General features: G+C 44.3%; 2 protein-coding genes across 3 annotated transcripts; both read right to left on the bottom strand.

Annotated features, from left to right (window-relative positions):
- Positions 1-33,033: 33,033 nt before the first annotated feature.
- Positions 33,034-98,897, bottom strand: LOC121560176 (TNF receptor-associated factor 4). The gene is made up of 7 exons (XM_041873206.2): positions 98,327-98,897; positions 46,362-46,413; positions 41,703-41,807; positions 41,251-41,412; positions 38,871-39,032; positions 36,395-36,550; positions 33,034-35,567 (listed from the first exon to the last, which is right to left on the bottom strand). The coding sequence occupies exons 1-7, from the start codon at positions 98,467-98,469 to the stop codon at positions 34,935-34,937; spliced, it is 1,413 nt and encodes a 470-aa protein (XP_041729140.1). The 5' UTR covers positions 98,470-98,897; the 3' UTR covers positions 33,034-34,934.
- A 1,550-nt stretch (positions 98,898-100,447) lies between these two features.
- LOC121560183 (serine/threonine-protein kinase Nek8) lies at positions 100,448-112,786 on the bottom strand. Of its 2 annotated transcripts, XR_005998902.1 has the most exons (15): positions 112,738-112,786; positions 111,963-112,168; positions 111,190-111,422; positions 110,925-111,056; positions 110,427-110,635; positions 110,152-110,234; positions 109,894-110,072; positions 109,509-109,656; positions 108,733-108,809; positions 108,515-108,632; positions 108,216-108,366; positions 106,759-106,922; positions 106,350-106,502; positions 104,035-105,787; positions 100,448-100,487 (listed from the first exon to the last, which is right to left on the bottom strand). XR_005998902.1 is itself a non-coding variant. In XM_041873220.2 (14 exons), exons 1-14 carry the CDS (start codon positions 112,782-112,784, stop codon positions 105,585-105,587), a joined length of 2,103 nt encoding a protein of 700 aa, XP_041729154.1. In that variant the 5' UTR covers positions 112,785-112,786; the 3' UTR covers positions 103,265-105,584. The 2 variants fall into 2 exon arrangements, 1 of the variants encoding a protein (XP_041729154.1); XM_041873220.2 differs by lacking the exon at positions 100,448-100,487 and having other exon boundaries at positions 103,265-105,787.
- Positions 112,787-144,179: the final 31,393 nt, after the last annotated feature.

Genomic DNA, 144,179 nt, shown 5'->3' with positions numbered 1-144,179 from the left:
GGTGGTGAGAGAGAGGCCCTGTTTATACAAAGCTTTCTGCTCTGTCCCAGTTTACTGTGCAAGCTTTGTGGGTGGTGAGAGAGAGGCCCTGTTTATACAAAGCTTTCCGCTCTGTCCCAGTTTACTGTTTGTTGTTTTTGTCCAGTGGGGCTAAGACACAGAGAGATGTTGTAAAACTAGTGAAGGCCCTGTTGATACCTCTGCGATTGTATCTGTATGGGGGAGTAGTACCTGTCCTATTGTATCTGTGTGGGGGGAGTAGTACCTATCCTACTGTATCTGTGTGGGGGAGTAGTACCTGTCCTATTGTATCTGTGTGGGGGAGTAGTACCTGTCCTATTGTATCTGTGTGGGGGAGTAGTACCTGTCCTATTGTATCTGTGTGGGGGGAGTAGTACCTGTCCTATTGTATCTGTGTGGGGGAGTAGTACCTGTCCTATTGTATCTGTGTGGGGGAGTAGTACCTGTCCTATTGTATCTGTGTGGGGGGAGTAGTACCTGTCCTATTGTATCTGTGTGGGGGGAGTAGTACCTGTCCTATTGTATCTGTATGGGGGGAGTAGTACCTGTCCTATTGTATCTGTGTGGGGGAGTAGTACCTGTCCTATTGTATCTGTGTGGGGGAGTAGTACCTGTCCTATTGTATCTGTGTGGGGGAGTAGTACCTGTCCTATTGTATCTGTGTGGGGGGAGTAGTACATGTCCTATTGTATCTGTGTGGGGGGAGTAGTACCTGTCCTATTGTATCTGTATGGGGGAGTAGTACCTGTCCTATTGTATCTGTATGGGGGAGTAGTACCTGTCCTATTGTATCTGTGTGGGGGAGTAGTACCTGTCCTATTGTATCTGTGTGGGGGGAGTAGTACCTGTCCTATTGTATCTGTGTGGGGGGAGTAGTACCTGTCCTATTGTATCTGTGTGGGGGGAGTAGTGCCTGTCCTATTGTATCTGTGTGGGGGAGTAGTACCTGTCCTATTGTATCTGTGTGGGGGAGTAGTGCCTGTCCTATTGTATCTGTGTGGGGGAGTAGTACCTGTCCTATTGTATCTGAGTGGGGGGAGTTGTACCTGTCCTATTGTATCTGTGTGGGGGGAGTAGTACCTGTCATATTGTAGCTGTGTGGGGGGAGTAGTACCTGTCCTATTGTATCTGTGTGGGGGGAGTAGTACCTGTCCTATTGTATCTGTGTGGGGGAGTAGTACCTGTCCTATTGTAGCTGTGTGGGGGGAGTAGTAGGGCCGCTGACAGAGCAGAGGATGGATAGGGGGAGGGGCAGAGGACGGAGCCACCTCCTTTAGCCTTCATCCATCTTTATTCCAGTTGTCACCAGCAGGTTCATAAAGACAGGTCACAACCTTCCCACCCCAGCTCCTTCATCCTCAGCTGTCTACAGAAGGCCTCGCTGCCTCAGATTTATGCCCACTCAAGGTCATTACACCTTTATTGCCCAATCTCTCACTGCCTCTTGACATATTACTTATTGAGTCGATCACCCAGCAGTAACTGAGCACATGGGGGCACTTCTTTCGAGGTTCCCTCTCTCTAACCTTGTTTGGAGATTCTCATTCTCCTTGTTTGACCACACAAGTCTATTTCCTCAACCAGCCACTTTCTCTCTCTCTTCTCTCTCTCTGTCTGTCTCTTTCTCTCTCGCTCTCACAAACTTCAGAACTTTGTCTCATCATCATGGAACTGCTTTAATCTGCAACGCCCCTGTCTGAGAGATTGGTGTATTTACATTCAACATTTTAGTCATTTAGCAGACGTTCTTATCTAGAGCGACTTACAGGAGCACATCGACAGATTTTTCACCTAGTTGGCTCAGTAACTGGCCCAACGCTCTTAACCACTAGGCTAACTGTATCATGATTACAGTGAGAACCGAGATTATCTCTGTGTGAAAAGAGACCGAGCAGGAAGTTGACATGAGAGAGAGAAAACACACTGAGAAATGAAAGGTCAAGGTATTGCATTTCCTCCCAGAGTAATAGGACAGGTACTACTCACCCACAAACATACAATAGGACAGGTACTACTCCCCCCTCACAGTTCTGGGTGACTTTAACCTCCCTACGTCTACCTTTGACTAATTTCTCTCTGCCTCCTTCTTTCCACTCCTCTTCTCTTTTGACCTCACCCTCTCACCGTCCCCCCCTACTCACAAGGCAGGCAATACGCTTGACCTCATCTTTACTAGATGCTGTTCTTCTACTAATCTCACTGCAACTCCCCTCCAAGTCTCCGACCACTACTTTGTATCCTTTTCTCTCTCGCTCTCCTCCAAAACTACTCACTCTGCCCCTACTCAGATGGTAATGCGCCGTCGCAACCTTGGCTCTCTCTCTCCCGCTACTCTCTCCACTTCCATCCTATCATCTCTTCCCTCTGCTCAATCCTTCTCCCTCCAATCTCCTGATTCTGCCTCCTCAACCCACCTCTCCTCCCTTTCTGCATCCTTTGACTCTCTATGTCCCCTATCCTCCCAGCCGGCTCGGTCCTCCCCTCCTGCTCCGTGGCTTGACGACTCATTGCGAGCTCACAGAACAGGGCTCCGGGCAGCCAAGCGGAAATGGAGGAAAACTAGACTCCCTGCGGACCTGGCATCTTTTCACTCCCTCCTCTCTACATTTTCTTCCTCTGTTTCTGCTGCTAAAGCCACTTTCTACCACTCTAAATACCAAGCATCTGCCTCTAACCCTAGGAATCTCTTTGCCACCTTCTCCTCCCTGCTGAACCCCCCCCCTCCCTCTCTGTAGATGACTTCGTCAACCATTTTGAAAGAAGGTTGACGACATCCGATCCTCGTTTGTTAAGTCAAATGACACTGCTGGTCCTGCTCACACTGCCCTACCCTATGCTTTGACTTATTTCTCCCCTCTCTCTCCAGATGAAATCTTGCGACTTGTGACGGCCGGCTGCCCAACAACCTGCCCGCTTGACCCTATTCCCTCCTCTCTTCTCCAGACCATTTCCGGAGACCTTCTACCTTACCTCACCTCGCTCATCAACTCATCATTGACCGCTGGCTTCCGTCTTCAAGAGAGCGAGAGTTGCACCCCTTCTCAAAAAACCAACACTCGATCCCTCTGATGTCAACAACTACAGACCAGTATCCCTTCTTTCTTTTCTCTCCAAAACTATTGAGCGTGCAGTCTTTAGCCAACTCTCTTGCTATCTCTCTCAGAATGACCTTCTTGATCCAAACCAGTCAGGTTTCAAGACTGGTCATTCAACTGAGACTGCTCTTCTCTGTGTCACGGAGGCTCTCCGCACTGCTAAAGCTAACTCTCTCTCCTCTGCTCTTATCCTTTTAGACCTGTCTGCTGCCTTTGATACTGTGAACCATCAGATCCTCCTCTCCACCCTCTCCGAGTTGGGCATCTCCGGTGCGGCTCACTCTTGGATTGCGTCCTACCTGACAGGTCGCTCCTCACAAGTGGCGTGGCGAGAATCTGTCTCCGCACCACGTGCTCTCTCACCACTGGTGTCCCCCAGGGCTCAGTTCTAGGCCCTCTCCTATTCTCGCTATACACCAAGTCACTTGGCTCTGTCATATCCTCACATGGCCTCTCCTATCATTGCTACGCAGACAACACACAACTAATCTTCTCCTTTCCCCCTTCTGATAACCAGGTGGCGAATTGCATCTCTGCATGTCTGGCAGACATATCAGTGTGGATGACGGATCACCACCTCAAGCTGAACCTCGGCAAGACGGAGCTGCTCTTCCTCCCGGGGAAGGACTGCCTGTTCCATGATCTCGCCATCACGGTTGGCAACTCCGTTGTGTCCTCCTCCCAGAGTGCAAAGAGCCTTGGCGTGACCCTGGACAACACCCTGTCGTTCTCCGCTAACATCAAGGCGGTGACCCGATCCTGTAGGTTCATGCTCTACAACATTCGGAGAGTACGACCCTGCCTTACACAGGAAGCGGCACAGGTCCTAATCCAGGCACTTGTCATCTCCCGTCTGGATTACTGCAACTCGCTGTTGGCTGGGCTCCCTGCCTGTGCCATTAAACCCCTACAACTCATCCAGAATTCCGCGGCCCGTCTGGTGTTCAACCTTCCCAAGTTCTCTCACGTCACCCCGCTCCTCCGCACACTCCACTGGCTTCCAGTTGAAGCTCGCATCTGCTACAAGACCATGGTGCTTGCCTATGGAGCTGTGAGGGAAACGGCACCTCCGTACCTTCAGGCTCTGATCAGTCCCTACACCCAAACGAGGGCATTGCGTTCATCCACCTCTGGCCTGCTGACCCCCATACCTCTGCGGAAGCACAGTTCCCGCTCAGCCCAGTCAAAACTGTTCGCTGCTCTGGCACCCCAATGGTGGAACAAGCTCCCTCACGACGGCAGGACAGCAGAGTCACTCAGCACCTTCCGGAGACACTTGAAACCCCACCTCTTTAAGGAATACCTGGGATAGGATAACGTAATCCTTCTACCCCCCCTTACCCCCCCCCCAAAAAAAAAAAAATATAAAAAAACATATTGTAAAGTGGTTATCCCACTGGCTATAAGGTGAATGCACCAATTTGTAAGTCTCTCTGGATAAGAGCGTCTGCTAAATGACGTAAATGTAAATGTAAATGTAATTGAAGCTTCCACAATAATAACGATCCTCCCTGACAGTTTATCCAGCCTTTTTATGAATTAATAAAAATGCAAATTAATTCAGCTGTGGGTTTGGTAGTAGGCAAAGCTGTAGCTATATTGAAAAGGGCTCAGAGACTGCAGCTGTTAATATAGCAGTACTTAACATGTTCCCTTCCTCTTTCTCTCATTCCCTCTCTACTTACACCAACCTTTTCTATTGAAATGCATATAAATGCATTGTCTGTTGTATGTTGATTGCTGAAATAGCACAGTTTCCAGACAATACTGCTTGTCAAATTGGCTTTGTGAATATGAATGTCTGAGTGAGGAATACAATTTAACTGTGGGACCTTTAAAATATACAGTGGCTTGCGAAAGTATTCAACCCCCTTGGCATTTTTCCTATTTTGTTGCCTTACAACCTGGAATTAAAATGGATTTTTGGGGGGTTTGTATCATTTCATTTACACAACATGCCTACCACTTTGAAGATGCAAAATATATTTTATTGTGAAACAAACAAGAAATAAGACCAATAAACAGAAAACTTGAGCGTGAATAACTATTCACCCCCAACCCCCCCAAAGTCAATACTTTGTAGAGCCACCTTTTGCCGCAATTACAGCTGCAAGTCTCTTGGGGTATGTCTCTATAAGCTTGGCACATCTAGCCACTGGGATTGTTGCCCATTCTTCAAGGCAAAACTGCTCCAGCTCCTTCAAGTTGGATTGCTTCCGCTGGTGTACAGCAATCTTTAACATCCCCACAGCATGATGCTGCCACCACCATGCTTCACTGTGGGGATGGTGTTCTCGGGGTGATGAGAGGTGTTGGGTTTGCGCCAAACTCTTCTGTAAAGTGTACGGCTTAAAGTGGTCCTATGGACAGATACTCCAATCTCCGCTGTGGAGCTTTGCAGCTCCTTCAGGGTTATCTTTGGTCTCTTTGTTGCCTCTCTGATTAATGCCCTCCTTGCCTGGTCCGTGAGATTTGGTGGGCGGCCCTCTCTTGACAGGTTTGTTGTGGTGCCATATTCTTTCAATTTTTTAATAATGGATTTAATGGTGCTCCGTGGGATGTTCAAAGTTTCTGTTATTTTTAAATAACCCAACCCTGATCTGTACTTCTCCACAACTTTGTCCCTGACCTGTTTGGAGAGCTCCTTGGTCTTCATGGTGCCGCTTGCTTGGTGGTGTCCTTTGCTTAGTGGTGTTGCACTCGGGGGCCTTTCAGAACAGGTGTATATATACTGAGATCATGTGACACTTAGATTGCACACAGGTGGACATTATTTAACTAATTATGTGACTTCTGAAGGTAATTGGTTGCACCAGATCTTTTTTAGGGGCTTCATAGCAAAGGGGGTGAATACATATGCACGCACCACTTTTCCGTTATTAGTTTTTTAGAATTTTTTGAAACAAGTATTGGATTTTATGTCCATTACATAAAATCCAAATAAAAATCAATTTAAATTACAGGTTGTAATGCAACAAAATAGGAAAAATGCCAAGGGGGATGAATGCTTTTGCAAGGCACTGTATACTGTGGTGTATCCGAAAAAGCATAGTGCAGTAAGCATAATAGCTAGATTAATCCCCTTTGATTTGTCTGTTATAACTTGTGTTCAACCAACCCAAGAAAAGCTTTCAAATTTAACAACAACTGCCTCCCAAAAATATGCAGGGTGATTTAATTGGATGGTTGCTGCCCTGCATTGAACCTCATGTCTCTTCACTCTATAGTTATGGGTGGTAGGCATTAATTGTCACTTTGAGGTCGTAAAAATCTGCTATGTTTTACTAGCTGTAAGATGATACCAACATTATAGCACACCCTGGTATTACTAACTTTGGATTAAGTTCCAAGCAACTATTATTGGCCCATGAACAACACAGTTACAACTGGTATGGTGGTATCATGCAAGCAACATGGGAGTTTGTTTCTGTCCAGGAAAAATACAGGAACTTTTTCAGCACTTGACAAAACAAACCTCATGATGTATGCATGCAGCACTTCTTAATCATCAACCCAAGAAATGAAAAACAAATGCAAGTCCCCATATCTCACATGGCAAACAAAAGTCCCACACAGACTTATTGTTGCAGAATAAAGTGTTAGAGAATGAGGAGAGATAGAAAATATGATGACCTCACCCACAGCTCTGCGTGTCAGACTAAAGAAAACATTGTCTGCGTCATTCAAGTCCTGATGTCCCACGCCAATCTTATTAGCTCTGTCCTCCTCCACACATACACTCCTTCACTATGACATAGGAGGAGACATTGTTAGGAGAAGGAAAGACCTAAAAAGGCAGCCTTACGAAACAGAACATGCGCACGATGATAGCCAGTCAGCCAGCCAGCGATGGGCGAAACCAACTGCAGCCTTCCTCTCCTCTCCTCACCCACGTTCCCCATAGGCACTGGCATCATTATGTATATTGTTGCTGAGGTGCCCATCACGACAGAGATTACACATCATTATCTATTTTGAGCGGGCTCTGCATAAGCAACCCTATGATTATGCATTTACAGCGGAGATGCGGAGGAGAGGAGAGAGGCAGGCAGGCAGGAGACGGAGAGAGAGACAGGGATCTGTCTAGGCGGGTGGAGGAAATGTCTCAGAGACACAGCTCTCTACTCCAGGGGGCAGAATAGCAGAAGTCTGCTCAGGTGAGATCAGATCACCACACTGTCTTCCTCTACCATGACAATGATTACAGCCAGGCAGGCAGCTAAACAGGAACAGTCTGACACTGACAGGTGCAGGATACTGATATAATTGCAGTACTTTATATCAGTCCCCCTTCTTCCTCTTATGAATTCTGCCCTCCTCTCCTTTCTGTTAATGACAGCATGGCTTCATGGTGCTTTTTACACATTACTGGAGTAAAACTCTTTACAGCATTCATAAGATCGCTTCCTCCCTCCAATTAACTCCCAAGGCAGAGACGGGTTGTGTTCAGCTGCACACTGATTACAGCATGAAATTGGACACCTAGCGTTACACTGCAGGATTTGGGTTGGAACACAATGGCCTCTCTCTCTCACAGTCACATCCCTCCACCCCTCTCCTCTCTCACTGCTGTAGACCAGGGGAACAGGTGCTACCTCCTGTCTCAACCACTTCATAATGCATTGCTAAAGTGGAAGGGCACCCTGCTGCTTTTTCAGCTACAGGTACAAGCTGATTTCCAAATGCCACCATATTCCCAATATAGTACACTACTTTTGACCAGAGCCAAGATTAGTGAGGTACCTGGGGTTCATGCCAAGCATTTGAATACAGAGGGAGAGGGCCACTGATGTAATGATGTGAGATTATAGGTGTGCATCAAGGTCAGGGTGACTGACAAGAGCAGAATAGTCCCTGATTTGCCCTGTTAAGTTGAACATGGTTTAATGTTTAACTGTTCTCCTGCTGATGAAGTGTGAGTCTATGCAGATGGAATGTGTGAATCAAGGTGAGTGTATACAACGAAGGACAGTGAAGTCATTAGCTAAAGAGGGAGAATGTTGGGAACAATCCAAGCTGATGGATGGATACACCTTCATACTTTTCCCTCCACTAATAAAAGCCTAAATCAATAAATGAGTAATGTACAGAGTAATTGAGTAGTGGACCACATGTTACAGCGCTTTACTCTCCTCCCTTGGCTTACTGATTGTGGCGACGGCAGCTTATTCAGGAAAAGGGGGAGGACATTGGAGAGTTATTCAATTACATTAGAGTCAAGGGATTCATCCCGAAAGTCACCCTATTCACTATATAGTGCACTACATGGAGCCAAGGAGAAGGAGCCTCAGTGCCTGTTGATACAATGAGATGAACATGGCTGTTATGCGACAGGAATCAGATGGGAAAACTGACAAGAGAATGCAACCAGGGGTTTTGAGCTCTTCCCTTTTGTCCACAGCTGTGGTTTTGGTTGTGTTTTAACGTTTGGTGAGCCAAATGAACTGACCTCAGAATATCCATAACAACTGTACTCAATTAGAGATGTTTACTCCAAACGAAACAGTTTACCATCATTAACAAGTGTCTCCACATTCCAGTAACATTCCTCAACCTGTTAATTGATTTTTACAACACAGGTTTGAGCGGTAGTAAACCTGCCCTGTCCTGCAACAACAAGTGTTAAATCTACTCTGTGTTTGTAGAGAAAACAGAGAGGGACATCCTCACACACAGGGGGTTGTCAGACCAGGCGCTGGGAGGCCCAGGCTCAGGGCTCAGGGAGGGCAGGGTGTGTGTGTGTGTGTAGTGGACGCCCTGTTAGCAGCACACAGATAATGCACTCCATGTGCTTGAAACCTGACACACACAGACACGGAGGGAGGGAGGGAGGGAGCGCTGAGGCACAACAGGATGGGGAGCCATGTTAGTGATGGAGGGCTCCCTGGTGTCCCATCAGCCCTGAGAACCGCTGGCCGCTGCTTAACCGTCCTGTCCATGTATCCATCCCCCACTCCCCCCTCTGTCCTCACGCAGCCTGGTCTGATCCAGCCTCCAGAACGCACTACGCTACACTGGACCCATAACCACAGGGGTTGCTTCCCAAATGACACCTATTCCCTATATAGTGCACTACTATATAGTGAATAGGGTGCCATTTGGGACTTAGAAAGGGACTAGGTAGGGGGACAGCAGAGAGCCCAGATTCAGAGCCGTCTGTCTGGGCTGCACCACAGCCAAATTAACTGTCAAATGGGCTGTAAAAGACCAGACTCTTGGCTGGGGGGATAGAGGGCTGTGCATTCTCCCTCCTTGTGGCTTTCTCTTGTGTCTCCTCAATGTTCTTCCGTTGGGACACTGACTGTCAGGGAGTGGGAGGGCTGGGAAACATGATTTGTGGTTCTGTAGAGGCTTTTGGGACACAGAGACACATCTCTCTGGCAGTTTTGTTGTTTCGTAGCACAGCATGCAATCTTCCCTCCTCTTTAGTTTCTAATGGCCTTCCAAATGAAATGCTGACAAACAAAGGCACAGACTGACATGGACACTAACATTTCAACTGACAAATATGTTTAATTTCCAAATGGCGTTGAGGATTACTGTCACGATCGTCGAAAGGAGCAGACCAAAGCGCAGCGTGTTGAGCGAACATCGTAGACTTTATTATTAAAGAAACCACGATAAAAACAATAAACCACGATCATGAAGTCCTCAGTGACACGACTGAAACGGAAACACAAGGAAACAATAACCCACAAAACACAGGAGAAAACACACAGAATATATATGGCTCCCAATCAGAGATAACGAGCCGACAGCTGACACTCGTTACCTCCGATTGGGAGTCATTAACCAATCACCAAAAACACAAACAAATGAAACTCACACCAACCCAACACCACCAATGAAATACACCCTGGCTCTAACACACAGTCCCGGAGCCAGAGTGTGACAGTACCCCCTAAAGGTGCGCACTCCGGGCGCCTGCCCAGTGGTCTAGGGGAGGGTCTGGGTGGCGTCTTCCCGGTGGCGGCTCTGGCCCCGTCGTGATCCCCACCCCCACCGCAGTCACAACCTGCTTCGGTAGCCTCCTCCCAATGACCCCTCCAACTTACCCCACCTGGTTCAGGGAACCCGGACTAAGGGGCAGCATCGGACTAAGGGGCAGTAACGGACTACGCGGGCAGACCGGACTAGGGGCAGGACCAGGATAAGGGACAGCACCAGGATAAGGAGCAACACCGAGCCAACTGGGGCAGCACCTGACTAAATGGCGGATCCTGGCTGGCTGGCTCTGGCGGATCCTGGCTGGCTGGCGGATCCTGGCTCGACGGCTCTGGCGGATCCTGGCTGGCAGAAGGCTCTGGCTGATCCTGTCTGGCAGAAGGCTCTGGCTGTCCTGTCTGGCAGAAGGCTCTGGCTGATCCTGTCTGGCAGAAGGCTCTGGCTGATCCTGTCTGGCGGAAGGCTCTGGCTGATCCTGTCTGGCGGAAGGCTCTGGCTGATCCTGTCTGGCAGAAGGCTCTGGCTGATCCTGTCTGGCGGACGGCTCTGACGGCGTTGGGCAGACGGGCAGTTCAGACGGCGTTGGGCAGACGGACAGTTCAGGCCCCGTTGGGCAGACGGCAGACTCTGGCCGTCTGAGGCGCATCGTAGGCCTGGTCCGTGGTGCCGGAACAGGAGGTACCGCTGAGCACGCATCTCAGGGCTAGTGCGGAGAGAAGCAACAGGGCTTGCTGGACCCTGGGAAAGCACATAACGCCTAGTGCGGGAGCCGGAACAGGGATGCTGGACCCTGGGAACTCCCTCATACGCCTGGTGCGGGGAGCCGGAACAGGGCATGCTGGACCCTGGGGACTCCCATAACGCCTAGTGCGGGGGAGACAGGGGCATGCTGGACCCTGGGGACTCCTAAACGCCTAGTGCGGGAGCAGGAACAGGCCGGGCTGGGCTGGCGTACGCACCGTATCCCGGTGCGAGTGGCCGGAACAGGCCGGGCCGGGCTGGGGCGCACCGTATCCCTGGTGCGTGGGTAGGAACAGGCCGGGCTGGGCTGGCGCGCGCACCGTATCCCGGTGCGGTGGGAACAGGGGCGAGGTCGCTGGCGAGCGCCGTATCCCTGGTGCGGTGGCCGGAACAGGCCGGGCTGGGCTGGCGAAGCGCACCGTATCCCTGGTGCGAGTGGCCGAACAGGCCGGGCTGGGCTGGCCAGCGCGCCGTGCCTGTGAGGCTCAGGAACAGGCCGGGCTGGGCTGGCGCGACCACACCGTGCAGGTGCGAGGACCGGAACAGGCCGTGCCGTCCGAGGAACACACACTACTGGCTGCACCTCGGGACTAGGAACGGGCCGGACCAAACTGGTTACACACCCCAGTACCTCACGCCGTGCCTCAACACTTTCCTTCCCTGCTTTACCCAGTTGCCCCCTTGACCTGGTAGCCCACTGAATCCGTCCCTTCTCTGCCTCCGTCAGCCCCCTTAACCTGGCAGCCTCCTGACTCTGCCTTGTGGCAGCCTCCTGCTGCTCCGCGCCCAAGCCATGTGCCCCCCAAAAATTTCTTGGGGTTGCTCTCGTCCTTCCGAGCGTTGGCTCTGCCGACGCCGTTGCTCCTCTCCGTCGCCTCTCCTCTGTTTTCGCTCCATGAGAGCGATCGATCCATGCCGTCAGGATTTCTTCCACGTCCAGGACCCTTTACCGTCCAACAGTTCCTCCAATGTCCAGACCCTTTGCTCCTGGACGCGCTGCTTGGTCCTTTTTTGGTGGGTTATTCTGTCACGATCGTCGAAAGGAGCAGACCAAAGCGCAGCGTGTTGAGCGAACATCGTAGACTTTATTGTTAAAGCAACCACGACAAAACAACAAATGACGATAATGAAGTCCTCAGTAACATAAACGATGCGAACACAAGGAAACAACAACCCACAACACAGGAGAAAACACACAGAATATATTGGCTCCCAATCAGAGATAACGAGCCGACAGCTGACACCTCGTTACCTCCGATTGGGAGTCATTAACCAATCACCAAAAACACAAACAAATGAACTCACCCAACCCACACACAAATGAAATACACCCTGGCTCTAACACACAGTCCCGGAGCCAGAGTGTGACAATTACGGGAGGTGTCGGATTGAAAGCCATGAGCTGCAAGTGCCATAAAAAAGCACTATCAACTTCCAATGTATTCTCTTCAAAAGTGAAAATTCAGTCCATCTTTCCACAGGGCTAATTACAGAGTGATCTTCACCATGTATTATTTCTGTACAGCGAATTAACAGTAATCACAGCTCTGTGGAAAGGATGGAGGATTCAGTCAGTCAGTCCACCAACACAATGGTGTTGGATCCCACAAGCCAAAGACTCTCCCACACCATATTCCCTACAGGCCATGGTCAAAAGTAGTGCAGTATGGGGAATAGGGTGCCATTTGGGATGCAGATCCTGTATCTACTACACCAGAGACACGTGGCTGCATCTTAATCTAAAACAGACATGTGGAACAGGAATGGTTTATAAAAGCTGTGAACAATTAACATGCATGTTGGTCTGTCTGGCCTAAAAGACATAGGAATAGTACTTCTCTTTATGTTTATATTGGCTTGTTTAGCTGAGGTTCATTTTAATCAGAGAAGCTTTTAGGGGTACTTCAGTGTATGTTTATGTGAAGCAAGTGAGTAAGTCAGTGCTTTATTGCCTTTTCAAGCCAAATGAAAATGGGTCCTCCTTGTGTGACCAAAAATAGAGTTCCAGACTGCTTTTTTCATGCATTATGAATAAAGTGGTGAATATAAAACCAAGAATCAATGGCTGTGTCCCAAATGGTACCATATACTGTATATCCCTGTATTCCCTACAAAAGTAGTGCACTACATGAGGAATAGGGTGCCATTTGGGACGCAATAATGTTTTGGATGGTAACCCAACCAGTGTCACCGCCATGTAGCATCAGTTACTTGTGGGTCGTGTGACTTGTGTATGGGCGTGCGTATGTATGTGGTGCTGGCTCCAAGCAGCGCTGAAAGGAGAAGGAGAATGGGAAAAATGAGGGAGGAGGAAGAGAGAGAGAGGTTGAACTCCTATGGGGAATTCATGGAGAGCTGTGACCTCTTGCTCCCCATGGTCCTCCACTCTCTCACTCTCTCCACCCAGTGTGACATATTACTCAGACATGTGAGCCAGTAAAACCTGGGAAGTTTGGATTAGCTCACTAAATCTTTCAAAATGGAGCCCATAATATCATCATGCTCCTTGAACATGTGGCGATGTATGTGGCAATCAGATCAAGTCCAACACAGATGATACCTGGAACTGGATAGGGCTCAGCCTGTCTCTCACACTAAACGCCAGTGAAAGGAAAGCTTCCCAGTCCTGCTTTACATGGATTAGAGTAGCCTGTCTATAGGACATTCATTTTCCCCCCTCGTTAAGGCCAAATGTTACTGATTTACATATGCAATTAGCACTTGTGAGGGGGCAGGTTTCAGCCTACCGATTGTTGTCACGGCCCAACAGAGTAATGCAACTAAAGCCCATTGTTTAAGTGTGCCCGCTCAATTCAATTACTCATGCGCAGCTGACAATTACCGTCGGACTATTTGAGATGCACAAATCAGGATGCACTGCCACCTCGTGTTAGATTAGGGTCGTTAGCTGATATATTCATTAAAATAAAACTGCTCATTATCAGGAGGTCAATTACATGTAAGATAGTGTAATGTAGTTGGGTGTTGCCGTGTGTACTGAGGATCGTTATCAGAGAGAGAGAGAGAGAGAGCTCCCTTTGTTGTTGGTTGGCTTTGATGCTCTTTCTGCTAATGTCAGCTAGCATCGTGCTGTAATGAGAATGTGACATGGTTGTGTGATATGGAGGATTTGAACAGTGCTACAGTACAGCTACGGACGTTTGCACCCAGAAGTAAGCTACGTACAATAAACTCTCTCTAGAGTTTCTCACCACAAGAAGGAGATCAAAGTATTTTTCATTCACCTTTAATCGTTTTTGGGTGAGACAGCGAGGAATTTGTAGAAGCAAAACTGAAAAATGCTGATGGATACCAAGCTCAGAGAGGAACGTGCTAACTGTATTGTTTTTCACCTGCTTTGTACAAGTCACATTGTCACAGTGTACTGCAATTGGATTCACTCACTGACTAGATTAAGGGCTCTATTCAATCTGTATCGCTCTATTCAATCTGTATCGTGTTAGAAATGTAAAGGTAATTTCCGATTGAGCTGACATATGCATTATTTACCGTGAATGAAGTGTCCGCTAACGTGGGAACATTGCCTTTACATTTCAATCAGGCTGTAACACTGAACTTCCGCGATATGGATTGAATAGAGCCCTAAGAAAAGTCCTGTGACTTCAAAAAGCAGAAAATCAAAGAGGGGGATATTGTTATCTAATTCTGTTTTAGACATGGAGAGAGAGGGGTCTGTCTGCGAAGTGGCTCTGATACAATAAAATATGTAAATAGAGCCAATCCACCTCTCCAAACCACAGCACACTTTGAGGTTGAAGGAGCTCCAGCTACATCCTTTTCACAAGCAGTGACTCAATTAGAATTTGATCCGGCTCTTGTTAAATCAGTAATAATATCCACAATCTCCTCTTTCTACTAACATTGGCTGCTGGCTGCTGGGAGGTTGTGAATGGTGCCCAGTCCAGTGTTGCGCTCTTGGGGTGCGTCCCAAATGGCACAAATTAACAATGTTAAGAGTTAAAAGATCATGTTGGTTCTAAGAAGATGACACAGGTAACTGTGCAGTTTCTGTGGAGAAAAGGTTGTCTGCTTCTCACAGAGTTAACTAATGAGCTGAATGACCAGTGTTGTTTTTGAAGTGTCACCTTTTCAAACCTGAATGCCAGCCCTGTTGCCAAGAAAAGTCAGCTTTGTGTCGGGACAGCTTGGCCCGGCAACAAAACATCAATTGTTTTCAATTGGCAGGATTTCTTTCCCTCAGTGGCATCTTTGGCCTATCAGAGGCCAACTTAGTGGAACAGAATATGCTCACCCTGGCAACCACTCACTCCACTCTACCTTTTCCCAGCTGATGTGTTTTCTTCTCACACAGTCAGTCAGTCCACTCCCTCTGTCAGATGGTCAAAATCAACACCCACCGGCCAACCGAAACTGGTCATTCCTCAGGTAAACCCACCTGACTTTCCCCCTGAAGGCAGAGCTGGCAGGGGAGGGAGCATGAGACTGATTCATATAGCATAGCGACCGGGCAGGTTATGTGGCAGAGTGTGTGGGGGGGGGGGTATTTTAACACATGGCAGTATACAGTATTTACCATTGAATTAACCCTTTTATAAAAACTGGCTTTTTTAAATTATATGACTGTATATTTAAAGTTAAGATGGATATTTTTATAAAGATGGATATTTTTATATGTCATCCACCGGAAAACTACGTTATACATAACCCAGACTATTATTTTTGCTTTACTTTGTTTTTGGCTTCAGACTGATACTCTGGGATAGCGTGAGATTTGAGGCAGATTTAAACTGGGCTGGGTGGGTTCAGTGCCTGTAGCAGATGCTCGTGGGTGAAGATGTGACATTTGAGCCTCAGCACAGATGTAGGAAAACTGTTTAAGATAAGTATGGGTGGTGCTGCATGTTTCAATACATCAAAACATAAAATCACTATTTTCTGATGTACCACCTCCCTTACCATACACAAGCGCCCGCACGTACATACACACAACGATCTAAGCACTCCCACACATACGCCCGCACGTACATCCCACACATGGTTCCAAGCACACACACAGACAAACAAACATAACATGCACTGTGCCATCTCTTCATTGTTGGCAATGGTGGACTGGGCTGTTCCTCTACTGTATATCAACATAGTATTGCCTGTTCCTCTACTGATTACTCTAAATCAGGGATGGGCAACTGCCCCCCCTTTTGAAGGCACTTGGAAAAAAACTCAGTCGGGGTCACAACGTACTGTTGCGAGTTAGAATAGTAGAATACACAAGGTGCAATTTAGAAATGTGGATATGGGTACGTAGACCCGTGAGAAACTGTGAGTTCAGATGTTTTGTGGCCCCCACCCCCATCAAAGTTGCCCATCCCTGCTCTAAATGACAGTATTCCCATTAGGGGCTCAGAGAGCCAGGCAGGCCATGTTCAGTGGATAATCTTCCTCTGACCATCTGCTCAAGATTTATTTTCTCGTATTTCTGGTTTCCTCCCTTTTTCCTAAATGAAAATAAAATGTTCCTTTTGTAATCACTGACAGCAATTTGAAACTATTTCAAGTGTCAGCGGAGATTGACCTCTTCTTTCTATCATTGCAGGAGAACAACTACAACATTTGGGACAAGTTAAATTGAAAGTGTAATTGAGGCAGGCAGGGTGGGAGAACAGGTTGGATAGCTCTCAGATCCACTGGTGGCATACTAAACATGTCACACCACTGGCTGGCTTGATTCCTGGCTTAAGGCGGAGAGTCCCAGACGTATACAGTACTATGATTTCATATCATATTAGTGTTTTAGGTTAGTTACAGATAGCTCCTCTCTAATATGTCACACAGAAAAGTGTTTGTGTGTGTGTGGTTTGGTTTTACTATCCTTGTGGGGACCAGAAGTCCATACAAGGATAGTAAAATAAGTTGGACAAGTTTGGACATTTCACCAGTCCCCACAAGGAAAAAGGCTTATTTAGGCTTAGGGTTTAGGGTTAGTGGGGAGAGTGCAGTGGGGAGAGACAGGGAAATCTACTGTAGATGTTATGGTTATGATGAAAGTGGCTGTAATAGTATTAACTTCCTCTTGACAGCAGGAGTGTAATAAATGTACTACAGCGCATCACTCAAAGAGCATGAACACTGGTAATTAGCATAGAACAGGCAAAACACTACATACCATGGATTGGCAGGGTTCTAGCCAATGTTTGTGTGCGTACGTGTGTGCGTGTGTGAGGTGTGCGTGCACATGAGTGTATGTCTGTGTGTGTCTGTGTGTATCTTGGTGATGGGTTGAACTCAATACCCCAAAAATAGCAAAATACAATTTCCCTGGAAAAGCAGTTATTATTGCTGCTGGCTATAAGTGAAACTTGGTTATATTGAGAACACAGACACCTGTGGAGCATTGACACTACTCCTATTTGTCTACTTGACCTGAATTCACTAATGAGACTAAAGCCTCTGTCTCCAGGATAAGAGGCTCAGGATTATATGAGAGAGAGAGAGAGAAAGTATGCTAGCTGTCATCGGTGGGGCAGAGTGCGCTGCACGCCCGTCCTCCCGTCAGGACGGATCTGTCTCCACCTATCAGGATCCATAACTGTCAAGAAATGTCCAATAAGAAGCACATTTTTGTTTTCCATTGCAAAAAGGTTTTGCTACATGTGATCTAATGAATACGACCCAGCTCTCATCACTCAGAACAATAGGAATTGTCTTCCATTTGCCCTTCACATGTAATATGTAACTTTTTAGGTGACCTGACCAAATTCACAAAGAAATGTGAGTTATAGATCTGTCAATTTTATTGAACGCAATTTTTATGCTTCCCGTTCTTAAGTTTAATTTTTGCATCTTTTATTTTTGGTTTTGTACACCCACTTCAAACAGCTTTTATTTTTTGGTTATTGAAAATATATTTCACAGCAGTTTAGATGGTACAATTATTTTTTTATCACATAAAGTTGAATTTTAGCAACCAGGAAATGGCGGAGCGATTTCTGTATATTGCACCTTTAACAAATAGGGCCTAAATAATGAATCCTTTAATTTTAGGCTTTTTGAAGGAGAAACAATGAGACAAAACATTATCAGGAATAGAGACAGCTACAATAGAGGCCTTAGAACATCTCATAGAATGCATCCCAAATGGCACCACATTTCCCTATATAGCGCACTACTTTTGACCAGAGCACTATGGTCAAAAGTAATGCTCTACGTAGGATATAGGGTGCCATTTGGGAAGTAGTTCTGTTTTGTCTGGAGTGAACACTATGCATCAATATTATGCTACTGCTAGCTGCTGTTTATCTTGAGTTGTAAAATATCTGCTGTGTGTCTTTGTTCTCTGTGGCCACATGCTGCTCTGTCTTCCCCATAACGCCAGATTATGAGTTGTGAGGTCAGAACAGGGTGGTTCCAGGCATAAGCGTTAACTTAGGGCCCCCGACCCCCCACCCCAAAAAAAGTTGAGACCCTGACTGAGTTTTTAAGGAACACAGTCAGGGTCTCAACTTACTATTGAGAGTATGAATAGTAGAAGACACCAGGTGCAATTTTGAAATTTGGTTGTGCATCAGCCGTTTTCCTCTTGTTATGTCAGTCACTGACAGTCACTCAATTAGCAATTTTTTTGATTGATAGTTAGTCAAGCCAGCTATCTAAACTTGTATTAATCATGGCTGAATATCGACCGGGCACGCAGGGCGTGTGTCCAGGGGCCCTGACCTCCAGAGGGCCACCATTGATCTTGTTAGTCATTCTCACTCAGATATCATATTAACATGGCATAAGTCATTACAAAATGTGTAGAATTGCAGGAAATTAACTTTAAAACTGCAAAAATGTCTCTCCACCCCATGGCAAAATGGGTAAAATTGCAGGAAATTAACTGTAAAACTGCACATTTGTTCTCGATGCCCCATTGCAAAATCAGTAGAATTGCATGAAATTTGTCATAAAATTGCAACGTTTCCTCTCCACCCCATGGCAAAATGTGTAGAATTGCAGAAAACGTGCTTTAAAACTGAAACATTTTCTCTACACCCCATGGCAATATGTGTGGAATTGCAGGAAATGAACTTTAAAACGTACATTTTCTCTCCACTGTCAAGAGGAGGGCCACTAAAAAATTTGTCGCGATGTGGGGGGCCCCCTAACCAAATCTAGCTTAGAGCCGGCCCTGGGTCAGAACTACAGAGCAGTCACTTAAAGGCTAAAGGTCAGAGTCAAGATTAACCGACTCTAGAACGACTGACTTCCACCCAAAGAGATGTATCCTACACAGCAGGAACAACACTGCTGTTGTGGATTCTAGCGTAACAATGGTTAAACCCAAACACACAGATTACAGACACAAGAGCTAATACGGGATGAGAAGCATTTCAAGGGTATCCCATGCAGTCATGCTGTAGCAGACCATATAGATAGATAGACAGTACAGTATTGAGTGTACAGTGGAGAATAATGTTACTGTCGTCAGTCATGACCTCAAAAACATAGGATTCTCACAGCCTATGCCTGTGTCCAAAAATGGTATCTTATTCCCTATACAGTGCACTACTTTTGACCAGAGCCATATGGGCCCTGGTCAAAAGTAGTGCACTCTATAGGGAATAGGGTGCCAATTGGGATGCTACCTATATCTCCATCAACCAACCCAAGTTTATTACAGAGTAACAGTTTAGTGTTAATGGTTAATGCTAGTGTTAATGGCATTACAGCCTATTTAAAGTGGTCCTCTGTAGCTCAGCTGGTAGAGCACAGCGCTTGTAACACCAATGTAGTGGGTTCGATCCCCGGGACCACCCATACACAAAAATGTATGCACGCATGACTGTAAGTCGCTTTGGATAAAAGCGTCTGCTAAATGGCATATTATATTATTATTAAACAAACAAAATATTCATTGCTGTTTCTGCCTTTCTTAGTAGAGTGAACAGAACAGGGACACAGTGGGAGGCATATCACTTTCAGACTACTTCACCTCAGGCACTGTCTCACGCTGTGAATTGATGTGTGCAGTCGAGTGGGGAATAGACATAACATTACTGAGTCATGTTATGATGCTGCTTGTACTGTACAACCATCAACTCCACCCTCCACTTCTTCTCCCATCTCCCTGTCAAACAATAATGTATGAATCCTCATGGTGCACTGCACTGAAGGTCATTTCCCCCCTTTCACCTGTGTCCCAAATGGCACTCTATTCCATACATAGTGCACTACTTTAGACCTGGCCGCATGGACCTGGTCAAAAGTAGTGTACCATAGTGCCTTCAGAAAGTATTCCTACCCCTTAACTTATTCCACATTTTATTGTGTTACAGCCCGAATTCAAAATGGATTAAATAAATAAAAAATTCTCACCCATCTACACACAATACCCCATAATGACAAAGTGATTTTATTTTTTATGTATTGAAAATGAAATATCTAATTTACATAAGTATTCACACCCCGGAGTCAATACATGTTAGAATCACCTTTTGCAGCGATTACAGCTGTGAGTCTTTCTGGGTAAGTCTCTAAGAGCTTTGGACACCTGATTGTACAATATTTGCACATTATTATTTTCAAAATTCTTCAATCCTTCAAGTTGGTTGTTGATCATTGCTAGACAGCCATAGATTTTCAAGCCGATTTAAGTCAAAACTGTAACTAGGCCAATTAGGAATGTTCAATGTGGTCTTGGTAAGCAACTCCAGTGTATATTTTGCCTTGTGTTTAAGGTTATTGTTCTGCTGAAAGGTGAATATGTCTCCCAGTGTCTGTTGGAAAGCAGACTGAACCAGGTTTTCCTTTAGGATTTTGCCTGTGCTTAGCTCTACTCCATTTATTTTTATCCCAAAAAGAACTCCCTAGTCCTTGCCGATGACAAGCATACCCATAACATGATGCAGCCACCACCATGCTTGAAAATATGAAAAGTGGTACTCAGTGATGTGTTGTGTTGGATTTGCCCCAAACATAATGTTTTATATTCAGGACATAAAGTACATTTCTTTGCCAAATTTTTTTCTGTTTTACTTAAGTGCCTTATTGCAAACAGGATGCATGTTTTGGAGTATTTTTATTCTGTACAGGCTTCCTTCTTTTCACTCTGTTGTTTAGGTTAGTATTGTGGAGTAACTACAATGTTGATCCATCCTCAGTTTTCTCCTACCACAGCCAGTAAATTGTTTTAAAGTCACCATTGGCCTCATGGTGAAATCCCTGAGCGGTTTCCTTCCTCTCCGGCAACTGAGTTAGGAAGGACGCCTATATCTTTATAGTGACCGGGTGTATTGATACACCATCCGAAGTGTAATTAATAACTTCACCATGCTCAAAGGGATATTCAATTATTATTTTTTACTCAACTACCAATAGGTGCCCTTCTTTGCGAGGCATTGGAAAACCTCCCTGGTCTTTGTGGTTGAATGTGTGTTTGAAATTCACTGCTTGACTCAGGAACCTTACAGATAATCGTATGTGTGGGGTACAGAGATGAGGTAGTCATTCAAAACTCATGTTAAACACTATCATTGCACACTGAGTCCATGCAACTTATTATGTGACTTGTTAAGCACATTTTTACACCTGAATTGATTTAGGCTTGCCATAACAAAGGGGTTGAATACTTAATGACTCAATACATTTCAGCAATTTAATTTTGTATTCATTTGTAAAAATGTCTAAAAACATAATTATGGAGTATTGTGTGTAGGCCAGTGACACAAAATCTCAATTTTATGAACGTTATATTCAGGCTGTAACACAACAAGGGGTGTGAATACTTTCTGAAGGCACTAGGGAATAGGGTGCCATTTGGGTCATACCCCTCATGTAGTCCCTGACCAAACATTTCCTGTCTCAGGAGGAATAGTTTTCTGTTTAACACGGAGAAAACATTAATCACCATGCTAGCCAGGTAGCACAGAGGCCCTGAGAGATTATTTTCACCAGCTCCATTAGTTCCATCATACAGTGCACTTGGGGTGGGGGGATGGAACACACACACACACACACACACACCACGAACCTTGCCAATCCATGGAGTAACAAGAAATTAAACTGGAACACAATCCAACAACAATCTAATAACCAACCAGGTTTTCCTATCTACTGTAAGTTCAAGATGCATACAAGTCTATGTTATATGTCCTGAAGCAATCCAACCTCCCGAGTGGCGCAGTGGTCTAAGGCACTGCATTGCAGTGCTAGCTGTGCCACTAGAGATCCTGGTTCGAATCCAGGCTCTGTCGTAGCCGGCCGTGACCGGGAGACCCATGGGGCGGCGCACAATTGGCCCAGGGTAGGGGAGGGAATGGCCGGCAGGGATGTAGCTCAGTTGGTAGAGCATGGTGTTTGCAACGCCAGGGTTGTGGGTTTGATTCCCACAGGCGGACAGTATAATTTTTTTTAAAATAATGTATGCACTCACTAACTGTAAGTCGCTCTGGATAAGAGCGTCTGCTAAAATTTAAATTATTCTGAGACGCATTTGGGAAAAACCTGTTCTGTTCTGCACTGTTAGACCACTGCGCCACTCGGGAGGTTGGATTGCTTCAGGACATATAACATAGACTTGTATGCATCTTGAACTTACAGTAGATAGGAAAACCTGGTTGGTTATTGGTTGGTTTCTCTCCTTTCAGTAGCTTCAGGGTGGAGCTTCATGGAGCTCCTGGTATGGTGGTCATGACAGGGAATGTTCTAACTGTATGCACTCATGCAGCTGCCTCTCTCTCAAGCTACTGTATATCCTCTGTGCCTGACACTAGTGCTGTTCTGTTCTGACCAGGCCCTGGTCAAAAGTAGTGCACTATACAGTATAGGGAATAGTGTGCCATTTGGGAAACAACCCCTCTCTGCTGATGAAGTGTTCTCTCTATGGAGTACAATGCAGTCAGTCCTCTCTGACTATGACAGCACAGGCCCTCTCCTCTGAAAGGGACACACACTCCCTCTGTAAGGATCTCTCAGAGCCTGCCTGTCATCTCTGCACACACACACACCAGCCCCTCCGATTCACAGCCTTATGGTCTTCCACAGAGCGGTCCTTAATCACAACATTGTCAGTTTTGTATGTCTTTATGGGTCTTAGCTTCTGTGTTAATTACTGTGAGATAGAGTTGTCTTTATATATCTGGTGTGTAAGGACTCTCTGCATGTGCAGAGAATGTACTGTATGTAACTGTTCATTGTTTATGGTGTGAATAAAACATTATTCCCCAATAAACTAAACGGTATGAAATATGTAAGTAGCATGGATCTTGATGCAGCTGTAGTAGCATGGATCTTGATGCAGCTGTAGTAGCATGGATCTTGATGCAGCTGTAGTAGCATGGATCTTGATGCAGCTGTAGTAGCATGGATCTTGATGCAGCTGTAGTAGCATGGATCTTGATGCAGCTGTAGTAGCATGGATCTTGATGCAGCTGTAGTAGCATGGATCTTGATGCAGCTGTAGTAGCATGGATCTTGATGCAGCTGTTGTAGCATGGATCTTGATGCAGCTGTTGTAGCATGGATCTTGATGCAGCTGTTGTAGCATGGATCTTGATGCAGCTGTTGTAGCATGGATCTTGATGCAGCTGTAGTAGCATGGATCTTGATGCAGCTGTAGTAGCATGGATCTTGATGCAGCTGTAGTAGCATGGATCTTGATGCAGCTGTTGTAGCATGGATCTTGATGTATACCCAGTTGTTTTTCTGTTTGTTTTTTGTTATGCAATTATTTTGTTCCCTCTCTCAAAGAGGCTCACTGTTAAATATGCATATCCAAAAACATTACGGATTAAATTGTTTAACTAACCAACAGGGCGTTATGGGGATATTACATAGTTTCCTAATGTATTCCCAGCCATATGCAGCATATATTTATCCACCCTGCTCTCTCCAGTCCTGTCTGTCTCTAAACATGATGGGCTGTATGGCTTTTCTCCAGTCAGACACCTCACTGCTTGTTTGCATCTGAGCCGTTGGGGAATCCTCATAGAGGTGTTAGATACGGGTTCTTCTGACCCCCATACAGGAGACAGAGAGCGAGCGCCTCTCACAGCCTTCAATCCACCAGACTGTCAGTGAGGCCTGGGAGGGAAGGCCTGAGCTGCGCGTCCTTTATCCTTAGTGTTTGCCATTGACCACCCAGTAGCCTGAGCAGACTAGGAGCAGGTGACCTAGGTCCTGACCTCTGTACGTATGCGTTGTCTTTGTACATTGTTTGTATAGAGGGCAAGTGAGAGGAGAGACACTTTAGTAATCTGTTTTAGTGTTTCCAACTGGGGTGAGAACAGAAGTTTCAAGTTTTAACAGTTTTGTGTGAGGTCGGGAGGACAAGTAACCCAGCTTTGCCCCTCACATCTTTTCCCTATGGGTGTTAATGCAGATATTTGCAAAATACAAGGGGAATTAGAATGAGCACAAAAAACATGTTCCACCCATGAATGAAGAATATCATTCACCGCTTTATGCACATAAAAAAACAAACAAATGACAATGCTTTTTAAAATCATAACCACACACTGCACCCACCATGCATATTTATTTTCACAAATCCCTCGCCTAACCTGTCATGCAGACCCAAACCTCAGAACACAAATTGTAGTGTATTGATTGAGATCAGGAGGGAGTTTGAGGGAGGGAGTTGGAGGCCTCAGACCTCTCCCCTCCCTCTCACAGCCTCCTCTCCCAGCCCCATCTCCCAATGGGTAAAGCAGGTCAGTCATTGATCCAGGCAGGCATTGCTGAGAGGAGAGGCCGTCAGGGAGGCCCTGGGCTACGTCTCAAATGGCACCCTATTCCCTATTTAGTGCACTACTTTTGACAAAAGGATGCCATTTGGGATGCACACGTGGCCTCTGGTTCCAGGTCACTGCCTCTGGTCCTGCTCCGCTGGCTGTTGAGAGGTAGAAAACAGCAGGTCAACTACTCATTGGCTGGATGCATCACAATCTGCCTAGGGAGATCAATACATCAGATGTTACAGGCTACCGTTCCCAACTCCCACGTTCAGACAGAGGGCTTTAAACGATTTACCATCTACAGGCAGACTCCCATCTCCAGGCAACTACCCCCAAGCCAAACCTCAATGCATAGTGTCCTCGCGCACATGCACACGCACACACATACACACACAGACATACGTCATAGAAACACAGCTAGGAAAGTCTTCTGGAGAGTGGTAAGTTTCAGGTTTTAATGTCACGTGCACAAGTACACTGAAACACCTTTCTTGCTAAACCCAACAATGCAGTGATCAATATCAAAATGTCATCCTAAAATAACATAAGGTAGAGCAAAAACATGAGAAATAAAAACAAGAAATAAGAATAACACGAGAAAGTAAATAAGCATACTATATACAGGGTCAGTAAGTTCCAGTACCATATTTACAATGTGCAGGGATACTAGAGTAGTAGAGGTAGATATGTATAGGGGTAAGGTGACTAGGCATCAGGATATTTGATAAACAGAGTAGCAGCAGCATATATGATGATTGTCCTGTGAGTGGGCATAGAGACAGTGCAAAAATATAAAAAATGAAATACAAGGGTCAACTCAGATAGTCCGTGTAGCAATCTTGTTAGCTATTTAGTTAGCTATTTAGCAGTCTTATGGCTTGGGGATCGAAGCTGTTCAGGAGCCTGTTATTGTCAGACGTGATGCAGTGGTACTGCTTGCCGTGCGGAAGCAGAGAGAACAGTCTATGGCTTGAATGGCTGGAGTCTTTAACAATTTTCCGGGCCTTCCTTTCACACTGCCTGATATAGAGACCCCAGTTATGTACTGGGCTGTCCGCACAACCCTCTGTAGCATCATGCGATCGAGGGCAGTGCTGTTGCCATACCTAGCAGTGATGCAGCCAGTCAAGATGCTCTCAATGGTGCAGCTGTATAACTTTTTGAGGATTTGAGGGCCCATGCCAAACCTTTTCAACCTACTGAGGGGGAAGAAGTGCTGTCATGCCTTCTTCACGACTGTGCGCGTGGACCATTTTAAGTCCTTACTGATTTGGACACCGAGGAATTTGAAGCTCTCTACCTGCTCCACTGCAGCCCCGTCGATGTGGATGGGGGCGTCCACGATCAGCTCCTTGGTCTTACTGACGTTGACAGAGAGGTTGTTGTCCCAGCACCACACTGCCAGGTCACTGACCTCCTCCCTATAGACTGTCTTGTCGTCGCTGGTGATCAGGCCTACCACCATCGGGTCATCAGCAAATTTGATGATGGTGTTGGAGTCATGCGTAGCCACACAGTGATGGGTGAACAGAGAGTACAGGAGGGGACTAAGCACACAACCCTGTGGGGCACCCGTGTTGAGGGCTAGCGTGGCGGAGGTGATGTTGCCTACCCTTACCACCTGAGGTTGGCTCGTCAGGAAGTCCAGGATCCAGTTGCAGAGGGAGGTGTTCAGTCCCAGGTTACTAAGCTTGGTGACAAGCTTGAAGGGGACAATGGTGTTGAACGCTGAGCTGTAGTCATCGGAAGTTTACATACACTTAGGTTGGAGTCATTAAAACTTGTTTTTCAACCACTCCACTAATTTCTTGTTAACAAACTATACTTTTGGCAAGTCGGTTAGGACATCTACTTTGTGCATGACACAAGTAATCTTTCCAACAATTGTTTACAGACAGATTATTTCACTTATAATTCACTGTATCACAATTCCAGTGGGTCAGAAGTTTACATACACTAAGTTGACGGTGCCTTTAAACAGCTTGGAAAATTCCAGAAAATGATGTCATGGCTTTAGAAGCTTCTGATAGGCTAATTGACATAATTTGACATGTATTTCAAGGCCTACCTTCAAACTCAGTGCCTCTTTGCTTGACATCATGGGAAAATCAAAAGAAATCAGCCAAGACCTCAGAAAAAGAATTGTAGACCTCAACAAGTCTGGTTCATCCTTGGGAGCAATTTCCAAATGCCTGAAGGTACCACGTTCATCTGTACAAACAATAGTACGCAAGTATAAACACCATGGGACCACGCAGTCGTAATACCGCTCAGGAAGGAGACGCGTTCTGTCTCCTACAGATGAACGTACTTTGGTGCGAAAAGTGCAAAGCAATCCCAGAACAACAGCAAAGGACCTTGTGAAGATGCTGGAGGAAACGGGTACAAAAGTATCTATATCCACAGTAAAACGAGTCCTATATCAACATAACCTGAAAGGCCGATCAGGAGGGAATAAGCCACTGCTCCAAAACCGCCATAAAAAAGCAAGAGTACGGTTTGCAACTGCACATGGGGACAAAGATCTTACTTTTTGGAGAAATGTCCTCTGGTCTGATGAAACAAAAATAGAACTGTTTGGCCATAATGACCATCGTTATGTTTGGAGGAAAAAGGGGGTGGCTTGCAAGCCGAAGAACCCCATCCCGACCGCGAAGCACGGGGGTGGCAGCATCATGTTGTGGGGGTGCTTTGCTGCAGGAGGGACTGGTGCACTTCACAAAATAGATGGCATCATGAGGAAGGACAATTATGTGGATATATTGAAGCAACATCTCAAGACATCAGTCAGGAAGTTAAAGCTTGGTCGCAAATGTGTCTTCCAAATGGACAATGACCCCAAGTATACTTCCAAAGTTGTGGCAAAATGGCTTAAGGACAACAAAGTCAAGGTATTGGAGTGGCCATCACAAAGCCCTGACCTCAATCCTATAGAAGATTTGTGGGCAGAACTGAAAAAGCGTGTGCGAGCAAGGAGGCCTACAAACCTGACTCAGTTACACCAGCTCTGTCAGGAATGGGCCAAAATTCACCCAACTTACTGTGGGAAGCTTGTGGAAGGGTACCCAAAACATTTGACCCAAGCTAAACAATTTAAAGGCAATGCTACCAAATACTAATTGAGTGTATGTAAATTTCTGACCCACTGGGAATGTGATTAAATAAATAAAAGCTGAAATAAATCATTCTCTCTACTATTTTTCTGACATTTCACATTCTTAAAAGAAAGTGGTGATCCTAACTGACCTAAAACAGGGAATTCTTACTAGGATTAAATGTTAGGAGTTGTGAAAAACTGAGTTTAAATGTATTTGGCTAAGGTGTACAGTGAGGGAAAAAAGTATTTGATCCCCTGCTGATTTTGTACGTTTGCCCACTGACAAAGAAATGATCAGTCTATAATTTTAATGGTAGGTTTATTTGAACAGTGAGAGACAGAATAACAACAAAAAAATCCAGAAAAACGCATGTCAAAAATGTTATAAATTGATTTTGCATTTTAATGAGGGAAATAAGTATTTGACCCCCTCTCAATCAGAAAGATTTCTGGCTCCCAGGTGTCTTTTATACAGGTAACGAGCTGAGATTAGGAGCACACTCTTAGAACTACACGGGAGGATCTTGTCAATGATCTCAAGGCAGCTGGGACCATAGTAACCAAGAAAACAATTGGTAACACACTACGCTGTGAAGGACTGAAATCCTGCAGTGCCCGCATGGTCCCTCTGCTCAAGAAAGCACATATACAGGCCCGTCTGAAGTTTGCCAATGAACATCTGAATGATTCAGAGGAGAACTGGGTGAAAGTGTTGTGGTCAGATGAGACCAAAATCGAGCTCTTTGGCATCAACTCAACTCGCCGTGTTTGGAGGAGGAATGCTGCCTATGACCCCAAGAACACCATCCCCACCGTCAAACATGGAGGTGGAAACATTATGCTTTGGGGGTGTTTTTCTGCTATGGGGACAGGACAACTTCACCGCATCAAAGGGACGATGGACAGGGCCATGTACCGTCAAATCTTGGGTGAGAACCTCCTTCCCTCAGCCAGGGCATTGAAAATGGGTCGTGGATGGGTATTCCAGCATGACAATGACCCAAAACACATGGCCAAGGCAACAAAGGAGTGGCTCAAGAAGAAGCACATTAAGGTCCTGGAGTGGCCTAGCCAGTCTCCAGACCTTAATCCCATAGAAAATCTGTGGAGGGAGCTGAAGGTTGGAGTTGCCAAACGTCAGCCTCGAAACCTTAATGACTTGGAGAAGATCTGCAAAGAGGAGTGGGACAAAATCCCTCCTGAGATGTGTGCAAACCTGGTGGCCAACTACAAGAAACGTCTGACCTCTGTGATTGCCAACAAGGGTTTTGCCACCAAGTACTAAGTCATGTTTTGCAGAGGGGTCAAATACTTATTTCCCTCATTAAAATGCAAATCAATTTATAACATTTTTGACATGCGTTTTTCTGGATTTTGTTGTCGTTATTCTGTCTCTCACTGTTCAAATACATTTACCATTAAAATTATAGACTGATCATGTCTTTGTCAGTGGGCAAACATACAAAATCAGCAGGGGATCAAAATCTGTTTTTCCCTCACTGTATGTGAACTTCCGACTTAAACTGTATGTATTCCTCTTATCTAGGTGGGTGAGTGAAGTGTGGCTTGCACTTCATGATTACAGATACAGGGCGGTAGTCATTGTGGGATGAAGCCTTACAGTTCTTGGGAACAGAAATGATGGTGGTCATCTTAAAACACGTGGGGATTACAGATAAGGAGAGGTGGAAAATTACTGTGAATATGCCTCCCAGCTGTTCTGTGCATGCTCTGAGGAATACCGTCAGGCCCTGCGAACTTGCGAGTGACCTAATTAAAGACCTTACTCATATCTGCCTCAGAGAGCGAGATCACCCAGTCCTCTGGGTCGGTGGGGGCCCTTATTGTTGAAGCGTGCATAAAATGAGAGGCATCGTTGGGCAGATCATGGCTGGGTCTTCCATTGTAATCCGTAATGGACTGTAGCCCCTGCCACATGTGGTTGGTGTCGGAGCCTGTGTAATATTATTCTACCTTATTACTATATTGTCCCTTTTCTCGTTTGATGACTCTGCAGAGGTCATAACGAGACTTCTTATACTTGTTCCTGTCTTCAGCCGTAGCCTCTGGGTTGTCTGCTATAGCTCTGTGTGCAGTAGCCCTCTCCTTTAGCGTAATGCCAACCTTGGTGTTAATTCAGGACTTTTGATTGGGTAAGCAGCGAACCTTCACTGTGGGGACAACGTTGCTGATGCATTTCCCAATGAAGCCGGTGACGAAGGTGGTTAGCTCGGCGATGTTATCGGCGGAGACTCGGAACCTATTCAAATCAGCACTGGCAAAGCAGTCCTGTAGCACAGGGTCTCCCAAACTCGGTCCTGGGGCCTCCCCTGGGTGCCCGTAAGGTTTCCTGCCTGTTTATAGTCTCGTACAGTTCGTTGAGTGCCAGCTTGTTATTTTTATTTTCCTGAGGTGGGAGGGTCGGCATTTGAGCATCAGGTATTCCAAGACGGGTGAACAATGGGTTGAGACTTCCACTGAGCTCAAGTCAGCACACCATTTGTTGTTAATGAAGAGGCAAACCCCTAACTCCTGTCCTGTCCGCTCGGTGAATGGGGAATCCATCTAGTTGGATAGCCATGGGGGGTATCTTATCCGATAGCCATGTTTCAGAAAATCAGAGAATATTGCAATTACAATAGTCCCGTTGGTAGCAAATCCGCAAATGGAGATCATCCATCTTATTATCAATAGAATGGAGGGCAGAGGTGGCCAGGTTTCCCTTTGCCTTAATCTCACCAGGATCCCCCATCTCCTGCCTCTGTTACACTGGCGTTTCCTCTTGAATACCCCGAACATTTGAGTCGAAGTTGAAGCCGTAATTGGGGTAACTGACTATCTGATGTTCAAAAGTTATTGTCGGTTATAAGAAATTATAATGGATACGTTTCGTGAAAATAAAGTAAAGATAAACGCCAGAAGAATCACAAAATACCAAAGTTGGGTCAGAGCTCGCAAAATGGCGGCCATCCAGTACAGAGCCATCATGATGAGGCATGACCATTGACCATGGTTGTTGTCAGTGTGGTTTGTAGCCCTTTACCGTGTCCATTATAGATAAAGATCATGTTGTCCGGGTTGTTTGGGATCAAGGGCAACATTGAGTGAAAGCACCTGGGTGGAAATCAATCTCCCCCATCTCTCCTCATAGTTTCACTATTTCACATTGAAGTTAGGATAACAGCAACAATTGCAGTTGTCTTGGAGAAACAAAACAACTATGATTGAGCAACAACAGTAGCGCTGTATGAAATAAGAAGATTATGCAGTTTCAATTGAATGACTCCCTGAATCAAAGAAGTATCTATCCCGAGGTCTCTGATCTTGGGAGCTCTGCTCAGCTACAGTATGTAGAGAGTGAGAGGGCTGCTCTCTGTGCTCCTGGGGCAGTTATCTGATCTATCTGAAAGCTGCCACTGAAAAAGAGCCAGTGTGCTAATGAGGACAGTCAGCCACAACACTGAACATCACAGCTTTTACATGTCGGACAGAGGAGGAGAGAATCAACTTAGGTCAAAGTGAATTAATTACTGTATGCATATTTTGAGTTAAGTGGCATGATATCCACAATCATATTATTTTAAATTACCAGCACCAGCACTTGACATTGTGGGTATAGTACAGTCCTGTATAGAAAAACAGTTGGAAAACCTCTGTTGGATCAGCTAGCTCTTCAACCATATTGCCTGTAGCCAAGGAGCAAAGCATCTGTCAGTTCTGAGGAGACCACTGCTGCGCTGGGCTGTTTCCTTAGCCTCTCAGCTCAGATGTTGATCACTCAGGGGATGTGTTTTTTCACCGCTGAAGGACACAGCCGGGCCGAGCCACACACCACTCCACTTAACCTCCCTCCCGCTCCACACCAGTCACTGTTTATCTTCAACATGAGGGAGACGACAGCATGACACTGCTACACAAACCCACACCACAACTCTTTGATGTGTTCTATGGCAGAGGAATGCCTTATGGGCGGTCCTCCCTCTTTACTCAGCCTCTTTCACCCAACCTGCTCTCACACATGTTCCTCACGTTGACCTAAAACCGGGTGAGCTAACCTTTAGGGAACAACACTTTAGTGTGAGAGCTTTGGTGTAGGCTACCCGAGGGCTCATTTACCAGGCGAAGCGTCACATGAGAGAGAGAGAAGCCAAAGGGCAGACCTGTATAGTACGTTGAGCATTGGCTGCATGACACGTGACTACTCTGCTCCACTACTGTCGGCATGGGAAACACGAAGCTAACATGTAATTAGCCGTTTCTATTTTAATGTTGCTGTACAGCCCCAGAGCAACACGAGCTAGGCTGTTGTTTGAACTCCCAGTGCCAGGAAAGTTTGAGACTGTCAGTATGGCTTTTGGTTATTATGCTTAACTTTATATAAGGCAGCTCAGAATGAAGTCACTCTCTCTGTGGAAAGCCATTAGTCTGGGGACAGACAGAGGGGATTGTCCTACCCAGAGAACCCCTTGTGCTGAAATTCATACCACTGAAAACATTACCCACAGCAGGGAAACAATTTTCCCATAATGATAAATGAGTAGCCATTTAAAGATAAATGTAAGTAGGACTATGCCCAAATATCCTGGAGAATTGACAGTGGAGTGTAAGTGCCATTCCACATCACCCTTTGTGTAACATCAAAAGTTTTACTTTTGGGGAAAAGAGTTCCCCAAACTATTCTAAAACAAGTGAAGAAAGACAGTCTCCTTCCTGAGGGAAATTTGAGTAACGGAGGTAAAAGCTCATTTTCCTGTTCCCTAAACTCCATATTCAACATAATTCAAGCTGAGAGCTACAGCAAACTCCTGGCACCACATCAAAGCAGGGCAAGCGTCTGCCTCGCTTCCTCTCTCTCTGCCCCCTTTCCTCTGTTCCCTCCATCTCTGGAGGTGTCGGAACAGAGAGGGAGGAAGGGAGCGAGGGAGGGAGGTGACCAGGAGGAGAGGGCTTTATGTGTTGTAATCATATGGGGCCTGCTCCTCAGACAACGCTACTGTGAAAATATCAATTCAGACTAGATGCTTGGAGTGGGTGCTGAGTATGGAACTAACTAAAACAAGGGAAACACGGTGGGGCAAGAGATTTCATTGAGAAACTTGAAGTGCTGAAAAAGGCAGGAATTTCTGAAAGAAATAGCAACCTTTTCATCAAGGAAGCAAGAGTTAAGGTAACATTTGTTGTAGTTTAAGACAAGTGAAGTTGTCTGCCTACGAGACAGCTGAGCCAGGCACTGTATCTAGTGTGGTCTACTGTATGTGCTACAAGACGAGCAGAATCATCAATGCCATCAGTAAAACCTTTTCTGGGGGGAAATGTAAATAATGAGAGGCCAAACTGCCTGAGAAAATGTGGATGAAAGCTGAGAACTCAGTAGGCAATGCAAACATTCAGTCATACTGTACAATGACAAAGAGTAAATTAGCAGCATAGTGAAGCAAGATGTAATAGATAGTATTTTATTTTAAAAGAGAAATTGAGAAGCCCTCATCAACATATTAAAACATTTTTGCCATCTAGTCAATCAAGCTTACGTGATGGCTCTTTAAAATAAATACTTTTAAAGACAAAATAATACAGACAGAATATGTGAGATCCAAACCAAACAAACCAAACAATTATTCAGAAGAGATTAACCTTTAAAAAAGTGTCCATAAAATTCCCATGCTCAACCCCAACAAAAAGTTGTATAAAACATTGAAGTACTTCGCAAAATACAGAATTTTACAAAACGTTTTCTTTTTCTTTTTTAAAATCACAGTAAAATATTAGCTGGTATTATAGCAAGAAACCAGGAATTGTCATGTAGAATAAAAACGACAGAAGGTGCTTCTGCATTTTTTACATCAGTATTATTCACATATGTCATGAATGTATGATCAAGTCCTCCAACGCGGGTGTTAATGGCCTGATGGAGCCTATGACGGGTGTATTGCACATGGCTGCTCCTCTTCAACCTCTCCTCATTGCCAGCTTACGTGCTGAGGTGAAGATGCACGCTGGTGGCCATGGTAACCAGCAGCACCACACTATTGAGATGCAGTCTGTCCCGAGGCACCCACACGTCATTCTCAGGAGGGGACCAAGGCATAAACCATCTTTCAATGCACTTCAGCTCACAGCCCTCCGTTAAGCTAATTCACTCCAATGTCTTTCTGTCTATGACACATTATCAACAAATGTTGCTCACATTTTGCAAATATAAAAATAATTTGGTTCCATTTAACAGTTCCTCCACTGCAAAAAAGCCCTCAGTATCGGGGGAGAAGATTTCAAGAATACAGGTTACAGTACAAAAATGTGGTCCACGTTGAATCGCATTGAAACATGCATGTTTTTCTGTTGATGTCTTGAGCTCATCTCTCCCCTACCTACCTACCAAGACCCAGACCTCATGGCTTTCCCTTCACACTTAAGTGCACATGTACCTTACCGTCTCTTGACAAGACCGAGTGGATTCGATTCAGTTCAAAGACCGTCATAATTAGCACCTTTGACCAGCAAAGCACAGGAACCCATCTACTGTATCCATCTTCTCAGGACCCCACAGGAGATGCCTTTTAGAGGCTTATAAATCTGCCTGTGACAAATGATTGTTGTTTTTTGTCTAAAGATCATGATCCTCTCATTCTAAGCATTATAGAATGGGTGAAATGACAAATTGTAGACAGCGAGTGATGGAACAATGACGAGAAGAAACAAACTGAATTTACAGCTGTAATATTGTTTGCTGACAATAGGCTTAAACAGCTATCTCAAATTTGCTAACCAAGAGCTTTGCATTTGTTAAGGGATCAGTGGGAGACACTGTAAGAGCAGGTAAACAAAAGGCAGTTGGGCTTGAGAGTGTGATGAGCTCCTTCCACTAGCCTGAGGTTTGCCCTATTCTTTGGACCGCTCGTGATCAGATGGGATGGTTCAAACCAGAGCCAAACATTATTTCTAAGTGCAAAGGCTTAAGGACGCCTTCCACCCCCAGAACATCTCTCTATCCTTTCTTAATATTTACCTGTGCTGCAGAAAAACAACAAAATATAACTTAAAATAAACTCTCTAGGCACTGTTGATTTCCAAGGCTTTTTGTTGCAGATAGAGAAGAAAAATGTTAGAAAACAAACACTTACAAATAAGAATCAGAAAGTGGGGTCCTCCAGTCCAGTCCTCCAACACAACCCAACAGAGTAGCAGCTCTAAGTCCTGCAGTGGAGTGGCTGTATGGATATGGACAGTCAGTCAGTGTCTAAATGATAAGTGTGGTGAAGTTCTCAAGGTAAGTGTCATATCAGTCTCAAGCCTGTCTTTCACCCTCCCTTCCCTTCTGATAAATCAAAAACCAGCTCTCCCTCAGGCCATGATTTTCTGGGGGATCTCTATGGAAGCCTTGAGGAAGATGGAGTTGTCTCTGACATAGTTCCTCTTCTTGATCTCTTCGTGGGAGATGAACTTGGGGTAGCCAAAGCCCAGGGTACTCTCGTCCAGCGAGTTGCGAGTGCTGCACGGCTTCTGGAAGTTCTTCCAGTTGGGGTCAGGGTTGAAGGTCTCTGTGATGTGTTGTGGCTTGGACAGCGACGGGTCGCTCTGGTCTATGATGGAAAAGGTCACCTTGTAGGAGAAGGGCCACTCGAGCAGGTTGTCGTACTCCCCCGGCAGCACCCGGATGTAGATGGACAGGTGCGAGCCCTCCCCACTTCCATTACCGTTGAGAAACGCAGAAACCTGCAACTTGTAGCCATAGCGATGGGTGTAGAAGGGCGGGCTGAAGAACTCGTGATTGTTCCGGAGCTTGGCCTCCTGGAGTTTCCGGGAGTAGTCGCTGAGCTTCCAGATGAGCACTCCATCGTTGCTGACCGACAGCTCCTCCATCTCTCTCCGCAGCTCAAGGATCTCCTGCCGCTGGCGCCCCACCAGGCTGCACATCATGGTCAGGTGGGACTTGGTCGTGTCCTCCAGGTGACGCCCGATCGCCAGTTTTGGGCACTGCAAGGAGAGAGGAGAGACTGGTTAGGGAGAGGTCACTGTGTGTAGCAAGGAGGGTAAAACTATGTATAGTACAAACTCTGTATAGAAATGTGTTGTGTTTAATAACGTGGTACAGTATGCACAGCACACTAGATTGTTTTGTCTGTTTGAGTTTCACATTCAAGCCTCCTACAGTAAGTGAATGTTGTGTCCGTCTGCTGATCAGCTGCTCTTTTGGGAGCCCTGCCATACACATTTGTGTTTGGTGTACTGAACATCTGCACTCTTGGTTGTACTCTCTCGCCTGATGCCTTTGTGGTTGGGGAGAGAGTCATTTATGCATTTGTCAGACCATCTGCATTGCTATGCACTGAGCTTTCCAAACTCGCTCCCATTTCAAACTGAAGGACAGAAGCTGACAACACAAAGCATGAAGCCTGTCTGCTCTGACTCCGGGAGCACTCCAAATTTTCTCAGATTGACGTCAGTTTCAAAAATAGACTAAAATACGCTGTCAGAGCGGAGGAGAAGTGTGACTCTCATTAAAATATAGCCTAGAGGCACGAACAGACAGACGGCAATGTATGCTGGAGACAATCATCGCTTTGGACATAAGTTACTGGGTTTCAATGCAACCGGAGCATGAAGCATTATAATCCAAATATAATTTTGGAAACAAGCACAAAAAACTACCCGAGAGTGATAAAATGATAAAACTTGACGTCAATAAAGCAGTGGGCAGTAATGACAAAAAACGATGCCTCTTGCAAGAAGCTAGAATCAAGGTTTTTCTCTGAGGGTCTGAAGTAATAAAAAGCAGCTATATCGCAGCAGGTCAGCCTTACCCTGTGTTTGCAGCCAGCATCTTTGAAGGGGCAGAGGATGAGGGCACTGCCACAGTTCTCCTTCACGTGATTGGCCAAGTCCTCCCGGGCGATGTTGGGGGTGCCACACTGGTTTGGACACGCAACTGGAAACCGAGGGCAGTGGTACTGATGGTTCTGTAGGGTAGAAAAAAGTATTATTCATTTATTATTTCATTTATTACTTTTGACATAGATTTAGACAGCCAGCAAGCTAAAAAATATATTGGGATCAGAATTTTTTTATCATACAAAATGCGCTCTGTGTATCACGCATGCAAGATTAAGAGAATCGACAAGACAACATGAAGCACTTTGCACAGCAGAATCACTGTATGAGTGATTAACAACCTTTTTTTTCTTTCTTTTTTTCTACATTGTAGAAGAATAATGAAGACATCAAAACTATGAAATAACACATATGGAATCATGTAGTAACCAAAAATGTGTTAAACAAATCAAAATATATTTTATATTTGAGATTCTTCAAATAGCCACCCTTTGCCTTGATGACAGCATTGCACACTCTTGGCATTCCCTCAACCAGCTTCATGAGGTAGTCACCTGGAATGCATTTCAATTAACAGTTAATTTGTGGAATTTCTTTCCTTCTTAATGCGTTTGAGCCAATCAGTTGTGTTGTGACAAGGTAGGGGGGTATACAGAAGATAGACCTATTTGGTAAAAGACCAAGTCCATATTATGGCAAGAAAAGCTCAAATAAGCAAAGAGAAACGACAGTCCATCATTACTTTAAGACATGAAGGTCAGTCAATAGTGAACATTTCTAGAACTTTGAAAGTTTCTTCAAGTACAGTCGCAAAAACCAAGTGCTATGATGAAACTGGCTCTCATGAGGACCGCCACTGGAATGGAAGACCCGGAGTTACCTCTGCTCCAGAGGATAAATTCATTAGAGTTACCAGCCTCAGAAATTGCAGCCCAAATAAATGCTTCACAGAGTTCAAGTAACAGGAGACTATGTGAATCAGGCCTTCATGGTCGAATTGCTGCAAAGACACCACTACTAAAAGGACACCAATAAGAAGAAAATACCTGCTTGGGCCAAGAAACACGAGCAATGGACATTAGACCGGTGGAAATGTGTCCTTTGGTCTGGAGTCCAAATTTGAGATTTTTGGTTCAAACCGCTGTGTCTTTGTGAGACGGATTATCTCCGCATGTGTAGTTCCCACCGTAAAGCATTGAGGAGGAGGTGTGATGGTGTGGGGGTGCTTTGCTGGTGACACTGTCTGTGATTTATTTAGAATTCAAGGCACACTTAACCAGCATGGCTACCACAGCATTCTGCAGCGATACGCCATCCCATCTGGTTTGGGCTTAGTGGAATTATCATTTGTTTTTCAACATGACAATGTAACCTCCAGGCTGTGTAAGGGCTATTTTACCAAGAAGGAGAGTGATGGAGTGCAGCATCAGATGACCTGGCCTCCACAATCCCCCGACCTCAACCCAATTGAGATGATTTGGGATGAGTCGGACGGCAGAGTGAAGGAAAAGCAGCCAATAAGTGCCCAGCATATGTGGGAACTCCTTCAAGACTGTTGGAAAAGCATTCCAGGTGAAGCTGGTTGAGAGAATACCAAGAGTGTGCAAAGCTGTCATCAAGGCAAAGGGTGGCTACTTGAAAAATCTCAAATCTCAAATATATTTTGATTTGTTTAACACTTTTTTGGTTACTACATGATTCCATGTGTTATTTCATAGTGTTGAGGTCTACATTATTATTCTACAAAATGTAAAAAATATTACAAATAGAGAAAAACCCTTGACGGAGTAGGTGTGTCCAAACTTTTGACTGGTACTGTAGAACAAATGACTGTCTATTCAAATGAATGGGATAAATTAGTTGCTTATGGAGCTGATCTTTGCATCATAAAGCATGTGCTCTGAGAGGGAGACATAATGAATAAACTGTGGCTATGAGAGGAGAGTGGGAATGGCTGGCCGGCCGCTGGGCCTGAGGACAGGATGTGTGCAGAGACAGGTGCTGCCGGGGGTGGGCGCTGCCAGTACAAACAGCAGCAGGCACACACAGCGGGCTGGCACAGAGAAGTGGGCACCATGAAAGCCAGTGTTCATGCAGCCGTGGGCCCAGTGCCATTACACTCTACAGGGACTGAGAACCCTCCTTCATCCACGACTGAGACTGCACTGTTCCTTTATCACACACAGTGAAATAAGGGAAGGGCTCATAACAACCCTCCAGAATAAACCTTCAAAACACTTCATTCTCACAGGTCTGAGTTTGGGCACTAATTTAGGTCTAGCCTTCCAAGTAGTAATACAAATACTACGTTGATGGGAAAGAAAATTTACCCATTAATAAAGTGATGACAAATGTGATTGTAAAACAATACATGCAGGAGTATGTAGGGAAGGAAGAAGTCCTAGAGCTTGTTCGGTCAGAGGAGGTGTGTTGGTGTTGTTGACTGACCTGGATGGTGTCGAAGACAAACTCCTTGCCACAGTACTTGCAGGGCTGCGTGCGTTTGGGACACTCAGCCAGACTGTGCTGGGACAGGAGCCGACGCATCATCCGCGCGCCACACTTATTCTCACAGTACACACTCTCCTGGGGACAGATACCCTGGTGGTTCTGGGAGAGAAGACAGGACACACAAACCGGTCACAACACAGCAGTGACATCATCACAACCAACTAAACTACCAGCAAAACTAGCAAGCTTTCAGCGCAGTTCATCATAATTGTTCAAGAAGCTAGGCGTATGTCGCACGTCACTACTTCACAGGAGGCATTTTAATGTTTTTATGAAAATGTGTTTTATGGGCAGAAATCCCTTCTGGAACATGTTAACTTTCATGTGCCCTAATAACAAACTTGTATGCCATCTGTAAATACGAATACAATTGTTAAATTACGAGCCGAGTTGGTTTAGCCACGGAAAAAGACAGGAACCTTCCCGCTAGCCATAATTGGCTGAGATAATGGATGGGCTGGACATGCCGAGAGATGAGTTTGGATTGGTCTGCCACGTAGCATGTTTCTGTCTATAACATGAGCTGCTCAGTATGTGGCTTTTTCAAAAGATATCATGGAGAACTGCAAAAGTGTTGTTACTGCTCACAACATTGCTGCCCTGAATTTAACAGGCGCTATCGACAAAGATCAGTGGGAAGAGGTTGTGATGGACTACTTTCTGGAGGATGATCATGCCATGCTTACCCTCTCTGACGATGAGGAAATCCCTGATTTAGGTCAAAACATTTTCATTAAATCAGACATTAGAGTCTTCTGATGACAGTGATGGAGAAGAAACGGTGATCAACAGTGTTGTCATGGAAGAAGTTGACCGAGTTTTGAAATCAGTGGAATGCCCGGTGGAAGCAGAGTACTGTTTGATTGCAAATGTGGAGGGAGTCGAAAAGAGAACACAGAAGGCTGTATAAAGGTAAGAGTCTAGCTAAATGTTCAGATATTATACATTTCTAATTTGGTCAGAAAGTCATTTTCATTGCAAGTTACAGCGTACTGTTAGCTAGCTAGCTAACGTTAGCTGGCTGGCTTGCTAGCTAACGTTACGTGTATGATCTGTGTAGTAATATTATTTGTATCTCAGAAATTTGCTTTATTTGCATTGCTCGTTTTAGCCTAATGTTAGCTAGCTAGCTAACATTGAACCTAGTTGGTTAGCTTTAGCTACTTGCAGATTCATGCATGATGGCTAGCTATGACAATCAGTTTGTATTGCTAGTAGTATGGGTTGGGATTATGGTTCATTGTTTAGCTCACTCGGTTTAGCACATGGCCTCACATGTGAATCTTTAAAGAGATGGGTGGGGCTAAGGCTTAAGAGGGTGTGAATGATGCTGAATGGGTGTAGACAAAGAAGAGCTCTCCAGTAGGTGTACCAAAACATTCAAGGACCTTTTTCTAAAAAGTGGGGTTGCAAGTTTATCAACTTTCAAAGCAGAATTACTTTCCCATTGTTCCTCAACTGCAGTGTATGATATACCATTTTCTAGTTCAGAGTCTCTACTTTTATCCAATGTAAAAAACACAATTTCAAATTTTGCTACATATGACTCCCGAGTGGCGCAGTGGTCTAAGGCACTGCATCGCAGTGCTAGCTGTGCCACTAGAGATCCTGGTTCGAATCCATGCTCTGTCGTAGCCGGCCGCGAACGGGAGACCCATGGGGCGACGCACAATTGGCCCAGCGTCGTCCAGGGTAGGGGAGGGAATGGCCGGCAGGGATGTAGCTCAGTTGGTAGAGCATGACGTTTGCAACGCCAGGGTTGTGGGTTCGATTCCCACGGGGGGCCAGTATGAAAAAATAATAATAATGTATGCACTCACTAACTGTAAGTCGCTCTGGATAAGAGTGTCTGCTAAATGACTGTAAATGTAAATGTAAAATAGAGGTGGTGGGTCACAATTGGTCAGATATGATCCCACTGCCACTGAAAATGAACAAATAATTATCCTATAAAAAGCTGGAGCCATATTAATAATTATGTTATGGTGGAAAGGCCATATTGGGCCTGTATAAACAGAGGAAGGGCAGCCTGTAAACAGTAACAGAGGTGTTAGTGACAGGGAGAGAGGCTAACGTTAACCCTGAGGCACTACATCTCCTGGACGGAGAGAAAAACAGACTATGAAATGTGCACAGATCTACCTCTCTCCCCTCACGCCAACACTGCCACCTTCGAAAGCGGAGTAGACACTACAAAGATTGCTATTCACTCAGTGAAAAATGTGGCCTTAACCAGGTTGTTTACTTGCTAGTGCTACTCTGTAAAAATATAAAAAAAATACAAAGTAGGTCTCTGCTTGTTGTTGTTGGTGTTTACCTCATAGGCCTCCCCGGTGAACTCGCTGCCGCAGAACTCGCACTTGACCTTGCGCTTGGGGCAGTCGTGCTGCAGGTGGTCGGGCAGGTCACGGCGCGTCAGCTTGATGGAGCAGCGGTTGGGGCAGGGGATCACATTGAAGGCACAGGTGGAAAAGTGGCCCTGAGGGAGACGGAGGGAGGGGGGAGAGAGGAATGTGTCAGCAGCCAGACACGTTTCCTCACCCTGCATTTAGCCAGGCTTCAGCTAGCAGATAACACAACATGACACACTGGAGGCAGGAGACACAGGGCTCTGGTCACAAAGAAGGTGGCTTAGACAGGATGAGTGAAGAAGTGAGGGAGTGAGTGAGTGAGTGAGTGAGTGAGTGAGTGAGTGAGTGAGTGAGAGTGAGTGAGTGAGTGAGTGAGAGAGAGAAAAAGGGTAATAAAGCCAGGCAGGCAGCTACTGACCTGGAGCTGCTTCATCTGTCCGGTCCAGCGACAGCCCTCCTCACTGTGGATGCAGCGGATGGGCAGAGCCAGGATCTGCTGCTCCAGCTCTGGGTCAGGGTAGATCTGTAGCCATGACACAACCATGAGGACATGATCAGCACGGGCTCACACTAGGATAGATACGCCTTGTCCAGCCTATCTCCTGTTTCTGTAGCATGAGGCAGGTTGATGTACAAGTACAGCCCCTGGACAGGAAGCTAGTCTGTCGCAGGGCCCCAATACATCTCCTTAATGCTGACTGCAAAGCAGAGGCATCGGGTCTCACTAGGATAACTGCAGTATAAACCCTGGATGGTGTGGTTATGCTATGGGGACAGAGTGGGGGAATAGTGGCCGCACCCAGGGCAACACCCAAACTAATATAGTGTGTGACTGAGTAAGACAAAGGGTGTATCCAGCAGTCTAGTAATCATTATCATGTTGATGCCTAACTAAGTGTATTACTAATAGAATGAAGCCTTGACAAAGACGGTCTGAGCGACCAGCAGCAAAACAGCAGAAGAGGAAGTTCAAAGTACTAGTCATGGACATGTGACATAAATGACGAATGAATCAGTCCCACAGGAAAATTAGGAATAACAATTAAACTTCTGTGAACACAAGAACACATACTGCAATGTTTATGGAACTATAGTTCATGAAATGTAGAAAACATCAGAGAAAGAATTAGAGTGAGGAGGGAGGGAGAGAGAGAACACCCCATAGTCACTGATCAAGAAGGATGAGGTCCTTCTCTATCCAATCAAGCCAAATCTGCTCCCTACAGGACAGTATCCTCTGGATTTACAGATTTAGGCCACACACACACACGCTCTCTGTGACAATCCATGTGAGGCAGCACTGCATGCATCTCTGTCCCTATGGTGCCCAGGCTGCCTCTGTCACACGAGCAGAAAAGGAACTTCCTCAAAATGTCAAAGCTGTCCCTAAAACAAATAACAGCTCAACTGTTAGCTCATAAGCCTTCATAGGAGAGGCGGTCTCTTTCTCTATAGACTATGAATCAAAACATTGAGATACTATGGTTTTACCATAGCCTAAATGTTATTTATACATACATAAGTACACTGTAATTGTTTATGGTCTTGGCACCCTATTTGAACTGTAAAAGTCGGAATTGTAAAAGGTAAATGTGTAGTGGAATTAAAAAGGGTCCAGTGAATAATACATTATGAACAAAAGTAGATCTGAGGTAAAACGTTTCACTCTCCTGACTTGGCAGCATTTATTGGTCCATTAACTTACATGAACTGTTATGTCATCACAAATAAAAGCTGTGTGTTACAGTAGTTTAACTAGTGAAGATGAATTATATATATATATATATATATATATATATATATATATACAGTTGACGTCGGAAATGTACATACACTTAGGTTGGAGTCATTAAAACTTGTTTTTCAACCACTCCACAAATGTCTTGTTAACAAACTATAGTTTTGGCAAGTCGGTTAGGACATCTACTTTGTGCAAGTAATTTTTCCAACACTTGTTTACAGACAGATTATTTCACTGTATGACAATTCCAGTGTGTCAGAAGTTTAAAGAAATCAGCCAAGACCTCAGAAAAAGAATTGTAGACCTCAACAAGTCTGGTTCATCCTTGGGAGCAATTTCCAAATGCCTGAAGGTACCACGTTCATCTGTACAAACAATAGTACGCAAGTATAAACACCATGGGACCACGCAGCTGTCATACCACTCAGGAAGGAGACGCGTTCTGTCTCCTACAGATGAACGTACTTTGGTGCGAAAAGTGCAAATCAATCCCAGAACAACAGCAAAGGACCTTGTGAAGATGCTGGAGGAAACAGGTACAAAATTATCTATATCCACAGTAAAACGAGTCCTATATCGATATAACCTGAAAGGCCACTCAGCAAGGAAGAAGCCACTGCTCCAAAACCGCCATAAAAAAGCCAGACTACGGTTTGCAACTGCACATGGGGACAAAGATCGTACTTTTTGGAGAAATGTCCTCTGGTCTGATGAAACAAAAATAGAACTGTTTGGCCATAATGACCATTGTTATGTTTGGAGGAAAAATGGGGTGGCAGGCAAGCCTAAGAACACCATCCCAACCGTGAAGCACGGGGGTGGCAGCATCATGCTGTGGGGGTGCTTTGCTGCAGGAGGGACTGGTGCACTTCACAAAATAGATGGCATCATGAGGAAGGACAATTATGTGGATATATTGAAGCAACATCTCAAGACATCAGACAGGAAGTTAAAGCTTGGTCGCAAATGTGTCTTCCAAATGGACATTTCTTTTTTTTTTTACATTTAACATTTTAGTCATTTAGCAGACGCTCTTATCCAGAGCAACTTACAGTTAGTGAGTGCATACATTTTCATACTGGCCCCCCGTGGGAAACGAACCCACAACCCTGGCGTTACAAGCGCCATGCTCTACCAACTGAGCTACAGGGGACCCCAAGCATACTTCCAAAGTTGTGGCAAAATGGCTTAAGGACAACAAAGTCAAGGAATGGGAGTGGCCATCACAAAGCCCTGACCTCAATCCTATGTGAAACACTAAGTTTAAATGTATTTGGCTAAGGTGTATGTAAACTTCCGACTTCAACTGTATATATATCACATTAACCAAGCTGTAATGAACACTGCCTTCAAATCACCAAAATATAAAGCCATCTGAAAAGAGCACAGTACTATGGCAGAGAATTGGTGCTGCTCGCAGCCTGTGATGTGTGTGTTGTGTCTCAGGTTGGGTACTATGACAGCAACAAATAAAGAATTGGCTATTTGTGCAAATGGACCAATAAAGCAAGTATTGTATTGTGCTACAGAACAGCACTGTCTCTTACAATGTCCTGCAGCATGTCCTGCAGCATAATAATGGTGAGTGATTGAAGCAGATAACCGCAATACTATTTCCTCCTGGAAATCACATGCGCTGAGCCAAGATGACAAAGAAACCAAATCCTTTAAAGTAAACCTTAACGCTCCCTCATTGTTCCAGCCTGGGAGTCTGCGGGGGACTGCAATAAAGACCTTTTAATAACATAGTCCCTGGCGGATCAGGGAACTAAATTTCTTTGGAACTCAAACTTCGACTCGGTCTGTCTGTGTTTTGGAAGAGTCAGTCAGCTGCAGAACACATCCCTTTACATTAGTGACATTCTGCTTCCTCTCTTTGACAACAGGGACATATTTTAATGACATGTTGCACTGCCTGGGTGAAATGAGAGCATTATTTTAATGGAGCTGTGTTCAGGGAGGGCAAGGACAGGGACATAGTGTAATGAGCTGTACCCAGGGAGCTGGACCTTATTCCCTATATACTGCACTACTTTTGACCAGGGCTCACAGGGTTCTGGTCAATAGAAGTGCACTACATAGGGAATAGGGTGTCCATTGGGATTGCACCCCTAGTCACCAGCAGGGGGTAATGTACAGGTGACTTGGAGGCTGTGAAGGCATCAGTAAATAACAGTGTCTGACAGGTGTGCAATGAGCACGTCCTCCCTGTGGGGACCAGTGCACTGCTTCTCTGTCGTGACTACAGTCTCCTTAAGTGCTTCGCTAGCAGTCACAGCTCGGCACCCACTGACCTCACACTCACCACCTCACTGGATTACTGCCTCTGAACTCCTACCACACTTTAGCATGCTAATGTTTTAGTATAGAGCATGATGGGCCTAATGTATGGGCAATTCATTAATTCATGGAAAGACTAGCCAGTGAGACTGTACAGTAACTGAGATGATGAATTAGTGGTCATTGGTGTTTTTATTCCTTTGTTAAGTGTTAAGCTTGGGGTCCTCTCATGCACAGAGAAGAATTATGTCCTTATCCTTTCGCTGCACACTGTGGCACAATGGGAAAATCAAGTTTGTAAGAGAGTGGTTCATTACGAATAGAGTCTGCGACCATCTTTTCCCCCCAGTAAAATCTGATTAAATGCTTAAAAGAAAAGACAGAGTAAGAAGCCAAAAGTTTAATTAAAAGAGATTTAGATGTGGTATTCTTTCTCTCGAGCCGAGATGAAGAGGTTTAGGAGAGCTACTGTTTTAGTGATTTGAAGGTTTTTGCTTTTCTCCAGCAATGCAATATGTGCTTTTACCACTCCCCAGCCTCTCTCCGGTTGTGTAATAATGTCTGCTCATTTGTTTTTCATGGGTACTGTATTAAACGCTAACAGTGGTGTGTGAGAGTGAACTGTTTTGTGCATTGAGAAACGGACCGCCATCAAACCTGACATTCCAAGGGGAATTGGTAGCCTGTGGTCCTTCATTAGCACAATTAGTGGGCCTATACTAGGATGGGTAGCTAGCTGCCTGAGCCCTCTCTCTGTCTGTTGGTCTATGGGTCTGGGACAAGGGACATGGTGACTCGCGTACTTTTGGTCAAAAGTAGTGCACTATTTAGGGAATAGAGTGCCATTTGAGACATTACAAGGACATTCATAATCAGTGTGTTGTATGGGGAAGTTACTGGGTAGCCCGAAGACATCAGAAAGTGAGGGTGAATTCTGTTGATTGGGGCATGGTTGTAGGCTTAGCTATGGTTGTAGGCTCAAGTATTGCTTAACTGACACATATTCAAACTTGAATACGACATGTGAGAAAGTGGGTAAGTGGGTTTTAACCGTACCTTGGCATAGTCCAGGGGCAGCTGGTCCTCTGGGCACTTGAAGACCCCCTCACTGTAAGACACAAGAAGGAAAGGACACATTAATAATCATTGTACATGATAGGGTACCACTGTCCTAAGAGGCCCACACAATGTGCCACACACTGTGCCTCACACAGTGCCCTTGCCTCTCTTCCAGTTGCCTTCAAAAGCACCACCACCCCCATCTCTGCTCTCACACACCCATCCCAACCACACTGCACTGTACAATAAAGCCAGATTACTTTCTCTGAGCCATTGGCTTTTATGTAGTTGCCCTTTCAACTTCCCCCCCTCTAGGGATTTATTTCCACAAATTTTATTACTGGAGAGGAAAAGAGAACACATTGGGGCCTGAACTGTCTATCTAGAATACATTAAGGGCTTCTCTCGCTCGCCCCCACCCATACCCCCCCCTTTCTCTTGCACTCTCATGTCAAAGGTGTTCATTTTTACCTCTCTCTTTGAAGGCAGCGGGATGACAACCTGAGTGTGTGTGAAGAGGCTGAAGAGGGCAGTAAGCCTGGTCTTTGTACCCTCCCTCTCCCTCAGGAAATATTGATTGCTGATTTGCCAGTGAGGCTGGCGGGTCTGGGCGACTAGCTGTTGCCTCTCTTGGTTCCTCCCTCCCTCCCTCCCTTCTCTATTTTCTCCAGCGGCAATAAAATCCAAATTAAGATCTGAGATCTATGACTTTATCACACAGGCAGCGCTACAAAAAACGAATCGGCTGCCCTGATTAAGAGGCCTTTTCCCAAGGTGCCAGATGAGATGGGTGGCGGTGGCCCTCTAGCACGTCCCCAGTCCTGATGTCACCATTAAATATTCACTCTGGTAAATAATGGAGATGACGTCACTGCAGTACTTTAGGCAGGCAGGCAGGCAGGCAGTGGGGGTGGGCTCACTGCGTACTGAGCCCATAGATCTACTGTACAGCAAAGCCAGTCAATCAGTGACACAAAGAGCAACTTTAAAAGGCCATCAGTGGCTGATCCCCTGAGATGCATTAGGGCTCGAACACACCAAGAGCATTTGTCTGCAGAGAGCACTTGCGAACCGAGTGCAAACAAAATTTTACATGTAGAATCGCGTGAAAATGTCAGCAGTCAGACGTCAACAGCGCGCTGAATGAACGGTAGACGAACGGGAAATCCATATTTGGTGCGATGTGTGCACCCCTTAAAGAGATGTGTCTGTAGTGTAGTGGAGGGCTGCGGGGCTGCAGGCCCCCTGCTGAGCCATATGGGTGGCTGGGTCAGGGATCAGGGGGATCAAGAGGGTCAGTCAATCAGTCAGTGATATGAGATGAGGATGTATTTCCCTTTCCTCGTGGCCCAGTGCACATACATGAGATCGCAATGTCATTATCATAGGCCGCAGCCAGACAGTCATCTTGTTGCAACAATGCCACATTGATAGAGGTACTGTAACACTAATGGTGAAATGCTCCTTTGCTTTGCATACTTTTCATTGCCCATGGGTGTGAGAGAGGGACTAAAATAACCTCAGTGTTTTGGGTTAAAGCTACAAGGCCATGAAGCTCCATCGGTCCTACTGCCATGTACGAGGTAAACAAGAGAAAGACATATTTTAATGAACAGACTTCTCCTGACCTCTCCATTCTCTAAAGTACATTAATAGATTAAATGGGAAAACAAAGAGCCCGAAGGGGGCAGGGAGGGCAATGGTCTCTGCTCCCAGGGTCCTACAATGGGTTTGTCCCAAATTGCACCCTATCCCCTATGTAGTGCACTCCTTTTGCACTATATAGGGAATAGGGTGCCATTTGGGATGCATACAATGTCCCTATTGACCAGGGCCCCCGTGGCCCTTGTTACCCTGTAATCTAGTTGGCCTCAATGTCACCTGACAGAGCCTGAGGCCCCAGGGAGTGGACCAGAGACCCAGGGCCATGTGATGTTGAGACACATGATCAGTGATCACCCTGCACTTTGCCCCGGCTGGAATGCCTGGCCTGCCTCCCCAGCTGCTGTGGAATCAGCTGCACACAGAACAACAGACCAGAGGGATAACGGGGAAGAGAGAGAGAGAGAAAAGAGAGAGAGAGAGAAAGCGAGAGAGAGAGAGAGAAAAGAGAGAGAGAGAGAGAGAGAGAGAAAAGAGAGAGAGAGAGAGAGAGAGAGAGAGAGAGATTCATGCATTACAAGACAGCAGTAAAAAATATCTATTGATCACCAGGGGAAAGAGCCCAAGTCAGCAGAACATCTTATATGTACTGTGAAATAATTTACTCATCTCCGTCATTAGAGCCTCATCTATTTGATGTTGATGATGTGTTTTCGAGCCACAGGGCCTGACTGCACGACGCAGAGCTGTGAGCTACATCCCAAATGACACCCTACTCCTTATATAGTGCAGTATTTTTTTTACCAGGGCCCACAAAAGTAGTGCACTGTATAGGGAATAGGGGGCCATTTGGGACGTGGGGCTGTGTAGTGACTCTTCCCCCATATAGAGAAAGGAAATAGGAACAGACAGAAAGGGGCTCCTTGATGGACTAGACAGGAGAGATGTAAGCAGTGCAGGAAAGCAGGGTTTACAGCTAAAGGCCCTACCCAGCCTGCTCCTCTGCTCTGCCTGACACAGAGGCAGACAGGTGAAAAGAGCGTAGTCACAGGCTGTCAGGATGATTCCCTCCCCACTTCGCAGAGAAAGTCCTGCAGCCACGCATTCATCTGCTTGGTCCGCTGTTCATAATGCTACCCGACTCTCCAGCCCGCTTGTTTGTGGAGCTTGCTTTGTGACAGCACATTAGCAGAGAGAGGTGGGGGCATTGGAATAATAATAGCTTCTATACAAGTCTTCCCTTTCTCTTGACAAACAATTTCTATGACTACTTGAAGGCCTCCTTACAGTGGAGAGTAAGATTGCAATAATTACTGTTCAATGCCCTTGACTACTTCAATGCCCACCTCCAATCACTCAGCACTGTGCGGCTGTGAGAGGATATACAATATTGTAACACTGAAAAAAGGGAAAAGTCCTTTGCATACATACAGTACAGCCTGGCCACCAGCAGGGACCTTGCACCCTGTCCACTTGACTCACAAACCAATGGCACTACTGATACCAACAGCTTCACTGCAACTAGGCTACAGTTTCAATATATGCCTACTAGGATACACAGGGCAGAGATAACAGTGCCTGACTTGAACACAGCTCTCACAAGTCAAGTTAATGATTATACAGGGTGAGAGGCTGATAAACAACAAACTAACCAATCACTCATGTTGGGAAAGCACTGCAGACAGAACAGCTCAGTAACCACATACATGGAACTCTATTCCACATCAAGTAACTCATGCAAGCAGTACATTTGATTTTAAAAAATAAATACACCTTATGGAACAGTGGGGACTGTGAAGCAACACATAGGCACAGACACATGCATACACACACATGATAACATACGCACTATACACACACGTACACATGGATTTTGTGTTGTAGATATGTGGTAGTAGAGTAGGGGCCTGAGGGCACACACTTAGTGTGTTGTGAAATCTATTGTGAATATATTGTAATGTTTTGAAAATTGTATAACTGCCTTAATTTTGCTGGACCCCAGGAAGAGTAGCTGCTGCCTTGGTAGCAGCTAATGGGGATCCATAATAAATACAAATACAAATAGCGTGTTAAATTCAATCAGCACATTAAAATGTCAATGGGTTCCCATCCTTTCCCCGTCTCTCATACTGTGAGTATAGCCTAGGCTCCACAGCTGTTGTACTACAGCACAGGGAGGCCAACATCAGATCCAGCAGGCCCCTGGACCAAAACAGCAGAAGGCCAGATGAGTATGCCCCACAGCTAATTACATGTTCAAAATCACCCCACTTATCTGGTTAGACAACAGCCTTCTCCCCAGCTCTAATTAGGGGCATTTCCCATTTCCCCTCCATGGGTGAAAGTCACCCCCCCCCCCAGCATCACCCTATTATTTCCCTGGACCATCCCCCATTCCCCAGCCCCTAATTGCACCCTCTCTCTTGCCCTCAAAACCTCTTGTAGGCCCTGAGAGAAGATTAAACAGCCATCCATTGAGCCCAGTGATAGCGATGATGACAGCAGTCACAACACTGTTCCGTCAACCTCCATAGGCCTCCTGACAAGCAGACGGCCACCGAGAAGAACAAGACAAATCCCCCAGGTTTGGTTGGCCTGCAGAAGACTGCAGACGGCCTGTCAGGGACAGTACAGTACAGCCACCACACACAGAGAAAGAGATGGCTCCTGATGGCTGCTACCTCACAGAATGAGGCCTAAGAATAACCCTGATCTCTTGACTACCAGAGAGACCCCTGACCCTAACCATGTTTACAATAAGAGGGCATGGCTGTGGAGAGCTATACAAACGCCTCTTAGAGGAGTTTGAGAGTTCTGGAGAGCAGGACGTCTGTGACAAATTAACGTCCAAAAGAGAGTTTTACTATTACCATGAGAGGTTGAATGCGTCCCAAATGGTACCCTATTCCCTAAATAGTGCACTACTTTTGACCATGGCCCATAAGTCATTTGGCACTCAAAATAAGTATTTTCAAACTCAGAGATCTCATCAAGAAACTTGACTGGGTCGTCTGGCTAGTAACTGTATCAGGCCTGGCTTGCTGACCTTCTCTGGAAGCTTACCCTGAGGTTTTATGTGTGTGTGTTATAACTCACATGAAATTATCAGCCTCTAGTTTCCAACAGTAATGAGACTGTCATTATAACTGCCCTTTACAAGCCCGTTGACAGACTACTTGTACATCAAGCTGCCTCATGCTACAGAAACACAACCCTAAAGGCCATTCTGGCTCAGACAATATAATATATACACAATAAACCTATCCTATGCAATACTGAAGGGGATAAAATGTAAACACTCAGTTGAATTAAATGACCGGTCGTCAACTACAGTAGTAACCAACAACAGATTGGGAGATTGTGTGTTGATGTTAGTAGCAGTTGGAGCTAATTAGACTCTCATTCAAAGATAAAGAGCCTCCAACACATTTGACTAAATACCCTTTTATTTAGAGAAGAGGCAAAGGAGATTAGAGAATTGATCCGAAGTACACTCCATATCCACATGAGTGAAGAGGTCTGTAGGACAGTGGAGGGAGAGATGGAGGGAGAGTCATTAGGCAGTGACCGGGTGAAGGAATGCCCCCTAGCCAAAGAAGAGCCAGAATGTGCTTCCCAAATGGCAACCTATTCCTTATAGTGCACTATTTTTGTCTAGAGACCTACAAACCCTGGTCAAAATAAGTGCACTATATAGCGCGCCATTTTTTTGACGCAATCAGAGGGATCCCCTGGATGAGGAAGGAGGTGGAAGACACGGGGTGAAGCAGGTGTTTCTACCTATGGAACCCGATACGATGGGAGGGTAGCGTTCCCTGCTCCCGCTGAATGCTGACTCAGTTTACAGCCTGGACTAAGGCAGGGGCTGTCCCAAATGGCACCCTATACCCTACATAGTGCACTACTTTTGACCAGGACCCATTTGGGAATAGGGTGCCATTTGGGACACAGCGAGACTAACCTCAACCTTCTTCTTTGTACCTGGGAGGAGAAGGAACTACCCCCACTTTCTCTATGTATGAACGACATCCCCGCTACACACAGTGGTGGCGGGTTGGGTTAACTCCTCACTACCTGACTGGTTCAGAGAATTCCTGAGTTTAGTTTACTGTACCATGACGACTCGTGTGAAATTCCACACTTCTGAAATTTAATCTGAGATTAGTTAAACGTAGTTAATGAGGATTATGTTGTGCAGAAACCCATGACCTTTGATATGCCAATCATATCCTGAGGGTTTGTGGGATAAATCAAAACAACATACAGTTGGCTACAGTATTTCACGTGCAGCAAGGAAGCATGTTTGAATCAACATGCTGTGAAGTTTATTTTGGTTTCACTCTGTAAAAGCTCATTTAGTTGAGTACATACATCTTGTTATGTTTTGACTTTTTTTAATTAGGGTTTGATTGACTGATGCATAGAGGACATGCTTGTACAGCAAATGTAATTTGTAAAATCATATCTAACTCACATCATTGGTGTTGGCAATGTCCATGTCCAGTCAGTGACAGCTTAATGTGAACTGACCATGTCTGACTATCTGAAGGTCACGGACATCAACAAGAGTTGATTCAGCCTTATCGGTATTAGGCCTAGTTCCTCAAGATCCAGTTTGGATCCAGACACTATGTATTCTGTATCTACTCTACAACAGACACTCTTAAGACATTTTCATGAGTCTTTCTACTGTTGTTCTTAGCCACAATAGCACAAATTAGGCAAGTGGAGGAAAGCTGACTAGGCCTCATACTACAACAACAAATGTGTGGGTAGTTGTCTGGCAGCGTTTCCATGGCTCACTCTCTTCTCCTGCTCTCCCTTCAACATACTGGATGCGTCCCAAATGGCACCCTATTCCCTATATAGTGCACAGAGCTCTATGGGCCCTGTGCACTATAAAGGGAATAGGGTACCACTTGGGACACATGCACTGTAAAAGGGAATAGGGTGCCATTTGGGACACAACCACTCTCCTCACTAGGATGAAAGGCATTGACTAAGGTAGAAGAAACCCATGTGGAAAACAACTGTGTGTAAATAGCCTACAGACAGACATAGCATTCAGACAGTGAGCATCCCCACCCAAGAGATGAGCTTCTTGATCAACACAAAATATAGGCCTATACAAAGGCCATCATATCAGTACCTTTTACCACACAAAAACGATTCAGAAATAGACAATACTTTGATTCATAAACAGTATTGGTAAGGATGCAATGTTGTGTTTAATGAGAGCTTCCCACAAGTCCAGTGGGGGGTCAGGTGGACCATAAAGACCCATTGGGTGCATTCAAAATAGCACCCTATTCCCTATGGTCCTCTGTAGCTCAATTGGTAGAGCATGGCGCTTGTAACGCCAGGGTAGTGGGTTCGATCCCTGGGACCACCCATACGTAAAAATGTATGCACACATGACTGTAAGTCGCTTTGGATAAAAGCGTCTGCTAAATGGCATATTATTATTATTATATACAGTGACAAAAAAAAAGTATGTGAACCCCTTGGAATTACCTGGATTTCTGCATAAATTGGTCATAAAATTTGATTTGATATTCATCTAAGTCACAACAATAGACAAACACAGTGTGCTTAAACTAATAACACACAATGTATTGTATTTTTCTTGTCTATATTGAATATATAACTTAAACATTCACAGTGTAGGTTGGAGTATGTGAACCCCGGGCTAATGACTTCTCCAAAAGCTAATTGGAGTCAGGAGTCAGCTAACCTGGAGTCCAATCAATGAGACGAGATTGGAGATGTTGGTTAGAGCTGCCCTGCCCTATAATAAAAAATTGCTATTTACAAGAAGCACTGCCTGATGTGAACCATGCCTCGAACAAAAGAGATCTCAAAAGACCTAAGATTAAGAATTGTTGACTTGCAAAAAGCTGGAAAGGGTTACAAAAGTATCTCTAAAAGCCTTGATGTTCATCAGTCCACGGTAAGACAAATTGTCTATAAATGGAGAAAGTTCAGCACTGTTGCTACTCTCCCTAGGAGTGGCCATCCTGCAAAGATGACTGCAAGAGCACAGCGCAGAATGCTCAATGAGGTTAAGAAGAATCCTAGAGTGTCAGCTAAAGACTTATAGAAATCTCTGGAACATGCTAACATCTCTGACGTAAAACACTAAACAAGAATGGTGTTCATGGGAGGACACCACGGAAGAAGCCACTGCTGTTCAAAAGAAACATTGCTGCACGTCTGAAGTTCGCAAAAGAGCAGCTGGATGTTCCACAGCACTACTGGCAAAATATTCTGTGGACAGATTAAACTAAAGTTGAGTTGTTTGGAAGGAACACAAAACATTATGTGTGGAGAAAAAAAGGCACAGCACACCAACATCAAAACCTCATCCCAACTGTAAAGTATGGTGGAGGGAGCATCATGGTTTGGGGCTTTGCTGCCTCAGGGCCTGGACAGCTTGCTATGAATTCCCAAGTTTATCAAGACATTTTGCTGGAGAATGTAAGGCTCAACAGAAGTTGGGTGATGCAACAGGACAACGACCCAAAACACATAAGTAAATCAACAACAGAATGGCTTCAACAGAAGAAAATACGCCTTTTGGAGTGGCCCAGTCAGAGTCCCGACCTCAACCCGATTGAGATGCTGTGGCATGACCTCAAGAGAGCGGTTCACACCAGACATCCAAAGGATACTGCTGAACTGAAACAGTTTTGTAAAGAGGAATGGTCCAAAATTCCTCCTGACCGTTGTGCAGGTCTGATCCGCAACTACAGAAAACGTTTGGTTGAGGTTATTGCTGCCAAAGGAGGGTCAACCAGTTATTAAATCCAAGGGTTCACATACTTTTCCCACCCTGCACTGTGAATGTTTACACGGTGTGTTCAATAAAGACATGAAAACATAATTTTTTTTGTGTTTTATTAGTTTAAGCAGACTGTGTTTGTCTATGGTTGTGACTTTTTTTTCTTTTTTTAGGGGGTAGATCAGCTTTAATATTGCAGATAGATTGTAACTTCCAATGTAATTGTCTGCATCACTTCCAATCCCCCATATGTTTTTTCTCTCTCGCATATATATATATATATGATATATATATATATCCTTTAAAAATATATATTTCCCTTTATTATCCAGGTAATTCCAAAGGGTTCACATACTTTTTCTTGCCACTAGTGCACTACCACTGTGTGTGTCGGTGATGTCATTCATGCATAGAGAAAGTAGAGGTAGTTTCTTCTCCCAGGGACAAAGAAGAGGGCTGAGGTGAACCTGGCTGTGTCCGAAATGGCACCCTATTCCCATATAGAGCCCTACAGGCCCAGGTCAAAAGTAGAGCACTATATAGGGGAAAGGGTGCCATTACAGACGCAGCTATTGATAATGGGACAGCTCTGTAGAAAAATGCACAAAGATGGAAGTTGTTTAGATGCAAGTGACGGCACTAGTTCACGCCGCTTACGTAACAACATTCGTTTTTCTTTGCAGCTCTCCAAGCACTCAGTGTGCTGACATTTATGAGCACAAGCCATCTGTGAGCTAATTCACACAGTCCTGGCACGTTCAAAAGGTTAGCGAAATATCAATTCAGTTTTCAAATGCCATCTTTGTTTAGCAGCACTAACGCAGGCAGTTGTTCATGGGTAATAATGTGTTAAGTTAGATTATGACGATATTGCAATTCTAAAATATATATTTTGATGCTGCTGTGAATTTCATGCATGGCAGCAGCTCTCTTCCCCGAGTAGATCTTAGGGGAACAAGCTAGCACGTCAAAACCTGACAAAAAAAAAAAAAGGGCAAAGCTATGTTCGCTGACATCCTTGTAGGAAAAGGAACAGACGGATAGTTATTTGACTTTTATGATATCAGACGTCTGTTCTGAGCCACAGGCAGTTCCCCGAGAATACATCATGGAATAGGTTCTGCACACTGTTCAGAGTGGGATCTGAGGTGGTTGATCGGTTTGAATCCAGGAGCGTCTGCTCTACACCGTTAGGCTACATTGTGACTCATAGTGGCACAGCTCTTATGCAAGTCGACTGTGTTCCGGCATAACTGAGAACACTGACTCCCCAAAGGGTCCAGCCACCTGCCAGAGCACAGATGAGAGGGGGAACGGAAAGAGGGAGGGCGAGAAGGTGGGATGCAGCCATCTGCAAATTGGGCTCAAGTCTCTGAGACGCCATAATCCATGGTTAAGTGTGTGAGAGGAGGGGAGGCAGAGCTTACACTCCCTCACAATCCCTGTTGCCGTCTCCTTCCATCAATGTGACTGTGCTATAAACAGAGTCTTCATCAGGCGAACCAGGGCCTCAGAATCTTTACGTAGCCTACAAACTGCCAACCCAGCACTTCTCAGCAGACCTCGTGATATGAAACCCTTTCTTGTCGACTTTGTACATTTGTAATTATTCATTTTATGGTTCCTTGAACTCGCTTGAACTGGCTAACCTTGACTGGTGATCTATAGCTCAGCTGGCAGGGTTATGTGCTTCATTGGGTTTGTAATGAAACCTCTTCCAATGGGAAGGACTGCATACAAGGCTGGATTTAATTGTACTGTTTAGCCTACATGTACTTGGATGGTACTCAAATAGGATAAATAAATGAGCAAATGTAATGTATTCAGTGCTCTAAATTAAAAACAATTCATTGCAATCAACTTTAAAATGTTAGGAGCACCACATAAAACGTAGGAGCACCAGAAAATAAGATTTTTTCACATTGATTGAGATACATTGATTGAGATGCAGGGCCTGTATGAATTCTAGCTACTTTTGAAGCACACATTGTGCCCTAGAAACGAATATGTAACACTGCAAACATTAGTTTCTTATGAAAACTAAAATGTTGATACGAATACCTGTCATTGAAATTACAAAGTCATTTGTATAGTCAATGTAAGACGGAGCTGCTCTTCCTCCCGGGGAAGGACTGCCCGTTCCATGATCTCGCCATCACGGTTGACAACTCCGTTGTGTCCTCCTCCCAGAGTGCGAAGAGCCTTGGCGTGACCCTGGACAACACCCTGTCGTTCTCCGCTAACATCAAGGCGGTGACCCGATCCTGTAGGTTCATGCTCTACAACATTCGGAGAGTACGACCCTGCCTTACACAAGAAGCGGCACAGGTCCTAATCCAGGCACTTGTCATCTCCCGTCTGGATTACTGCAACTCGCTGTTGGCTGGGCTCCCTGCCTGTGCCATTAAACCCCTACAACTCATCCAGAATGCTGCAGCCCGTCTGGTGTTCAACCTTCCCAGGTTCTCTCACGTCACCCCGCTCATCCACACACTCCACTGGCTTCCAGTTGAAGCTCGCATCTGCTACAAGACCATGGTGCTTGCCTACGGAGCTGTGAGGGGAACGGCACCTCCGTACCTTCAGGCTCTGATCAGTCCCTACACCCAAACGAGGGCATTGCGTTCATCCACCTCTGGCCTGCTGGCCCTGCGGAAGCACAGTTCCCGCTCAGCCCAGTCAAAACTGTTCGCTGCTCTGGCACCCCAATGGTGGAACAAGCTCCCTCACGACGCCAGGACAGCGGAGTCACTCACCACCTTCCGGAGACACTTGAAACCCCACCTCTTTAAGGAATACCTGGGATAGGATAAAGTAATCCTTCTACCCCCCCCTTACCCCACCCCACAAAAAAATCATAAAAAATAGTAAAGTGGTTATCCCACTGGCTATAAGGTGAATGCACCAATTTGTAAGTCGCTCTGGATAAGAGCGTCTGCTAAATGACGTAAATGCAAATGTAAATGTAATTTGTGGAATATTAGATTTCTACATTGTGTAAAAGCACTATTTTCCTATTGAGATGCATTCCATTGAAAATTGTACACTGTCTCTTTAAAAATGTCAGGTTTTTGATGATGACATGCAAGAGAACTGTCATTAATGTATTGCTATGATCAAAGATTATGGATATACTTACAAGATACATGTCTCTCCACCCTAACAATGGGAGTCGTTGTCCACAAAGCTGCACGGTGGGCTGTCTGTCTAGCTCCCGCCTATCCTTTCTTTGGATTGGTGGATACATCTCATTATTGTAATCCTTTTTTGAATATTCCATGAGGGTCATTGACGTGAACCTGTATTCAATGAAGAGAAATGCTATGCTACTAGCCTCATGCCATGAATATGCATAGCCATCTCGTAGTGCAGGGCGGTTAGTGTTTTTTGAGGTCGGTTTGATTATTTTAAAAATAAATCATGGTAACAACACAGAATAAAACAATTAATAAAAGTCCCATGATGGTAGTGACTGCCCATTACTGCTTATAACGTATTAACCATAATTTATTCACATTCCTTTAATAAAATATTTCAGTTGCTGAGTATATTCCATTTGTTTTATTTGATGACTATTATTTCATTCCAAGTCAACATCTCATCTCTATAGAGTTGCTGCCTATGCTGTCTGGCAAAATCCCTATTTTAGTAGTTCTTCAAAGTAAATAAGGCATACTTTTATGACTGCTGAATACCAACTATCAATCACTTAGATCATGTATTTTCTGGTAGAGATACCTCGCGAAGCAACAGCTGCTCTCTACATCCCCTCACGATCGTGCATTGTTCTGTGTTTTCCCTAGCAATCGTAAAAGAAACAGGCCGGACCAGTAGATGCGCAACGGATTATTGTTATTGTAGTTAATTACCATGTTCTATGCGCTAAACTATGTAGTATATTGGCCTGTTGGAAACTACAACTCCCTACTACATCGCAAAGTTCAGGCTGGATCTGATTTATCTCTAGAGAAACTGTGCAATGTGCACATTAAGCGCACAGGAAAAACCCCGAACGAAATGGAATTCAAATAATTGAACCGACGTCGGTCTACAAAAAATAACCGACATTTCGGTTAACCGCTCAGCACTACCAGAGACAACTACAATATAATGTTGTTGTTTTTCAAAGTTACCGGGATGTCACGTGTCCTACTTATATCAGTACACTCGTAACAACTTAAGCATTACGAAACTTCTATTAGAGCAAATAAAATTCACAAAAAGTGACGTTAGCTGATGAAGATTATATCATAGAACAAAACGTATAAGATCTCCCAAGCCTGTGTTTATCACAGACCTGATCTTCGGCGTCTATACAAAAACGCCTGTCATTTTTCACATAGGCTTTGTCCAACGAACCATGGCAGTGTTAGTGCATACAAAAATACGCTATTACCATTTCTCTCTTGATCTCCTATCCCTTTCTTTCTGTGCCCCCAAATGTTTTGGATATACTGGTAAAGTTACCAGGTTGTTGGCCAGCCAATGAGGTAACATGACTGAACAAAGTGTAAACAAATGGTTAACGACACGCAAGTAGTTCTAGAATGGCCCACGACATGAGCTATGTTCGAATACTCATACTAACCGCCCTAACCTTACTATTTGTAACGTAAATTCAGTATGTAGTATGCCTAGTAGTCATAGTGTGGATATAGTTAGTATGCCAAAACTTCCCGGATGTCGTACTACATTCGCCAAAATACAAAGTACACAAGCAGCCTATAATGCAATGCTTCAGAAAATGGGGGTGGCTGCACAAAACATGCAGCCGAAGTCCGACGAGAGCGGATACAAATGTATTGCTTTAACTAATTATGACAAATGTTAAGGAAATGTTGAACAATGTAATAAAGTAATGACTTTTCAAATAAGTTACGTTACACGTTAATGTTGGCTAAGAATTTGTTAGCTACGCTATCCTTACGAACCGCATAGCTGATCATTACAGCAGTATGTGTACCGGTATTTTAGCTAGCTACCTAACGTTCGTTGGCTACTAATACATCGAACTTGCCAGTATATTAACTATATGCCATCTAACAAACGTTTATTGACTTGATTATTCACGTCATTCTTAGCTAAGTGGTTTAGTCGTTATGCGTTCTCAATGGACATTGTTAACTGAGGGTGCGTTCATAACTTCGCTCTGGCTATCTACTCCGATTTCAGAACACTCGTCTGAGCGTGCCAGAGCGCAGAATAACTGATGAATTTACTAACGCTCAACACCCGTTGAATACGGACGGTGTCAGAAAACGTCGGCAAAAAAACGTAATTAAATTGTTGCCAGCAGCACAGTTACAGTCACCAACGCTCTCGATAACATGAAAACAGTTTAAGCAGCGCTGCTAGGTCGCGTAAAAATGGTCAGAGTGAGGTGTTCTCTCATTTGCACTGGAAGTAGTTAGCCAACTTTAGCCAGTTAGCTTTGGTGCTTGACTGCCATTGTGAGGTCAGAACGCTTGGGATCAACCCTACTTTTTATTTTATTTTATTTCACCTTTATTTAACCAGGTAAGGCAGTTGAGAACAAGTTCTCATTTACAACTGTGACCTGGCCAAGATAAATCAAAGTAGTGCGTTAAAAACAACAACAACAACAACAACAACAACACAGAGTTACATATGGGATAAACAAAACGTACAGTCAAAAACACAATAGAAAATCTATATACACAGTGTGTGCAAATGTAGTAAGTTATGGAGGTAAGGCAATAAATAGGCCATAGTGCAAAATAATTACAATTTAGTATTAACACTGGAGTGATAGATGTGCAGAAGATCGTGTGCAAATAGAGATACTGGGGTGCAAATGAGCAAAATAAATAACAATATGGGGATGAGGTAGTTGGGTGGGCTAATTACAGATGGGCTGTGTACAGGTGCAGTGATCAGTAAACTGCTCGGACAACTGATGCTTAAAGTTAGTGAGGGAGATAAGAGTCTCCAGCTTCAGAGATTTTTGCAGTTCGTTCCAGTCATTGGCAGCAGAGAACTGGAAGGAATGGCGGCCAAAGGAGGTGTTGGCTTTGAGGATGACCAGTGAGATATACCTGCTGGAGCGCATACTACGGATGGGTGTTGCTATGGTGACCAATGAACTAAAATAAGGCAGGGATTTGCCTAGCAGTGATTTATAGATGACCTGGAGCCAGTGGGTTTGGCGACGAAGATGTAGTGAGGGCCAGCCAACGAGAGCGTACAGGTCACAATGATGGGTAGTATATGGGGCTTTGGTGACAAAACGGATGGCACTGTGATAGACTACATCCAATTTGCTGAGTAGAGTGTTGGAGGCTATTTTGTAAATGACAACGCCGAAGCGTCCAGTGTGGCCTCTGAACTCTCCAAGAGCAAAACGATCTGAATTTACGAACGGACAATCTGACAACACTCTGAATTGACGAATGCCCAGAGCGCACTCTGGCACTCCAGATTGAATTTATGAACACACCCAAAGTCGTAAAATGTCTAGCTAGTAATTTGTTTCGCTAACAAGCTAGCAAAAGCATCAACTTCTGGAAGACTGGCGTAGCGCTAGTACGCTCAACCGAAAGAACACTGTTCGTTTACAGTATACTAAAATGAACTAATAGTATGTAGTATATTCTCATTAAGTATGTAGTATACAGTATGTTAGTATGAGTATTCGAACAAAGCTATGGTTTATTAATGTAAAATTGTGTCCTGGTGAGCCGCTATAGCAGGGTTTCCCAAACTCGGTCCTGGGGCCCTCCCCCTGGGTGCACATTTAGGTTTTTGCCCTAGCACTACACAGCTGATTCAGATCTCTGGTGTAAATGGAGAAGGCACACACAACTCATCTAAATCAGCTGTGTAGTGTAGGACTGGACGATATATAGAATAAATTCGATTAATTCGAATTAATGTTTTTGCGTGATATTCCAAAATGCCTGTATCTCAAGAATCAAGGTTTTGTTATTTTTCATTTTTATGAGCGTTTATGTCCGCTTGTTCTCATGTTGTATTTTTGGTCTCGTCTCCTTCGCTCCTCTGTTGTGTGTGCCTTCCCCATTTACACCAAAGATCTGTATATAATGACGAGATGTACGTCTCCACCCTAACAATGGGAGTCGTCCCAAAGGCAGGTGACAAGCTTAGGTCGAAAATAAGGCCATAGAAACGCATTGGCCTTATTTTGGACAGATTTTAGCGAGAGTGCGTCGCCTCTTCCTCTATGGTTTACAAACACACCAAGCCCCTCCCCCTGCCTCTCACACCAACAAAGTTGAGAGATCACATCTTCCTCTCTGGCAAGCGGTTTCAACTCGCATTTGAGGTTTGGTCCAAAATAAAATCGGTAATATGGACACCGAAACACATTGAGACATTATTTTACTGTAATAGTGGAGAAGTTAACTTTTCAAACGATACCCTTTTTATGTCTCAACTACTCAAATTGTGCGCAGAGCAGACACTACTATGACCAGAATGTCAATTAACATTAATTGGTACCACGTACCGTTAGCAGCATTTTAGCCCAAGACTGTTATACTAGCCGTCTAGTCTGTTTAATAAATGTGCAATAAGCATAAAACACAATTATATAAGGAATTGGCAACTCGTTGACATTCTGAGAAATAAGGTAGGCCCCTTGATTTATACATCTGAACAAAGTGGACAGGCTAACATGCTTTTCAAACCGTTGGAGACAGACAGAAGGAGAAGGGTGTGTTCAAAACAATTCAACTGTTCAACCTTGTTGGCTAGCAAATAGATCCAAGTTGGCTAAACTTGAAATATAAAGATTAGCTGGCTAATCACTAGCACGTGGGCTTGAGAGGTTGTTGATGAGACCTGTGTTAATTTTCTATAGCCAAATGCCTGCTACAAGAAGTTAGTCATTATTAGTGAATGTGCATTATGCATGGTTGTAGTTAAAATTTGGAGAAAAAAAAATGGCTTTTTCATAGACAGACTTGAAAGCCAGATCAGTGATTATTGCATATACAGTGGGGAGAACAAGTATTTGATACACTGCCGATTTTGCAGGTTTTCCTACTTCCAAAGCATGTAGAGGTCTGTAATTTTTATCATAGGTACACTTCAACTGTGAGAGACGGAATCTAAAACAAAAATCCAGAAAAATCACATTGTATGATTTTTAAGTAATTAATTTGCATTTTATTGCATGACATAAGTATTTGATACATCAGAAAAGCAGAACTTAATATTTGGTACAGAAACCTTTGTTTGCAATTACAGAGATCATACGTTTCCTGTAGGTCTTGACCAGGTTTGCACACACTGCAGCAGGGATTTTGGCCCACTCCTCCATACAGACCTTCTCCAGATCCTTCAGGTTTCGGGGCTGTCGCTGGGCAATACGGACTTTCAGCTCCCTCCAAAGATTTTCTATTGGGTTCAGGTCTGGAGACTGGCTAGGCCACTCCAGGACCTTGAGATGCTTCTTACGGAGCCACTCCTTAGTTGCCCTGGCTGTGTGTTTCAGGTCGTTGTCATGCTGGAAGACCCAGCCACGACCCATCTTCAATGCTCTTACTGAGGGAAGGAGGTTGTTGGCCAAGATCTCGCAATACATGGCCCCATCCATCCTCCCCTCAATACGGTGCAGTCGTCCTGTCCCCTTTGCAGAAAAGCATCCCCAAAGAATGATGTTTCCACTTCCATGCTTCACGGTTGGGATAGTGTTCTTGGGGTTGTACTCATCCTTCTTCTTCCTCCAAACACGGCGAGTGGATTTTAGACCAAAAAGCTCTATTTTTGTCTCATCAGACCACATGACCTTCTCCCATTCCTCCTCTGGATCATCCAGATGGTCATTGGCAAACTTCAGACGGGCCTGGACATGCGCTGGCTTGAGCAGGGGGACCTTGCGTGCGCTGCAGGATTTTAATCCATGACGGCGTAGTGTGTTACTAATGGTTTTCTTTGAGACTGTGGTCCCAGCTCTCTTCAGGTCATTGACCAGGTCCTGACGTGTAGTTCTGGGCTGATCCCTCACCTTCCTCATGATCATTGATGCCCCACGAGGTGAGATCTTGCATGGAGCCCCAGACTGAGGGTGATTGACCGTCATCTTGAACTTCTTCCATTTTCTAATAATTGCACCAACAGTTGTTGCCTTCTCACCAAGCTGCTTGCCTATTGTCCTGTAGCCCATCCCAGCCTTGTGCAGGTCTACAATTTTATCCCTGATGTCCTTACACAGCTCTCTGGTCTTGGCCATTGTGGAGAGGTTGGAGTCTGTTTGATTGAGTGTGTGGACAGGTGTCTTTTATACAGGTAACGAGTTCAAACAGGTGCAGTTAATACAGGTAATGAGTGGAGAACAGGAGGGCTTCTTAAAGAAAAACTAACAGGTCTGTGAGAGCCGGAATTCTTACTGGTTGGTAGGTGATCAAATACTTATGTCATGCAATAAAATGCAAATTAATTACTTAAAAATCATACAATGTGATTTTCTGGATTTTTGTTTTAGAATCCATCTCTCACAGTTGAAGTGTACCTATGATAAAAATTACAGACCTCTACATGCTTTGTAAGTAGGAAAACCTGCAAAATCGGCAGTGTTTGAACAACAACCTCCTTCCCTCACAGCATAGATATAAAATACTTGTTCTCCCCACTGTATATATAGTGAACTTCTGGTCGCACAGCAAAATATTTTGTTGGATATGCGGCCAAATTGGTCACACTTTAGAGCCCTGAATGCCTTCCCAGATCATTTCCCCACCCGAATGTACATTTACATTTTTGCAATAAAATGAAAATTAATTACTTAAAAATCATACAATGTGATTTTCTGGATTTTTGTTTTAGATTCCATCTCTCACAGTTGAAGTGTACCTATGATAAAAATTACAGACCTCTACATGCTTTGTAAGTAGGAAAACCTGCAAAATCGGCAGTGTTTGAACAACAACCTCCTTCCCTCACAGCATAGATATCAAATACTTGTTCTCCCCACTGTATATATATAGTGAACTTCTGGTCGCACAGCAAAATATTTTGTTGGATATGCGGCCAAATTGGTCACACTTTAGAGCCCTGAATGCCTTCCCAGATCATTTCCCCACCCGAATGTACATTTACATTTTAGTCATTTAGCAGACGCTCTTATCCAGAGCGACTTACAGTTAGTGAGTGCATACATTTTTCATACTGGCCCTCCGTGGGAATCGTACCCACAACCCTGCTGTTGCAAGCGCCATGCTCTACCAACTGAGCTACAGGAGGCCTTATTCTTCCCAGGATTATGTACCTCCTGCATGCAGGCAGCATAAGGAAATCAATTCAATTTCATTAACTCCTGCTGATCTGGATCCAGGGTGGGGGTTGAGATGGAGAGCGGTCCCATCAATCCTACTGGGAGCTAGCTGGGCTCTGGCTGCACACCACGCATGACTGCAGCCACCCTCATACTCAACACACTCACAGCATAGATGAAGTATACACAGCCAAGAAGCCCCTCAGAGCCACTCACACACTGTACACACACACCACCATGCAGGACCAGCAGTATCACTGCTCTGAGCACTTCAGTTGAACCCATGAGAACCCATCTAAGAATGGGGGCTTGATGAGGGCATAAAAAGGAGATGGTTGTCTTTGATATTTAGTTTGAGTTGCATCCCAAATGGCACCCTATTCCCAATATAGTGCACTACATTTGACCAGAGCCCTATGGGCCCTATATAGTGAATAGGGTTACATTTGAGATGCACCCAGGGTGTAGAGGTAGTGGAGTGGGGTGGGCTGAGCTTCTCACAGGGCTGGGCTACCACCAGGGGCCAATGAAGATCCTGGGTTTGACATGGCACACATGTGAGAAGGAGCCACTAGCCTCTGAAGAAGTGCTAAGCGCTCCTGTCAAGGTATTAGAGGTGTTAAACACCACACTCTCGTCAGTACTGTCTGTTCCTACTCTCTTTACTACACGCACGCACGCACGCACGCACCCACACAATTCTGGTATACTGGGGCACTAGAAGAAAGAGCGGAAGCTTAATCTTTAGTTTACACATATTGGACTCAAATTAGGGTACACACACAGTAAATGAATTTCCTCACACATGCAAATTTGAGCCGTTTTAATGACAGATGGCAGATCTAATTTTAGCTTTGCTTTCAGGGGGCAGATGTCTGCTGTGGGGGTGATCTGCAACGAGCGACGCCTGCCGCCTTTGAAGAGCTGTGGTGCCGCCACAGTAATCCTGAAGAATGCCAACCAAAGCTGGGCAGAGGGGCTCAGAGACTGGTTTATGACTAGCCCGGGTGCTGACTGGCTTATTAAAAGAGGCACTTCGTCTTATCATACACACATAGCATAGGACTGAGAGACTGTCCTGCCATCACTCCTCAAACACTGAGGATGTGTCCCAATTGGCATTCTATTCCTTATGTAGTGCACTACTTTTGACCAGGGCCCAACCGGAGGCAGCTACTGGAGCCAGAAAGTAAAGCATACATCAACACAGTAAATCTGAGCGGTAAAGGTGACATCCTGCCCCACTCTCAAACTCACAAGAGGTATTCAGACTCCTCTTACAAACGCCTCACTAAATCTCAGGTATTCACCGGCAGGATATCCGGCAGATGAGAAGGTTTGGTGTTAATCCTGAGGGATGAGAGACACAGAAGAGTACTATTCCATCCCTGGAGGATAAATAACTGCTTCTTAAAGCACTGCCTGTGATTAGTTAAGATGCTGCTGGAGGTACAGTGAGGGAAAAAAGTATTTGATCCACTGCTGATTTTGTACGTTTGCCCACTGACAAAGAAATGATCAGTCTATAATTTTAATGGTAGGTTTATTTGAACAGTGAGAGACAGAATAACAAAAAAAAAATCCAGAAAAACACACGTCAAAAATGTTATAAATTGATTTGCATTTTAATGAGTGAAATAAGTATTTGACCCCTCTGCAAAACATGACTTAGTACTTGGTGGCAAAACCCTTGTTGGCAATCACAGAGGTCAGACGTTTCTTGTAGTTGGCCACCAGGTTTGCACACATCTCAGGAGGGATTTTGTCCCACTCCTCTTTGCAGATCTTCTCCAAGTCATTAAGGTTTCGAGGCTGACGTTTGGCAACTCGAACCTTCAGCTCCCTCCACAGATTTTGTATGGGATTAAGGTCTGGAGACTGGCTAGGCCACTCCAGGACCTTAATGTGCTTCTTCTTGAGCCACTCCTTTGTTGCCTTGGCCGTGTGTTTTGGGTCATTGTCATGCTGGAATACCCATCCACGACCCATTTTCAATGCCCTGGCTGAGGGAAGCAGGTTCTCACCCAAGATTTGACGGTACATGGCCCTGTCCATCGTCCCTTTGATGCGGTGAAGTTGTCCTGTCCCCTTAGCAGAAAAACACCCCCAAAGCATAATGTTTCCACCTCCATGTTTGACGGTGGGGATGGTGTTCTTGGGGTCATAGGCAGCATTCCTCCTCCTCCAAACACGGCGAGTTGAGTTGATGCCAAAGACCTCGATTTTGGTCTCATCTGACCACAACACTTTCACCCAGTTCTCCTCTGAATCATTCAGATGTTCATTGGCAAACTTCAGACGGGCATGTATATGTGCTTTCTTGAGCAGGGGGACCTTGCGGGCGCTGCAGGATTTCAGTCCTTCACGTCGTAGTGTGTTACCAATTGTTTTCTTGGTGACTATGGTCCCAGCTGCCTTGAGATCATTGACAAGATCCTCCCGTGTAGTTTTGAGCTGATTCCTCACCGTTCTCATGATCATTGCAACTCCACGAGGTGAGATCTTGCATGGAGCCCCAGGCCGAGGGAGATTGACAGTTCTTTTGTGTTTCTTCCATTTGCAAATAAATCGCACCAACTATTGTCACCTTCTCACCAAGCTGCTTGGCAATGGTCTTGTAGCCCATTCCAGCCTTGTGTAGGTCTACAATCTTGTCCCTGACATCCTTGGAGAGCTCTTTGGTCTTGGCTATGGTGGAGAGTTTGGAATCTGATTGATTGATTGCTTCTGTGGACAGGTGTCTTTTATACAGGTAACAAGCTGAGAGTAGGAGCACTCCCTTTAAAAGTGTGCTCCTAATCTCAGCTCGGCACCTGTATAAAAGACACCTGGGAGCCAGAAATCTTTCTGATTGAGAAGGGGTCAAATACTTATTTCCCTCATTAAAATGCAAATCAATGTATAACATTTTTGACATGCGTTTTTCTGGATTTATTTGTTGTTATTCTGTCTCTCACTGTTCAAATAAACCTACCATTAAAATTATAGACTGATAATTTATTTGTCAGTGGGCAAACGTACAAAATCAGCAGGGGATCAAATACTTTTTTCCCTCACTGTATCAGCTCCTTAATGCGGAGGTGAGATGGTTCCTCGTTGGGAAATGAAGTCTATTTGAGACCTCATGGGACAGGCTACTTTAGGGATAAAGACTACAGTATCCCTGAGAGAGAGAGTAAGTAATTCCACTGCACATTCTAACAAAAACAAAAAGCTGTAAGACTGCCAGAAATGTCACTTTTTTACTACTTACCACAAAAGTTGCCTTGATACTTACGACCAAAACTGAAGTATGATGTAATCAGCAAACACATACAGTATCTTACCGTAGAGGTTTCTCCCAGAAGGCATCCCACCACCAAACAACACAGCCAGAGTACTGTGAGTAGAACCTCTAGAAATGAGTGTTTGGTGAAATACAATCTCGATAAACCAGGCCCAGTGATAATACACAAGGGAGTCCTGAGAGTGATGAATATGCCCATGGCTAGTTAGTTTCCTCCATCAGCATGTATCCACAAAGAGTAATCTTCCCCCTGAGTGATTGTGAAGAGTTTTAAAACCACATTGAGATCTGTTACTCCCAAGCCGAGACAAAAGGTTCTCTCCATAAAGTATTACTGGCGGCTGGCCAACTACAGGTAATACAGTTGAAGTCGGAAGTTTACATACACCTTAGCCAAATACATTTCAACTCAGTTTTTCACAATTCCTGACATTTAATCCTAGTAAAAATTCCCTGTTTAGGTCAGTTAGGATCACCACTTTATTTTAAAAATGTGAAATGTCAGAATAATAGCAGAGAGAATTATTGATTTCAGCTTTTATTTCTTTCATCACATTCCCAGTGGGTCAGAAGTTTACATACACTCAATTAGTATTTGGTAGCATTGCCTTTAAAATTGTTTAACTTGGGTCAAACGTTTCGGGTAGCCTTCCGCAAGCTTCCCACAATAAGCTGGGTGAATTTTGGCCCATTCCTCCTGACAGAGCTGGTGTAACTGCTCGCACATGCTTTTTCAGTTCTGCTCACACATTTTCTATAGGATTGAGGTCAGGGCTTTGTGATGGCCACTCCAATACCTTGACTTTGTTGTCCTTAAGCCATTTTGCCATACTTTGGAAGTATGCTTGGGGTCATTGTCTATTTGGAAGACCCATTTGCGACCAAGCTTTAACTTCCTGACTGATGTCTTGAGATGTTGCTTCAATATATCCACATCATTTTCCTTCCTCATGATGCCATCTATTTTGTGTAGTGCACCAGTCCCTCCTGCAGCAAAGCACCCCCACAGCATGATGCTGCCACCCCCGTGCTTCACGGTTGGGATGGTGTTCTTCAGCTTGCAAGCACCCCCTTTTTCCTTCAAACATAACGATGGTCATTATGGCCAAACAGTTCTATTTTTGTTTCATCAGACCAGAGGACATTTCTCCAAAAAGTACGATCTTTGTCCCCATGTGCAGTTGAAAACCGTAGTCTGGCTTTTTATGGCGGTTTTGGAGCAGTGGCTTCTTCCTTGCTGAGCAGCCTTTCAGGTTATGTCGATATAGGACTCGTTTTTACTGTGGATATACAGTGGGGAGAACACGTATTTGATACACTGCCGATTTTGCAGGTTTTCCTACTTACAAAGCATGTAGAGGTCTGTAATTTTTTATCATAGGTACACTTCAACTGTGAGAGACGGAATCTAAAATCCAGAAAATCACATTGTATGATTTTTAAGTAATTAATTTGCATTTTATTGCATGACATAAGTATTTGATACATCAGAAAAGCATAACTTAATATTTGGTACAGAAACCTTTGTTTGCAATTTCAGATATCATACGTTTCCTGTAGGTCTTGACCAGGTTTGCACACACTGCAGCAGGGATTTTGGCCCACTCCTCCATACAGACCTTCTCCAGATCCTTCAGGTTTCGGGGCTGTCGCTGGGCAATACGGACTTTCAGCTCCCTCCAAAGATTTTCTATTGGCTGGCTAGGCCACTCCAGGACCTTGAGATGCTTCTTACGGAGCCACTCCTTAGTTGCCCTGGCTGTGTGTTTCGGGTCGTTGTCATGCTGGAAGACCCAGCCACGACCCATCTTCAATGCTCTTACTGAGGGAAGGAGGTTGTTGGCAAAGATCTCGCGATACATGGCCCCATCCATCCTCCCCTCAATACGGTGCAGTCGTCCTGTCCCCTTTGCAGAAAAGCATCCCCAAAAAATGATGTTTCCACCTCCATGCTTCACGGTTGGGATGATGTTCTTTTTTTGGGGGTGGATCAGCTTAATATTGCAGATAGATTGTATCTTCTATCAATGTAATTGTCTGCATCACTTCCAATCCACCATGTTTTTTTATATATATACTCCCCTTTATTACTTTTCAACCCCGCCATCCTTTCCCTAATTGGAGTTAATTAGTGAACAACAATGCCCAGGCCTCTACTTCCGGTCTATAATTACTATCTACACCTTATGGACACAGTTAATTTTACAATAATTCTATTATATATTTTTTATCTTTTATTTTTTTTGCTCCTGAACTTCTTCTACTCTCAACCTCTCCGATCATTTTCATGATGTCCATCCGGTTTGCTTCTATATGCCATATCTTTCTAACTGTGCTCTTTCCCAAAAGCTCCCAACATACAACCTATATGCTTATTATGGACACAGTATGCTTACATTATTAGTTATCTTGTTATTATTTGTTGTTATTTGTTATTAGTCCCATCCTTCAACTCTATTCAATACCTCCCATCTATCTCTTAACACCATCCATATAGGATTTCTATTTGCCATATATATTTCAACCGTACTGTGATGTTTTACAAAAGTTCTGAACCTTTCTATTCTCATTGCTTCTACAGATTGTGAATTAAAAATAAACATTTTTGCTAAAAGTATTATTATATTATTGATCGATTGACTATGACTTTTCAGATCACCCAGTAATGCTATCTGCAAGGTTAGCTCCAGGTAAATATTGCAATCCTTTAGCCATTCCTGGACCTGTGTCCAAAAACAAGCTACAAATGGACAGAACCAAAACAAATGATCTAATGATTCTGTCTCTTCACAGCAAAATCTGCAGAGCTGGGAAGATTGTATCCCCCATATAAATAACATTCTATTGGTAGCAAGAATTTTATATAATAATTTAAATTGAAACATTGAATCCGGTGTCGTTTTGAATCCGGTGTCGTTTTGCGTGTCAGTTCATAAACACTATGCCATGGGATCGGTACGTCAAAAATCTCTTCCCAACTATTTTGCAATCTATATGGGACGGCTGTCAATCCTTTGGTCCTTAAGTGAAACTGATATACTTTTTTATTTATCACAGTTTTCCTTAACCAATTATGTTCTTTAATGCAAGGCCGACAGAAAAGTTCCTTACTTTCTCCCCCTTCCACTTTCCTCTTCCACTTTTCCGGTAAGGCTGCAATTATTTGGTTGTAATTTTGGGTAGAGCAGACATTTCCATATGTTTTTGTTAGCTGCATGTGCGACATAACTCCACCAGTCCTACCGATGATATCATTTACGAAGATTATACCTTTTTTAAACATTCTGTCAAAAAATAAAGTTTTTTTGTCAATTAGTATATTTGAATTTAACCACAATATTTGTTGCATTATTTGTTCTGTCGTTTCTGGAGGATTAAATTGAAATTGCAACCAACTTTCTATGGCTTGTTTTAGAAATAGTGATATTTGGGAGATGATTTCCTTTTCAAATAACTGCAAATGAGTTGTTGTAATCTGAATAAAGGGAAAAAGGCCTTTTTTGAACATTGGGTGAGACAATCTTACTAATTTGCTTGAGAACCAGTTCGGATTTAAGTATAACTTTTGTATGACTGAAGCTTTTAGTGATAGGTCTAATGCTTTAATATTTAATAATTTCTGTCCTCCGAATTCATATTCATTATATAAATATGCCCTTTTAATTTTGTCTGGCTTGCCGTTCCAAATAAAATTGAATATTTTTTTCTCATATAATTTACAAAACTGTTCGCTAGGCGTAGGCAAGACCATAAGCAAATAGGTAAACTGGGATAATACTAAAGAGTTAATCAGGGTGATTTTTCCACAAATTGACAGGTATTTTCCATTCCATGGTAGTAAGATCTTATCTATTTTTGCTAACTTTCTATTAAAATGTATTGAAGTGAGATCATTTATTTCCTTTGGGATATGTATTCCGAGTATATCCACATCACCATCAGACCATTTTATTGGTAAACTACATGGTAATGTAAAATTTTTATTTTTTAGTGATCCAATACGTAATATAGTACATTTGTCATAATTTGGTTGTAATCCAGAGGGGTTAGAAAATGTATCTAGATCCTCTATGAGGCTGTGGAGGGATTCTAGTTGTGGATTTAAAAGAAAACATGAATCATCAGCGTACAATGACACCTTTGTTTTTAAGTCCTGGATTTCTAATCCTCTGATATTATTATTGGATCTGATTTTAATAGCTAACATCTCGATGGCCACAATAAATAGATATGCCGATAGTGGACAACCTTGTTTCACTCCTCTTGACAGTTTAAAACTTTCTGAGAAATAGCCATTATTTACTATTTTACACCTAGGGTTACTATACATGATTTTGACCCATTTTATAAGAGATTCTCCAAAATTGAAATGCTCCAGGCATTTATATATAAACCCCAGTCGAACTTTATTAAATGCCTTTTCGAAGTCTGCTATGAATAGCAGGCCTGGTTTCCCAGATTTTCCATAGTGTTCTATTGTTTCCAATACTTGCCTTATATTATCTCCAATGTATCTTCCATGTAAAAAACCTGTATGATTAGAATGAATAATATCCGACAATACCTTTTTAATTCTATGCGCTATACATTTTGCATCACAACACTGAAGTGTAAGGGGCCTCCAATTTTGTAAATGGACTGGATCTTTATATTTTCCACTTGTATCCTGTTTCAGTAATAATGACCTTCTTCTTGAGTGTCAGATAATCTACCATTTACATAGGAGTGGTTAAAACATGCTAATAACGGTCCTCTTAGTATATCAAAAAAGGTTTGGTATACCTCGACTGGTATGCCATCCAACCCTGGAGTTTTCCCAGACTTAATGTCTTTAATTGCATCCAGAAGTTCCTCCTCTGTAATTTCACCTTCACATGAGTCTTTCTGTGTGGCTGTTAATTTGACATTATCAATAGAAAAAAAATCTCTACAATTAGCTTCAGTTAGAGGAGATGGAGGCGACTGAAAAGAAAACATATGCTTAAAGTACTTTGTTTCTTCCTTCAAAATATCATTTGGTGAATTATGGGTGACTCCGTCAATTGTAACCAGTTTCATTAAGTTCTTTTTGGTAGCATTCCTATGTTGAAGATTACAAAATAATTTTGTGAATTTTTCCCCATATTCCATCCAGTTTGCTTAATTTTTTATAATATATTACACTTGGGATGGTGTTCTTGGGGTTATACTCATCCTTCTTCTTCCTCCAAACACGGCGAGTGGAGTTTAGACCAAAAAGCTATTTTTGTCTCATCAGACCACATGACCTTCTCCCATTCCTCCTCTGGATCATCCAGATGGTCATTGGCAAATTTCAGACGGGCCTGGACATACGCTGGCTTGAGCAGGGGGACCTTGCGTGCGCTGCAGGATTTTAATCGATGACGGCATAGTGTGTTACTAATGGTTTTCTTTGAGACTGTGGTCCCAGCTCTTCAGGTCATTGACCAGGTCCTGCCGTGTAGTTCTGGGCTGATCCCTCACCTTCCTCATGATCACTGATGCCCCACGAGGTGATATCTTGCATGGAGCCCCAGACCGAGGGTGATTGACCGTCATCTTGAACTTCTTCTATTTTCTAATAATTGCGCCAACAGTTGTTGCCTTCTCACCAAGCTGCTTGCCTATTGTCCTGTAGCCCATCCCAGCCTTGTGCAGGTCTACAATTTTATCCCTGATGTCCTTACACAGCTCTCTGGTCTTGGCCATTGTGGAGAGGTTGGAGTCTGTTTGATTGAGTGTGTGGACAGGTGTCTTTTATACAGGTAACGAGTTCAAACAGGTGCAGTTAATACAGGTAATGAGTGGAGAACAGGAGGGCTTCTTAAAGAAAAACTAACTGTGAGAGCCGGAATTCTTACTGGTTGGTAGGTGATCAAATACTTATGTCATGCAATAAAATGCAAATTAATTACTTAAAAATCATGCAATGTGATTTTCTGGATTTTTGTTTTAGATTCTGTCTCTCACAGTTGAAGTGTATCTATGATAAAAATTACAGACCTCTACATGCTTTGTAAGTAGGAAAACCTGCAAAATCGGCAGTGTATCAAATACTTGTTCTCCCCACTGTAGATACTTTTGTACCTGTTTCCTCCAGCATCTTCACAAGGTCCTTTGCTGTTGTTCTGGGATTGATTTGCACTTTTTGCACCAAAGTACGTTCATCTCTAGGAGACAGAACGCGTCTCCTTCCTGAGCGGTATGACGGCTGCGTGGTCCAATGGTGTTTATACTTGCGTACTATTGTTTGTACAGATGAACATGGTACCTTCAGGCATTTGGAAATTTCTCCCAAGGATGAACCAGACTTGTGGAGGTCTACAATTTTTTTTCTGAGGTCTTGGCTGATTTCTTTTGATTATCCCATGATGTCAAGCAAAGAGGCACTGAGTTTGAAGGTAGGTATTGAAATACATCCACAGGTACACCTCCAATTGACTCAAATTTTGTCAATTAGCCTATCAGAAGCTTCTAAAGCCATGACATCATTTTCTGGAATTTTCCAAGCTGTTTAAAAGGCACAGTCAACTTAGTGTACATAACCTTCTGACCCACTGGAATTGTGATAGTGAATTATAAGTGAAATAATCTGTCTGTAAACAATTGTTGGAAAAAGTACTTGTGTCATGCACAAAGTAGATGTCCTAAACGACTTGCCAAAACTATAGTTTGTTAACAGGAAATTTGTGGAGTGGTTGAAAAACAAGTTTTAATGACTCCAACCTAAGTGTATGTAAACTTCTGACTTCAGCTGTATATCTATCACAAGCCACTTAGCGATTTAGTTTCTAAATTAGGCATCCTTAAAATGTTCTTAGTCCAAGGTTCTACACTACAGTCAGTGCCACTTGTGACCAGTGACGGTTCATCGACCTTCCAGCCCAGTTCATCGTGATTTACCTGCTCCCTGACAGCACAGAGCACATTATACAGTCATTTAGTCATTCTGTTGTTTGAGCACACTCCTTAATGACCATTATTCTGTGCTCACTGAGGCATAAGGTGAGTCGGGCAGGCAGAGCCCCTTTGAATGCCTGGACAGCCAAGCCATCTACTCCATGGTGTAGTAGAAACCAGTGCTTCGTCCATCTCTGAAATAATGCACTCATAACAGAGTGAAGAGGAAGGCCCTATAAATTGTCAAAGACTCCAGCCACCCTAGACATAGACTGTTCTCTCTGCTACCGCACGGCAAGCGGAACCGGAGCGCCAAGTCTAGGTCCAAAAGGCTTCTCAACAGCTTCTACCCCCAAGCCATAAGACTATTTGCACTGCACCCCCACCCCACTCCATCCCCCTATTTTACGCTGCTGCTACTCTGTTTATTATTCATGCATCGTCACTTTAACTCTACCCACATGTACATATTACCTCAATTACCTCTGTACCGGTACCCCCCTGTATATAGCCTCCCTACTGTTATTTCATTTTACTGCTGCTCTTTAGTTATTTGCTTTTTTATTTATTTATTTAACTTTTTTTTTTTTAACTGCATTGTTGGTTAAGGGCTTGTAAGTGAGCATTTCACTGTAATGTCTACACCTGTTGTATTCGGCACATGTGGCAAATAACATTTTATTTTATTTGTTCCTACTCCTCGTACAGAGCAAGGATGAGGCATAAACAAATGAAAAACATAAAACTGCAATTATCTTTTCTTTTCTTTTCTTACTAGCACTGACTTTGCTGATAAATACTTTGAGGAAAAATGTACTTACCACAACTGTGATATGTGGTTGTCTCACCTGGCTATCTTAAGATGAACAGACTAACTAAGTCACTCTGGATAAGAGCGTCTGCTAAATGACTAAAATGTTAATGTAACGAGGTCCTACAGAAAGCGAGACTATACAGAGGAAAGCAGAAAACATGATCTGAAGTGTCCTTCTCCTATAATCCTGCATGAACTTCTTTCGTCATACTGGTCCATGGAAAAGTTTAAGCGATGACAAAAAACTGACACAAATTAGAGAGAACAACAATGGCCTGCCTACAGGATCACACGGTGGCAGGCCCACATTAGCATTGTGCTAATCCAGGGAGCTGGTGGCTAAAGGCGGATTACCTCATCAACTCCATGCTGCTTCTCTCCAGCACACTGCCCCAGGGACAGCAGGTGGGCTGGACACATAATCCCTCCCTGCTACAAATAATGTATTATGGACTACAGATCTTTTGATTAGCCTGCATCTGCTCTCAAGCCTGCACAGAGACATGCAACATGTAGCAGTATACTAGCTAAAGATGGCACTGGTGAGACTTATTTTAGTATAACAACCTCTCATCAACACTCAGTGCTTTCAAAATATTCACCGCAATGAAAGGCTTTTGGGACAAAGCATGCAGTGAATTAATTAACATCAAGCTATTCATACCTTGCTTCAATGGCACATCAATAGATGAGGAGTTAGTTAGACAAATAAGATCAAATTGAGGACCGTTGAAAGTAATTTGTTTTCTGTGTCTAACCTATATGACCGGTGATTCACCACCATGCTCCTGTTTCATACTCAATGCCCACAACAACCATAAAGCCTTTCGCTGGCTGTAAAGACCAGAGTGGTTCATTGCAGGCTGTATTTGTGTTTGGAGGGAACAATGGAGAAAAGGAATGTCCTTTTTGTCACCTTTTAGGAGTTGCCTGAATGGGTGCACTGAATGGAGAACCTGTTCCCATTACATGTCTAGGTATGTTAAAAGGAACAGCACTAAGGTCAAGTTCCAAGTTTCTCTCCTTTCTTCACCTTGATACGGTTTATATAGAATATAGGTGATCTTCTGTGCTTAGTAACTTTATCAATAGCTTAATGCTTTACCCATAGATATTGTTATGTTATTTATGGATTTACCAACAGTGAGGTCAGAGGGTTTGTTCTCTGTCCCTAGATCTCACTTTCTGAATGTACTGTAAGCCTATGTGTGTGAGTGAGATACTAGGATGTGTGTGTACACTACTTTCATCCATGCCGTGTGGTGTGTGGGAGGCTTAAATTAGCTAAATTCCAACGGAACATCTGTGGAAAAATTCTGCCACGCCTTTAATGTTGTTGAACCCATTCATTAGCAGGTTGTGTAAGAGAAGAAGAGATGTTTCAATCAGGAAAACAACAAAGTTTCCCCATGAGAAATAAATAAACAAAATTATAAACACCAATTGCTGAACCTTATGTCCTAATGTGCTTTGAAGGTATAACTTGTAGATAAATAAACAGCATATTATCAGTTCTGTTCAACTCCTCCACAGAAGTAAAGCTGTGAGGAACTTGTGTGAGGGCGTGGTGATCTGAGGAGGACTGCAAGGTGGAGAAGTTAATGATTGTGGATTCTCCCTGTGCCTGCCTGCCTGGCAGTGTGACCTGCCTCTGCATGAGTAACAGTCTGAGTCCCAAATGGCACCTTATTCCCTACATAGTGCACTACTTTCGACCAGAGCCCATAGGCCCTATGTCAAAAGTAGTGGCCTATGAAGGGAATAAGGTGCCATTTGGGATGCACACAGTCATCATTGCGGCGGATGGCACAGAACACAACCACGCGTCTTCTCTTCCCTCGTCTGCCATGAGTCACTCATCACAGGCTTCCTCCTCGCTCACAGCCACAAAACTGTCCAAACTTTCCTCCTCGCCTTCTTCAAACTCCCTCACTAAATGCTGCTCGCTTTCAAAAGGTGATCAAAAGGACACCTTACCCTGGCACTTTTCTACAGTGGCACTTTAGAAAAAAAAAACAGTATTACATAATAATAATTGTTATTTCTGCTCTACCTGCATTTCCATTAATCTGACATTTAGGAAAAAGCCATTTTTCTTGTTTTGTCAATGTGTCAGCTGTGCACCTCACTGATGGTGACAGTTTGGGAGGGCCCTGTGCTGGCGGTGGCCATGGTAACAGTGAGGGAAGGTGAGGCTCTTTGTGTGAGAGTGAGCTCAGTAAGCAGACAGGGGGCTGCTGTCTGTGGTCTAGCCGGCGACCCACACACACACACACACACACACACACACACACACACACACACACACACACACACACAGCTGATAAGGCCAGTAGCTTGTCTCCAGACATGCTGTGGCTCCTGTTTCCCTTATCAGCCTGAATCTGAAGCCCACATACATTCAGACAGAGACAAACAACCTGCTAGAGAAATCCAATCCTCTCCTTCCCTCTGTCCCCTTCTCCTTGAGCCATACATGTTTGAAACCAGCATTCAGCTGCAGCTCAAGCTGCCGTCCACTCCTCTTTTCGAGGATGCATTTTTTTTGTTTAGCCAGGCGAGGCAGTGACGTCAAAAATACTACTTTGTGTCGAAACGCCTAGAAAGCAGTGCATGCATTCTTTAAGCTGCTCCTGTTGCCAGGAGTGACAACATTGAAGTAAATGCTTTTGGAATCAGAGAGAGAGAGAGTGTGACGAGGGAGAACAGTGGGGACGATTAGCCATGTGGATTTTATTAAACAAAAACACAATGGCCCAGTTTGGTGTGACACTATTTGTGTACATAAGTCTGTCCCTGCTTTCTATGACTGTAGAGAGAGAGAGAGAGAGAGAGAGAGAGAGAGAGAGAGAGAGAGAGAGAGAGAGAGAGAGAGAGAGAGAGAGAGAGAGAGAGAGAGAGAGAGAGAGAGAGAGAGAGAGAGAGAGCGCTAAAGGTAGCAAGAGAGAGCGGGAGAGAATTCAGCAGGGTTCTCTTGTTCAGCGGTATTGATTTACGGGTCCGGATGACGACTGAAAGGAGCGACACGGAACAAAAGCCACATTGAGAGAGGATGAAATGGTGAATTAATTAAGAAATGAATGAGACGAGAGGCTGCAACGAGACAAATGCTCTCTCATCCCAAACAGCGCGGTAGTGAATGATGCATCTGACTGCGCACGTGAGCTAGTCACTTCCTCCTCTCGGCTCTTTCATAGGATCAATAGCCCGTCTGTGCAGGGGGAGGAGAAGGGAGGAGGCTGTGCATTGTGCCGTGTTGAAATATCTGAAATGAGCTTTGAGAGAGAAGAGAGGATGCCACACAGACAGAGAGTGGTGGTGGTGGTGGATGGTCATTGAGCCTTTAGTTAGTTGACCAACACAGTAAGTACAGCTAGCTGATGTTAAGGGACAGCAGAGGTAGGGCAGGAAGGAAGGAAGGGAGCCATCATCACAACGGCCCTTTCATTGGCCAGGGGGAGGGGGCTGGACGGAAGGGCTTAGGGTTGAATGGCAATGACCTTAATATTGAAGGGGCCTCTCCCGAATAAATGACTATAATTCAGGATGTGTGTGTATGCTTTTAGTGAAAAGCTTAACTGCTCTGCCAACACCTGTTCTGCTCTACAGTGGAGCCTTTCACTGAGACAGGTGCCTCGCAAGACAGGTGCCTCGCAGGACAGGGCCACCCCCTTCCCCACGTACCAGTCCCCCTGGCCAGCTGCTCTCCTTTCAGAGCCCAGACACAGATTCCTCACATGCCTGGGCGTCCACTCGGCAACCAGAGCCAATGGTCAGTCAGTCAGCTGCCTGCTGCTAATGAGCCTCTCACAACATAAACAATCCCTCACAGACGCGCTTCTAATAGCTCTCAGGACTACTGGGTTTAATAGAAAGTAGCCAGTAGCCTCTCTTGGGGGAAGAAATTGAATACTGAATTTTATACATGAATTAATGCATTATACTAGCTTAATATATGTGGGAGTCTGAGCATGTGTGTGCACATGTTCATGTGCAGAGGGGCTGTCAGCTTTACAGCCAGTGCAGTGACTTCTGCACAACACAGACAGATTGGGGGAAGTCAATTAGCACAACAGGGAGCAGTGCGCTGATGTAGCCGAGCAGAGTATGCCGAGCAGCGGAATGGGTTTCGAACAGCTAAGCACAAGCTGTGCCATGGCCAAGCAGACCCTCCCCTGTCCGCTGTGTAACCTTGAATTGGTAATTAGAGTAATCTGCCTATCCATCCACCTCCTAACAGCCCTCATCGCTTCCCAGTTCCCACAATCCTTAATCCAGACTCTCTCCGCTGTACGTTGTCCATTAATCCTGATCTCAATTAAATGGTACAATCGTAAAAACTACTGGCCCAGAGAAGATGGCTCTCTCTGGATTTGCTGTTGTGTAGGCTAACCCATCCTGGGTTTGGTCTGCTCTGTCTGGTCTGAAGAGGCTCCAGCAGATTACACTATGCTGTGTGACAGACAGCGGCTACAGCGTAGTCTGAGGCGAGGGCCAGTATGTTTCACAAACACCTTACCTTAGCCCTTTCACATTACATGCATACCCATGCACATGTAGGCACTGGCCATGCTGGGGAGGGCTGCCAACTGCTCAGGCTCCAGCGTCAGGGCTGGGACTCTGGCAGCTTGGCCCCAGCATGCTCTCTGTGTGAGGGGCAAGGTGCTCCGCTGCATAACTGGAATGCCTACCACCTTTGTTGGGCCTGAAGAGCTGCCAGACTCCGAGCTGTTTGAATAAGACCTCCTATAGCCACGGACAAGTCTCAGCAAGTCCCAAACCTGCACTAGGGATGCTTCGTGCACACTTTGTATAAGACCAACAATGTTGATAAAGAGAACAGGGCCATAGGAGCATTGACGCAGGAATGTGGTCAGCGCATTTGGAGAGGCTAGACAAGAATGTTAAGTGCTTTCCCTCTTTGAGAGGTGTGAAATGTAGTCCCGAAATAAGTACATAGATTTGCTCACATTTGCCTAGCTTAGACCCTTACGCCAGTGACCAAGGCATAGAAAATGACTATTGCAGAACATTCAACCAAATGACCCCTAGTTCCCACTAAGGGAGTTTGACAATAGCAACTGGGCCATCCAGTCCATGTGGAGAGACTCTGTGTAAGGGAACTCTGCAACTTTGCAGCTGTGAGAAACTTTCTCTCAGCGATGTCATCATCACAGCTGGACCTCTAAATCCCCACAGCTTCCTCCCATGAGACTCCATACAATGACATCTCCTGCAATGTCCTGGCTCACATCCATATCACTCCTGTCATGGGAAAACACTTAGAGAACAGTAAGGCTTATGTTCTGCCAAGGAGCTGAATGAGAAAAGATGGTGCCCTTAAGTTAAATGGATGGGTGACTTCAGGTTTCAGCATGCACAGTATATCACACCATGTGAGTGACACACAAATGTTCAATGAGTATACAATACTCTCTCAACCACATACACTCACGCCCAGCTACACTCACACGTAAACACAAGCACACATCATTACGTTTGCAAGAGTAGACATTGTTTTACAGTTACACCCACAACAGAAACCTCTTATCAGGGCAATAGAAATATCCTGGTGGTGTAAGTTCCATTCCAGGTATTGTATTCCATAGAGGTTGACAAAATACAACCTTGTTGGTTTGTTGTTTTAGTGAGGTCATCCATTACGAACAACAAACAATAAAGGTTTAATGCATTCCCCAGGTTACCTGAGTTAGCCTAATTCTGAAAAACCTAAATGTAAAATTTTTTCTTGACCCATCAAATCAGTGTCCATGTACAGTAATGACTACTGTACCAGTTGATTTGGGTGAATGAGCACCATATAGGTCATGGAGTCATTCTGAAGGGCAGAGCTATAATTCATACTGTATGTTTGCAGAGCTCTATTTGTGATTCAGCAGGTGCTGTACACCTCTTAGCTCAGGTAGAGGGGAAGTGTAACTGACATGTTACACTTTAAAAGATCAATGGACTTTCACACAATGGATCGCTTCAAAGTCCATGCATGTGTGAGGAAGTACTAGTCTAGTTTCTCTCAATAGGGATAGCCTACATTGGGATATTTCCATGTTAGGGTCTGTCTACCCTGCCCCCCTTTTACTGTATATCGGGAACAGCCTCTATGTACTTGCTCTGGGGTGAACTTTCCCCTAGGTACAGATCTAATAAATCAGCTTCCCCTCCCTCAATCCTAACCTGAACCATTAGTGGGGGGAAATGCAAAACTGACCCAAGATCAGTGTCTAGGAACAACTTCACCCTACTCCTTTGTATGGGCTACTACTGCCTCAGTGTTTCTAGCTGTATTCTAGACTCCATCATTCCCAGTTCATCAGCTGGCCTGGCTGGAACAGCACTATTCAGCTTTGAGAGGTCTCCAACACCCACCAAGAGAACAGTGCAGAGTAGACCAGAGCATAGGCCTGGGGGCTTTCACTCAGCTAACTAAACTCCCTTTAGCGAACCACAGTGATCTACGTTGTGCTCAGCAACATATGAAGCAAAAAACCCTTTCCTTCCACATCCCCATGTGCCATACATACATAAATGCCTTTGGACACCTGTGAGGGTCTATGAAGGCCTATGTGAAGAGACTAGAGGATGTGTGTGGGGCTGGGGACTAGAGATCCTCATTCATTGAGCCATTCATTATTAGTCCGGCTGAACCCACACACAAAACAAACAAACAAAAACACACACAAGCTTTTTCAAAGGCCCAGCTGCCAGAGCAGGCCTGGCTCACACAGAGCTGGGCACCAGTGCTCCGCAACCCCATTTAGTCCTTTAAGAGACACTAGCTAACTCCCTGGTCAAAAGTGCCTCTATTCTGCGTTCCCCTATCAATCCGCACACACAATGGACAGACGTCAATTCATCTGGCTTTAATGGAGACCAATGTTGCTCACTCAGATTCCCTTGGCTGATGAGAGCCCGAGCTCTATCTCTCCACTGTCTCAGACCAATCATCCCCTTCTTCCCTCCAAACTCTTTCCTCATTCGCAATAAGCCTTTTGTTTACTTGCTGCAAACTGGCTTTCCCAGACAGCGGAAGGGATGGAAGGAAGAAGAGGGATGTGGGGAAGGAGAGAGGAAGGAGGAGGTTGCAGAGGCACTGATAATTCTGGTGATTAGGGCTGTCCCAGACTAAAATAAATCTTGGTCGATCGAGAGTCATCCTGTTCTTTCGACCAATCGATTGGTCAAAATGTTTAGAATTAATTTTCCATATATAGACAGACACACCCTATGTGTTTGAATAAAATCAACAACATATGCACTGAGCATGTCTGATGGTTTACAGTGAGGGAAAAAAGTATTTGATCCCCTGCTGATTTTGTACGTTTGCCCACTGACAAAGAAATGATCAGTCTATGATTTTAATGGTAGGTTTATTTGAACAGTGAGAGACAGAATAACAAAACAATCCAGAAAAATGCATGTAAAAAATGTGATAAATTGATTTGCATTTTAATGAGGGAAATAAGTATTTGACCCCCTCTCAATCAGAAAGATTTCTGGCTCCCAGGTGTCTTTTATACGGGTAACGAGCTGAGATTAGGAGCACACTTTTAAAGGGAGTGCTCCTAATCTCAGTTTGTTACCTGTATAAAAGACACCTGTCCACAGAAGCAATCAATCAGATTCCAAACTCTCCACCATGGCCAAGACCAAAGAGCTCTCCAAGGATGTCAGGGACAAGATTGTAGACCTACACAAGGCTGGAATGGGCTACAATACCATCGCCAAGCAGCTTGGTGAGAAGGTGACAACAGTTGGTGTGATTATTCGCAAATGGAAGAAACACAAAATAAATGTCAATCTCCCTCGGCCTGGGGCTCCATGCAAGATCTCACCTCGTGGAGTTGCAATGATCATGAGAACGGTGAGGAATCAGCCCAGAACTACACGGGAGGATCTTGTCAATGATCTCAAAGCAGCTGGGACCATAGTCACCAAGAAAACAATTTGTAACACACTACGCCGTGAAGGACTGAAATCCTGCAGCGCCCGCAAGGTCCCCCTGCTCAAGAAAGCACATATACATGCCCGTCTGAAGTTGGACAACTTCACCGCATCAAAGGGACGATGGACGGGCCATGTACCGTCAAATCTTGGGTGAGAACCTCCTTCCCTCAGCCAGGGCATTGAAAATGGGTCGTGGATGGATATTCCAGCATGACAATGACCCAAAACACACGGCCAAGGCAACAAAGGAGTGGCTCAAGAAGAAGCACATTAAGGTCCTGGAGTGGCCTAGCCAGTCCCCAGACCTTAATCCCATAGAAAATCTGTGGAGGGAGCTGAAGGTTCGAGTTGCCAAACGTCAGCCTCGAAACCTTAATGACTTGGAGAAGATCTGCAAAGAGGAGTGAGACAAAATCCCTCCTGAGATGTGTGCAAACCTGGTGGCCAACTACAAGAAACGTCTGATCTCTGTGATTGCCAACAAGGGTTTTGCCACCAAGTACTAAGTCATGTTTTGCAGAGGGGTCAAATACTTATTACCCTCATTAAAATGAAAATCAATTTACAGTGGGGAAAAAAAGTATTTAGTCAGCCACCAATTGTGCATGTTCTCCCACTTAAAAAGATGAGAGAGGCCTGTAATTTTCATCATAGGTACACGTCAACTATGACAGACAAATTGAGAAAAAAAAATCCAGAAAATCACATTGTAGGATTTTTAATGAATTTATTTGCAAATTATGGTGGAAAATAAGTATTTGGTCACCTACAAACAAGCAAGATTTCTGGCTCTCACAGACCTGTAACTTCTTCTTTAAGAGGCTCCTCTGTCCTCCACTCGTTACCTGTATTAATGGCACCTGTTTGAACTTGTTATCAGTATAAAAGACACCTGTCCACAACCTCAAACAGTCACACTCCAAACTCCACTATGGCCAAGACCAAAGAGCTGTCAAAGGACACCAGAAACAAAAGTGTAGACCTGCACCAGGCTGGGAAGACTGACTCTGCAATAGGTAAGCAGCTTGGTTTGAAGAAATCAACTGTGGGAGCAATTATTAGGAAATGGAAGACATACAAGACCACTGATAATCTCCCTCGATCTGGGGCTCCACGCAAGATCTCACCCCGTGGGGTCAAAATGATCACAAGAACGGTGAGCAAAAATCCCAGAACCACACGGGGGGACCTAGTGAATGACCTGCAGAGAGCTGGGACCAAAGTAACAAAGCCTACCATCAGTAACACACTACGCCGCCAGGGACTCAAATCCTGCAGTGCCAGATGTGTCCCCCCTGCTTAAGCCAGTACATGTCCAGGCCCGTCTGAAGTTTGCTAGAGTGCATTTGGATGATCCAGAAGAGGATTGGGAGAATGTCATATGGTCAGATGAAACCAAAATATAACTTTTTGTTAAAAACTCAACTCGTCGTGTTTGGAGGACAAAGAATGCTGAGTTGCATCCAAAGAACACCATACCTACTGTGAAGCATGGGGGTGGAAACATCATGCTTTGGGGCTGTTTTTCTGCAAAGGGACCAGGACGACTGATCCGTGTAAAGGAAAGAATGAATAGGGCCATGTATCGTGAGATTTTGAGTGAAAACCTCCTTCCATCAGCAAGGGCATTGAAGATGAAACGTGGCTGGGTCTTTCAGCATGACAATGATCCCAAACACACCGCCCGGGCAACGAAGGAGTGGCTTCGTAAGAAGCATTTCAAGGTCCTGGAGTGGCCTAGCCAGTCTCCAGATCTCAACCCCATAGAAAATCTTTGGAGGGAGTTGAAAGTCTGTGTTGTCCAGCGACAGCCCCAAAACATCACTGCTCTAGAGGAGATCTGCATGGAGGAATGGGCCAAAATACCAGCAACAGTGTGTGAAAACCTTGTGAAGACTTACAGAAAATGTTTGACCTGTGTCATTGCCAACAAAGGGTATATAACAAAGTATTGAGAAACTTTTGTTATTGACCAAATACTTATTTTCCACCATAAATTGCAAATAAATTCATTAAAAATCCTACAATGTGATTTTCTGGAAAAAAAATTCTCATTTTGTCTGTCATAGTTGACGTGTACCTATGATGAAAATTACAGGCCTCTCTCATCTTTTTAAGTGGGAGAACTTGCACAATTGGTGGCTGACTAAATACTTTTTTCCCCCACTGTATAAAATTTTTGACATGCGTTTTTCTTGATTTTTTTGTTGATATTCTGTCTCTCACTGTTCAAATAAACCTACCATTAAAATTATAGACTGATCATTTCTTTGTCAGTGGGCAAACGTACAAAATCAGCAGGGGATCAAATACCTTTTTCCCCCCTCACTGTAAGCACACTGTTTGATTAAATAATTAAGACACACAAATGACTCAAGAAAGAGCCCGATGGTCACACTGTTAAAAAAAATGACAGCTAGAGCCTGTGTGACTGCCGCATGTTGTTTCGCTCTCCTCCCTACTGCAGTGAAAAGGCACCACAGCACAGCAAGTGTTTATTGTGCTGTCTGTGCTGAAGCTGCAACATCATTTCAGCCATTTAGTTTCTTACTTGTTTCTGACTGAAAAGTTCTGTTACCGAAATCCCTAATTTGTTTACGAAAAACATTGCCTATTCCCTCAACCCTTGCTCTCTTTACAGGCAACATGTAAGTGTCGCATGCATGTGACCAATAGGGCCTGACCTATAGCCTATCATAATCACATCAATAAATTGGTTATAACAAACTCCGAACACAATAAACTGACTAATGTTTACTGGTTGCTCAGGAGGGATAGGGGAAGTCAGATCTGTGGAAGACATTTGACTACTGGAGATCAGAAAAAGGAGGGTATAGGAGCAAGTGTTGCGAGAGTATTATGTGTGCCAAACAGTAGCTGTTAGATTACAATATTTTTCATTTTTCTGACCATTTGGAACAGTGTCAACGACACTAAATAAGTGTACCAGAGAGTCTGTTCTAACAACAACAAAAAATATATAAAGCCTTTATTACAGCAGAATAAAAACAGTTGCATGCATTCGTGAATTGCAGTTTATTTATTGTTTAGGCTAATTATTCAAAGCTCCCTATGTTATTTAAATTAAAAAACTAAAAAATGCTTGATTTCATTTCAAAGCATGAATGTCTCGTATGCTGGGTGATGGCATGAACGAATGAATTATTTATTGATTGATACAGTAGCCTATATATTGAAAGTAAGTTACGGTATTAAGACTAAACAGAACGCTCTCTTAGGCCTACAGGTCGTTGGTGGTTATACAAAGCTACTATACAAAGCCTACTAATATAACAACATTACTTATTATTATAATGATGATCATAATAATAATTTTAATAATACAAATAAGGAGATCAAGAAAAAGGAGGGCATAGGAGCGAGAGCTGCATGCATGATACGAGTGACAAATGGGTGCTGTTAGATTACAATTAATTTTTTCAGCCTGTTTGAAACAGTATAAACACTAATTAAATAAGTAATACCAGTCTGTTCTAACAAAAAAAATTGTAAAGCCTTTATTACAGCATAGCAATGATTAAAAACAGACGAATCTGTGAAAATGCTTTATCCGACATTTTGCCTTTGCGTGAGGCTTGGTGCTCACGGAATCAGCAGGCTAATAAACGAACACTCAAACAGGCAACAGAAGCAAGATCTGTCTTCTTTCTGTAGATATATATGGATAATTTATAAAGCCAGGCTATTGATTATAAACCAAATTAAATTGGGGTTTCCTCTCTCCTCAATTTTCTTAGACAATTAGGCTAAAGGCAAGGGCTGTTTCCTCGTCTCTGCTGCTGCTGCCTCCGCCGCATTGTTCTCAATCCCAATATGCTGGTTGACTTTGCTATTATGCACATAGCAACATACGGAAAGGCACCAATTCTACAGCGCACTGAAGATTATGTTTCAGAACCGCGGACAGCGACCGTAGCGCATTTGTTATAAAATAATATTAGATTTATTAGTGTTGCACCATTATTTTTACATAATACAATGCCTTCGGAAAGTATTCAGACCCCTTGACATTTTCCACATTTTGTTACATTACAGCCTTATTCTAAAATTGATTAAATTGTTTTTTTCCCCTCAATCTACACACAATACCCCATAATGACAAAGCAACAACTAATTTATTTAAATTAAAAATATATCAAATTTACATAAGTATTCAGACCTTTTACTCAGTACTTTGTTGAAGCACCTTTGGCAGCGATTACAGCCTCGAGTCTTCTTGGGTATGACGCTACAAGCTTGGCACACCTGTATTTATTATTATTATTATTATTATTATTTGGGGAGGTTCTCCCATTCTTCTCTGCAGATCCTCTCAAGCCCTGTCAGGTTGGATGGGGAGCGTCGATGCACAGCTATTTTCAGGTCTCTCCAGAGACGTTCGATCGGGTTCAAGTCTGGGCTCTGGCTGGGCCACTCAAGGACATTCAGAGACTTGTCACGAAGCCACTCCTGTGTTGTCTTGGCTGTGTGCTTAGGGTCGTTATCCTGTTGGAAGGTGAACCTTCGCCCCAGTCTGAGGTCCTTAGCGCTCTGGAGCAGGTTTTCATCAAGGATCTCTCTGTACTTTGCTCCGTTCATCTTTCCCTCGATCCTGACTAGTCTCCCAGTCCCTGGCGCTGAAAAACATCCCCACAGCATGATGCTGCCACCACCATGCAAACATTTCTAAAAACCTGTTTTTGTTTTGTCATTATGGGGTATTGAATGTAGATTGCGGAGGATTTTTATTTATTTAATCTATTTCAGAATAATGCTGTAACGTAACAAAATGTGGAAAAAGTCAAAGGGTCTGAGTACTTTCCGAAGGCACTGTATAACCATATAAAATGTCAGTATCACATGTCTTAGAGTGATGGACTGTGCCACCCCCGTAGCCTCTGCAATGGATTTGTCCACAGAGACGCGAATCAGACAGGGGTCTTGTGCACCATTACATTTTTGGGGGGCCGACTGCTCGACTAAAGAAATATCGGTGGACCAACAGCTTATCGACCAAACCAGTTGACTAAATGGGGTCAGCCCTATTGGTGATGCTGCATCAAAGGGACTTCAGTGTTATTACATGTGTGGGAGACTGGGAAGTCATACAGACAAGTCAGGGAGCAGAGAGAGGAGAGGAGTAGGCCTATAGCCTGCATCTGCAAAACAGCACAACACAATCACCACATCTCATGGACATTATGCTGCCAATGTTAAATTCATCATATTCCCTCTCATAACACTCCAACTCATACTTCCTGGGCCTGTGGGGATGAATAATCACCACATGGATAAACCCCATGGCAATGTCCCAAACGGCACCCTATTCCCTACATAGGGATCTCGTCAAAAGTAGCGCACTATAGGCCCTGGTCAAAAGTAGTGCACTTTAAAGGGAAAGGGGTGTCATTTGGGAGACACACCAATTAGACTGTAAGCTCCTCAGGACAGCAGAGGAAGTCCGAAGTTACAGTAGGCTACCATAGTGTTGGGGAGGCCCATCCAGGAAGAAGTTACAGTAAGCTACCATAGTGTTGAGGAAACATATCCAAGAAGAAGTTATGGGGCAGAACAAACCAATTACTGCCCCTGTCAAGGCCAGGCCGGAGCACTGTATCATTCCCACAGAGACGGCACAGTAGCGTGAGTGTGACACTGCCTTGGTTCACACACACTAACCCAAGATAGAGGACTCCATGTACCACACCATGTATGGGATGGGTTCAGCATGATGTAAGGCCACTCTTGCCCTATATTATGGGGATAATATATATTTTTTGTATCGTTTGAGTGTTTATTCTCCTTTGCTAATGAGGTATTGAGCTAATTGCCCAGGCCTATGATAAGGGTTTTGCTGTCGCCAACCAGGGCTGCGTCCCAAATGGCACCCTATTCCCTATACAGTACACTACTTTTCACCAGAGCCTTATGGGCCCTGGTGAAAAGTAGGGAATAGGGTGCCATTTGGGACGCAAACTAAGACCAGCATACACGGCGGTACAGGCATGTGATTCACAGTTGATTGCAGAAGTGATAAGCCTCAGGTCTGTGCTTGTTCTACTACCCCATGACTCTACATCAGAGCTGGGCCAGGGAGCCTCCAGGGCTTCTGCCTGTTGGCCTGTTGTATTTAAACATTCCTCCCTTCCTCTCTCTCCCTGGGCGGAAACACAGCCCATTAGCATCACATGCTGACAGACTGACAGGCAAGCTAAACCTTTTCATCACAAAGGCATGATTCAGCAGAAAAAATATATTATTGTGTTAGTTCAAAAGTAGTGGGTCTGTCAGAGAAAAGGGAAAGGTTATTGTACAATAGCATATGAAAAGCATCAAACCTGAAGTGAGGGTGTGGAGGCCACTTGTTTCAAAGAATTCCATGAGGAAAAGTTTAAGATTAAACTTGGATAGAGGGAAAGGAGAGACATGCTGCGATGTAGCATTAGATCATTCATACTTCTAAGTGTAAGTCTCAATTTGGTGATTCACGCTCTAAAGTAATACGCTGTTTTTAAAAGCTCATGTTCTATAATAGTTATGACTGAAAACACGATGTATAATGTATAAGTACTATCTATCCAGATGTAATGTATATCAACATATCAAATTACTTTATTCTTGCTATGTAACTACTGTGAAAAAGAAAAAGTGCCATGTATGTAAAATGTGTGTAGAATGTGCATGTAACAACAAAAGAAAAAGCTGTAAAAACATTTAAAATAATAATACAAATAAAAATAAAGCTATTTTTATGGCCTGTTGCAAAAGAGTGGTGAATCCAGGTGGGTCCCAGGGATGCTGGCAGAACTGTCAGTGTCAAAGGGAAAGCAGGCTGGTAAGCCTGGACTGATCTCACGTACTGTACACTAAAGCTGGGACTCACTGGGAGGTAATGTATCAAAATTACCTCAGGGAGCTTTGGTATACTTGTGCTTGCTCCAGAATGATCCCAACTGCACTTTGTGCAATCCCTGCGTGTGCAACTGTCTGTGTCCTCGGTTTGCACAGTGTGCTAACAAAGCCAATGGAAATACAGAGTTCACATAGCAGTGAACTCTGCTACGTGTGGATTTGTACTGGGTTAATCAATTGACTAGATCAATTTGTGTGTGAGATCGATGGAGGGGTGAAGTGGCTGTCAAATAGCCTAAACCCCCTGTCAGCTGGACCAACAGGATCCTGACAGATGAAGAGAGAAGTAAAGTAGGACAGACCTTGAGGCATTAAAATGTTTAAGAAGATAAAATACCATTCAGAATAAGTGTGTTATGAAAACCGAGGCCCCAGTCTCTTGGCTGTGTTTGGCACTACAGTTTAGCAAGCTTACCAAGTCAATAATGTCACTCATATTGTAAGTCACTGACATTGTATGCATACCAAATGCCACCCTATTCCCTATACAGTGCATTCGGAAAGTATTCAGACCCCTTTAATTTATCCACTTTGTTACATTACAGCTTTATTCTAAAATGGATCAAATTGCCTTTTTCCATCATCAATCTACACACAATACCCCATAATGACAAAGCGAAAACAGGTTTTTAGGAATTTTTGCAAATGTATTAAAAATAAAAAACAGAAATACCTTATTTATATAAGTATTCAGACCCTTTGCTATGAAACTCGAAATTGAGCTCAGGTGCATCCTGTTTCTATTGATTATCCTTGAGATGTTTCTACAACTTGATTGGAGTCCACCTGTAGTAAATGCAATTGATTGGACATGATTTGGAAAGGCACACACCTGTCTATATAAAGGTCCCGAAGTTGACAGTGCATGTCAGAGCAAAAACCAAGCCATGAGGTCGAAGACAGGATTGTGTCAAGGCACAGATCTGGGGAAGGGTACCGAAAACATTTCTGCAGCATTGAAGGTCCCCAAGAACACAGTGGCCTCCATCATTCTTAAATGGAAGAAGTTTGGAACCACCAAGACTCTTCCTAGAGCTGGCCACCTGTCCAAACTGAGCAATCGGGGGAGAAGGGCCTTGGTCAGGGAGGTGACCAAGAACCCGATGGTCTCTCTGACAGAGCTCCAGAGTTCCTCTGTGGAGATGGGAGAACCTTCCAGAAGGACAACCATCTCTGCAGCACTCCACCATTCAGACCTTTATGGTAGAATGGCCAGACGGAAGCCACTCCTCAGTAAAAGGCACATGACAGCCCGCTTGGAGTTTGCCAAAAGGCACCTAAAGGACTCAGACCATGAGAAACAAGATTCTCTGGTCTGATGAAACCAAGATTGAACTCTTTGGCCTGAAAGCCAAGAGTCACGTCTGGTGGAAACCTGGCACCATCCCTACGGTGAAGCATGGTGGTGGCAGCATCATGCTGTGGGGATGTTTTTCAGCGGCAGGGACTGGGAGACTAGTCAGGATCGAGGGAAAGATGAACTGAGCAAAGTACAGAGAGATCCTTGATGAAAACCTGCTCCAGAGCGCTCAGGACCTCAGACTGGGGTGAAGGTTCACCTTCCAACATGACAACGCAGGAGAGGCTTCGTGACAAGTCTCTGAATGTCCTTGAGTGGCCCAGCCAGAGCCCAGACTTGAACCCAATCTAACATCTCTGGAGAGACCTGAAAATAGCTGTGCATCGACGCTCCCCATCCAACCTGACAGAGCTTGACAGGATCTGCAGAGAAGAATGAGAGAAACTCTCCAAATACAGGTGTGCCAAGCTTGTAGCATCATACCCAAGAAGACTCGAGGCTGTAATCGCTGCCAAAGGTGCTTCAACAAAGTACTGAGTAAAGGGTCTGAATGCCTATGTAAATTTGATATCAGTGTTTTATTTTTAATACATTTGCAGAAATGTATAACCTGTTTTTGCCTTGTTATTATTATGGGGTATTGTGTGTAGATGAGGAAAAAAACAATTTAATCAATTTTAGAATAAGGCTGTAACGTAACAAAATTTGGAAAAGGGGTCTGAATACTTTACGAATGCACTGCATATGCACAACATTCGACCAGGGCCCATACCGCTATTGTCAAAGGTAGTGCACTATGTAGGGAATAGAGTGCCATTTGGGAAGCATCCTAGGTTACCAACATTGAAATGGAAATCAATAAAAATGTGGGCTGAACAACACAAATAGTGCAATCTAATATAACTGGTAGTAACATTAGTCACTCTACGAACCCACAAAATAGGTGCAGATGATTGCTCTCCCTGACGTTGTCTGGTTGTCACCTCTTTACAGTACGATGCAGCTGAAATTGACCGTTGAATCGTGCTCTCTTTGTCTGCTACTACGATCACGAGTCGTCACGACCTTACAAAAACACTGGCTTGGTCTTTTTTTGTCTTGACAAATCAATATTCCGTGTGTCTTTGTGTTTTAAAAAAGAGTCATTGAGTGGGATGCTGGGAGTAAAGGATTTGTATTCCCTCTTCACTACTAGGATAGAGAACAAACAGGCAGGCCTCTGAGGTAGACACAAAGCCGCAGGCAAAAGGCATTGATCACCAATGATCTCTCACTCTTCCTCTTTGACTGTCTCTCTCTTTTTATATATGAGCTTGTCAACTTGATATGGTATATTTGCAGAGCTTTGCCTTCAGAAATCTTTTTAAAATAGGTTCCTATACAGTGCCTTCAGAAAGTATTCATACCCCTTGACTTATTCTACATTTTGTTGTGTTACAGCCTGAATTCAAAATTGATTAAATATATGTTTTTTCTCACCCATCTACACATAATAACAAAGTGAAAACATGTTTTTAGAAATGTTTGCACATTTATTGAAACTGAAATACAGAAAATTGAATTTACATAAGTATTCACACCCCTGAGTCAATTCTTTGTATAAGCACCTTTGGCAGTGATTACAGCTGAGAGTCTTTCTGGTAAAGTCTCTACGAGCTTTCCACACCTGATTGTGCAACATTTGCCCATTATTATTTTCAAAATTCTTCAAGCTCTGCCAAATTGGTTGTTGATCATTGCTAGACAACCATTTTCAGGTCTTGCCATAGATTTAAGTCAAAACTTTAACTAGGCCACTCAGGAACATTCACTGTCTTCTGGGTAAGAAACTCCAGTGTAGATTTGGCCTTGTGTTTTAGGTTATTGTCCTGCTGAAAGGTGAATTCATCTCCCAGTGTCTGGTGGAAAGCGGACTGAACCAGGTTTTCCCTCTAGGATTTTACCTGTACTTAGCTTCATTCCATTTCGTTTATTATCCTGAAAAACTCACCAGTCCTTAACGATTACAAGCATACCCATAACATGATGCCGCCACCACGATGCTTAAAAATATGGAGAGTGGTACTCAATAATGTGTTGTACACATTGCATTCAGGACAAAAAGTGAATTACTTTTGCAGTATTACTTTAGTGCCTTGTTGCAAACAGGATGTATGTTTTAGAGTATTTTTATTCTGTACAGGCTGCCTTCTTTCCACTCTGTCAATTAGGTTAGTATTGTGGAGTAACTACAATGTTGTTGATCCATCCTCGGTTTTCTCCTATCACAGCCATTAAACCCTGTAACTGTTTTAAAGTCACCATTGGCCTCATGGTGAAATCCCTGAGCGGTTCCTTCCTCTCCGGCAACTGAGTTAGGAAGGACGCCTGTATCTTTGTAGGGACTGGGTGTATTGATACACCACCCAAAGTGTAATTAATAACTTCACCATGCTCAAAGGTATATTCAATGTCTGCTTTTTTGTTTTTACCCATCTACCAATAGGTGCCCTTCTTTGCGAGGCATTGGAAAACCTCCCTGGTCTTTGTGGTTGAATCTGTGTTTGAAATTTACTGCTCGACTGAGGGACCTTACAGATAATTGTATGTGTGGGGTACAGAGATGAGGTAGTCATTCAAAACTCATGTTAAACACTATCATTGCACACTGAATCCATGCAACTTATTATGTGACTTATTAATCAAATTTTTACTCTTGAACTTATTCAGGCTTGCCATAACAAAGGTGTTGAATAGTTATATACTCAAGACATTTCAGCTTTTCATTTTTAATTAATTTGTTTAAAACATTCCTCAACATAATTCCACTTTGACATTATTGTGTATTGTGTGTAGGCCAGTGACACAAAATCTAAATTTAATCCATTTTAAATTCAGGCTGTAACAACAAAATGTGGAAAAAGTCAAGGGATGTGAATACTTTCTGAAGGCACTGTATATGTTTAAATACTGGTGCCAGAAATGGTCAAATAATAGTGCAATAATGCCTTGATCTTTTTGTTTTTGGTGAATTTCCTTTTTTGACAAGACATGGCTCAAGTACCCACGCACCGCTATTGGAAAATCACTGGGGAAGCGACCAGAGGACAACAACATCATGAGATGCAACAATTCAAGTTGTTTCTGTTAATGACGTATGCTCTCAAAGCGATTTGATAGGAGAGACGCCAAATCCAAGCTGGCTTCGCACAGTTGAGCTTGCTCGGTTTAGCTCAAAGCTGATTGACAAATTGTTTCACTTTTTTTGTCAAGGGAGGCCAAATGCTCACTGGCTTTCCTTGCATTTAATGCTATGGGTGGCAACAATGTCATACTCGTTTGGACCAGACAGTATCAGATAGATGGCCTACACATATAGAGACAGAGGAGCGCTGTTTCGCTCGCTCAGATGCTTTCTCCTGTGAGATACATTCAGCCTCTTGCGAAATGAAGGAATATTATGAAACATAAAGAGACTAAAGACAATCGCGCACTAGCGACTCCTGTGGTGGGCCGGGCGCAGTGCACGCTGACACGGTCGCCAGGTGTATGGTGTTTCCTCCAACAGATTGGTGCGGCTGGCTTCCGGGTTAAGCGGGCATTGTGTCAAGAAGCAGTGTGGCTCAGTTGGGTTGTGTTTCGGAGGACGCACGGCTCTCGATCTTTGCCTCTCCCGTGTCCGTACAGGAGTTGCAGCGATGGGACAATTGGCTACCACGAAATTGGGGAGAAAAAGGGGTACAAAATAAAAATATGAAAAAATATAATACAACATTTAAAAAGATAAGCAGCCAATCTATTTTTGTTTTGCCGTAGGTCAAACTAGCTGCAAACCTGTCATTAAGACTAGGAGTCTTATTTGACTGACACAGCGCGATCATCAGTGTGCAGCTGGGAGGGAGGAAGACAAGTCAGTCCTAGCATGCATCCCAAATGGCACCATATTACCTACATAGTGCACTACTTTTGACCAGGGCCTGTATACAAGCAATAAACAACTGGAAGAGGGTTTAATTTAAATCAAATTAAATATACATAAAGTAGGACCCCCAAGTATTTCAGCCATCTTTCAATGGGTGGTGGGGGGATGTGGTAGGGGTGAAGGGGTATGAGGAAATCAAGTGGCTAAAAACTAAATCTAACATAGCTGCCAAAATTAACACTGTATGTGACCGAGCCAGAGGCTGTGTCCCAAATGGCACCCTATCCCCTATATACTGTAGTGCACTACTTCTGACCAGAGCCATATGGGCCCTGGTCAAATGTAGTGCACTATATAGGGGATAGGGTGCCATTTGGGAAGTAACCTCTCTCAGGCTCAGACATGGCTCATTGTACATTTATTTATTGTGTTATTATTTCTCTATTTTTCTCTCTGCATTGTTGGAAAAGGACCCGTAAGTAAGCATTTCACTGTTAGTCTACACCGGTTGTTTACGAAGCATGTGACAATTTGGATTTCATGACCTCAGAGTGAATGGTCCGACAGTCTCTCAGCACACTGGTGCCCTTATTCCAATAAAGGAATCTGTCTAATCCCCCTTCATCCAAGGCAGCGCCACTGCTGACTGCCCCGGCCCCAGCACTCCTATCACCCTGCACCCCCCCCGACTCAAAACTCAGCCAGGCAGGCACACATCCTCAGGGCAATAAGACAGACAGACAGGATGGGAAGATAGGCCACGGTCCCCTATGCCTGCCCGGGTGAAAACACACACACATTAACACACATGGACAAATACACACAGACATATTTCCATGCAGGCTCACACACACAAACAGACAACCTCAAAAGTGCCTCTCCCCTCTCTCTGGCTGTCCCTGATCCTGAGGTCTTAACATTAGATCATTGTTTACATGTGTCATGGTAGGCGACTATAGCTAGAATGGCAGCAAAGTCTGCAAAACCAACAACCACTGAAACATTTCTTCTTCATCACAGCATTGAATCTTTGACTGTTTATTATTATCTGAAACCTATATGCACAATATTACAATTGGATTGGGTCAAATGATGATGCAAGCAAGCAATTGTTTTCTCTACTTTTTTATGGCCTTTTAGAGCTTGAGTTCACATTGGTGGCTCCCAGACTTCTGCCAGTTGGGCCAATTTGAATTCAGTTATGGAAAATAAAGAAACTGACTTCATGAGAGATTTGCATGTATAAAGAACACCCCCAATGGCTGTTGTGTAATCATACTGTATCATAATATACCACACATTTCTACCCGGAGGATATCAGATTCGGAAATATTCAATCATATTTGGATGAAAATAAATAATTTGGCTAATCTAGAGGAATAAAGTTGACATGAGTGAAACTTTCAAAGGAGTGAATGTTGAAATATGTTAAACATTTTCAATACCATAGGCTAGGTAGGTGAAATACCTTATGGTTTAAGGCAGTGGTATTCAAATATTTACAGCAGGGACCCCATTTCTTTCCCCATTTATACCCCATTTTTTTTTGCAATAATTTCTTGTGACCCCACCCCAAATATAATGACAACCTTAAAATCGGTACATTTTTATTTTTACATATTTTATTTTTTTATGAATTTAAGTTTCTCTAATCAAAATGAAAAAGGAACCAATAAATGCATTTACTCAATAGCATTTTATATTTCAAATGATCTTTCTCAAAAACGTTTGCATATTGTCCCATAGAATAATCTGTCCTCTTAATTTGTTATATATATATATATATATACACACACACACTTTTTTTGGGGGACCCCACTGCAGTTCGACCCCAACTTTTTGAATACCACTGGTTTAAGGGTTTAAGTCACCACCACTTCCACCACTTCCTTTCACCTATAATTTTGCTTCACCTGTGCAAAGGCCTTACAAAGGAAGGACACGCCTACAGGATCTGTTCACATATTAACTTTCCAACCGAAACTTGACATTTATGGTTAGTTCCTATAGTGTCACCCATAGACAAGACACATGTAGCCTAAACACACACACAAACAGAGAGAGCGAGAGATACAGAGAGAAGTCTGAAAACACGTTTTTTCCGTTTTCTTTAAGGCTTTGTGAATACAGAACAGATTACAATGTTAAATCATTATTGCAATCCAATAGGCTAATCGCGCTGTATCTGGAATGGCGCGCGCACACACACACACACACACACACACACACAGGCACCAGCAGTTTACCTTAAGAATTCTTGTAGACATGTGTCACAAAATCGGTGGCCACACGTAGAAACTTGAACAGGCTCGCGCATGGCTTTACTGCATAAGGGACATTGAAAACGTCTCTTCGGTTTCTCCAGAAACTTGTAATCAAACCCCGGCATTGCTGCAGGATTAGTAGAAATACACTACAGACGAATGTCTCTCCGTTCGCCTCTGTGTCCTGTCCTCCTGCGCGATTTGGGGTTTGATGTCACCAATGTCTCTCTTCTGATGGCCGTCAGCAGAGAAATTCTCCGATATTCATGTCGCCTTCGCCAGCCAGCGACAGATCGGTTTGCGAGACGAGAGTATTGACCGATTCAGTTCCGCCGTCTCTCCAGCAACCGGGTGACCGAGTGCATGGAAACAAAGGGAATCCTCGACAGTACAAACGTTATTGTATAAAAACCTGGCGATGTCTTCTTCTGACAATCTTCCTCTGGGTCTAGAAATGCAGGAAAATATTCGGCATATGTCTCTCGGCAGAGGTTACACTGACAGATTGAAGACAATGCTCTCATCCCATCTGTTTAGGTACATAGCCCCGCCTACTATTTTTCTTGCGGGAGGAGTCGGATGTGAAATTAACATAGCCTATCTGCTTTTCTATGCTCTGGGTCAAAGATATCTCCTCCTCTGATTTGATTTATTTGTCAGCTATTTAATTCAAGTCTCTTTTTTATGAGATGAATGATATCAATCTAAAATTAATGGAAATAAGGTAGGCTTTCACCTGTAAATTATTTGGCTTGAATGAAATAGCTTGAATGGAGTATGTTCATTTAAAAAAGGGTACAGATGTCTAATGTTCAATCAAAAAGTTAAATATTTGTTTTACATATCCTAAAGCCTGCTCAGAAAACATAAGATGTATTGATTAATTGACCCTAAGTATACACATGAATCACTAATTAGGAAGAGCTGCCCTCTGGTGGTGAAACTGAAAAAGAAGAGCCTGATATTCATAGGGTTGCAGATCAAGATGATCATCGATATGAAACATTGACTTTGTTGAAAGTGGTTTCAAATGGCAGGACAATAACTTGTCTTTAAAATCTTTACAATTGTGTCCATTTACAATTATTCAATAGCCATAGGTTGTCATCATCAACCTTGTTGCTTCAGGATTACATCATCACACAGGCACAGTCACATGCGCTTTCTTCAAATAAGTGGCGAAAACCCGCCACAGCATTGTATTACTAAATCATAGACCCTGTCATCGATAGAGTACCACAGTATGAATCATAATACCCATAAAGCCTAACGGTCAAACAGGGAAATGGTTCCAATCGTTTTTCCACCATACATTTTTCCCATAGGGGATTTTAGAAACACTTAAAATAAGGGCTGTGTTTCGTGTAGACTTACCCTGGCCTGACGTTTTGATAACGGTGTAAATCTCTCTAGGACAAGGTGACTTAAAAAAAATATATATATTTTACCCCCTTTTTCGATCTTGTCTCTTCGCCCAACGGGCTCGGGAGGCGAAAGTCGAGTCATGCGTCCTCCGAAACATGACCCGCCTGCTTAACCCGGAAGCCAGCAGCACCAATGTTTCGGAGAAAACACTGTTCAACTGGCAACCGAGGTCAGCCTGCAGGCGCCCGACCCGCCACAAGGAGTCGCTAGAGCCCGATGAGCCAAGTAAAGCCCCCCTGGCCAAACCCTCCCCTAACCCTGACTATGCTGGGCCAATTGTGCGCTGCCCTATGGGACTCCTGATCGCGGCAGGTTGTGATACAGCCCGGGATCGAACCCGGGTCTGTAGTGACGCCTCTAGCACTGTGATGTAGTGCCTTATACTGCTGCACCACTCAGAATAATTTGCCTGTACTTACCCCCCGAAAATGAAATGCTAATTAGCTGCTAATGTGGCTATCATAAAGAACTACAAATGCCATGATGATCTGGACGAGACTGCCGACTCGAGCAAAGGTAAGAATCTCTGAATTAACTACCCAATGTTAGCTAAATGAAGTAATGAATAAATTGGCTACATTTCTTTAAATGCACAATTCTGTGAACTGTCTTGTGCAAATTTTAAATTGACACAATACCTTATAGCAAAGGTGTCAGCTAGAGATGACGTGCAGGAGCTTGCAGGGATATGTAGTTTTGCATGATGTCTACTTCAAATCTGAAAGTAAATAGAGCCAAATATATTGATAAAAGTCACCTTGTCCGAGAGAGATTTACATGATTATCAAAACATCATGCCAGGGTAAGCCTACATGAAACACAGCCCTTATTTTAAGTGTTTCTAAAATAGAAAAACAATTGGAACCATTTCCCTGTTTGACCGCAAGGTTTTATGACACCTCCACTGTGGGACTCTATATAAATTATATATCTATATATACACACAGTAGATCTATAGATATCATAAACAAACCAATACATGTTTCTACTTTCTCTAACCCCTGATTTATTGCTGGCTCAATTCATCATAAACTGTTTTCACAATCATTACAGATTATTTAACTCAGTTTTGACTAAAGTAATCTGACATGACAGCGACCCAAACAAAGAACATACATTTCAAATTTCTTTCCCTTATTAATTTCTCATTTGGTTGATATTACAGAAATGTGGGCATTGTATTATATACAATAGGCGTACTATCCAGTGTTTTTCAATTATCTGGTATGTACAATGAAATACAAGAAAATACCATTCCCTCTTATTTGACAGAATTTATAAAATGGCATAGTCATATACCAACAACAAAGGCAGTAACAATGTAATAACAGCGCAAATACACATGGTTATTTGTTACATAATGATTGGGAAATAAAACAGTTTTTTTCTCACAAAAAATTTAGTGTCAGTGGTACCACACATAAGGTAAATTAATAGGATTGTTCTGACAAATTGTCAACACTGCAGGCAAAGCACTAACATGAATCATGTTCACATCTCTTCCAAAAATGGAAAACAAAAAATCTGCTTGGAAATCATCATCTTGGATACTAGACAGTGATTAACCTTTTTTTGCACTACAGTTTACCCACATTTTGGGGGAAAATGCATTGAAAGTATATGGAGCGTTACTTTTTTCACTGCGACCAGCGATCAGTTTACCCACCTATTTTATACCACTACATCACTGATACTAGAGTGGGTGACAGAGATATAGTAGGGAGCAGGCCAATAACATTGATTTCCTCTGTCTGGAGCACTTACCATCCCAGCCTGTTTGGAAGCTTTCCAGAGTAGATCAAGCCAGTACATACGTCCCAAATAGCACCCTTTTCCCTATATAGTGCACTATTTGTGACTAGGGCCCATATGGCTCTGTTCGAAAGTAGTGCACTATGTAGAGAATAGGGTGCCATTTGGGATGCGGCCAGTGTTCTAATTAAGCACATCATATCAAACTGACTCATGCCTAGGGCTGTGGCGTCACGAAATTTCATCAGCCAGTGATTGTCAAGCAAATAACTGTCAGTCTCACGGTAATTGACCGTTAATAAACATAAAACACATTTAGCATCTCCTGGCTTTACAAGCCATTTTAAAAAGTCTAATAAATCCATGTAATATAGCCTACACCTTCACAATAAATCCATTATTTATTTTAGACAGGTCTAAAGAAGTATGAAATGAAGAAAATGTAGTCTATTTCAGAAGAAAAGAATATCATACTCTGAGTTGTACTTATGTTAGGTCCTGATGTGGCTAAGCCAAATGGCTGTGGGCTACACTAATTCATTTAGCAGACAAGATTTGCTTATAATTCTGTGTCATTATTTTATATTATTTTATAGTATGAAGAATACAATTGAACAAAGCTGAATAAAATATAAATATTTTCTCCAAATGATTTGAGGGAGAGCGCACATGCGGCTATTCTGTGTTGAGCGATTAACAAAGAAATTGGTACTCCTATATGCTTAATTTAGAGTTATTAATGTAACTTTAGTTGTTCTACAAACGTTGGGCTATATGTTTGGATTTTTAATACATTGTAAGGCTGCATGATGAGACTCTAATGATGATTTGAAAAAAGTTGCTTGAAAGGCATGAGCTCTGCATTGTTTTTTGCACAGGCTGTACACACTCCAATAGTCTCTCATTCCCAATTTGACAAGCACTGCCTCGAATTTCATGGCGGCATCCCCTTTGTGGCCGTAATGCACCCAAAAAAATCCATGCCTTTTGCGGCCCGGAGTGCTGCGTTGTGCCCTTCTCCCTGAGTGTGCTGCGCAATCCAAAGGGCCTCTCACTCACATGGCTCTCCGTCACGTGATCGGGTCTTTCTCACAGGCTACAAGTGAAGACAGACACATCAGGGACGCAACTGCGCGCGTCCTTATCTAATTCCGAGGTGCATATTGAAGATATTGGAAGAACTGTCCACATTTACTTTTCGTCAGCCAACAAGATGAGTAGGCCTAATGAACAGCAAAAGCTCTAGCCTATGTCAATCTACTATCCCCCATAGTACAAAAGTTGACCTATTCTATGTGAGAAATATATATTCCAAACATAGTCAGTTGTGGGATGCGATAGATCCCAAATTAATACAACATTTTTTTTAACGCAATGAGGCTGATGCAACAGATCAGAACGCTTAGCTTAAAATGTTGATAAACTATTAGGCTATTTCTTCACATTATAAGCGCAGCAATGTGCACATGGTAGTAAGCTATAAGCGCAAATGTTCCATTAGCAGAAAACACCATTATCAAAAGTGACAGCAAATGTGATTATGCATGTGATGCTTTTATTATAAAGGTGCATTTTTTTGGTGAGAATTATCTTCCCCAAACTTGAAACTCACGCGCTGCTTATATATACACCAGTTAGGCTCTATACCCCTTGTAAAGCTGATCAATGTGCTTAATTTTAAGAAGTTATTTGGCCACTTTAGTTGTGATACAAACCTTATTAAAACATATAGGCCTATGGGCTAGGCTACATGAGGTGTGCGACTATGATTAGAAAAAGTCACAAAAAAAGGCTTTGTTTCTTATGCTGGGCATCATTGAGGGTTGAAAGGTCTGTGTCTTGAATTGGATGTACTATAGAAGTGGCCTCCTTTAGTCAACAGTCTTAAAGAACATTTCACTGTTCATGTGTTGTGTAAAGGTACCTTACTATGACACTAAACAAACCATCTGTTATTGTGAATGAAAACAAAAGTTACTAATCCAATTGATGAGGACTAATCCTAAAAGCACAATGAGAGAACTGATAATGTGCTCAAGATTTAAAGTGCTGTAGTTGCTTGCTTTATTTCACTGACGAGTCAGTTAGTAGGCTCACACTGTAGTGGCAGTACTACACAAGCAGCCTTCCTTCTTCACACACATTGTTTTGCCTAACTCAATACTGGGTAAATAAAGCTACCAAACCAGTTAGACATCCTGGGACTGTGTGTTTTATCATGCTAACCTCGCTGGTGAGAGAGGACAAAACCAAGCTCCCCAATGACTTCCTCCTGCAATCTCACTCCAATACTTTTGGTAAAGCATTCTATTAGCTACCAGCTACACAAGCTTAGGAAGCTAAATAGCTTCTAAAATGAGAAGTTTGGAATTTTCTGCATTTGTTCCATAAATTGTGCCATTAATAAGGCACCACCATTTACATAATACTGTATGAAAAACATAATATAAAAAAAAGCACAAGTTCATTTAAACTGACTTGAGACATCTGTAAGATGTGCAGGAATCCTTCACCTTGTGCCACTGTTTCTCTCCTGACAGCTACTGAGGGGGTGGACGGTGGTGGGATGGTTTTCAGAGCTGTATCATCTGGGGACAGGCTCCTCAAGCAAAGCTGAGAAAGAGCAATCAGACAAGCCATCAACGTATCACTGACATTAGCACTAAAGACAGACAAGAATATACCATCTTACACAATGCATGCATGTGTACAGTTACATACTATAAGGGGCCTGAGTCTTGTAAAAGGTTTCAGGACAGGTATTGAATTATTTCAGTCTTGTATTTTAGATATAGATACACCCACATTTTTATCTTGACTACTTCACTTAGACACAATGCAGTAGGTATGGTGGCACAATAATGTTTCTAATGCCCACACACTGCCATTGTCTACCATGGATTTAGTCATACTGTATCTGGACTAATGTACTACTCATACATTGATAAAATAACAAACCTCATGGAAGTCAAATGTAGGTGAAATGACCTGTGTGAGGGCACTCTGGCTACTGTGTTGGCGTTTCAGGTCCCTACCACATGGTACACACTAATACTCAGCCAGGTCAGAGTTACACTGGAACAGGTCTTGGGTCTCTTCCAAAGATTAGAGACGTCTCTCTTACTTACTGACTAGATTTTATGTGCAATTTAATATTTCCTAAATCTGCATCTATTTTTAATATGAGGGTTGCTTTAGTTTATTTCATGCATCATTTTAATAGATATTGATTACGTCCCAATTGGCATCCTGTTCCCTATATAGTGCAGTACCCTATGGGCTCTGGTCAATAGTAGTGCACTACAAAGGGAATAGGGTGCCATTTGGGAAACCATCGAGTTTTAAAGCAGAGGAATTGCTAGCTTGTCCGCTATTCCTGATTAGAGGGACCATTCATCACAGGCTGGATAATATACAGTATTCTCTTATTGAGGTTGGGGAACTATTCACATTACATGAACATCCATAAACTGCATGCAAGCAACCTGAAATCAATGTGAAATGTGAGTAAATGATTACTGGTGTAAATGGATACAGACATACAACCTAACCAACCCTCTGCCTGGTTTTGTGGACATGGCACAGAGGACGCCTATTATCAGAGACACTGGTTTGTTACATTCAGGTTTATAGACAGAGCTAACCCCAGCTCATCTCCCCAATGGCTAACGAGCTAAGCATGATAGGGAGGCAGGCCCCTGTTGTTCTTTTTATTGCTTGTGGAGAGCAAGGCACAACTGATTGCCTCAACCACCGTTAATGAGCCTCTGTTACTACAGACCCTGAGGCTATGGAGACACAAAAAGCCAAACATGGGGCTTGGTGGTCACTTCCGAATTGACTGACTGGGAGAAAGCTACGGGAAAATCTGCATTGTGGGGTTAGCTAATTAGCAATCTATTAACAAATAGGCTCTTTCAGACCTTCTGTTCTACAAGGAAAAAACATGGATCTCTGTCAGTGTCATCTAAAAGGAGCTTGTCTCAAGTTTCTCTTTTCTTTCATCCCGGGATTGGTGATTGCTGTTTGATTTCACCACATACAGTATGTGCTACTGGCAATTTCACATAATTTTCTTTAACAAAAAGGTAATAGGTAAAATATTTAGTTTCACTGCCAGCAGAGTGTTGCCATGACAACAGGCCACCGACGTCACCGTGAACGGGTGGCTCTCGTCGAGCTGCACTGCCTTCGGTATCCCAGAATCCTCCTCTTTCCTTCCGAGGCGGCCACGGGCCCCCTTTCCCCAGGTATACACCTCCCCTTCTACACCAAGATAGAGAGAACAGAATAGTTACGTTCTTCAGCGCACCCCCAGGATTCATGAATCTGCACAATCCTCAACAGACAGCACTCTTCTCCTCTCTTCCCCTCCCCTCTCTTCTCTTATCCTCCCCTCTCTTCTCTTCTCCTCCCCTCTCTTCTCCTTTCCTCCCCTCTCCTCTCCTGCCAGCACAATGGCTCTATCTATCCCTGGGAGAGCAGAGCTGAACAAAGACAGCCCTGAACAATGAGGTGACTGTGCCTGCCATCTCCCTATGACACATTCTGACATGTATTGTGTCATTCTCCATAACTCTCTACCCTTTGGAAAATGTCTAATACACCTCTGTTACAACATATTAAGGACCTTAAAGCATTTGCTGAAAGCACATTTACATAGACATTACAGAAACAGATTGGTACAGTGTTCAATTAGCGCTTCTAATAAAGTGCATTATCTAACTTCCAAAGTTTACTGAGGACATCACGTTTCTCCAATATTTTATATAAACTGAAAATGTCAGCTTAAAGCATCTTCCCCTGATTGCCAATGCCCCCTAATCACCTGATCCAATGGCCAGAGTGAAGGCATCCCCACAGGCTGCCATGGTGATGCCCTGTAGGCCCGGCACCGTGTAGGGCACACGACTGGTTCGGCGGGAGCTACAGCCCAGCTGACCATGCTGGTTACTGCCAAACGTGAAACACTTACCCTTCTCTGGACACACGGAACAGGGGGATTAAATGTGTGAAGAAGATTGTTATTGTGCATTGTCACAGGACACATAGAAGCACAATCATCCTATAGTAGATAATGGTATTACAATACAGCTACATGTTTTACTGTGTAAGCATGACACGGGGATGTCACATCCTTGCAGCTTATAGGAACTTTGAGTTTCTAGTTACGATGGGTTCAGGAACTGCATGGTGACATATCAGGCATATGAGGCGAAGACAAAATATAATTTCACCTGTGACGGCAACAGAGTGGGCTGTTCCAATGTCAAAGTAAACAACCTTGTCCACGTTCAGCGGTGCTGATTGGACAGGACTAAACGAGTGGACTTCTTCAATCTGGTCACAGGGGGCTGGCTCCTCTGCAGCGTTGATCTTATCCAACCCCAGCTTGTTGAACCTAACCAAGCACATTTAGAGGAGACGCAATTGTTTTCATGGCAGCACATTTATAGGCTTAAATGTAATTTATAATGGGCTGCATTTACACAGGCAGCCCAATTCTGATCTTTTGCCCAATTATTAGCATGCAAAAGATCTGATCTGATTGGTCCAAACCCAATTATTGGAAAACTATCAGAAGTGGTCTGCCTGTGTAAACACAGCCATTTAAAGAAAATGTCAACCTACTATTCTGGCCATTTAATTAAAGAAAGTTTGAATCGTTTAAAAAGGGAAACATTGATATCTTAAAAGTAAACTAGATCCAGTTGACCTTATCAGCTGAAATGTGTTTTCTACAATATCACACTACAAAATTGTAAGGAGAAAAGTTAAGAAATGCTGTGTCATGTTCTGTAAGAATTAATTGAAGGGGAGTTTCTTGTTCTAAATATTCATTATGGAGTGGAGTGAGTAAGAGAGAGAGTTAGGGAGGGCAGGAAGTAGCTAACCACAGGTATCTGGGCAGTGCAGTCTCCACTCAGCACCACACTCTGCCCTGCTATAGCACTCAGACCTGGATTCAAATACTATTTGAAATCTTTCAAATACTATGAGCGTTTGCAGATAGGCAAGGATTGCAGTTTTGAGAATATTATATTGGTCCATTAAACCAAGCAAACTCAAACAAGCTCAGATTAAGTATTTGAAATGATTTCAAATAGTATTTGAACCCAGGTCCTAACCCTCGCTGTAATAGAACCCTGCTTCCTGCCTACGAGGATTTCTGGTAGATGGGTTAACTATCAGAGAGTGTTTGTCACTGTAAGAGAATGCTGCCTCACTGGATATTGTCCCAGAAGATAATGCCACACACCACCTCTATAAATCCAAGCATGTCAATTAAGAGTTATAGTATGTCAGTGCTTAAGCAAGCAGGGTGTTGGTGCAGTGGAAATCTAGGGCATGTTTCCCCTTTAATGTGTGCGCTGCTCTTTAGTGAGTTGTTAAAGAAAAGGATCACTCACATTAATAGTAACCTCTGTGGAATGCCTGTGCAATTTCACAGCACTTTCATGCAATGACTGAATATGTTAATTATGTTGTTACTACATTCCAAGGGAAGGTTTATCCTAATGCATTTAGGCTAGAAAACAAGCATCTGTTTAGAAGAGGAAATTGATTTGAAATGTGGACTAGTTTGTTACATGTACTGATGCTCATATCTTGATCCTATTAGAGGATGTTTGCTTCCTGGTTAATTGGAACTAAAATATTCTACTAAGTAGACTATAAGAGAAGGTAACTTTACCTGTTGCTGCCACAGGCCAGAATGCTGTTGTGGGTGCTGATAACCATGGAGCAATCCACTCCACACAGCACCCTGTGGGCCTCAAACTCCCCTGGTACACACACCTGCTGGGGAGAGTTGTGGGAGTCCAGGGTGCCCATCCCCAGGCGACCTGCCACAGAGGGGAACAGATAGGGAACATGAGGGAGCAGAAAGCAGAACATTCTGTTAGAATGCCAAGCTCTTCCACAGACACTGCTAACATAAACCAAGAAGACAGAGAGTGACTGACGACCCCAAAAATAAACTTGCTAATTTACCATTGTCTCCTCTTCCCCAGGAGAATACTTCTCTGTCATTGGTCACAGCAAGCACATGGGAAGCACCACATGACACCTGGACCAGCTCATATCCAAGTAAGGCCTCCACGATCTTGGGCTGGGCATAAATACATACAGAGAAATAATATCAAGCTTTTTCACCAGAACGACTGACCACAATAATGTTTATAACATACCTCAAAATCATAGACATTTACCTGTGTTACGTCATTAAAATTCCCATGTCCGAGACAGCCATTGCTTCCGCTTCCAAACGTCATAATAATACCTCGGTCTGCAAATTGAAAATAAATAGAGGAGATTACGATGAGTTGATGGGTGTGGTTATATCACAGTGTGAGTTTTAATCCCTAACAAGGGAATACTAACTTGCTCCACCACGGTGATGAGAAATATAGAGCTGGGGCTCAGAGAGGTTCTTTAATCCTGTGTCATCTGCTTTTGGTATTGGACTAATGACAGTTCCCTCAAGACTATGACTGTGACTAACGGTGTATCCCGGTTGGAGAAAGTGTACCTCCTAAACGCCAGGACAGCAGTGTGGAGATTACATTCTGTAGGGGAGGACAAACACTGATGAATGTTCTCTTGTCAGAAGTGCAGTAAAAGAGGTGATTACATCCACACGTTTAAATGCAGCTTCCATTCCAATGCTGCTCCAGTGCTTTATGATAGTACTATATACTGCAGTGTGTGTGTGTGTGTGTGTGTGTGTGTGTGTGTGTGTGTGGCAGCAAAAACACACAGTGAATAAATATTGATTTCCTATAGTGAAGCTCCCCTACTGAGGCTGATCTGACACGGATACTGTCGTCCCCAGCAGGAAACACAATGAGAGATGGTGTGCATCCCAAATGGCACCCTATTCCCAATATAGTGCACTATTTCTGACCAGAGCCCCATGGGCCCTAGTCAAAATTAGTGCACTATATATGGAATAGGGTGCCATTTGAGACGCTATTATGGCCTGTACCTGTCATACAGGTGGTAAAGAGATCCCCACAGGACACAGACTTGATGGTGACTCCAGACTGGCCCTCCAGGAAGCGAGAGATTAACTGCGGCTGCATCTGTTCCACTGCATCAGGCAGAGTGGGCTCACCTGATCCTACTGATGGAGCCTGGCACCGCACCATTAGGACGTGGTTAGGAAATGTGTGATAACACTCTCATATTGTTAAAAACAAATCCTTTATCTTATCAGCCTTTAACCATTCTAATGCATAATCTGAGGATATTAAAGGGACAGCTAGTAGCTTGTTGGTTAACGTCAATATTTATATATGAAGCCATAACTGAGGTTGACAAGCCTAATTCAAACAGAGAAGGGAAAAGGGGATCAAGAAACCCAATCTGACCTCCCAGGTGATGAGTCGGCCTGACTTGGTAACGCCCATCTTCTGTGTGCGTCCCAGGGCCACCTGCAGCACCTCTGTGTTGAGCATGGGTAGACGCAGGGGCGCAGAGATGCCACTGCCCCATGTGTACACTGATGACAGGGGGAGGGAGTGCAACTTTCCTGTTCCCATCCGTCCATCTAGTACAGGACATTATATTAAAGGTGTTAATTATTACAGAACTGGTTCAATCATGGATGTGGGTGGAATGTCACTGACCTCTGAATGACCTTGTGCCGGTAATTCGCCCTCCTGGTCTACCATGACCTCCTGACTGCACGGTGGACATTGGTTTCTCGATTCTGGACCAGAAATCAAAATGTATTTTGGTAATGTATGTATACATCAGATAAATGTTGTTTTCTTATGATGGGTCTGGTGACTAGAAGCTACAGGCTTTGGCTGCGTCCAAAATGGCACACTATTCCCTATATAGTGAAATGTATAGGGAATAGTGTGCCATTTGGGATACACCCTTTTGTGGCATTCATTACCTACGCATTTTGACATTGCCTATATCAGTGTAGAGGTTGAGCAGGGGTCTGATGCAAACAGGGTGGGCCATGATCTCATTGAGCTGTGGGCGTTTGGACGGGTCCAGATTGAGCATGTTCATGATGAGCTGCCTGAGTTCTGGACTGTACCGGTCTGAGATCGGGGCAAAGGTACCGCTCATGATCTTCAACACTAGGGCAGGTAGGTTCTGTAAGAGAAGGAAGAGTGACTTAGCCCAAGGAGAGGAGTTAAATATTCAAACTAGGTTAATGATTTCTTTATGGGTTTACTTTTGGACCAGTAAGCTTAAGGCATCATCCCACAAATGTAAATACATTTTACATGGAGATGGAAAGATAAACTCTTCAAAGACTCATGTGAGATATGATTAACTTCAATGCTATTTCTGGATCTATTGACACATAATTCCAAAGTGCAAGGACAGTTTATGAAATTGGAATGACAATGTATGAAGTGCATTTGAAAAGATTGTGTACAGCAGCCTCGAAAGCTCTCTTGAGGCTGGCTAGCTCATATAGAACACAGCCCAGGGCCCAGATATCACTCTTCTGGTTGTAGGGCTTCCCCTCACACAGCTCTGGAGAGATGTAGCATGGGGTCCCCACCACCTGAATGGAAATAAAACAAAAACAAAAGATAAACTCTACTGCCAGTGCTGCCTATGACTATGCTTATCATCAGAGTATGCATTTGGCCATTACTATGTAGTCAGGTGACCAATGCTACGTCATGTTCACTCACAGTGTAGGCTTTGCTCTTGCTGACTAGGATTTTGGAGATTCCAAAGTCACCTATTTTGACGATCATTTGATGCTTGTCAAGCAGAATGTTCTGGGTCTTCAGGTCGCGGTGTAGGATGAGCTTGTTGTGCACGTGGTACAGGGCCAGCAGGATCTGGACAAAGAAGTGCAGGATGGTGTCCTCATCCAGCAGGGAGTTACAGCGCTTCTGAATGTAGTCGGCTAGGGTTCCACCTACAGTAAGAAAGCAGGTAAAGAATACAGTTACAGTAGAATAGATCATGCTCTCAGGCCACCCAGAGTTTTGTAACATAATGCAGTGCCCTTTATTATATATCTCCTGAAGCGCTGCATCAGGGACTGACATCTGATGAGACTGAATAAGATCTCATGGGGAATGTCTGACAAGCAAAACATATTTGCATTGACCCCCCCGTATATAGCCTCGTTACTGTCATTTTATTGTTGCTCTTTAATAAAAAAATAGTTTTTCTTTTTTTCATTTTGATTTTATTTATTTATTGTTTACTTAGTAAATACTTTAACACTTATTTTTTCTTAAAACTGCATTGTTGGTTACGGGCTTGTGAGTAAGCATTTCATTGTAAGGTCTACACCTGTTGTATTCGGCGCATGTGACAAATACAATTTGATTTGATTAGATATTTGACACCCTATGTTACAGTATAGGTGTCAGACTTTCATGAGAACAGTGAGCTACGTACCTTATGTGTTATGCAACAAACAATTGAGGGGGGCCTAATGTGATAGTACCTGGTGCATATTCCATAGCGATCATCAGAGCCTTGTCCTCCAGGAAGTTCTCATAGTACTCTATGATGTTGGGGTGGTTGAGCAGCTTCAGCACCTGGCACTCGTTCTGGGCAGCGAGGCGTTCATCACGGGACATCTGCTCTACTGGGATCTCCTTCAGGATCACAAAGGCCCCGTCACTGCGCCGGCGACACAGGTGCACTATCCTGTCACACATGACATGGGAAGGTGAAGAATGAGTAGTGTGGGGAAGAGTTGGGAAAGTGTGTTCTGGTGGCTATCCCCTTACAGTGGGCCTACTTGCTTGTACACTCTTGTACATTATTGCCACTGATATTGGTGCTATGTAATGCATGCATGTCTGTGGGCATTAGAAAAACATCCTAGAAACTAGAATTTTACAAATGTATATAATGGGCAAATAACATAACACATTACAGTTATGACTAAAAAGACAACACAGTAACTTTGTACTCATCATGTACTAGTATTGTCCTATATTGATTAGGGCGGCCATAGAAATAGAATGAGCGCTTAATTCTACTTGTATCTTAATTCTACTTGTATGCGGGCGGCCTTTTAATAAAAGATGCGCGCGCCGTTCCGTACTCGACTGAACCAATTTACATGCATTCCGTGATTTGGCTGGCAAAGGAGACAATCGGCGACGTTTTTCACTTTACCTTAAGTTTGACATGAAGAGAAATAAAACATCACAAACAAAGTATGAATAAGACTACTGTTCAAAGTTCAAAGTTAATCACTTTTGGTTTACCCAAAAGCTCCTCTTCCGACCACTTTGATTTTCTCATACTTCTCCATCTCCTCTGCTCAAGGCTATAAAAAAACGAAAGTCGTCTCCAGGCAACACTTCGCTGCTCCTACAGGGAACAACTAGGGACAAAAAGCACGCAGTCCTGAAAGCACGCTTCTTCTGTTTTCCTTGGGCTATTTGTGGTTACTTCATATAATTTTACTAAATTAGATTTTGTCATCAGGAATACTGGTGTGTGTGTGTGTGTGTGTGTGTGTGTGTGAGTGAGTGAGTGAGTGAGTGAGTGAGTGAGTGAGAGAGAGACAGAGAGAGAGACAGAGAGACAGAGAGAGAGAGAGCGTTAATTCCCACACAATATCTCTCCTGTCCTAGGTATGACTGCAGGTAACAGTGTCTAGACGGCATATAATTATGGAGCGCTTTCCCCTCGGCTGAGATAAGCAGGCAGCTGCCAAGCTTGGCTCCTGTCCTTTCTGCTTCCGTCTCTGCTTTAATGTGGGCCATAACAAACGCATTGTGTTCTCTCTGACAAGGCCTTGTCAGGTCTGTAATGCATTGGCTACACATCACAGCCCTCATCATTTGAAGCAGCAAATGTTCTGCTTATTCTCAGATACATCTTCCAACACCACATGCTGATCTAGACTATACATTACTGTACCTTGGCACTGGTGAAAATCATTGGAAACAGTGTCCGTTTACGTGCATGCGTGTATGTGTGTGTCACGGAATGGATGGGATGGTCAATGTCCAGGAATGCACTGTTTGAAGGTGTAGCGTAGGGTGCTCACCGAAACTACTGATGTTAAAGCGCTTAGTATGCACCTGAGTGGGAAGATAAGAACAGCTGAAACTGCTTGACTGGTTCTAAATCAATCTGTAGAGATCATCACATTTAAGAGATCTCATGAGATGAGACGCCTCCTAAAAGTGCCAGGAATCAATGGGTGGAAGTCAGAATCACATAAAAAATATGTTATTACCTCACCTCCACTTTTCACTGCAGATTGTTTACCAGATGTGGAAACTAGAGAGGGTGGTTACGTCCCAAATGCTACCCTATTCCCTATATAGTGTACTACTTTTGACCAGGGGCAATAGCAGGGTGCCATTTAGGACTCAGTCTGTGCCTGTCAAATCAAATGTTATTTGTCACATGCATCGAATACAATAGGTGTAGACCTTACCATGAAATGCTTACTTACAAGCCCTTACTTAAAAGCCCTCGTTAGTGGTTCAGTTCTATAATGAGGTTGACTTACTGACCAAGACAATGTTTGGTTTATCTAGTTTATCTACATGACAGAGGTGCAGGGCTCTTGTCTGCTGTGTTCATGGTGGTGTGACTGTATTCACAGCAGTGAAGTGAGGCTCTATTGAGTTGATTTAGTTCTTAGGGCCATGTTGACACCTGCTGCTCCTTGACTCTGTGTGTGTGTGTGTGTGTGTGTGTGCCATGTTGACACCGTTCTTTGTCAGTGTGTCAACAAAATAAACCGTCATTCATTAATAGGCAGAGGAATGTGTGTTACGTTTGTTTCCGTCATCTCACCTGTGACTTATGTACAACATAACAACCCTTTGTTCATTGGAACTCCATTTGGGCAATCAATTGACGTTCTCTGAATACCTTTTCTATGGCATTCATTGATTTTAATGCTATCGTTTACATTTCTTCATTGTTTTTTTATGTAGGCCTTCTGTACATCAAATAAAGCTAAATATGCACACACTATAATATGCATAGACTACACAGGTTTTCCGTGGTAAATCTGTCAGTGTGTAATCTAGTTCCCGCCAGCTGTGCATGCGAATATATCTTCCCCATCCTCCACTGAAACATGCTTATTTTTGTTTGGCTATTACAATGCACTCACGACTCTCAGAAATCAATGAACCCATAGATTTTCCCTTTATTGGCTGTTCAAAATCTCCACAGTACTTTTCCTTTGCACGCGTCCCAAATGACACGCTATTCTCTATAATAGTGCACTACTTTTGACCAGAACCCTATGGGTTAGTGCACTATATAGGGAATAGGGTGCCATTTGGGACAGACCCTAGAATCACTACAGCCCAAATGAGCACTGAACCAGGCACAAATATTCCATTCAGCCACACCACATCATATTGGGATTGGGACACCTACTTTGGACACAAAGAGGTATTTCATCCATTAGCCTCTACAAGATTGCCAAGCACAACGCACATTTCCACTGAGGATTTACCCCAATGTTTTTACCCAAAGGCTCACGCTTCGAACACACCGACTGCGTCATGGTATACCAGAAGTACATTCATTTCCAATGGAACGCTGCGTTTGCCTTGCAGCATTGCGTTGCAGAGGCAGTTGCAGTGCGTTCTGTGTGGTGCATATGTTGGATTTATCGAACGTATGCGTCAAACTGTATGTGTAAAACGGGTTGACAGAAATAATAATATAATAATAATAATATGCCATTTAGCAGACGCTTTTATCCAAAGCGACTTACAGTCATGCGTGCATACATTTTTGTGTATGGGTGGTCCCGGGGATCGAACCCACTACCTTGGCGTTACAAGCGCCGTGCTCTACCAGCTGAGCTACAGAGGAAATGGTAGCAGAAGGTGAATGTTGAACTTTTGTTGCACACATATATATAGATGATGCTGCATACTATTTTGCGCAATGACGCAGTCGGTGTGTTCAAAGCATCAGACTTTTGTGTTTCCATCTACACCGGCCAGCACCTGTGTCTCACTGGGCAATGGCTCCGGTGGGCCTGCTCTAATTTGAAGCCAAGGCAAGGCCCTGTGTACTTTTCAGCTTGCATTTACATAACAATGGCTAACTGTGACCTTTAACACCTTCTCACAAAGCAACAGTCTTGAACGATGCAGAGGTTGTTGATTCTGATTCAGGCTGTTAGCCAACCTGCCAGCTTAGTGGAGTCTGCCAATAGCACAGTCAGTGTAGTCAGCTCAGCCATACCCATTGAGACTGTGTCTGTGCCTCGACCTAGGTTGGGCAAAACTAAACATGGCGGTGTTCGCCTTAGCAATCTTATTAGGATAAAGACCTCCTCCATTCCTGCCATTATTGAAAGAGATCGTGATACCTCACATCTCAAAATAGGGTTACTTAATGTTAGATCCCTCACTTCAAAGGCAGTCATAGTCAATGAACTAATCACTGATCATAATCTTGATGTGATTGGCCTGACTGAAACATGGCTTAAGCCTGATGAATTTACTGTGTTAAATGAGGCCTCACCTCCTGGTTACACTAGTGACCATATTCCCGTGCATCCCGCAAAGGCGGAGGTGTTGCTAACATTTACGATAGCAAATTTCAATTTACAAAAAAAAATGGCGTTTTCGTCTTTTTGAGCTTCTAGTCATGAAATCTATGCAGCCTACTCAATCACTTTTTATAGCTACTGTTTACAGGCCTCCTGGGCCATATACAGCGTTCCTCTCTGAGTTTCCTGAATTCCTATCAGACCTTGTAGTCATAGCAGATCATATTCTAATTTTTGGTGATTTTAATATTCACATGGAGAAGTCCACAGACCCACTCCAAAAGTCTTTCGGAGCCATCATCGACTCAGTGGGTTTTGTCCAACATGTCTCTGGACCTACTCACTGCCACAGTCATACTCTGGACCTAGTTTTGTCCCATGGAATAAATGTTGTAGATCTTAATGTTTTTCCACAAAATCCTGGACTATCGGACCACCATTTTATTACGTTTGCAATCGCAACAAATAATCTGCTCAGACCCCAACCAAGGAGCATCAAAAGTCGTGCTATAAATTCTCAGACAACACAAAAATTCCTTGATGCCCTTCCAGACTCCTTCTGCCTACCCAAGGACGTCAGAGGACAAAAATCAGTTAACCACTTAACTGAGGAACTCAATTTAACCTTGCGCAATACCCTAGATGCAGTTGCACCCCTAAAAACGAAAAACATTTGTCATAAGAAACTAGCTCCCTGGTATACAGAAAATACCCGAGCTTTGAAGCAAGCTTCCAGGAAATTGGAACGGAAATGGCGCCACACCAAACTGGAAGTCTTCCGACTAGCTTGGAAAGACAGTACCGTGCAGTACCGAAGAGCCCTCACTGCTGCTCGATCATCCTACTTTTCCAACTTAATCGAGGAAAATAAGAACAATCCAAAATTTCTTTTTGATACTGTTGCAAAGCTAACTAAAAAGCAGCATTCCCCAAGAGAGGATGGCTTTCACTTCAGCAGTAATAAATTCATGAACTTCTTTGAGGAAAAGATCATGACCATTAGAAAGCAAATTACGGACTCCTCTTTGAATCTGCGTATTCCTCCAGGGCTTAGCTGTCCTGGATCTGCACAGCTCTGCGAGGGCCTGGGATCGGGAGAGACACTTAAGTGTTTTAGTACTATATCTCTTGACACAATGATGAAAATAATCATGGCCTCTAAACCTTCAAGCTGCATACTGGATCCTATTCCTACTAAACTGCTGAAGGAGCTGCTTCCTGTGCTTGGCCCTCCTATGTTGAACATAATAAACAGCTCTCTATCCACCGGATGTGTACCAAACTCACTAAAAGTGGCAGTGATAAAGCCTCTCTTGAAAAAGCCAAACCTTGACCCGGAAAATATAAAAACTATCGGCCTATATCGAATCTTCCATTCCTCTCAAAAATTTTAGAAAAAGCTGTTGCGCAGCAACTTCACTGCCTTTCTGAAGACAAACAATGTATACGAAATGCTTCAGTCTGGTTTTAGACCCCATCATAGCACTGAGACTGCACTTGTGAAGGTGGTAAATGACCTTTTAATGGCGTCAGACCGAGGCTCTGCATCTGTCCTCGTGCTACTAGACCTTAGTGCTGCCTTTGACACCATCGATCACCACATTCTTTTGGAGAGACTGGAAACCCAAATTGGTCTACACGGACAAGTTCTGGCCTGGTTTAGATCTTACCTGTCGGAAAGATATCAGTTTGTCTCTGTGAATGGTCTGTCCTCCGACAAATCAACTGTACATTTCGGTGTTCCTCAAGGTTCCGTTTTAGGACCACTATTGTTTTCACTATATATTTTACCTCTTGGGGATGTTATTCGAAAACATAATGTTAACTTTCACTGCTATGCGGATGACACACAGCTGTACATTTCAATGAAACATGGTGAAGCCCCAAAATTGCCCTCGCTAGAAGCCTGTGTTTCAGACATAAGGAAGTGGATGGCTGAAAACTTTCTACTTTTAAACTCGGACAAAACAGAGATGCTTGTTCTAGGTCCCAAGAAACAAAGAGATCTTCTGTTAAATCTGACAATTCATCTTGATGGTTGTAAAGTCGTCTCAAATAAAACTGTGAAGGACCTCGGCGTTACTCTTGACCCTGATCTCTCTTTTGACGAACATATCAAGACTGTTTCAAGGACAGCTTTTTTCCATCTACGTAACATTGCAAAAATCAGAAATTTTCTGTCCAAAAATGATGCAGAAAAATTAATCCATGCATTTGTTACTTCTAGGTTAGACTACTGCAATGCTCTACTTTCCGGCTACCCGGATAAAGCACTAAATAAACTTCAGTTAGTGCTAAATACGGCTGCTAGAATCCTGACTAGAACCAAGAAATTTGATCATATTACTCCAGTGCTAGCTTCCCTACACTGGCTTCCTGTTAAGGCAAGGGCTGATTTCAAGGTTTTACTGTTAACCTATAAAGCGTTACATGGGCTTGCTCCTACCTATCTTTCCGAGTTGGTCCTGCCGTACATACCAATACGTACGCTACGGTCACAAGACGCAGGCCTCCTAATTGTCCCTAGAATTTCTAAGCAAACAGCGGGAGGCAGGGCTTTCTCCTATAGATCTCCATTTTTATGGAACAGTCTGCCTACCCATGTGAGAGACGCAGACTCGGTCTCAACCTTTAAGTCTTTACTGAAGACTTATCTCTTCAGTAGGTCATATGATTGAGTGTAGTCTGGCCCAGGAGTGTGAAGGTGAACGGAAAGGCTCTGGAGCAACGAACAGCCCTTGCTGTCTCTGCCAGGCCGGTTCCCCTCTCTCCACTGGGGTTCTCTGCCTCTAACCCTGTTACAGGGGCTGAGTCACTGGCTTGCTGGTGCTCTTTCATGCCGTCCCTAGGAGGGGTGCGTCACTTGAGTGGGTTGAGTTACTGACGTGATCTTCCTGTCTGGGTTGGCGCCCCCTTGGTTTGTGCTGTGGTGGAGACCTCTGTGGGCTATACTCGGCCTTGTCTCAGGATTGTAAGTTGGTGGTTGAGGATATCCCTCTAGTGGTGCGGGGGCTGTGCTTTGGCAGAGTGGGTGGGGTTATATCCTTCCTGTTTGGCCCTGTCCGGGGTTTCTTCGGATGGGGCCACAGTGTCTCCGGACCGCTCCTGTCTCAGCCTCCAGTATTTATGCTGCAGTAGTTTATGTGTCGGGGGGCTGGGGTTAGTTGGTTATACCTGGAGTACTTCTCCTGTCTTATCCAGTGTCCTGTGTGAATTTAAGTATGCTCTCTCTAATTCTCTCGTTCTCTCTTTCTCTCTGAGAACCTGAGCCCTAGGACCATACGTCAGGACTACCGGGCATGCTGACACCTTGCTGTCTCCAGTCCGCCTGGCCTTGCTGCTATTCCAGTTTCAACTGTTCTGCCTGCGGTTACGAAACCCCTACCTGTCCCAGACCTGCTGTTTTCAACTCTTAATGATCGGCTATGAAAAGCCAACTGAGAGACCTGAGCCCTAGGACCATACGTCGGGACTACCGGCCGTGGTGACTCCTTGCTGTCCCCAGTCCGCCTGGCCTTGCTGCTATTCCAGTTTCAACTGTTCTGCCTGCGGTTATGGAACCCCTACCTGTCCCAGACCTGCTGTTTTCAACTCTTAATGATCGGCTACGAAAAGCCAACTGAGATTTATTCCTGATTATTATTTGACCATGCTTGTCACTTATGAACATTTTTGAACATCTTGGCATGGTTCTGTTATAATCTCCACCCGGCACAGCCAGAAGAGGACTGGCCACCCCTCATAGCCTGGTTCCTCTCTAGGTTTCTTCCTAGGTTTTGGCCTTTCTAGGGAGTTTTTCCTAGCCACCGTGCTTCTACACCTGCATTACTAGCTGTTTGGGGTTTTAGGCTGGGTTTCTGTACAGCACTTCGAGATATTAGCTGATGTACGAAGGGCTATATAAAATAAAATTGATTGATTGATTGATTGATTGATTCTGCTCGCCACAAGTATTTAGTGTCACACTCCTGATGGAAACACAACAACACTATAGCTTACACTACCGGTCAAAGGTTTTAGAACTACTCATTCAAAGGTTTTTCTTTAATTTTACTATCTTCTACATTGTAGAATAATAGTGAAGACATGAAAACTATGAAACAACACATGGAATCACGTAGTAACCAAAAAAGTGTTAAAAAAATCAAAATATATTTTATATTTGAGATTCTTCAAATAGCCACCCTTTGCCTTGATGATAGTTTTGCACACTCTTGGCATTCTCTCAACCAGCTTCATGAGGTAGTCACCTGGAATTCATTTCAATTAACAGGTGTGCCTTCTTAAAAGTTAATTTGTGGAATTTCTTTCCTTCTTAATGCGTTTGAGCCAATCAGTGTCACGTTCGTTGTATAAAGGATTGGACCAAGGTGCAGCGTGGTATGCGTACATAGCAGTTTATTATAGAAACACCGACAAAACAACAAAAGCAACGTAACGTGAAGTTCTAACGGGCTACACATAAAACAAGCCAAACCAGAAACAAGATCCGTCATGAAGTGCTTTGAAAGGCTGGTCATGGCTCACATCAACAGCATTATCCCAGAAACCCTAGACCCACTCCAATTTGCATACCGCTCCAACAGATCCACAGATGATGCAATCTCTATTGCACTCCACACTGCCCTTTCCCACCTTGACAAGAGGAACACCTACGTGAGAATGCTATTCATTGACTACAGCTCAGCATTCGACACCATAGTGCCCTCAAAGCTCATCACTAACATTTACATTACATTTACATTATTTAGCAGACGCTCTTATTCAGAGCGACTTACAGTTAGTGAATACATACTTTTTTATACTGGCCCCCCATGGAAAACGAACCCACAACCCTGGCATTGCAAACGCCATGCTCTATCAACTGAGCTACATCCCTGCCGGCCATTCCCTCCCCAACCCTGGACGACGCTGGGCCAATTGTGCGCCGCCCATGAGTCTCCCGGTCGCGGCCGGCTGCGACAGAGCCTGGATTCGAACCAGGATCTCTAGTGGCACAGCTAGCACTGTGATGCAGTGCCTTAGACCACTGCGCCACTCAGGACTCAGGACTAAGCTAAGGATCCTGGGACTAAACACCTCCTTCTGCAACTGGATCCTGGACTTCCTGACGGGCCGCCCCCAGGTGGTAAGGGTAGGTAACAACACATCTGCCACACTGATCCTCAACACGGGGGCCCCTCAGGGGTGCGTGCTCTGTCCCCTCCTGTACTCCCTGTTCACCCATGACTGCATGGCCAGGCACGACTCCAACACCATCATTAAGTTTGCCGACGACACAACAGTGGTAGGCCTGATCACCGACAACGATGAGACAGCCTATAGGAAGGAGGTCAGAGACCTGGCCGTGTGGTGCCAGGATAACAACCTGTCCCTCAATGTGACCAAGACAAAGGAGATGCTCTCTCAGAGTTATAAGTCTTATATTCTCAGCCCAAAAGAAATGTGGTCTATTTCAAAAATATTCAAAATAAGGATTACTTTGTAAGTATTGGTTGTCATGGTGCCGTGAGGAAGCCTAGGCAGAGAGCTCTGTTAATATGTGACCGACCGCCTTGATTCGGTCTTATGTAGCAACATTTGAAATTGTGTTTTTACATTGGATAAAAGTAGAGACTCAGAGCTAGAACATTGTATATCATACACTGCAGTTGAGGAACAATGGGGAAGTCATTGTGCTTTGAAAGTTGATAATGTGAGGCCATGTAGTAAACACATGCTATATCAAATAAAATCTAAGTTTATTTGTCACATGCACAGGTAACAGAAGGTGTAAACGGTACAGTGATAGTACTTGCATACTTGCATAGTAGCAATATCAAAAACAGAAAGTGTCCAGATACAATTATTTGATAAATATTTTGTCATTATTAGATGACGCTTACCCGACACACTTGTCTAAATTGATGGGTCATGTGAAGGAAATGCTATAACCACCCCTCATCCACATCTAGCTAAATTGATGGGTGACTATTGTCTAGACATGTACACAATCGATGGCCGTAATCACCCCCAGACACTACCCTGCTAATTTGATGGGTCATGTAATAATCCAGCCGAAGTAGAGTCTTTTGTTTAGACATGTAGCTAGCTAGCTAGCTAAACAATTAACCGGCATAACCCCAACTCATACTACTACCAATACAAACATTGTCATAGCTGTAGTATGAATCTGCAGGTAGCTAAAGCTAACACACTAGGTTCAATGTTAACTAGCTAATATTAGTCTGGAACTAGCAATGCAAATGGATTTCAGATTCAAATAATACAGTGAGGGAAAAAAGTATTTGATCCCCTGCTGATTTTGTACGTTTGCCCACTGACAAAGAAATGATCAGTCTATAATTTTAATGGTAGGTTTATTTGAACAGTGAGAGACAGAATAACAACAAAAAAATCCAGAAAAGCACATGTCAAAAATGTTATAAATTGATTTGCATTTTAATGAGGGAAATAAGTATTTGACCCCCTCTCAATCAGAAAGATTTCTGGCTCCCAGGTGTCTTTTATACAGGTAACGAGCTGAGATTAGGAGCACACTCTGAAAGGGAGTGCTCCTAATCTCATCTTGTTACCTGTATAAAAGACACCTGTCCACATAAGCAATCAATCAATCAGATTCCAAACTCTCCACCATGGCCAAGACCAAAGAGCTCTCCAAGGATGTCAGGGACAAGATTGTAGACCTACACAAGGCTGGAATGGGCTACAAGACCATCACCAAGCAGCTTGGTGAGAAGGTGACAACAGTTGGTGCGATTATTCGCAAATGGAAGAAACACAAAATAACTGTCAATCTCCCTCTGCCTGGGGCTCCATGTAAGATCTTACCTTGTGGAGTTGCAATGATCATGAGAACGGTGAGGAATCAGCCCAGAACTACACGGCAGGATCTTGTCAATGATCTCAAGGCAGCTGGGACCATAGTCACCAAGAAAACATTTGGTAACACACTACGCCGTGAAGGACTGAAATCCTGCAGTGCAGGAGAGGAGAGAGAGAAGAGGGGGCAGGAGAGTGGGCCAGAGAGGGATGGAGGAGAGGGGCCAGGAGAGTGGGCCAGAGAGGAATGGAGGAGAGGGAGCAGGAGAGTGGGCCAGAAAAAGATGGAGGAGTGGAAGCAGGAGAGGTGGCCAGATAGGTGTCCAGAGAGGGATGGATGAGAGGGGGCAGGAGAGTGGGCCAGAGAGGGATGGAGGAGAGGGGGCAGGAGAATAGGCCAGAGAGGGATGGAGGAGTGGGAGCAGGAGAGGTGGCCAGAGAGGGATGGAGGAGAGGGGCCAGGAGAGTGGGCCAGAGAGGGATGGAGGAGAGGGGGCAGGAGAGTTAGCCAGAGAGGGATGGAGGAGTGGGAGCAGGAGAGGTGGCCAGAGAGGTGTCCAGAGAGGGATGGATGAGAGGGGGCAGGAGAGTGGGCCAGAGAGGGATGGAGGAGAGGGGGCAGGAGAATAGGCCAGAGAGGGATGGAGGAGAGGGATGGAGGAGTGGGAGCAGGAGAGGTGGCCAGAGAGGGATGGAGGAGAGGGGCCAGGAGAGTGGGCCAGAGAGGGATGGAGGAGAGGGGGCAGGAGAGTGTGCCAGAGAGGGATGGAGGAGTGGGAGCAGGAGAGGTGGCCAGAGACGGATGGAGGAGAGGGGGCAGGAGACAGCCACTGATGGGGGATGAGGGGTAAGAGCAGTGTTGCTCATCGGAGGCGTGTACCACTGACACATACACACACACACCAGAGGAGGCTGGTAGGAGGAGCTATAGGAGGATGGGCATATTGGAATGGCTGGAATGGAATAAATGGAACGGTATCAAACACATCAAACATATGGAAACTCTTCCATTTATTCCATTCCAGCCATTACAATGAGCCTGTCCTCCTATACCTCCTCCCACCAGCCTCCTCTGACACACACGTATACATAAACACACTAGGCATTCATGCACCTAAGGGTATTCTGTTGATGCCTCTCTCTCTCTCCTCGTTGCATCCAATGGCAGTGTACGCGATAAGCTAATGCAAGGAGCTGCTTGTGGATTTGCCATCTCCAACGCAGTTCCACCTCCGATTTGATAGAATCTAGCCCTTCACATTGCATTATCCAGTAACCACATCAACCTTTAATCCACATCTTATACTTTTCTCATATTTTGTGTGTTCTTTCTTCCATATGGGAATGAATGCTGACAAATAAATGCTCATATTATTTTATTGATGAAGTATTCCACTAAATGAAAGAAGATAGAAATGAACTTTTGACCAATGCTAGCTGATAATATTTACTCTTCCATATGCGTTGTGTTCTTACATCTTCTTCAGTATGAGGTCTGGGATGTACACCATGTGATTTTCTTTGCCATATGCCTTTTTCAACAGCTTTTCTCTTTCTTTCTCCCTCTGTTTCTTTTCGTTATAGTTCCTTGCCACCTCGTCCAGGTGGGCTTTCACCCTCTCCTTATTCTTCCTCACTTCTTCCTTACTCTCTGCTTTTCTAGCTCTGAGCAGTTCTTTTACTTTGTTCTTCTCCAACAAGTCTCTTTCTTTCCTCTCCTTTTTCTCCTGCTTTGCCCCTGACTCTCTGGGCGCGTTTAGTTTCCATCTGAAAGAGAAAGTCCATACATGTTGGTCAGTGATCTGAAATATTATTATTACTCCTTCTCTAGCATGCAGTCAACTTAATCTGTTGAATCTGATAGTATAACCATTAGGAGGTGACTTATGACCTCCCTGAACTGTGACTGGTTAAATGGAGTACTGTACCTGTGCCTGCTCTTGCTCTCTGAACCTCAGGACAGTCTGCATCTGGTACAGCTTTATGTACGCCTCCTTCATCCTCTCCACCACATCCCTCTTCTCTATTGCCCATCTCTCTTTCTCCCTTTGCATTTTCTCAATTTCACTACTCTTTCTCTCCCGCTCCTCTGTAATCTTCCAGTTCTCCTTCTCCATCTCTCTCTTTTCCATCTCCCATCCCTTCTTCTCTTGTCCATTCAGGCACAGAATCCTCATCTTTTCTCTTTCCAGAGCCTCTATCGCTCTCTCCTTCTCTCTCAGCTCAATTATCCACTCCTCTGCTGCCTGCGTGCTCCTCCTCTTAATCTCCTCCTTCTCCTTCATCCATCTTCCCCCCGTTGATCCAAGAGGCTTCGTAGGCCAGCCTTGGCCTTGGCCCATCTCCCCCTGTCCTCCTTCCAGGCTACTAGGGTCTGATTCCTCTCCTGGTCTGCTTTGGCCAAAGCTGTCTCCAAACCATTTCTTATGAGGTTCCATCCATTCCTCTCTCTCACCCTCTCCTTCCCCACCCTTTCATTCTCAGCTAACAGTCTCTTCTTGTTCTCCACTGTCACCTTCCATAACTTGGCCAAGGACATCTTCACCATTGTTTGTTTGTCGGTCGCTGCGCTTTCTCTCTGTTTGTCCATCACCTCTCGCTGCCTTTCATTCTCAGCTAACAGCCTCGTGTTCTCCACGGTCAACTTCCCTATCTTGGCCAAGTGCAGTATGTTCTGCACCTTTAGCTTTGCCATCTTGAGCTCCATCTTTTTTCTGTCTGACACTGCGCTTTCTCTCTGTTTGTCCGACACCTCTCTCACCCTTTCATTCTCAGCTGACAGCCTCGTGTTCTCCACGGTCAACTTCCCTATCTTGGCCAAGTGCAGTATGTTCTGCACCTTCAGCTTTGCCATCTTGAGCTCCATATTTTTTCTGTCTGACACTGCACTTTCTCTCTGTTTCTCAAACAACTCTCTCTCCAGCTTCCATTGGTAGCAGTTTACCTCAATAGAATCCTCAGTCTCCCTTATCTGTCTCAGCAACTCTTCAATTAGCCTTTCTCTTTCTTGCTCTGGTTCCACCCTCACCTTGTTGACTTCCTCCAACACCTCTCTCTGCAGCTTCCACCGGTAGTGGTCTACCTTGTTACAAGTCTCAATCTCCTTTCTCATTCTCAGCAGCCCCTGCATTTCTCTTTGTCTTTCTATCTCTCGTTCCCCCCTCATCTTGTTGCCTTTCTCCATCTCCTCACTTTCAGTCATCTCTTTCTCCATCTCAATGACTTCTCTCTGCATCAATATGTATGGAGAAACATGTATTCCTTATTTTGTTTATTTTGTGTGAATCTTTTCCATGTCATTTTCTTAAAACTGTCTGGACATGCCAGTTTTCCAACTTCAGTTACCTTCAGGCTAACTGGTATACTTTATTAAATGGTAATAAGTAGGCCTACCTTCACTGATTTCCTTAGAAGTCAAACACTTTTACACATTATTATGTTCTAACTCACCTCTCCTCCGCGATTTCTGTCCACTTATGAAGATTTAAAAAGATATACACTTGAGTAGTTATGGTGTGGTGAATGGATATGCTGGTTGTTTTCTTTGGTTTGGAACTTGTTGTAGCCAAGTTCTAATTCCAAATTATATGGTCGTTGCCTAGCTTAATTGTTGAGTCATAATGAGATTGGAATGTTGGCTTGAATTCTGTATTATGGACAAAAATCTCAGAATTCTGAAGATTTTATAATTATATTAAAAAATTATTGTTTGTCATACATTCTATATACAACATTCTAGCCCTTGGATGCTCTCTCAGAGTTATAAGTCTTATATTCTCAGCCCAAAAGAAATTTGGTCTATTTCAAAAATATTCAAAATAAGGATTACTTTGTAAGTATTGGTTGTCATGGTGCCGTGAGGAAGCCTAGGCAGAGAGCTCTGTTAATATGTGACCGACCGCCTTGATTCGGTCTTATGTAGCAACATTTGAAATTGTGTTTTTACATTGGATAAAAGTAGAGACTCAGAGCTAGAACATTGTATATCATACACTGCAGTTGAGGAACAATGGGGAAGTCATTGTGCTTTGAAAGTTGATAAACTTGTAACCCCAACTTCTGAGAAAATGGCCCTTGAATGTTTTGGTACACCTACTGGAGAGCTCTTCTTTGTCTACACCCATTCAGCATCGTTCACACCCTCTTAAGCCTTAGCCCCACCCATCTCTTTAAAGATTCACATGTGAGGCCATGTAGTAAACACATGCTATATCAAATAAAATCTAAGTTTATTTGTCACATGCACAGGTAACAGAAGGTGTAAACGGTACAGTGATAGTACTTGCATACTTGCATAGTAGCAATATCAAAAACAGAAAGTGTCCAGATACAATTATTTGATAAATATTTTGTCATTATTAGATGACGCTTACCCGACACACTTGTCTAAATTGATGGATCATGTGAAGGAAATGCTATAACCACCCCTCATCCACATCTAGCTAAATTGATGGGTGACTATTGTCTTGACATGTACACAATCGATGGCCGTAATCACCCCCAGACACTACCCTGCTAATTTGATGGGTCATGTAATAATCCAGCCGAAGTAGAGTCTTTTGTTTAGACATGTAGCTAGCTAGCTAGCTAAACAATTAACCGGCATAACCCCAACTCATACTACTACCAATACAAACATTGTCATAGCTGTAGTATGAATCTGCAGGTAGCTAAAGCTAACACACTAGGTTCAATGTTAACTAGCTAATATTAGGCTGGAACTAGCAATGCAAATGGATTTCAGATTCAAATAATACAGTGAGGGAAAAAAGTATTTGATCCCCTGCTGATTTTGTACGTTTGCCCACTGACAAAGAAATGATCAGTCTATAATTTTAATGGTAGATTTATTTGAACAGTGAGAGACAGAATAACAACAAAATAATCCAGAAAAGCACATGTCAAAAATGTTATAAATTGATTTGCATTTTAATGAGGGAAATAAGTATTTGACCCCCTCTCAATCAGAAAGATTTCTGGCTCCCAGGTGTCTTTTATACAGGTAACGAGCTGAGATTAGGAGCACACTCTTAAAGGGAGTGCTCCTAATCTCAGTTTGTTACCTGTATAAAAGACACCTGTCCACAGAAGCAATCAATCAATCAGATTCCAAACTCTCCACCATGGCCAAGACCAAAGAGCTCTCCAAGGATGTCAGGGACAAGATTGTAGACCTACACAAGGCTGGAATGGGCTACAAGACCATCGCCAAGCAGCTTGGTGAGAAGGTGACAACAGTTGGTGCGATTATTCGCAAATGGAAGAAACACAAAATAACTGTCAATCTCCCTCTGCCTGGGGCTCCATGTAAGATCTTACCTCCTGGAGTTGCAATGATCATGAGAACGGTGAGGAATCAGCCCAGAACTACACGGCAGGATCTTGTCAATGATCTCAAGGCAGCTGGGACCATAGTCACCAAGAAAACATTTGGTAACACACCACGCCGTGAAGGACTGAAATCCGGCAGTGCAGGAGAGGAGAGAGAGAAGAGGGGGCAGGAGAGTGGGCCAGAGAGGGATGGAGGAGAGGGGCCAGGAGAGTGGGCCAGAGAGGGATGGAGGAGAGGGAGCAGGAGAGTGGGCCAGAAAGAGATGGAGGAGTGGGAGCAGGAGAGGTGGCCAGAGAGGTGTCCAGAGAGGGATGGATGAGAGGGGGCAGGAGAGTGGGCCAGAGAGGGATGGAGGAGAGGGGGCAGGAGAATAGGCCAGATAGGGATGGAGGAGAGGGATGGAGGAGTGGGAGCAGCAGAGGTGGCCAGAGAGGGATGGAGGAGAGGGGCCAGGAGAGTGGGCCAGAGAGGGTTGGAGGAGAGGGGGCAGGAGAGTGTGCCAGAGAGGGATGGAGGAGTGGGAGCAGGAGAGGTGGCCAGAGAGGTGGCCAGAGACGGATGGAGGAGAGGGGGCATGAGACAGCCACTGATGGGGGATGAGGGGGTAAGAGCAGTGTTGCTCATCTGAGGCGTGTACCCCTGACACATACACACACACACCAGAGGAGGCTGGTAGGAGGAGCTATAGGAGGATGGGCATATTGGAATGGCTGGAATGGAATAAATGGAACGGTATCAAACACATCAAACATATGGAAACTCTTCCATTTATTCCATTCCAGCCATTACAATGAGCCTGTCCTCCTATACCTCCTCCCACCAGCCTCCTCTGACACACACATATACATAAACACACTAGGCATTCATGCACCTAAGGGTATTCTGTTGATGCCTCTCTCTATCTCGTTGCATCCAATAGCAGTGTACGCGATAAGCTAATGCAAGGAGCTGCTTGTGGATTTGCCATCTCCAACGCAGTTCCACCTCCGATTTGATAGAATCTAGCCCTTCACATTGCATTATCCAGTAACCACATCAACCTTTAATCCACATCTTATACTTTTCTCATATTTTGTGTGTTCTTTCTTCCATATGGGAATGAATGCTGACAAATAAATGCTCATATTATTTTATTGATGAAGTATTCCACTAAATGAAAGAAGATAGAAATGAACTTTTGACCAATGCTAGCTGATAATATTTACTCTTCCATATGCGTTGTGTTCTTACATCTTCTTCAGTATGAGGTCTGGGATGTACACCATGTGATTTTCTTTGCCATATGCCTTTTTCAACAGCTTTTCTCTTTCTTTCTCCCTCTGTTTCTTTTCGTTATAGTTCCTTGCCACCTCGTCCAGGTGGGCTTTCACCCTCTCCTTATTCTTCCTCACTTCTTCCTTACTCTCTGCTTTTCTAGCTCTGAGCAGTTCTTTTACTTTGTTCTTCTCCAACAAGTCTCTTTCTTTCCTCTCCTTTTTCTCCTGCTTTGCCCTGACTCTCTGGGCGCGTTTAGTTTCCATCTGAAAGAGAAAGTCCATACATGTTGGTCAGTGATCTGAAATATTATTATTACTCCTTCTCTAGCATGCAGTCAACTTAATCTGTTGAATCTGATAGTATAACCATTAGGGAGGTGACTTATGACCTCCCTGAACTGTGACTGGTTAAATGGAGTACTGTACCTGTGCCTGCTCTTGCTCTCTGAACCTCAGGACAGTCTGCATCTGGTACAGCTTTATGTACGCCTCCTTCATCCTCTCCACCACATCCCTCTTCTCTATTGCCCATCTCTCTTTCTCCCTTTGCATTTTCTCAATTTCACTACTCTTTCTCTCCCGCTCCTCTGTAATCTTCCAGTTCTCCTTCTCCATCTCTCTCTTTTCCATCTCCCATCCCTTCTTCTCTTGTCCATTCAGGCACAGAATCCTCATCTTTTCTCTTTCCAGAGCCTCTATCGCTCTCTCCTTCTCTCTCAGCTCAATTATCCACTCCTCTGCTGCCTGCGTGCTCCTCCTCTTAATCTCCTCCTTCTCCTTCATCCATCTTCCCCCGTTGATCCAAGAGGCTTCGTAGGCCAGCCTTGGCCTTGGCCCATCTCCCCTGTCCTCCTTCCAGGCTACTAGGGTCTGATTCCTCTCCTGGTCTGCTTTGGCCAAAGCTGTCTCCAAACCATTTCTTATGAGGTTCCATCCATTCCTCTCTCTCACCCTCTCCTTCCCCACCCTTTCATTCTCAGCTAACAGTCTCTTCTTGTTCTCCACTGTCACCTTCCATAACTTGGCCAAGGACATCTTCACCATTGTTTGTTTGTCGGTCGCTGCGCTTTCTCTCTGTTTGTCCATCACCTCTCGCTGCCTTTCATTCTCAGCTAACAGCCTCGTGTTCTCCACGGTCAACTTCCCTATCTTGGCCAAGTGCAGTATGTTCTGCTCCTTCAGCTTTGCCATCTTGAGCTCCATATTTTTTCTGTCTGACACTGCGCTTTCTCTCTGTTTGTCCGACACCTCTCTCACCCTTTCATTCTCAGCTGACAGCCTCGTGTTCTCCACGGTCAACTTCCCTATCTTGGCCAAGTGCAGTATGTTCTGCACCTTCAGCTTTGCCATCTTGAGCTCCATATTTTTTCTGTCTGACACTGCGCTTTCTCTCTGTTTGTCCGACACCTCTCTCACCCTTTCATTCTCAGCTGACAGCCTCGTGTTCTCCACGGTCAACTTCCCTATCTTGGCCAAGTGCAGTATGTTCTGCACCTTCAGCTTTGCCATCTTGAGCTCCATATTTTTCTGTCTGACACTGCACTTTCTCTCTGTTTCTCAAACAACTCTCTCTCCAGCTTCCATTGGTAGCAGTTTACCTCAATAGAAGCCTCAGTCTCCCTTATCTGTCTCAGCAACTCTTCAATTAGCCTTTCTCTTTCTTGCTCTGGTTCCACCCTCACCTTGTTGACTTCCTCCAACACCTCTCTCTGCAGCTTCCACCGGTAGTGGTCTACCTTGTTACAAGTCTCAATCTCCTTTCTCATTCTCAGCAGCCCCTGCATTTCTCTTTGTCTTTCTATCTCTCGTTCCCCCCTCATCTTGTTGCCTTTCTCCATCTCCTCACTTTCAGTCATCTCTTTCTCCATCTCAATGACTTCTCTCTGCATCAATATGTATGGAGAAACATGTATTCCTTATTTTGTTTATTTTGTGTGAATCTTTTCCATGTCATTTTCTTAAAACTGTCTGGCCATGCCAGTTTTCCAACTTCAGTTACCTTCAGGCTAACTGGTATAATTTATTAAATGGTAATAAGTAGGCCTACCTTCACTGATTTCCTTAGAAGTCAAACACTTTTACACATTATGTCACGGTTAACTAAGCCAGAACCCAGAAGCAGACCAGGACACGGTACGTGAGACAAAGGTGAGTGTTTATTTATAGAGTCCGAGTGAAACTGAATAATCCAGGGAACAGAGCGGGTGGCGTGGATGGGTTGTTGAGGGTGCAGTGGTTGGTCCGGTACTGGCTCGGCAGCCGCCGACCATCAGGCAGAGGTTGGGTGAAGGTTCCGGGTGAGAGACTGCAGACAGAACAAAACGGAGGTGAGTACACAGCAAATCAACAAGGTGCAAAACAACAAAACTAACGCTAGAACTCAAAGGCTGATACGCTGACAAACATACTGTTCATGGCTAACGATCCGGCAGGAACTGGATGTTGGGCCAGAGCCTAAGAAGGGTGATGATCAGGACCAGGTGTGCAGATTGCTGATGGGATGCAGGTGCGGAAAACCAGAGCGCTCCCCGGAGCGTTCCCGAACCCTCGGGAAACTGGAGAATACGAGCAGGAACACTAGTCACCAGACAGGACCCGACTCAGACAGCCGGGATCGTCACAGTACCCCCCTCCGGCCAAAACGCCACCGGGCGGACTTCCCGGAGCGCCAGGATGGAGGCGGTAGAAATCACTGATGAGGTCTGCGTCTAGGACCTGTCGCGCGGAATCCAACTCCTCTCTTCAGGGCCATACCCCTCCCAGTCCACGAGATACTGGAAACCCCGGCCCCGCCGTCTGGAATCCATGATGCGACGCACCGTGTAGGCAGGACCACCTCCGATCATCCGAGGAGGAGGAGGAGGAGGCGGAGGAGGCAACAGAGGACTGAGGAAGACAGGCTTGAGGCAGGAGACATGAAAGGTGGGATGGACTCTGAGCGTCCTCGGTAGTTTGAGTCGAACTGCCACTGGATTGATCACCTTCTCCACCACAAACGGACCAATGAACTTCGGCAACAACTTCCTAGACTCAGTCCGTAACGGAAGATCCCGTGTGGCCAACCAAACCCTATCTCCGATGGTATAGGTGGGAGCGGGAATCCGGCGACGATTCGCCTGGAGCTGATACCGGTCCGAAACTCTAAGGAGTGCCTTTCTGGCCCGATGCCAGGTCCGGTGGCAACGCCGAATATGGGCCTGCACAGAAGGCACTGAGAGCTCCTTCTCCTGAGAAGGAAACAGGGGAGGTTGATAGCCATACAGGCACTGGAAGGGGAGACATCCCAGTGGCAGATGTAGGAAGAGTATTGTGGGCATACTCAACCCAAGGCAACTGAGAGGCCCAGGAGGTGGGGTTGGAAGAGACCAGACAGCGTAGCGTTGATTCCATCTTCTGGTTGGCTCTCTCCGCCTGACCATTGGATTGGGGGTGAAAACCAGATGTGAGACTGACCGTAGCTCCAATGGCCAAACAGAAGGACTTCCAGACAGCAGAGGTAAACTGAGGGCCACGGTCGGAAACGATATCACTGGGCAAACCGTGGACCCTGAAAACCTCCCTAACCAGGATCTCGGACGTCTCCGAGGCAGAGGGAAGCTTGGCAATTGGCACAAAGTGGGGCGAACTTGCTGAATCTGTCCACGATAGTCAGAACGACCGTGTTCCCCTCAGAAGCGGGCAACCCCGTGACGAAGTCCAGGGCCAGATGCGACCATGGTCGCGGGGAATAGGAAGGGGGTGAAGTAGTCCAGAGCTGGGCCGATTGGTACTCTTATTCTGCGCACACACTGGACAGGCAGCAACAAAACCCCGAGTATCCTCGGCCATGGCAGGCCACCAAAAACGTCTGCGAAGAAACGCCATAGTCCGAGCCACGCCAGGGTGACAAGCCATCTTGCTGGCGTGGGACCATTTGAGGACAGCAGGACGAACCGACTCAGGCACAAACAACCGACCGGGTGGACCGTTACCGGGACCGGGCTGAGTCCGAAGGGCCGCCAGCACCTCCTCCTCAATCTTCCACATAACTGCTCCCACGACGCAGTTCCGGGGGAGGATTGTCTCGGTCTTGGACCCACTCTCCTCCGTCTTGGAGAACATCCGGGACAAGGCGTCCGCCTTGCCGTTCTTAGATCCAGGTCGGAACGTCAGGGCAAACTTGAATCGTCCGAAAAACAACGCCCACCTGGCCTGACGGGAGTTGAGGCGTTTAGCCGATTGCACGTAAGCAAGATTCTTGTGGTCCGTCCAGACCATAAACGGTTGCTCCGCCCCCTCCAACCAGTGGCGCCACTCCTCCAAGGCAAGTTTCACCGCGAGAAGCTCCCGGTTACCCACATCGTAATTCCTCTCCGCAGGCGAAAGGCGACGAGGTAGTAGGCGCAGGGATGGAGTTTACTGTCCGTGGAGCATCGCTGCGACAGGATGGCGCCAACTCCCACATCAGACGCGTCCACTTCAACGACGAACTGACGGGCCGTGTCCGGTTGAGAGAGAATCGGTGCGTTGGTGAATCGCCTCTTCAAATCCAGAAACGCTCGATCCGCCTCCGGATTCCACTTGAAGGTCCTGATGCTGGAAGTCAAGGCAGTTAACGGAGCGGCCACACGGCTGTAATCCCGGATGAATCTGCGGTAGAAATTCGCAAACCCCAAAAATCTCTGGAGCTGCAATCTCGTACCGGGCTGGGCCCATTCCAGAACCGCTCTAACCTTCTCCTGGTCCATCCTAATCTCTCCCCTGGAGATGATGTACCCGAGAAAGGATGTCGTGTGGGCGTGAAACTCGCACTTCTCGGCCTTCACAAACAGGCGATTCTCCAACAATCGCTGCAGAACCTGCCGGACATGCTGGACGTGGTCGGAAGGTTCCTTCGAGAAGATCAGAATGTCATCCAGGTAAACAAACACAAAGAGACCGATCATATCTCTCAGGACGTCGTTCACCATACTCTGGAATACCGCTGGAGCATTGGTCAGTCCAAACGGCATCACCTGATACTCGAGTGACCCATCGGTGTATTGAAACCCGTCAACCACTCGTCCCCCTCTCTGATCCGGACCAGGTGATACGCATTGCGTAGGTCTAGCTTGGTGAACACCGTAGCACCCTGTAAGGAGTCGAAGGCAGAACTCATCAAGGGCAGGGGATACTTGTTCTTGACCGTGATGTCATTCAACCCCCGATAATCAATACACGGTCGAAGAGAGCCATCCTTCTTACCCACAAAGAAGAATCCTGCCCCCAGGGGGTGATGACGAGGGCCGAACGAGACCAGCAGCTAGGGACTCCTTGATGTAGGTCTCCAACGCCTCACGTTCAGGTCGGGAGATACTGTATAACCTTCCCTTGGGGTAGACAGCTCCAGGGACCAGGTTGATGGCACAATCATATGGTCGGTGGGGAGGGAGTGACAGAGCCTTCTGCTTACTGAAAACTTCCCCAAATCGTGATATGTCTCGGGAACCAGGGACAAATCTGGGGGTTTAGCCTCAATCACCTGACTGGGAACCGAATGGGGGCAGGCAGTCTTGAGACAGTTAGCATGACAATCAAGGCTCCAACTCGTTACCTTGCCCGTCACCCAATCGAACGTGGGATTGTGTTCCTTCAGCCAGGGGTATCCAAGGACCAGAGGAACATGGGAAGACGGCAGAATGAAGAATGAAATCATCTCAGAATGATTCCCCGACAACCGCATCTTAACCGGTTCAGTCCTCATCGTGATACGTGCCAGACTACTGCCGTTCAGAGTGGTAGCTTCAATGGCTTCCGGCAATTGCTCCTTGGAAAGCCCCAGCTGTTCCACCAACTCGGCATCTAGAAAGCTTCCGCCGGCACCTGAATCGATAAAGCGTTAATCGCTAAGCTCTGATTCCTGTTCATAAGGGTAGCCGGAAACGGGGTCTGACAGAGGTATTGAGAGGTCGAAACTGGCTCGCTAAAAGTCCTCCCAACTTTAGCGAGCCGCGCAGTTTGGCGACCCGACTGGATCCTGAGAAGCTGATCGGTTGGACGGGACCCATTGCTTCTCCCTCCTTCGCTCTCGGACTCGATTATCCACCCGAATAGACAAAGCTACCAAGCTGTCCAGGTCACTAGGCTCCGGATAGGAGATCAACTCATCCTTGAGCTGCTCCGACAGACCCTGGTAAAAGGCCGCTTGCAGAGACTCCTCGTTCCACCCACTCTCCACAGCCAACGTCTTGAACTCGATCACGAAGTCGGCCACGCTGCGAGTTCCTTGGCGAAGCGAAAACAGGCGCCTAGCTGCGTCCCTCCCTCGGACGGAATGGTCGAAGAGCTTCCTCATCTCGAGCCGTGAACCCCTGGTATGAAGCCATGCAGGGATCCTGTCGTTCCCAAACGGCTGAAGCCCACTCCAGCGCTCGACCACGCAGCAACTCAATCACAAAGGCTATCCTAGCCTTGTCTGTGGCATAAGAGTAGGGCTGTAGATCGAACACTAATCCACACTGCATAAGGAAGGAACGGCATCTTCCCAGCTCCCCCTCATATTTATCCGGCGTCGGAACCTTGGGCTCACGGATGGACACAGCTTCAGAAGCGGCAGGCGAGATGGGTGAAACCGGTAGTGGATCCTCCACCGGACACTTGCGTTGGTTCTGGACCTCCGTCAGACCGGTAGAGAGGTTCCGAACTGACAACGCGATCTCCTGTAGTACCGTGCTATGATGGCCCAACATCTTCTCCTGCTGGGTAATAGCATGGCGAACAGAGTCCAGGTCCGCTGGGTTCATTACTGGCCGGATCGTTCTGTCACGGTTAACTAAGCCAGAACCCAGAAGCAGACCAGGACACGGTACGTGAGACAAAGGTGAGTGTTTATTTATAGAGTCCGAGTGAAACTGAATAATCCAGGGAACAGAGCGGGTGGCGTGGATGGGTTGTTGAGGGTGCAGTGGTTGGTCCGGTACTGGCTCGGCAGCCGCCGACCATCAGGCAGAGGTTGGGTGAAGGTTCCGGGTGAGAGACTGCAGACAGAACAAAACGGAGGTGAGTACACAGCAAATCAACAAGGTGCAAAACAACAAAACTAACGCTAGAACTCAAAGGCTGATACGCTGACAAACATACTGTTCATGGCTAACGATCCGGCAGGAACTGGATGTTGGGCCAGAGCCTAAGAAGGGTGATGATCAGGACCAGGTGTGCAGATTGCTGATGGGATGCAGGTGCGGAAAACCAGAGCGCTCCCCGGAGCGTTCCCGAACCCTCGGGAAACTGGAGAATACGAGCAGGAACACTAGTCACCAGACAGGACCCGACTCAGACAGCCGGGATCGTCACACATTATTATGTTCTAACTCACCTCTCCTCCGCGATTTCTGTCCACTTATGAAGATTTAAAAAGATATACACTTGAGTAGTTATGGTGTGGTGAATGGATATGCTGGTTGTTTTCTTTGGTTTGGAACTTGTTGTAGCCAAGTTCTAATTCCAAATTATATGGTCGTAGCCTAGCTTAATTGTTGAGTCATAATGAGATTGGAATGTTGGCTTGAATTCTGTATTATGGACAAAAATCTCAGAATTCTGAAGATTTTATAATTATATTTAAAAATTATTGTTTGTCATACATTCTATATACAACATGCTAGCCCTTGGATGCTCTCTCAGAGTTATAAGTCTTATATTCTCAGCCCAAAAGAAATGTGGTCTATTTCAAAAATATTCAAAATATGGATTACTTTGTAAGTATTGGTTGTCATGGTGCCGTGAGGAAGGCTAGGCAGAGAGCTCTGTTAATATGTGACCGACCGCCTTGATTCGGTCTTATGTAGCAACATTTGAAATTGTGTTTTTACATTGGATAAAAGTAGAGACTCAGAGCTAGAACATTGTATATCATACACTGCAGTTGAGGAACAATGGGGAAGTCATTGTGCTTTGAAAGTTGATAAACTTGTAACCCCAACTTCTGAGAAAATGGCCCTTGAATGTTTTGGTACACCTACTGGAGAGCTCTTCTTTGTCTACACCCATTCAGCATCGTTCACACCCTCTTAAGCCTTAGCCCCACCCATCTCTTTAAAGATTCACATGTGAGGCCATGTAGTAAACACATGCTATATCAAATAAAATCTAAGTTTATTTGTCACATGCACAGGTAACAGAAGGTGTAAACGGTACAGCGATAGTACTTGCATACTTGCATAGTAGCAATATTAAAAACAGAAAGTGTCCAGATACAATTATTTGATAAATATTTTGTCATTATTAGATGACGCTTACCCGACACACTTGTCTAAATTGATGGATCATGTGAAGGAAATGCTATAACCACCCATCATCCACATCTAGCTAAATTGATGGGTGACTATTGTCTTGACATGTACACAATCGATGGCTGTAATCACCCCCAGACACTACCCTGCTAATTTGATGGGTCATGTAATAATCCAGCCGAAGTAGAGTCTTTCGTTTAGACATGTAGCTAGCTAGCTAGCTAAACAATTAACCGGCATAACCCCAACTCATACTACTACCAATACAAACATGGTCATAGCTGTAGTATGAATCTGCAGGTAGCTAAAGCTAACACACTAGGTTCAATGTTAACTAGCTAATATTAGGCTGGAACTAGCAATGCAAATGGATTTCAGATTCAAATAATACAGTGAGGGAAAAAAGTATTTGATCCCCTGCTGATTTTGTACGTTTGCCCACTGACAAAGAAATGATCAGTCTATAATTTGAATGGTAGGTTTATTTGAACAGTGAGAGACAGAATAACAACAAAAAAATCCAGAAAAGCACATGTCAAAAATGTTATAAATTGATTTGCATTTTAATGAGGGAAATAAGTATTTGACCCCCTCTCAATCAGAAAGATTTCTGGCTCCCAGGTGTCTTTTATACAGGTAACGAGCTGAGATTAGGAGCACACTCTTAAAGGGAGTGCTCCTAATCTCAGCTTGTTACCTGTATAAAAGACACCTGTCCACATAAGCAATCAATCAATCAGATTCCAAACTCTCCACCATGGCCAAGACCAAAGAGCTCTCCAAGGATGTCAGGGACAAGATTGTAGACCTACACAAGGCTGGAATGGGCTACAAGACCATCGCCAAGCAGCTTGGTGAGAAGGTGACAACAGTTGGTGCGATTATTCGCAAATGGAAGAAACACAAAATAACTGTCAATCTCCCTCTGCCTGGGGCTCCATGTAAGATCTTACCTCGTGGAGTTGCAATGATCATAAGAACGGTGAGGAATCAGCCCAGATCTACACAGCAGGATCTTGTCAATGATCTCAAGGCAGCTGGGACCATAGTCACCAAGAAAACATTTGGTAACACACTACGCTGTGAAGGACTGAAATCCTGCAGTGCAGGAGAGGAGAGAGAGAAGAGGGGGCAGGAGAGTGGGCCAGAGAGGGATGGAGGAGAGGGGCCAGGAGAGTGGGCCAGAGAGGGATGGAGGAGAGGGAGCAGGAGAGTGGGCCAGAAAGAGATGGAGGAGTGGGAGCAGGAGAGGTGGCCAGAGAGGTGTCCAGAGAGGGATGGATGAGAGGGGGCAGGAGAGTGGGCCAGAGAGGGATGGAGGAGAGGGGGCAGGAGAATAGGCCAGAGAGGGATGGAGGAGTGGGAGCAGGAGAGGTGGCCAGAGAGGGATGGAGGAGAGGGGCCAGGAGAGTGGGCCAGAGAGGGATGGAGGAGAGGGGGCAGGAGAGTGTGCCAGAGAGGGATGGAGGAGTGGGAGCAGGAGAGGTGGCCAGAGAGGTGTCCAGAGAGGGATGGATGAGAGGGGGCAGGAGAGTGGGCCAGAGAGGGATGGAGGAGAGGGGGCAGGAGAATAGGCCAGAGAGGGATGGAGGAGAGGGATGGAGGAGTGGGAGCAGGAGAGGTGGCCAGAGAGGGATGGAGTAGAGGGGCCAGGAGAGTGGGCCAGAGAGGGATGGAGGAGAGGGGGCAGGAGAGTGTGCCAGAGAGGGATGGAGGAGTGGGATCAGGAGAGGTGGCCAGCGAGGTGGCCAGAGACGGATGGAGGAGAGGGGGCAGGAGACAGCCACTGATGGGGGATGAGGGGGTAAGAGCAGTGTTGCTCATCGGAGGCGTGTACCACTGACACATACACACACACCAGAGGAGGCTGGTAGGAGGAGCTATAGGAGGATGGGCATATTGGAATGGCTGGAATGGAATAAATGGAATGGTATCAAACACATCAAACATATGGAAACTCTTCCATTTATTCCATTCCAGCCATTACAATGAGCCTGTCCTCCTATACCTCCTCCCACCAGCCTCCTCTGACACACACGTATACATAAACACACTAGGCATTCATGCACCTAAGGGTATTCTGTTGATGCCTCTCTCTCTCTCTCTCTCGTTGCATCCAATGGCAGTGTACGCGATAAGCTAATGCAAGGAGCTGCTTGTGGATTTGCCATCTCCAACGCAGTTCCACCTCCGATTTGATAGAATCTAGCCCTTCACATTGCATTATCCAGTAACCACATCAACCTTTAATCCACATCTTATACTTTTCTCATATTTTGTGTGTTTTTTCTTCCATATGGGAATGAATGCTGACAAATAAATGCTCATATTATTTTATTGATGAAGTATTCCACTAAATGAAAGAAGATAGAAATGAACTTTTGACCAATGCTAGCTGATAATATTTACTCTTCCATATGCGTTGTGTTCTTACATCTTCTTCAGTATGAGGTCTGGGATGTACACCATGTGATTTTCTTTGCCATATGCCTTTTTCAACAGCTTTTCTCTTTCTTTCTCCCTCTGTTTCTTTTCGTTATAGTTCCTTGCCACCTCGTCCAGGTGGGCTTTCACCCTCTCCTTATTCTTCCTCACTTCTTCCTTACTCTCTGCTTTTCTAGCTCTGAGCAGTTCTTTTACTTTGTTCTTCTCCAACAAGTCTCTTTCTTTCCTCTCCTTTTTCTCCTGCTTTTCCCTGACTCTCTGGGCGCGTTTAGTTTCCATCTGAAAGAGAAAGTCCATACATGTTGGTCAGTGATCTGAAATATTATTATTACTCCTTCTCTAGCATGCAGTCAACTTAATCTGTTGAATCTGATAGTATAACCATTAGGAGGTGACTTATGACCTCCCTGAACTGTGACTGGTTAAATGGAGTACTGTTCCTGCTCTTGCTCTCTGAACCTCAGGACAGTCTGCATCTGGTACAGCTTTATGTACGCCTCCTTCATCCTCTCCACCACATCCCTCTTCTCTATTGCCCATCTCTCTTTCTCCCTTTGCATTTTCTCAATTTCACTACTCTTTCTCTCCCGCTCCTCTGTAATCTTCCAGTTCTCCTTCTCCATCTCTCTCTTTTCCATCTCCCATCCCTTCTTCTCTTGTCCATTCAGGCACAGAATCCTCATCTTTTCTCTTTCCAGAGCCTCTATCGCTCTCTCCTTCTCTCTCAGCTCAATTATCCACTCCTCTGCTGCCTGCGTGCTCCTCCTCTTAATCTCCTCCTTCTCCTTCATCCATCTTTCCCCCCGTTGATCCAAGAGGCTTCGTAGGCCAGCCTTGGCCTTGGCCCATCTCCCCCTGTCCTCCTTCCAGGCTACTAGGGTCTGATTCCTCTCCTGGTCTGCTTTGGCCAAAGCTGTCTCCAAACCATTTCTTATGAGGTTCCATCCATTCCTCTCTCTCACCCTCTCCTTCCCCACCCTTTCATTCTCAGCTAACAGTCTCTTCTTGTTCTCCACTGTCACCTTACATAACTTGGCCAAGGACATCTTCACCATTGTTTGTTTGTCGGTCGCTGCGCTTTCTCTCTGTTTGTCCATCACCTCTCGCTGCCTTTCATTCTCAGCTAACAGCCTCGTGTTCTCCACGGTCAACTTCCCTATCTTGGCCAAGTGCAGTATGTTCTGCACCTTCAGCTTTGCCATCTTGAGCTCCATCTTTTTCTGTCTGACACTGCGCTTTCTCTCTGTTTGTCCGACACCTCTCTCACCCTTTCATTCTCAGCTGACAGCCTCGTGTTCTCCACGGTCAACTTCCCTATCTTGGCCAAGTGCAGTATGTTCTGCCCTTCAGCTTTGCCATCTTGAGCTCCATCTTTTTTCTGTCTGACACTGCACTTTCTCTCTGTTTCTCAAACAACTCTCTCTCCAGCTTCCATTGGTAGCAGTTTACCTCAATAGAAGCCTCAGTCTCCCTTATCTGTCTCAGCAACTCTTCAATTAGCCTTTCTCTTTCTTGCTCTGGTTCCACCCTCACCTTGTTGACTTCCTCCAACACCTCTCTCTGCAGCTTCCACCGGTAGTGGTCTACCTTGTTACAAGTCTCAATCTCCTTTCTCATTCTCAGCAGCCCCTCCATTTCTCTTTGTCTTTCTATCTCTCGTTCCCCCCTCATCTTGTTGCCTTTCTCCATCTCCTCACTTTCAGTCATCTCTTTCTCCATCTCAATGACTTCTCTCTGCATCAATATGTATGGAGAAACATGTATTCCTTATTTTGTTTATTTTGTGTGAATCTTTTCCATGTCATTTTCTTAAAACTGTCTGGCCATGCCAGTTTTCCAACTTCAGTTACCTTCAGGCTAACTGGTATAATTTATTAAATGGTAATAAGTAGTCCTACCTTCACTGATTTCCTTAGAAGTCAAACACTTTTACACATTATTATGTTCTAACTCACCTCTCCTCCGCGATTTCTGTCCACTTATGAAGATTTAAAAAGATATACACTTGAGTAGTTATGGTGTGGTGAATGGATATGCTGGTTGTTTTCTTTGGTTTGGAACTTGTTGTAGCCAAGTTCTAATTCCAAATTATATGGTCGTAGCCTAGCTTAATTGTTGAGTCATAATGAGATTGGAATGTTGGCTTGAATTCTGTATTATGGACAAAAATCTCAGAATTCTGAAGATTTTATAATTATATTAAAAAAAGTATTGTTTGTCATACATTCTATATACAACATTCTAGCCCTTGGATGCTCTCTCAGAGTTATAAGTCTTATATTCTCAGCCCAAAAGAAATTTGGTCTATTTCAAAAATATTCAAAATAAGGATTACTTTGTAAGTATTGGTTGTCATGGTGCCGTGAGGAAGCCTAGGCAGAGAGCTCTGTTAATATGTGACCGACCGCCTTGATTCGGTCTTATGTAGCAACATTTGAAATTGTGTTTTTACATTGGATAAAAGTAGAGACTCAGAGCTAGAACATTGTATATCATACACTGCAGTTGAGGAACAATGGGGAAGTCATTGTGCTTTGAAAGTTGATAAACTTGTAACCCCAACTTCTGAGAAAATGGCCCTTGAATGTTTTGGTACACCTACTGGAGAGCTCTTCTTTGTCTACACCCATTCAGCATCGTTCACACCCTCTTAAGCCTTAGCCCCACCCATCTCTTTAAAGATTCACATGTGAGGCCATGTAGTAAACACATGCTATATCAAATAAAATCTAAGTTTATTTGTCACATGCACAGGTAACAGAAGGTGTAAACGGTACAGTGATAGTACTTGCATACTTGCATAGTAGCAATATCAAAAACAGAAAGTGTCCAGATACAATTATTTGATAAATATTTTGTCATTATTTGATGACGCTTACCCGACACACTTGTCTAAATTGATGGGTCATGTGAAGGAAATGCTATAACCACCCCTCATCCACATCTAGCTAAATTGATGGGTGACTATTGTCTAGACATGTACACAATCGATGGCCGTAATCACCCCCAGACACTACCCTGCTAATTTGATGGGTCATGTAATAATCCAGCCGAAGTAGAGTCTTTTGTTTAGACATGTAGCTAGCTAGCTAGCTAGCTAAACAATTAACCGTCATAACCCCAACTCATACTACTACCAATACAAACATTGTCATAGCTGTAGTATGAATCTGCAGGTAGCTAAAGCTAACACACTAGGTTCAATGTTAACTAGCTAATATTAGGCTGGAACTAGCAATGCAAATGGATTTCAGATTCAAATAATACAGTGAGGGAAAAAAGTATTTGATCCCCTGCTGATTTTGTACGTTTGCCCACTGACAAAGAAATGATCAGTCTATAATTTTAATGGTAGGTTTATTTGAACAGTGAGAGACAGAATAACAACAAAAAAATCCAGAAAAGCACATGTCAAAAATGTTATAAATTGATTTGCATTTTAATGAGGGAAATAAGTATTTGACCCCCTCTCAATCAGAAAGATTTCTGGCTCCCAGGTGTCTTTTATACAGGTAACGAGCTGAGATTAGGAGCACACTCTTAAAGGGAGTGCTCCTAATCTCAGCTTGTTACCTGTATAAAAGACACCTGTCCACAGAAGCAATCAATCAATCAGATTCCAAACTCTCCACCATGGCCAAGACCAAAGAGCTCTCCAAGGATGTCAGGGACAAGATTGTAGACCTACACAAGGCTGGAATGGGCTACAAGACCATCGCCAAGCAGCTTGGTGAGAAGGTGACAACAGTTGGTGCGATTATTCGCAAATGGAAGAAACACAAAATAACTGTCAATCTCCCTCTGCCTGGGGCTCCATGTAAGATCTTACCTCGTGGAGTTGCAATGATCATGAGAACGGTGAGGAATCAGCCCAGAACTACAGGGCAGGATATTGTCAATGATCTCAAGGCAGCTGGGACCATAGTCACCAAGAAAACATTTGGTAACACACTACGCCGTGAAGGACTGAAATCCTGCAGTGCAGGAGAGGAGAGAGAGAAGAGGGGGCAGGAGAGTGGGCCAGAGAGGGATGGAGGAGAGGGGCCAGGAGAGTGGG

Source organism: Coregonus clupeaformis, chromosome 6, assembly GCF_020615455.1.
Source record: "Coregonus clupeaformis isolate EN_2021a chromosome 6, ASM2061545v1, whole genome shotgun sequence".
Lineage (NCBI taxonomy): Eukaryota > Metazoa > Chordata > Actinopteri > Salmoniformes > Salmonidae > Coregonus > Coregonus clupeaformis.
The sequence above is the reverse complement of the archived record's forward strand: the minus strand, read 5'-3'. Positions and strand labels throughout refer to the sequence as shown.

What these genes read in the sequence shown, in the direction of transcription:
- LOC121560176 (XM_041873206.2), bottom strand. Translation starts at nt 98,469, where the DNA reads ATGCCGGGGTTTGATTACAAGTTTCTGGAGAAACCGAAGAGACGTTTT. An exon ending in TGCCCCTGGACTATGCCAAG is followed by an intron (nt 41,808 to 46,361) that starts GTACGGTTAAAA and finishes TCATGGCTACAG; the next exon opens with ATCTACCCTGACCCAGAGCT. An exon ending in TCACCGGGGAGGCCTATGAG is followed by an intron (nt 39,033 to 41,250) that starts GTAAACACCAAC and finishes CTTCTCTCCCAG; the next exon opens with AACCACCAGGGTATCTGTCC.
- LOC121560183 (XM_041873220.2), bottom strand. Translation starts at nt 112,784, where the DNA reads ATGGAGAAGTATGAGAAAATCAAAGTGGTCGGAAGAGGAGCTTTTGG. An exon ending in CGGCACAAGGTCATTCAGAG is followed by an intron (nt 110,073 to 110,151) that starts GTCAGTGACATT and finishes GTCCTGTACTAG; the next exon opens with ATGGACGGATGGGAACAGGA. An exon ending in CACTCTGGCCATTGGATCAG is followed by an intron (nt 105,788 to 106,349) that starts GTGATTAGGGGG and finishes ATCTTGGTGTAG; the next exon opens with AAGGGGAGGTGTATACCTGG.